Genomic DNA, 144,179 nt, shown 5'->3' on the forward strand with positions numbered 1-144,179 from the left:
TAAAAGCCCCTGTCCAAAATGGTGTCCCCTTGCTTTTCCAAATTTCTTCCAAAGAGGAAAGAAGGCCCACCCACTGAACCTACCCCAGATGAGATAAGGAGAAGGATTGGACCCCGGCACTGCCAATCGTCTTTGCCCCGTGGAGCCAAAACACCTCCCCCACCCCCCCAGAATTGTCACTGAAAGGAAAGCAAAACCCTTTGTGTCCACTGCAGACTAGGTGGAAGGTCCATATGTGTTGAGACTTTGACTAAAAGAAAAAAAAAAAATCTTAGAGGAAGAGAGCTGAAACCAGTGAGTGCTATTGCAGATCGCAGAGAAGAGGCAGTGGAGTAAAACTCTTGCTGTCCATTCTTAGTCTCTCAGACTCATCATTCTGCTTCATTGCTCATCCTGAAGAACCAAAATTGGGCCCAAGACAGCGAAGGGAGTGACCTCTGATTTAGGCCAGCCCTAAAGCTGTGTGCTTTTACTCTGATCAGTGAGTGGAGTATTTGTTTAGAGTCACCAACTGGATGGTGCATTTGTTTATATTTTTAGCAACTTCTTTAGAAAAATCACAAAGGCCCCCATTCCTTCACTGGCCACCACACTGCTGAAACAGCATTTCTCTGTTCACCACTCTCAGAGCGAGCCTAACAGAAGGCAATAGGAGATGTCAGTTAAGCAGGAGGGCCATTACACTGTGGTTTGGTGTTGGTGTTTTGTTCTTTTTGCATGCCTGTGTCATTTTGACCCAATATAGTGCTGCTGCTAAAACCATTCTTGTTCTGGCAAGTTTGCTGCTATCCAGCAAGAGAATAAATTGAAGGTAATGGAAGAGATGAGAAATAATCATACCCTTGACATTCCAGCTTTTGTCTGACTTTTCTTAGTAATTTATTTAGCTGAGCATTTCGTGGCTGGTCAAGAGTAAAATTATGTCCCAGCCTCTTCTCATCCATCTTCAGGAACATCTGAAGGAAAGCCTTAGTCTTTGCTTTGTTCAAGAAGTGATTTTGCCTCCTGATGTTTTACAGTCTTGCAAGGCAATTACTTTAGATGAAGTAAGGTCTGCTCAAAGTTTGAATAGAAAAGGAAAGGGGAATTGATTAATTGGTCCAGGAGTATCTCTGCAGCCAAATAAATGTTATGGTCACTTAAAAGCAACAGGCTTGCACCCAGTTTCTCATTCCTTTTGGAAACTTGCCCAGTAAACTGCTTTAATTAATGACTGATCTCCATTTTCCAGATCTTTTCATGTCTTTAAAATATCCTAAGTCCAACTGCTGAAATTTATGGTTCACTACAGAGGAAAGAAAAAACCCCATCCTTTAAAACTACCCAAAGTCACAGGGGAGCATGTGTACAGCATCACACATTTCTTCTTATAAACACACATTGAGAAGAATGGTGGAGACTTTATTTTGTGGAATGCAGGATGATATGGTTGTAAACCCATGTGAGTTGTGGCCAGACTAACCTAGGTTCAAATCCCCATTCTACACTTAATGTTTGACAATGAACAAGCTACTTTCACAGCTATCTGCAACATAGTTGTCACCACTGTCATTGTTTCTGATATAAATAAACCTATAAAACCTGGCATATAATAGCTGCTCAACAAGTGGTAGTTGTTATCATATCTTCTAACATTTTATTTATAAAGTGTGATTGACCGAAGACACAATAAGAAAATTCCCAAGTGGTGTTAGGTAATACCCATTCTTTTAATGAGAAGGAGTTTCTCTGGTTATCCCATAGGCCTCCATGCCTGAGGTATAGAATCCCTGGAATTGATTACTTGCTTCCTAACACCCCCCCAAGACCAGGCATAGAAGTGAAAATCTGTTCTGCTGGTTTACCTAGTACTATCCTTGCTTTCCTTCTCCATAGAAATTTCTTGACCAGTTTAAGAACTTGGCATGTAATCATATATGCAGGAAAACTGTGAGTAGTCATTAGATTTCTCTGATCATTAGACTCAACCCTTCTCTAGGTTACAACATTCTTCTTTCCCCTGGTGACTCCCCTGGGAGAGGAATGGTTGAGATGCTGCTTTCTGTTGGTTTTGTTTAAACTGGAAGATAAGGGGCTGGATCCTCAGCCCCACAATCCTCCAGAGTATCTATGTTGCCAGAACCTAACAATGAATTTTGGCTAGCACAATAAATATAATCTATTATATGATTATGTCTGTCTGTATTTGTATCATTTGTGTGATCTGTCCAACCAAGAACGAGCTTTGGGATGGGAGGGAGGAGATTAATGGGTAGCCGTGTTTTCTGATGGGTCACATGACCTTGGGTGGACCTTTGCTCTTGTGGAGACTGTTTTCGTATCTCAAAAATGGAGATGATGATAGTAATGCCTGCCTTTGACCTGCCACCATGACCCTTAAATAATCACAGATACTTGAGTCTCCTCAGAAACTGCTTGTATGATTCTAGCCATTGGTGTCTTTCATGGTAGTTTTTCAGATTCAAATGGACTGCTTATGATATTTTTGGGGTGGGTTTTTCAAATGTCTCTGTGACTGCTGATAAATGCATGCTGAGGGAATTCCTTGGTGGTCCAGTAGTTAGGACTCGGTGCTTTCACTGCCGTAGGCCCAGGTTTGATCACTGGTCAGGGAACTAAGATACTGCAAGCAGCACAACAAGGCCAAAAAAAAAAAAAAAAAAAAAAAAAAAATGCATGTTGAGTTGAGTTGAAATGAAATCAAACAATTGATCAGGACTCATCTTTCTCCAACACATTGTCTTTGATGTCCTTCAATCATTTCTTGAAAGTCATTTTTAACCCATGTGCATGTCTTCCTCCTTCTGGCACCCTTTCTCCATTAAGTGCTTAAAAAGATGCCTTTGTGCCACAGTAAAAGATAGTGCTTATTGCTGTGGTAATTTCTGTTCATTTACTTAATTTTGCCAATTAATTGTTAGCTCCCAGAGAGTTTTTTTTTTTTTTTTTTTAAGTAGAGTTCCTTGTGCTGTACAGTAGGTCCTTGTTTTTTTTTTTTTTTTTTTAATATTTATTTATTTTTGGCTGTGTTGGGTCTTCGTTTCTGTGCGAGGGCTTTCTCCAGTTGCGGCAAGCGGGGGCCACTCCTCATCACGGTGCGCAGGCCTCTCACTGTCGCGGCCTCTCCTGTTGTGGAGCACAGGCTCCAGACGCGCAGGCTCAGCAGTTGTGGCTCACGGGTCCAGCTGCTCCGTGGCATGTGGGATCTTCCCAGACCAGGGCTCGAACCCGTGTCCCCTGCATTGGCAGGCAGATTCTCAACCACTGCGCCACCAGGGAAGCCCTCCCAGAGAGTTTTTATAGCTACCATTAGGTTGTCCTGGCTAGGTATGCTGAAGGCTAAGAACTTTCATGATATAAAAATGCTTTGGGGACTTTATTTAATGGTCCTTTCTTTCTTTTTCTTTTTTTCTCTTTTATTTTTTCTTCTCAGCCTAAGATAAAGTAATGAAAGTTTGTATTTTCATGCTATTTGTCTTGTATCTCTTACCTTAAGCCAGCTCAAAGACACTCCATGACAATTCTACTGAAAGCTGACAATCCAGAATCAATCAGACTTGGTGTGAAAGCCCAGCTTTGCCATTTTCTTCTTTTGAAATATGGAACATGTTACTCAACCTCTCAGGAACTAATCATTTCTTCATCTAAGAGCTGTTTTCAAAAATAAAGCACCAGACATAAAATGAATGGCATCTTGTAAGTGGTCAACTGACATTGGTTTCTTGAGAAATTTTTCTTGGGAAAAGTTGAAGGTATTTGACTGAATTGATATCTATAGCTTTTGAGAGGTTGATTAAGACATGAAGATCAAATGGCTGTATTTTGGGGGGTCAGAATTTCTCCACCCTCTAGTTTTATTTAGGGAGGATTTGTTTTACTTTTTTTTTTTTTAAGTATTTGTTTATTTATTTATTTATTCATGGCTGTGTTGGGTCTTCGTTTCTGTGCAAGGGCTTTCTCTAGTTACAGCGAGCGGGGGCCACTCTTCATCGCGGTGTACGGACTCCTCACTATCGCGGCCTCTCTTGTTGCGGAGCACAGGCTCCAGACGCGCAGGCTCAGTAATTGTGGCTCACGGGCCCAGGCGCTCCGCTGCACATGGGATCTTCCCAGACCAGGGCTCGAACCCCTGTCCCCTGCATTGGCAGGCAGATTCTCAAACACTGTGCCACCAGGGAAGCCCTGTTTTACTTTTTAAAGAAAAGGCTCTTTAGAAAGCTCAAGTATCTTTATCAGTGATTCTAAAAACTTTGTACTGAATTTTCCTTAAAACATACATGTGATTAAAATTTGAAAAGGAGAGGCTATTTGGCAATAATGTGTTTAGAGATTTGATCAAAACCCCAAATATTTTGAAGCCTAATGCAACCCATACCTAGATTATTTTTAGCTCTCAAAAATCCAGTTATTTAATCTCTTAATCAAACTGCTTGAAGTTTCCATTTATAAATAAATGAAATGATAATAAATAATGAGCCAAAAAATAAAAGGCACCCATTTAAGGGAAAAAATGGAAATTTGATGGAAATGAATGTACGTTTGAATACAATGAAAATATCATTTGTCCCCCTTGATTTTAAGCTCTGATTAAAGGAAGGACTGAAGTAGGAGCCAGCAAAATTGCCTTTTGTCAAATTCCTCAGTGTAGAGTTCTTCATTTGTGTCAAGTAGATTACATTTGTTCAGGGATTAAGGGAGACCTGGAGAATTTAAGGTCTGTTAACCTGACCGTGATTGCCTATATTGGCATAGACTCTCCTCCCAAGGGCCATCTTATTTTATTTTATGCTGCCATTATTTCTTCCTTACATGGTCTAATAAAATGTAATCTGGATAGAGTGTAGAGTAATTGATTGTGGTTGACTGAATCAGCTAGAGGATGACTATGGAAAAGCCTAGTGTGTATCAGGCCCTGGGTCAGGTAAGGTGTAATCTCTGTCTTGGAGAAGACTGATGTGTTGCAGGGTGACAAGTAACATTTCAGTAGGGAGTGAACAGCAAATCACAGAAATTAAGTAACAACTGTTGCAAGATCATAGAGAAACCCAGTGCAGTGAAGAGAGCGCAGACTAGCAATCACAAGAATTGGATTTTAATCTGAGTTTCCATCATTAATTGGCTCTCTGGATTTGATACATTATTTTCCCTTTTGCTCCTCTGTCACCCCATCTTGAAAAATGGATAACCAGAGGAATGAAAGACTAGGCAATCGCTAAGGTTTTTCCAAGTGTGTTTTCTCTATCATCTATATACCTTTTTTTAAAAATTAATTAATTAATTTATTTTTTTGGCTGTGTTGGGTCTTCGTTTCTGTGCGAGGGCTTTCTCTAGTTGCGGTAAGTGGGGGCCACTCCTCATCGCGGTGCGCGGGCCTCTCACTATCGCGGCCTCTCCCGTTGCGGAGCACAGGCTCCAGACGCGCAGGCTCAGTAGTTGTGGCTCACGGGCCCAGGCGCTCCGCTGCACATGGGATCTTCCCAGACCAGGGCTCGAACCCCTGTCCCCTGCATTGGCAGGCAGATTCTCAACCACTGCGCCACCAGGGAAACCTATACCTTTTTTCTTGATGGAAAGAATTCTTTAGTAGCCTAGGAGAGTCAGTGAAAGTGGGATTGAAACTTTTCAAAGGATGGGCTGACAAGAAGGGGAAATTGTGCAGGTGTGTCTTGCTCAGAGAGAGACCAGGTCTTCTCAAGTGGTCGGTTTTGATCCTAGCCGTGGCAAACAATCACTGCCCTCATAGATATGGTACAAATGAATTGAAAGGCATGAAGTTAAGCTCCACTAAAGGGAAACACAGTACACTACATTCCCTTTCATTCCAGGTAACTAATGAATCCACTGAACTCACTCACTAGTCTAACTACGTAGCAGGATACAAGACCCTAGATGGAGATATAATGTGTGCAGTATCTGCCCCTCAAGAGTCTTAACTTTTCTGAGGCAAACAGAAATTTATCCATAGGGTTCTATATTACTTTGTTTATAGGATCAAAATATAACAAACATACTGAAAAGTGCACGAATCATATGTGCATATTTCCATGAATTTTCATAGTGTGAATATCCATGCAACCAGCACCTAGATAAAACATAGGATGTTACCAGCACCCAGAAGTTCTCTCAGGTCCCTCTGAATCTCTGACCTCCACCCAACATCCTGACTTAACATCGGAGATTGATTTTGTCTGTTTGGGAAGTTTTATATAGATAGAACATACAGTATGTGTTCTCTGTGTCTGCCATCTTTCTCTCACTATTATGTGTGTGAAATTCATTCATGTTCTTGCACATGGCAGTAGTTTGTTGTGGGCATATGTACAGGTTTCTGTTAGGTATATACCTTGAAATGGAATCAATGGATCACAGGTTCAGCGTTAGTAGCTACAGACCCCCAACCAGTCTTCCAAAGACAAGTGTTAGCAGATACATGGAGCAATTAGAAATTCCACATGCCGCTGATAGGAGGTAAACTAGTTGCTCCAGGTATGTGCTAACACTTGTCTTTTTCATTTTAGCTGTTCAAGTGGGTGTGTAGTGGTATTGCATTGTGATGCTAACTTGCATTTCTCAGATGACTGAACAAGTGAAGCCCTTTTTGATATGTGTATTAGTCTTTTGGAATCCTCCTTTTTGAAGTACCTAGATGTATCTTTTACTCATCCCTCCCACACTGGGTTAGCTGTATTTTCCTACTTGCTTTGTAGGAATTTGTATATACTCTTCTTTGTTGGAAAAATACATTGCAAATATCTTCTCTCACTTTCTCATTTGCCTATTTACACTTTTAATGATGTCTTTTGAAGAACAGATTTCTTAATTTTAAAGTAATCTAATGAATATTTTTTGCTTTATGATTAGTGCTGTTATATCCAACTTAAACATTCTTTTCCTAGCCCAAGATCATGTTATATTCTTTCATATTTAGCTTTTCAATCTATCCAGGATTGATTTTTGTGTATCATGTAAGATAAGGGTCAGATTTATTTTTTCCTCATGTATATTCACTTGACTTATTAATTGAAAAGACCATTCTTTCCCCGCTACACTGAAGTTTCATCTTTGTCATAATAGTTCTGTTCCTAGACTCTTATTTTGGTCCATTGGTCTAATTGTCTGTGTCTATGCCAGTGTATTAATAACTGTAGCTTTATAATAAACAATGGTACCTATCACATAGGTTGCTACTGGAATATAGTGAAACAGTCTGTTAAGTGCCTAGCACAAGACCTGGCAGGTTGGGCTTTTGGCTCAGTTAATGTAAGCTATTAGATACAAGACATGAAGGTCATTTGACATCTTACAGTTCTAGGCCCCTTTGCCATCCTGTTGGCCATACTACTTTCTTTTTTTTTTTTTTAGCTCTTTATTTTTTTATTTTTTATTTTGAATTTTTGAATTTTATTTTATTTACTTTTTTATACAGCAGGTTCTTATGTCATCCATTTTATACACATCAGTGTATACATGTCAATCCCAATCTCCCAATTCATCACACCACCACCCCATACTACTTTCTTTAAAACGTTTCTGATGTTATAGGGTCAGCCAAGAAATAAAATTCACTTAGGTCATGAAAATTTTCCAAGCATACACCCATTCTGAGACTAGGTCTGTTGTGGGAAAGAAAAAAGAAAAGCTATCTACAGAGTACTGTAACCTCTTTGCTTCTTGTGCTTCAAGTTTATGAAGGAGAGAGGAAAATGTCTTTTAATGTGACTTCTATCTCCTTAGACATCAGTGAATCCTTGTCTCACTCTGGTCCTATTTCTTTCAGTATAGGACTAAGACTTCTTGGCTTTTAATTTCCTCCCTATTTAAATGACAGATATAAGAATTCCCATCAAGAGAGGAGCCTGAATGTCCCCTACGGCTCACTTCTCTAGTTACCTAACTATTCCTAGCATCAAATGCCTTCATTCTTCAACTTTACTCACCTGGACAGTGTAAATGCATATAAGTAAAGCATATCTGGAGTTCAGCACATCAGAGTTAAATTGTTTCTTAACTGTTAACAATTTCAAGTTTATCATCAGTTCTGATCTATGGGCATGGGATGGGGGGAACAATGTATGTAGTATGTATATATATGTAATACATATATACACATATATATGTGTATATAAGGATATATATGTATATCTGTAACTTTGCTGAAAATTGACATCTATCAATTTGAAAATCAGCTGTAATAATGTCGTGTAATCACTCACTTTACCTGTTCAACTTCACTCAGAAGGCCCAGTCCACTCATTTTCTGAGCATTTGCTGGATCTGTGGAGGTGCAGCAAAGAACAAAACCAATTATCACCACCCACACTCCTTGCCAAAATTAAAAAATAAAAAATTTAATTGATTTCTTCCAAACTTGATGCCTACATTCTATACATATATAAAAGGGAATTATACAGACTATGTAGAGAATGCCTTTAGTGAAAAGCAAAATGATAACCCAAGTCGAATTTCCTTTAGGGGACCACTTCCTTTGTACAGCAAACACAGGGCCTGTTATGACCTGTCATAACCTGAACTCATTTTTGCCTGAGTTGTAAGTGAACTTGACCAACTATCAAGGGCTTTAGATACAATACAGTGTTAATGCAGAATAACCGAGATTTTGTTTTACAAATCCGGGAAAGGTAGGAGGTTGCAAATTAACCCTGCTAATGACCAGCCTGTGCTAAGGTTGAGAGTAAGCAGATGTACTCTTTTTGAAAAAACAGCTTTATTGAGAAATAATGCAGATACCATACAATTCACCTATTTAAAGGGTACAATTTGATGGTTTTTGGTATACTCACAGATTTGTGCAAGTATCACCTCAGTCAGTTTTAGAAAATTTTTATCACGTCAAAAGGAAACACTGAACTCTTTAAATATCACCCCCAATCTAAGCAACAACTAACCTAACTCTATAGATTTCTCAATTCTAGACTTTCCTATGAATTGAATCATATAATATATGGACTTTTGTGACTGGTTTCTTTCACTTAGCATGTTTTGAAGGTTCATTCAAGTTGTAGCGTACATCAGTACTTCATTCCTTTTTATTACTGAATAACGTTCCATTATATGGATATTCCACATTTTGTTTATCCATTGGTAGATATTTGAGTTGTTTTCACCTTTGGCTATAATGAATAATGCTGCTCTAAACGTTCGTGTACAAGTTTTTGTGTGGACATAGGTTTTCATTTCTCTTGGGCATATAACTAGGAGTCGAATCAGTGGGTCATATGGTCACTCTGCATTTAATTATTCAAGGGATTGCTATACTGTTTTCCAAAGCCACTGCCGTATCTTACATTGCCAGAAGGTTTACTCTTAAAAAGATCTCAGAAGGCATTTTTCTTTCAAAACCTATAAAAAACATATAACCTATAATGTAGCCGAAATATGCTCTGCAACTTAGAATCAGCCAATCACTGTTTAAATATTATACCTATGAGGAAAGATAAGTAAGCTGAGACTCAAAGGGTTGAAACATGGACTTCTGGAATACAACCTGTCTTTATGGGGACTCCCTGTCTGTGAGTGACTTTTCTAAAAATACCGTCTGAGGAAAGCACTCATGGCTGAAATTAGCTCAGAATATTCCAGAACAAATGAATTTTAGGACATGATCTCCCCATTTCATATGGGCCTTGTGGTGGAGGGTGGGAAGCTAACATCTTTTTCAGAGAAATAAACTTTCAATATGAACTGGGGAAACTTTGGGCAAAATGTTGGCCCCATGCTAAGGTTCCACATCTGCTCAATGTTTTTTGAAGTGTGCTTCGGAAGCATTATTTCTTTTGTGTGTAAAGGAAGTAGTTAAATTTAAAAAGTGTGCAGTGAAAAGAGGGTCTGATACAGAACAGTTCCAGTAGGAGGGAACATTACAGCTCAAACTGAGGCTACAACCCTTTCAAGAATCTATGCTCATTATGTTTTACTGGGATGAGGGTAGTGTCTTAACTTTTTCAAGGCACAAAAAAGGGAAGGTTTTGAGATCAGAGGTATTTGTATTGTGCTTGTTTCTCTTTCTATACTTTTTTTTAAATCACAATAATTTGTTCTAGTATATTTTCAGGTCCTACAAGAAGATAAATTAATTATTCTCTTTTCTTCTGTAAATCACCATCTCCCATGATAAGAAAATAGGTTTCCTTCCTGTTTCATGTTTGGGTTAGAGAAGTAAACGTAATAAATTATTCTAGTCTTTTTTTTTCTTTTGTGTGAAGAGTCAATTATGCTCCCGATAAATGTCTCTTCACTATTACTTAAGACTGATTAGAAGTGAAATGCTGCTGGGGAGAGATTTACTCTCATTGCTGTATTAAGTATAATTTCACTGTTCTCTAAAGCAATTGTTTCTGTCATATTTCTTCAAGAAGCAAGTTGAAAAATGATGCTGTAAAAAAGATGGAAGCCTTTTCCTATGTCAGAATTTGGATTTCTTCTACCTCTTCTAAAAAGATACGTTTTTGTTTTTGTTTTTTAATTAATTATTTATTTATTTATGGCTGTGTCGCGTCTTCATTTCTGTGCGAGGGCTTTCTCTAGTTGTGGCAAGTGGGGGCCACTCTTCATTGCGGTGCGTGGGTCTCTCACTATCGCGGCCTCTCTTGTTGCGGAGCACAGGCTCCAGACGCGCAGGCTCAGTAGTTGTGGCTCACGGGCCCAGTTGCTCCGCGGCATGTGGGATCTTCCCAGACCAGGGCTCGAACCCGTGTCCCCTGCATTGGCAGGCAGATTCTCAACCACTGCGCCACCAGGGAAGCCCAAAGATACGTTTTAAAGGGTATATTTTCTCATTGTCTAACACCCTCAAGTCATCCAGTGCAGAAATCTGCATTTTCAGACAATGTTGTACTAAGTCTAAACTCTTTGTTTTTTTTTTTTTTTAATTAAGATATTCAAACCCTGTGGTGCTATGACCAGCGTCCCTGGAGGGGAAAAGGAGTTTATACTGAACTGTCCTTATGCTGCTCAGTGTCAGCAGGATGATTTTAACAGCTGGCATTTGAAAACCAGCTGGCCTGCTCTCAGACTTCCCAGGTAGTTGTAAAGCGTTCATTGTTAAACTCACAAACCAGAGGGCAGTTCTGGCTGGTGAGGAAAAAATCAGAATACTTTCACTTTTTTCCTACTAACACATACCTTGTGAAAGGGGACTTGCTCAGAAAAGAGCTCTTCTTTCATTCCCATGTGATATTTCTTTTTAAATTTAAAAATAAATTTATTTACATATTCAATAAATTAATTTGCTTAAGTAGTGAAAAACTAAAGGAATTTGAAGATGACCATTCTCCCTCCCCAGCTCCCATGTACACTCCTCCTAGGCTCTGTATTAAGTAGTGTCTGAAGCATATCAAACAACAGGGCTTCTGGCTAAAAGACTTTATCCTTCATTATATCTTTAGGGACCTTTATAAAATTATATGTCAGTGATAATAGTAATTGCTACAATTTGTTTAATTTGTGGTGTCAGTTAAACTCTGTTTATAATCTTATTGAATCCTTAAAGCAGCTCTAAAATATCAATTCTTTATTTCCCCCAATTTCTAGATTATGAAACAGATGATCAGAAAGGTTAGAGTACGTGTTCAAAGTAACACAGCAGTGAATTACAGCATGAGAATCCTGGATTATCTGACTCTGAAATGCATGATCTCCATGATTCTAAAATACTATTGTTAGACAAGTAGCTACCAAAGAAACAAATAGTCCAGCTCCTTTATTCTGTCACTAAGTCCAGAGATGTAGTCCAGACTAGAGTCCAGAGATGGCAAGGTTACACAGCTAGTGAGGGGTGTAATTCAGCCCAGAATCAGGTGTTCTGATCCCAAGACTCATGCCCTTCCCACCCCCAAATCGCTTCCTTATCTTTATCCTTTGCTTGGAGATGCTTGATGTTGATTCTCTCGTTTTAAATCTATAATTAGCATGGAGAAAACCATGCCAAAACTTTGGGGACCTTTTCTTGTTGAGCAATCAACTCTTTAATTTTAAGAATTCTCTTTGGGTTTAATCAGTGAGATGATGGTAAATTGATTTCAAGGCCTCCTCAGTACAGTTCTGGGGAAAGTTGAGCCAGCTCATTCCCAGCATGGACACCAAGGTCTGATGATTACTCTCTTCAAGAATCAGAAGGACTGGGACTTTCCTGGTGGCGCAGTGGTTAAGAATCCACCTGCCAATGCAGAGGACACAGGTTTGAGCCCTGGTTGGGAAGATCCCACATGCCGCAAAGCAACTAAGCCCGTGTGCCACAACTACTGAGCCTGCGTGCCACAACTACTGAAGCTCACGTGCCTAGAGCCCGTGCTCTGCAACAAGAGAAGCCACCGCAATGAGAAGCCCGCGCACGACAACGAAGAGTAGGCCCTGCTCGCCGCAGAGCCCACGCGCAGCAATGAAGACCCAACACAGACCAAAATAAATAAATAAATAAATAAATTTAAAGAATCAGAAGGACTGCGGCCTCTTCACCCAGATTTCATAATGAAGCAAAAGCCAAGGCAGAGCTGAGTGGCCATGGTTGTTCAAGCCAGAGTTTTCTCAGAATGTAGTGTGAGCATGGGAAACTTGGTTTCAAATAAAAGATTGCATGTGATTCCCCTACAGTCTTTAGACTTCTTAGAACCAGTGCATCTCACCTTTATTAGGGTCACCCTGGTTTTCACAAAGGGCAATGGAGGAGTTAATGATGTATTAATCAGGACCCTCTCAGCTGCAAGTGGTGGAAAATGCAATATAAACTCATTTATGCAAAAAGAAATTTGAGGGCCCATTTAGCAGACACCTTCAAGGATAGGGCTTATTATAGGGCATAGCTTGGCAAGTGGCTCATACCATGAGTTTATTTCTTTCTGCCTTTTTCCTTTACCTTTTGCTGTGTTAATTCCATTTTCAGGTGAAATCTTCACTTGTAACAGTAAGATGATAGTAGCAGCTCAAGTTGCAGAACAATGGGAAAAAGGGGTGTGCTTCCCCAAAAGCAAAAACAAAATCCTGGAATTGAGTTTCATGTGCTTATAATCTGAACCAAATTTCACCATCTGGTCCAGATGGTGAAATGCAGTGAGGAAATAGAGCATTTACTGGAAAGCAACCAGAGTCCTGGACAGGAGTTACTTGATAGTTTTACCATTGTGTGGCCTTGGGTCAGTTAACTTGTCTTTCTAGGCCTAAACTTTGCTCTCTGTAAAATGGGGGACTAAATCACATCTAAGAGATGTTCCAGTTCTCATACGCAATAGTTTTTGATTTGTGGAAGTTCTGTCATTTGGGAGTTAAAGAGAGCCAATTATATAATCCACAAAATAATCTAAGAAGGGTTTTAGGTAGAAGTTGCATGTTTTGACCATGGGACCAAAAAGAGGGAAGGGGAGGTGGCAGCTTGACCATACCCAAAGGAACTTAAAATTAGGGAAAGCTATCTGACCAAATTAGAGACTGTGAACAGAAGTTTAGTGAATGAATCCTGGACAGCTTAACAATAGTAAATTTTCACTTTAAAAAAAAAATCAGAGGCCAGTATGCACTAGTGACCATGATTAAAATTGGTATTACACTATTATACACTGTCGTAAAGGAACTGGGTTTCCAAAACATTGGGACTTAATATCTTTTTTTATTATTTTATTTATTTATTTATTTATTTATTTATGGCTGTGTTGGGTCTTCGTTTCTGTGCGAGGGCTTTCTCTAGTTGGCGGCGAGCGGGGGCCACTCTTCATCGCGGTGCGCGGGCCTCTCACTATCGCGGCCTCTCTTGTTGTGGAGCACAGGCTCAAGACGCGCAGGCTCAGTAGTTGTGGCTCACGGGCCCAGTCGCTCCGCGGCATGTGGGCTCTTCCCAGACCAGGGCTCGAACCCGTGTCCCCTGCATTGGCAGGCAGACTGCTAACCACTGCGCCATCAGGGAAGCCCAATATCATTATTTAACATAAAGTTTCCTTAGGTTAACTGAACAATGATTTTTCATCAAGAATTAACTCATACCCTACCTCTTCTGGGAAAAAAATACTTCTTTTCAACTTTTAACTGAATAGTGTTCTGCATTTTTGTCACTATAGGCACTGCCTATAGTGTCTGATCCTACTCAAATCATTTCCCCAAAGCCTAGATGTATTTATTTATCAGATTTCTCTACTTGGATCTTTGGTCACCAGTTCAAACTCCAAATATCCAAAATTAAATTAATGAATTCTCCCCAAATCTTCATAACCACACCAACCTGGTTATCTTCATCGAGGCTTTTCTATCTAAGTAAATGCCATCACCATCTAGTCACCCAAGTAGAAAATCTGGAAGTCATTCTTACTGCTTTTTCCTCTGTTACATCCAATTAATCACCAAGTTGTGCGAATTCCACTTCCTGTATTTCTCTTAAAGTTATGCTTGTCTGCATTCCTACTGCCAATACGCTAATCCAAAGCCACCATCTTCTCTCTCCTGTAGCTCTTCAGGAACCTACCCACTGTTAGCATTCCTCTACGTTATCACTCCTTCCTATCCCCAATTCCCTCAACTGTTCTCTTTCCTGCTTCCAGAAAGAGCTTTCACAAATGCAGGAAGGAAAGTAGACTCTGTCTTGCCCCTGCTTAAAAATGATCAATGACTGCCCATTGTTGTTAATATGAAAAAAATATTCTTAAAATAATCTTGCATAGTTTATTTCCCATCCTCCTCCCTGGCATCATTCACAACACTTTCCTGCTTTCTCTCCAAGCTCTGGTTATCCCAGATATGGGGATCATTTTATAAAAATTGGAAATGCCAAAACAAGCCAGCAGCCAATTTAAACACACCAAAGGAGTTGAGGAAATATGTTTCATTTTTGATCGAAGTTCATAGCACATTTAAAAACCATATTTTAATGAAATTTTATTAAACTATAGCATTTTAAGAGCTATTTTCTTAAGCCATGATATTATGGCAAGTTACCCTTTTTGACTTGACAATGATTCTCAAAATCTTAGATATGAAAGAATCAACCAGAAAGTTCCTAAAAATAAAAAAATAAAAATAAACACCACCCCTAATATCCAGCCCTATAGATTCCCTATAGATTCTTATTCAGTAGGTCTTAGGTAGGACCTAGGATTATGCATTTTATTAAGCACCCAAAGAAACTCTGATATAGGAGGTGCAAAGATCACAGTCTGAGACAGTTTCAAGAGAACCAATATTATCCTGCTGCATCCAGGTGGGTGCCCGCTTCCTCACGGTGCAGGGGGTCACTGAAAAAAAACCCAACAACTTGTGCTTTAAGCTTCTTTTTTTTTTTTTTTTTGTAAAGCGTCTTTCTTTTTGGCTGTGTTGGGTCTTTGTTTCCGTGCAAGTGCTTTCTCTAGTTGCGGCGAGTGGGGGCCACTCTTCATCGCGGTGCGCGGGCCTCTCACTGTCGCGGCCTCTCTTGTTGCGGAGCACAAGCTCCAGACGCACAGGCTCAGTAGTTGTGGCTCACGGACCCAGTTGCTCCGCGGCATGTGGGATCTTCCCAGACCAGGGCTCGAACCCGTGTCCCCTGCATTGGCAGGCCGATTCTCAACAACTGCGCCACCAGGGAAGCCCCTAAGCTTCTTTTTATCTAACCCTTTCATATGTGTTTTAACCAATTTTCTCAACCGAGAGTAAATTCTTTACAAGCCTAGCTCTGTTCTTGTCTCTTGTTCCAGGGTGATGTTCAGTCAGTATTGGCTGCCCCTGTAAACTGTGGGCTCATACCCTTCACTTGTTTTCTTTTCTCAGGATGAGGGGGGTTTTATAAAATGTATTTATATATACATATAAAATGCATTACATACATATAATTTGTAATATATTAAATTTTCAAATCACATTCTCAGCATTTTTTGAAATGGGCTTCTCCTCTGTCCTTCCCACTATCTCTTTCCCTCAGTCATTCATTTAGCAAATATTTAACAAGGGACTGCCTCTAGTGCTCCCAGCTCTGTGATGAGCACAGGTAGATCTGACAGTGAATAAGTCAAACTCTGCCCCAGTTTCCACAGAGCTTCTACTCCACTGGCAGAGGAAAGAAGAGCATTTCACAACAAATCCTTTAATTACAGTTATGGAAGTGCTAGTGAAGAAAAAAATACTGTATTCAATAACAGCAAATACCAAGGGGGTCATGCACACAGAAACACACCCACATTCTGTTAGAACCATCTTCTTCTTCAGTTTCGGTAGCCTTGTAGGGAAGAGAGGATCTCTTTGACCTAAACACTGGATGATGTTAGATTTGGCAGTTGATAAGGAATATTGTTAGCTGCATGGGGTTGTCCTGGGTCCTGGATTATCTTTCAGTGTTTAGGGAGAAGTTGAAAATGGTGCGCTTTTTTTTTTTTAATCTTTATTGAGGTATAGTTGATTTACAATGTTGTGTTAGTTTCAGGTATAAAGCAAGGTGAATCTGTTATACTTATACATATAAACACTGTTTTAGATTATTTTCCCATATAGGCCATTACAGAGTATTGAATAGAGTTCCCTGTGCTATACAGTAGGTTCTTATTAGTTATCTATTTTATATATAGTAGTGTATATGTGTCAATCCCAATCTTCCAATTTATTCCTCCCCCCCTTACCCCCCAGTAACCATAAGTTTCTACATCTGTAACTCTATTTCTGTTTTGTAGATAACTTCATTTGTAGCCTTTTTTTGGATTCCACATATAAGCGATATCATGTGATATTTTTCTTTCTCTGACTTACTTCACTCAGTATGACAATCTCTAAGGTCCATCCATGTTGCTGCCAATGGCATTATTTCGTTCTTTTTTATGGCTAATAGAAAATGGTGCTATTTTTTTCACATTCAATTTAAAAGAAATAATGCCCAGTAAAACAACTTCACTGTTAGAAAATTCTGTAAGACCACAAAGAGAACTTAAACCCATGAAGGTATGTGTGCCATTTCCTCAGCCTAGAAAAGAACATTTGTTATCTGCTATGTAATCTACCTCTTCACAGTGTAGAGTTAGAAAAATGACTCAAAACGGTAGATGGAGTGAACGTGTTACACATTTGGGGGGCGCTGTGGATGGGTGTGATGCTTTTATTCCTTTTGGGTGTCTCAGTTTTCAGGCTTCATGATTCATGATGAGCTCTCCTGGAGCTGACCCTCCTTCCTCTACTCCCCTGGGGGGGAAAAAAGTTCTATTTTGGGGATGAGCGACTTAATAATGTTTGAACCTTTGCAACTGTACAATAATAATAATGGTGATGATGATAAGGAAAATGCCATCTATTGTGCCTGAGTACTTTTTTTTTTTGAAGGAGTTTCAGTAGTATTTAATGAAAAAAATTTGTATTGGAGTATAATTGCTTTACAATGTGTTAGTTTCTGCTGTACAACAAAGTGAATCAGCTATATGTATACATATATCCCCCCTCTCTTGGACCTCCCTCCAATCCCCCTTCCCATCCCACCCATCTAAGTCTTTTCATGAACATTTTTTACTTTGCTGAAGCCTCTGTGCATTCCGTACAGATGTGCTTCCCACTGAGCAGTACGGTTCCAGCTGGGGCTGCAGAGAGAGGGCATATCAGCCCCTGTGCTTATGGCCTTGTCCAGACCAATGGCTCTTTCTTGTCAGCTGTCTGGCTGCCAGACTCAACCGGAGGGCGTGCTGATTCCCCAATACAATGCCTTGCTGGGGCTGGAATCAAAGCTGTCAGTAGTAAAGAGCTCTTTCATCTTTCTTCTATCTCTTCTTATACATTTAGTGGGGATTCAGCAATGAAAACATGACCAACAAAAGCCAGAAGCCCTGTACCAGTCTTTACAACTCAGAAAGATGGCTTTCAGGTCTTAATTGTCTGAAAATGGCATGCATTATTGATTTAAATATTCGTTTTAGGGCTGCAAATTAGTTACAGTAACATTCTTACCTATCTGTTGGGGCTACTGTTTTCTCCCTCTTCAGGATTACAAGTTCTTAGCTGAAAGACTTGTTTGGGACACAAGAGGAATCCTTGATTTTTCTGTGAAATGTATGAGTAGTTTCTAGAAGTTATGAGTCAGTTGTAACAGTGAGTTATAAAATGCAAAAGCTTTTTAAAAACTTAAGCCAGAAGCATTTTGTTGGTCAGGAATCTGTTGGTTGAAAGTGATAGCAGAGATACAGTTTTGAAGGGCAGGAGCTCACTGTGTCCCCCTCTGCCTGGCAAAACGATAAAGCTATCCTCTTCTACTTCACCCAAAAAAAAAAAAAAAAAAAAAGTGATAGCAAGCCAACTAATGTGGCCTAAACCGAAAGATACATTTATTGGAACATCCAGAAGTTGAACTTTCCATCAGGAATGGCTGGATCCAGGAGTCCAAATCACATAATCAGGGCTTAGTCTTTCTTCTGCCATATCTCCACTTGTCTTTGTTCATTGTTTTTTTTTTCATTACTGGACATGTGGTGATCCTAGCAGCTCAGGTTTGCAGATCCTTACAGCTGACAGATGGCAGCTGTAGCTTTTCTGGGCCCTAGGGTTCACTCTGATTAGACTAACTTAGGTGACATCACCAAACTCTGAACCAATCACTGTGGTCAAGCAGATGGAATACGCTCATTCTCCAGGCCTGGATCACATGACTACCCTTGAAAATGAATGTGGCTATGAGGTTAGCTGATCAGAGCCACCCAAGTCACATAGCCATAGGGTTCAGGAGGGATTATTTCTCAAAGGAAAACAAGGTGGTCATTTTCAAAAGATAGAAAAATGGACCCTGGGCAGACAAAAACAGCCAACGTGCATTGCTTGTATCATAAAACATCCCAGGACCCTTCCTTATAGAGCACCTGTCCCCCTCTTGCCCTTGCCAGCTAGGCTTGAGCCACTGTGCTTTCCTGGAGGGACCTTTAATGTGCTAAGCTTCATCTCACCTAAGGCTCTCCTCACTTGCACTGCATCAGGCAACACCGTGTTTCCTGAACAAGCCCTCATGTTCACATCTCCAAACTCATACTCTGCTCTTTCCTCTCTCTTGTCCACCTTGGTTGTCATTCTCTTCATCTTTCAAGGCCCAGATCAATAGTCACCCTCGCTTCCCCCTGCCCCAAACGTGTGTACCTCAGTGTTCCCTCCTCTACTTTCTCACAGGCCAACTGGAATTATGGTCAAGTTGTATTCTAGTTAGGTATTTATGCATTGGTTTCCCCAGCTAGTCTGCATGCTCTTGGAGAGTCTGAGCTGTGTCCTGTGCATCTTTATATAATTAACTGGTAAAATCATATCAAAATAGCACTTTAAGAGGTTTTCTTATGGAGGTAACTATTTTCAATATTACCTTAATAAGCCCACTTGGAATGGGTAAATGGGCTTAGTGTTTTACATACCTTATTTCACTTATGCCTCACAAAATCCTCTAAGGCAGGATTTACTATTATAACACCCTACAGATGAGGAAACTAAGGCTCATAGAAGTTGCGACACTTGCCCATAGTCACCCAGATAATAAGTGGTAAAGCTGGAATTTTAAGCCAGATCTGCTTGATTCCGAAGTCTGAGCTATTTACCACTGTGCAAACTGTCTCTTAGCCTTAAACTGTGTTTTCAAATAGGTGACTGCTCAGATATCAATGGATGCCCCCAAAGAGATACCACTTTCCCCCTCTGTCCCACCCGATCCTGTCCCCACTGGCAATAAACTCTGCTTTTGGGATATGGAATTCTCCACAGCAGTAGATTAAGTCTTGACGTATCTTCTGTGCCAGTTTTTTTAAGCATCTTTATTTCCTACTTTGCAATTGATTCATCCATGAGCACCCTGTCCTAATGGAATGGAATGTTCTTTCTGTAATAAAAGTGTGCACTGTAGTTGACGAGATTTTTCAAAATGCATGCCATTCGTGGAGATCATGTTTGCTCTTTCTTATGTAAACAAGGCAGTCTGACTTGTATCCAGCAGGTGTCACTAGACTTTCCTCTCCTGGCTAGGGCTGAAATTGACTATGGAGTTGCTCTCTTACTAAGCAGCTGCTGAGAGGGACTTAGGAGATGCTGCATTGCTTCCTAAAAGCTAAATCATCCTGGAAGGAGCAGGGTTCTTCCTCAACTTACACTCACCTTTCTCCCTGCCATAGAGCATGGTCATATAGATCAAATACCAGTACTTGGGTGCACAAGAGGAATGTGCCACCAGCCCCAAGTCTGGCAGTTTCCATAGACCACTCCTCCAGTTGCTGGTTCTCTGGCATTGTGAGTTGCTTAGAGCTGATGATGGGGAGGTGAAGCTGCAAGTGTATTTCAAGACAGTAGGAGGACAAATACCTCAGCCTCAGAAAAATCTGGATTGGAGCAGTAAGTTGTGCTGGGAAATGTTTTTCTCTGCATAGCAAGGGCAGCAGAATGCTTTGATTAGAGACGGTATCTAGCCATTCAACCAACATTTCCTAAATCTCTTCTAAGAACCTGAATGATTGTAGAAACTAAACAGGGTATAAATGTGGAGATAGCATGGTTCCTATATTCCAGGAGTTTAGCAGCCACTAATACCCACTGATTCAGCCAGTACTGATTGGGCACTTCTGAGGAACTGTGAATAGAGTTCTAGACTACACAGGTGTGATCCCTGCCCTGATGGAGCCTACAGCCTAGGAAAGAATACAGACATTATACAAGGAATGACACAGCACTAGCATGTACTAGTATAATAGTAAATTAACAAACGTTATGGGAACATATAGCAAGGAAGTCTGGGGGATAGTGTGTCATGCAAGGCCTCCTAGGTGAGATTATTTTAAGGTGGGGGGAAATCCAAAAGTGAGTTGGAGTTAAATGGGAAGAATGGAAAAGCAGGAGAAGGAAGAGAATCATGTGAGACAGAGGGAAGACTCTATATGAAGGTCCAAAGGCAGGATGGATGAAGTTCCTTCAAAGACCTGAAAGATGATCTTTCAGGGGCTGGAGCTAAGGAGAAAAGTGGCAGAAGATAGAGCTGAGAAGATTGATGGGCAGGGCCAGATGACACGGGATCTTGTGTAACACTTTAAGGAATTTTAAATGTATTCAAGAGCAATGGGAGCCACTGATGGATTTTTAAGAGTGTTATAATATGTGTGCATTTGTTTATTTATTCAGCAATATTTGTTGCAACCTATATATGCCAGTGTTCCAGGTGCTGGAAAGTAATAGAGATAAAAACCACAATGAAAACTAAAATAGTAATTCTGGTTCAGGAAAGAAGCAGATGGGAAAGTCATCTCAGAATGAACAAATCTATTCTTGAAACAAAAAGTTATTGGGCACCCCGGCCTGTCTTAGGATCTGTTCTAAGCCCTGGAGGTTCGATAGTGAAGCAGACTCAGTCATCATCATAAGGAATATTCACAATGTTCATTGAAGGTCAGGGCAGAGGATATAGCAAATCAGAGATGAGAAAAAAAATTTGCAGTCAACGGAAAGACATGTTCTAGTAGACACTGAGAGTGTGCCGTAGTAGAAGCAAATATCAGCAAGGATCCATGGACTTTCATGTTTACAGTTTTACATTCATGATCCCATTTTGTGAAAACTGACTGTGCTCCATTAAAAGGAACCAGAACTCCATGGAAGAGTGGCCAATACTAGGTCTGAGGCAAGAAATGTACAAGATGAGCCTGGGCCATTTTTTTCATACCTGATAGCAAAGAAGCAATCAAATACTAATGGAGTCACAGCTAAAGGTCATAGGAACCAGCTTAAAGGGTCTCTTGCTGACCAAAGATGAAACAATTTGAACATCAAACAAATAAACTTCTATTGATAAAAACCCAAGTAAATTTACAAAAATCTATAGGTTTGTAATAATAGTTTTTAAAATGTATAGCCCTTCCCCCCAAAAATCCAAAAAGCCTCATTAGTCAACTTTGAAGTAACTCCTCATACTGAAAATCGGCAAGTAAGGGGAAATAATTAAGCATTTATTCTGCTTTCCTGGATAAGCAGTATTTTAGTGTCATCAAGTAGCCCTAATTGAACAAGATAAGTACTTCTTTATAGAAGAATTCCAGCTAATAAATGCGGAAGGTTTGAAGAAATGACAGAATTAAGAAATCAACATTTTAAAATTTCTAATGAAATGATTGATTTACATAAAGATTATCAGTAAGTAAAAACATTTTTTTAAGCTATATAGGGGATTTTGCGAAGGAGGAATCAGGCTTTTACCACCGGAACCCATGATCAATTTAAGCATTACTCCTGGTGGCAAAACAAGAAATTTTTACCACCTGAGGCAAGATGAAATACATAGCACTACCCATGAGTTATTAGTAGAAATAAAAGGTCAAACCTGAATATAATTGAACCCTTATAGCTAAATTTTTGTTTACAAAAAATATGGGGTTTAGAGAAACAAATTAAATGCCACCACAAAGAAACAAGCAGAAAAATTGAGAATGTGCAATTTCCTAAATCATTTTCTTCAGTAACACAATAGAATTAAAAAATAAAATGATGGAGGGGCACTGCCCTGGATTAAAAGATTCTGAGAGACATAACCAAATGCAATGTGTAGATCATTTTTGGCTATTGTTTTGAACAATTCAATGTCAAAAGACATTTTTGATATAATCATGAAATATGAATATAACGGATCATAAAAGAAATCAAAGAATTATTGTTAATTTTGTTAGGATTGTTAATGGCATTGAAGTTATATAAGAAAATGTCTATATTTTTAGAAATGCATATTGAAGTGTAAAGGGGTGAAATGAAATGAGTTCTGAGATTTGCTTTAAAAAAAGTAGCTAAAAAAGGAGGGTGTGGTATATAAAGCTAGGGTGGCAAAATCTAAGAAATTGTTGAATCTGGCTGTAGTTTATGGGTGTTTGATACTCTGTTGTCTCTTTTATATATGTCTGAAATTATTCATGAAAAAACACGACCGTGGCCTTGTGAGGTAGGTAAGACAGATTCTCAACACCCAGATGATAGAATTCAAGTATTGGTTTGAGGTCATGTAGCTAATAAGGAACAGAGCTATACTTAGAACTCTAATTCCAAATCTAATGTTCTTTCCATAATATCTCCCACTGTGTTTTTCTAGAATCTGTTCAAAGGCCACTGACTTTGGCTGAGGAATTTACTCTAGTGTTGGAAGCAAACAGCCACCGTGTTGTTCATAAATCTTGCCCATTTCCTTAGAACTGGGAAAGAAAGCTGTGGTTTAACAGTTGATACCTGGAGGGAGATGGTTTCCAAATGCTGAGTGAATGAATGATCAGGCATTATTAGTAAGGGATTTGGCTAAAAGTATACAAGGCACTGGTTTCTGGCCTTTCTCAAGCCACAGCCAAATCTCAGAGATGCTCATCAGATGCAAAGATGTTTCTAGCTGCTCTCAGTTCTGCTCTAAACAACAGCTTCCCTGTCTCCAGTATGAGAATATGAAATTCTTTAATGTGGGTTAAAAGAAACTCACCTAGTCAGTCACGTATGTGCAGATCTGTGGGGGAAAATTCATCTTTAGATGGTGTCTGTAATTTTCCTTCCCTACATAATTTGGAGAGGTTTCCTCTGGATCAGCAAAGAGGCGGGCATACTAGCACCGCTGAAACATAACTAGCTCTATTTTCAGTAAAAATGACACTAACTGGCCTTACTGCCTACTGCATGGCAGGCACCATGCGAATGGCTTTCCAAAAGGTAACTCATTCAATTTAACCTAAGTTTCAGTGAAAAACAAAACAGTCTGGAGAAATGATTTTAGAAAATTCAAGGCTTAAGAGAACATTGAAAGTCTACTGTTTACTTTTCCTTCTCCAGAAACTCCAGGAGAATGGCTGTAGAAACACCATGTACTTGTGATTCTGTAACAATACATTAAATTCCTGGGCTGGCACCCATGGAGTTTGAAAGAGTAGTCATAAGGGAGAAATTTCTGTCTGCACTGGATAAAGTGTCTTTGCATAATTTGTGAGGAAATTTGTTATGATGTAGTTTTATAGGCAGTGGATTACCAAGAAGAAAATATGTTCACAGGATGAGTTAACTGAAGATGTTAAGAAATTATCACTGTACTGTAAGCTCCATGAGAAACCATGTCTATCTTGCTTATCATTGTATTACTAACACCTAACACAATTTCTGGCCCAGAGTAGGTACTCAACAAGTATTGAATGAATGAATGAATGAATGAATGAATAAATGAAAGAAAGAAAATTTTTCTCTCCTTCAAATGTGGCCAAAACACTTGTTTATTCCTTGCCAAGTAGACCACAGGCAAGCAGTGATATGGAATTTTGTTGTTTACAAATCATAAATCATAGAAAAACATAGATTCTTCCATTGCTATAAATGCATTGGTCTTTCCCAAATCTTGGCAATTGTGGCTAAAATCTGTGCATTGTTCCTCTCATGCACCCTCTGAATTCACATAGTGCTGCAGGTTTGCCCTTCTTTGAAAATCATCCCGTTCCTAATCCAGATGCTCACCTGCTAAGCCTGGGCTTTTGAGATCTCCTCCAGTCTTTGCCTGCTCTAGACCTCTATGTTTCTAGTGTCCTACAGACTGCTCTGCATATTTTTAATCATTTTCTACCCAACTCCAAATTTCCCCAAATTCCTCATTGTCTAGATTTACTCAGAAATGCCCAGTCTGGCAGGCTTTGTCATTGGAATCCTCTCTCCCAATCCATCAGTCTTCCCAATCCACCCCAACAAGAATTTCTGCTCCAACCAAAGTGGTGCTTGGTATTTAGCCCTGGTCCTGGCAGACCATGACCATCAGCAAATACATGCAGAAGGAATGAGGCAGCTGCACTCAGTTCCTTCATTTTCCCAAATGCTTAGGAATTCTGTTTAGCCAGAAACTCCATTTGTGATGAATCACACTTACATATATAGTCTTGACAACTCAAGTTCTTTGCTAACGTTTCCATGCTAACTCCAACTATGTGAATGGGTATGTGCTTAGAAGGAGGATCTGATTTCCTTAATCCCTTCGTTTCCCAAGCTGCCCTCCTGTGTTAGTCACCACAGCTGCCATAAATACTATCATACTCCAGGTGGTTTCAACAATAGAAATTTATTTTCTTAAAATTTGAAGATGGGAAGTCTGAGATCAGGGTACCAACATTGTTGAGTCCCAGTGAGAACTCTCGTCCTGCCTTGCAGACGGACACGTTCTCCCTGTGTTCTCACATGGCAGAGAAAGCTCTGATGTCTCTTTTTTTTTTTTTTTTTTAAAACATCTGTATTGGAGTATAATTGCTTTACAATGGTGTGTTAGTTTCTGCTTTATAACAAAGTGAATCAGCTATACATATACATATGTTCCCATATCTCTTCCCTCTTGCGTCTCCCTCCCTCCCACTCTCCCTATCCCACCCCTCTAGGTGGTCACAAAGCACCGAGCTGATCTCCCTGTGCTATGCGGCTGCTTCCCACTAGCTATCTATTTTACATTTGGTAGTGTATATATGTCCATGCCACTCTCTCACCCTGTCACATCTTACCCCTCCCCCTCCCCATATCCTCAAGTCCATTCTCTAGAAGGTCTTTTAAAGGCACTAGCACTGTGGGATTAAGGCACCACCCTTATTACCTCATTTAACCTTCATTACCTCGTAAAGGCCCCATCTCCAAATATAGTCACATTAGGGATGAGAGCATTAACATATGAATCGGGGGGACAGTGTCTCTCTATCACTTCTACCACCCATCATTCTAGTCATTTGTGTGTCATTTTTGAGCCAAAGCTTAAGCTACAAAAAGCCTCGGGTATTATCATAATCGGTTTAAAACCAGAATGCTCAATATTAGAAATTTCTGATGACTTTAATTTTTCAGACAGCCTTTTACTTTTGTTTCACAAGAACTCAGAGAGACCTGACACTTCTGTAATTCACAGAAATGCTGTCCTACCAGAGCAGCAATTGAGTCCAGTGATTTGAGGAACCAACTATGGCGTTAGACTTGGTTTCAGATCATGGCTCATGACTTTGAGTACATTATTCAGTGTCTTTGAAATTTGGTTTTCTTATCTGAAAGTGGGAATAATAATGCCTAACTCATTGGACTGTTACGAGAATTGAATAAGAGACATGGTATAAAGTGTTTGGCATGATGCTCAGTACATAAGAAATAATATAAATAGGGTGATGTAAAAAAAGTCAACATTTATTGAGAATTTACTTTGTAATCAACACTCTGCTAAACTCCTTACTTACATTATCTAATTTAATTCTTATAGTATATCCCTATGAGGTAAGGTAAGGTATATGTTATATTCTTACAGTATATCCCTATTAATTCCATTTTACAGGATAGATTTGAGCCCAGTATTTTTTACCACCCTATTGTGCTACCTCTCAACTGCACATTGCAGTACAGTCCTAGAGGACTGCGTGATGTTTGGACTCCATCTGAGGAAATATCTGCACTCGTTATTGATCAAATATTCTTTCCACGCCTTTCTCTCTCCTCTCCTCTGGGTCTCCCCATTATGTATAAGGTGGTACACTTGATGGTGTCCCGGAGATCTCTGAGGCTCTGTTAAATTTTTTAAAACATTCCCTTTTAATTTTTCAGACTGGATAATCTCAAGGGACCTGTCTTCAAGTTTGCCAATTTTTAATTATGGCTGCTCAAATTTGCTGTTGAATCTGTCCAGCAATTTTTAAATTTCAGTTGTTATACTTTTCAACTCCAGAATTTCTGTTTGATTTTCTTCTTATAATTTCTATCACTTCACTTATGGTAGGCAGAATGCCCCCTCCCCCCAAAGATGTCCATGTCCTAATATATGTTACTTTATATGACAAAAGAGACTTTGCAGGTGTGATTAAGGATTTTGCGATAGGGAGAGTATCCCGGATTATCCAAGTGGGCCCAATGTAATCACAGAGTCCTTATCAGGAGGAGGTAGGAGGTCATAGTCAGAGATGGAGATGTGACAGTAGAAAGAAAGGTCAGCTGATAGATACAGGGCCACGAGCCAAAGAATGGGGGCAGCCTTTAGAACCTGGAAAAGACAAGGATTCTCCCCTACAGGCTTCAGAAGTTCTGTTGACCAGTTTTAGATTTCTGACTTCCAGAGCTATAAGCTAATAAGCTTGTCTTGTTTTAAGCCACTGAGTTTATGGTAATTTGTTACAGAAGCAGTGGGAAACAAATACATTATTGATATTCTCTATTTGGTTAGACATCATTCTTATACTTTCCTTTGATTCGTAGATATGTCTTCCTTTTGTGCTATGAACATATTTACAATAGGTGATTTAAAGTCTCTGTTTTGTAAGTACAACATCTGGTCTTTCTTAAGGGTAGTTTCTATTGACTGCTTTTGTTCTTGTGTTGGTCCATGCTTTTCTTTGCATATCTCATAATTATTTTGTTGAAAACTTGACATTTAAAATAATATAATGTGCAACCCTAGAAATTTTATTTTCCCCCATCTCATTGTTGTTGTTCTTGCTGATGTTAGTTTGTTTGCTTGTTTAGTGACATCCTTGGACTAATTCTGTGAAGTCTATTTTCCTTATCATGTGTGGCCACTGAAGTCTCTGCTTGGTTAGTTTAGGGGCCAGCTAATGGCTGGACAGAGACTTCCTTAAAAGCCTTTAACCAAAAAGTCTGCCATCTGCCACCCTCTTTTGAGAAGTTGTATCTGTGTGTGTTGAGATGTGTCTTCACCACTCTGGCAGCTTACAACTCTTCCTTAGCCTTTACTTCTGCTTACATAGGGACTCAAAGTCAGCCAGAAGTGAGAGAGTACATCTTTCTCAGGTCTTTCCTGGGCATGCACACAGCCATGTCCATGTGCATGGCCTTCAAGATCTCTAGGAATATGTCAGAGCTTTTCAAATCCCCCCAGGGACATCTCATTCCCCAGATGTTCCTTTTAAGTTTTTTCACCACCTCTTGTTTACCCCAAGCTGATATTCCGCCTCAGGTAGATTCAGTGTTAAACAATTGATGCTGATCATTTTTGACACCCTGAGACTAAAAGGCTTTCCTCACTAAGTGACCTCTGAGTCAAGTCAAATAAAAATTAGCCCAGGGCATGGGACTTTCCTGAGGAGCTGCCAGACAGGTCAAATAGTGACAATGCTGTGAAGATGGGACTTTTTGAGGGGCCCTAACCTGATCTGTCCCCTCCTATGGTTACAAGGCCGTTGGTTTTCAAGACTAAAAAGGAACTGGGGAGAGAGAGGTGGAAATAGGGTAAGGTAAAATGTCACAAAGCTCACTGTTCTTAATGAGATCCAGTCATTTTTCTTGTATAAACATTCCTTGTCTTTTGGAAAATGCTTTATTAATTTCCAGAGTTCTGAAAATTTTGATTTTGATCATTTTTGCCAGTGTTCATATTGCTTTATAAAAGAGCAGATTTTTGGAGTTCTTTACCATTCCAAAAGTGCCCTAAACATATGTAGTTTTATATATCTAATGAGGCAGTTCTTGCAATGAAATTAAAGGGCCTGGATAAAGGAAGCCCTCCCCACTGATGAGAGTTGAATCCAAGCCCTTTATTCATTAGAAGAAATGCCTCATTAGATATATAAAACTGCATATGTTTAGGGATAATCTATTCCCCATCCAAGTCGAATTTTTTTATTCTCTGCAAAAGAGTGCTGTATGTGTTTGATCACCAAAGTGAGGTGATTTGAAGAAACCACAGATGATGTTCCATCCCCAAAAGCAGTCTATCACTGGGACCTGAAATTCTGTTCCCACTTAATTTATTTTGGTTAAGCATTGTTGAATCTTGCCCTCAATCTAATACAGAAGTAAAAATCTCCCTGAAAAAGAGACCACATTTAAAACAATAGATTTGTGGGAATGATCCCTGAGCTGTAAGAAGATACAAATTGGGACTGTAGATGAACAAAGTGGTTGGAAGAACTTAACAGAGGCTAAAGGAACAGAGATCAATATACTTACTTCACAAATTTGCTTGGGTACCCACTTTGCAATTTTATCTGGGACCATAGATCTAATAGAAAATATGGTTTAGATCCACTTTTTTTCTCTCTCTGTTTCCATTTCAGTTCAAGGCCTGATTATCTCTCTTTTGGGCAAGTCAACTTAAGTTTTAATAAAAAACAAAATGGTCTGTAGCACTACTTTTAGAAAACTCAAGGTCTAAAGGGCATTGAAAGTCTACCACTCACTTTTCCTTACCCAGAAACCTGCCTTTTTCTCAGAAATACAGAGAAAATGATTATAGAAATGCCAGGTACTTCAGATTCTTTAACTGTTGATGAAACCCCAGGCCGATACCTTTAGCGTTTCCTATTCTCTCTCATTTTCCTCCCTGCACTCCCAAACCCTCATCCACCTTCCCCACCTCCATTTAACAACTCAATCAACACACAGCTGTTATTGTAGACTTCATAAAGAGCAACTTTGCAGTCCTCTGCTCCAAAATCTTCAATGACTCTTCATTTATTACACCTTGGGCTATAAACTCCTCCCATTCATGGCTTTAATGATCTGGCTTCACCATATCCTTCTCACCATATTTTTTCTTCTTACCTACTAAACACTGGTTTTCAGACACACTTGTCTACTTCCAGAATGCTATTCTTCTTCCTCTCTGCTTATTTAATTGCTACATATCCTTCAAGTCCCTCCTCTTTTAGGAAGCTTCCCCCAGGCTGCCCAAGCCCAGAGGAATCTCAATCACCTCCAAATTGCCTTGTGCTTGTTAACGATATCTCTTTCTTTGCAATTATATGTATCCATTATAAGTGGCAATTAATTCAGGTATTGATTTGTATGGTCATTTAACTGATAACGTTCTTAAATCCTTTATATCCAAGTTAATGGAGTCTGAGACATTGTCTTACACTACCATATCCATCACAGAATTGTGTACATGGAGGGGGCTTAATAAGATTAACAGATAAAGTGACTTCTGGGTTGTTGATCACAATTCATGAACAGTGGGAAGGCCCTTGTGAAAACTGCCATCAGTATGTCATTCAACTCCAGGTCTAGACCAAGTCAAGCAGGATAGAAGCTTCCCAGACTGCCACAACTTATGAATATCTTGGATCTGTGGACCAAATAGGCATGATGGACTCCAGTCTCTCTTCTATTATTTTCCCCCTCACTCCCTCTGTTCCAGGCACACTCACCACCATAAATAATCAAACATTCTTAACTCTTCATATAAAACTGCTTCTGGGATGTTGCTATTCCTTCTGCCTGGAATGCTCTTCCCCAGTTCCTTCAAGTCTTTGATCAAATTTCACCTTCTCCATGGGGTGCTCCCTGACTATCCTATTTAAAATGGTAAGCCTTTGTCTTCCCCTTACCAGCATTCCCAAGCTCTATTTTTGGTCCTCCCAACTCTATTTTTTCCTATTACTTTTATTAACTTCTAACATATTATATAATTTATATATTTAATATATTTGTTTTCTTTCTTACCACACTAGAGTGTAAACACCAGCCACACAAGCATTTTTTTTCAACAGTTTTATTCACTGACATAGCCTCCGTAATTAAACTGTGCTTGGCACGTAGTAAGTACTCAGTAAGTTTTTGTTGCATGAAGATATATATGACTGAGGACTCTGTGATGGTTAATTTTATGTGTCAACTTGACTGACCCATAAGGTACCAGGACATTTGCTGAAACATTATTCTGGTTGCACCTTGAGAGTGTTTCTGGATGAGGTTCACATTTGAATCAGTAGGATGAGTAGATTTCCCTCCCTAATGTGAGTCAGCCCCATCCAATCAGTTGAAGGCCCATGTAGCCCAAGTGGACTAAGACATTCCTTAATTTTCTTTTGTCTCAAATTCCTCATCTGTAAAATGGAGACAATGAAATTATAGCACCAACTTTTAGGATGTTGTGAAGATTAGAGTTATTGTAGTATTAAATGGTGTATTATTATATGTAGAATGTTTAGAATAGGACCAGGAATGCAATAAGCCCCTCATTTTAGCTTTTACTATTCCTGTCTCAGAGCCTCAGTTTCCTGGACCCTGCAACGGGGAGGTGGCACTAGATGAGCTCTGGGTACCCCTCCCACCTTGAACACTCTAGGATTCAAAGACTCCATTTTTTCCTTGATACATCTCCCATGGAATTGGGTGGTACGTGGAGCATGGGCTTCAGTGGTCATGTGGCCTTGTCTCCCTAGAAAGCTGTCTGTCTCCACCCAGGCAGGCATCCTTTCCGAGCCCTTTGCTCTCACTTGCTTCTCCTTTCCAGGTGCTGACTCACTGCATTGATTAAACAGTCTGCCACAGCTCAGTCCTTCCCTAGGACTGGATGTCCTAGTGGAAGGCATCCAGGTACCTTTGTTCTCTTGGGCTACAAGCCCCCCTTTCTCTCTTTTCCCCAAGAGAGATTTTAATATAAAGTATAATGTGTGTTGTTTATGCTTTCATTGATGCATGCATTTATTCCAAGACGATGCTTCCTTTGGTTAACTGCTAAAAAAACGTGATTTTATAGGAGGTTATTTTTGACTGTGCCTACTTAAAGGAACAGAAAAGCAACTCTCTATAATTACTTTCAAATTCAGAAGAGAATTCTACCTTATGAGAAGCTGAAAGAAGTGAGTGCCTTTCTTTATGTCCACCTGGCTTTGAATGGGCTCCTTAAAAATTGTATTGGTTCATGCTCAGAACTAGTAGAGGGACATGAAAAAAAAAAATGGAACAAAATGGTTCCTCGTAGGTTTCCTATTTCTCTCTCACTGTTTTTTGGGGGTTTTTTGTTTTGTTTTTTTTTAAGAACATGAAATACAGTTCTGCCTTTGGATGTACTCCCTTTGTTCAGCATTATTGCCTTTGCCACCTGCCTTGAAACGGCCCTTCAAGGGTTTTGATAAATCAGTTGCAAAGGTGTCTGATTTCATTGTAACATCTATAAGTGCCTTTTCTGAAAGGCTCCTTTTATGCCACCTATAGAAATTCACCTCAGTGAATCTTAGGAGAACCCTAAAATCAGCTATAATATATCAGAAAGGGAGAGGGAATTATTTTTCTCTTCTATCTATACTTCAGAAAGACACTGAGGGCATTTCAGAGGAAGGAAAGCAAGTAATGAAAGGAAAATGATCCTTTTGAAAGAGACTTCTGCAAATGCCTTTTTCTTTTTTTCTTTCTTTGGATACTATGATGCTAAGAAATTTAAATGTGACCTTGGAGACCTAGCCCAGCATTCTTCATCAGTCATTCACCCCTGCTGAGGTGCTTTCCCTTTTCACTTCAGCCAGGTGAGTGAGTAGATGCTGCAGGGACTTATCGACACTGATCCCCTAAACCCATCAACTGATGCTGGTATTTCTCCCTATGTGAGCTCACCTCTAGGAACACAGGACAGAGCTGCAGGATAGATGGCCCCTGGCAAGGCTGGAAGGAATGAGGGGCACCATCTTATTCTCCAGGGTTCTTGGGGCATAACGGTATGTATATGCCCACAGATCATTCAGATCAGCTTACAGATCACTGGTGTACAATAGAGATCCATAGAGCTTTAACCAAGTGACTGGATTACCAAATTATCTAGACATTCAGAAATCAACCAATCCTGGCTGGTCTGTGATTTTCCAGTTGATGAGTCTGTGAGGGTAAGACTGTCCAAATAGGTGGAGATGGAATTTTCCCGTGAAGGAAATAGAGATCAACTGTACTAAAAAGATAGTAATTTGGGGCCAGGGAATTAGGTAATCCATGGGACTGGAAGATGGAGAGACTTTCTTCTTTCTGAGGCCAGGCTTCTGAGGTGGGAGAAAGCTTGGCCACAGAGGCACATCACAGCCTTCTTGCTCTTAGTAAACCTAGGCAGCACCTCAGCACTAAGCTTGGTGGCCATTTCAAAGAGTAAAATCACCAAAAAAAAACCCCAAAAAACCACACACACAAAAATGCAAAATACATGTCACTAAATAGATCACAAAAAAGGCACTTGTTTACAGTATAAGAGCCAAAACATGAGAAAGAGCATAATTATGTTTGACCTCAGCTGGGGACGCATGCGTCAGATGACTCAAACATTTTGCCACTCCCTACATGTCTATGAGCTACCATGAAAGTGCCATGAGTGTTGATTTGGGGGTTACAAATGAATTTTACTGAGTAGACAGACTTTCAAATATTCACTCTATGAATAATGCGGATCAGCTCTACCTCATCCTGTATTTCAAAGGCTCCAATAACAAGCTCACTTGTTCTCTCTCCAGTATTGTATCCCATTATGTCCCTATACTTCACTCCTGCTAAAGTACTTAATCTTTCTGATTTCACTTCCTGTTTTCTTCCTTCCATATCTCTCCCTGTTAGTTTTATCAATTAAGAATCCTTTGGATGCAAGCAATATAAACTGACTTGGACTGACTTAAGAAAAACAAAGGGGGAGTATAGGGTAAGAAAAATAAAGGGGGAGTAGAGGGTATTGCCTGGAAGAGTGGCTCACAGACTCAGAGAAAGAACTTGACAGCCAAGAATTTGGAAGTCTGTGAACCAAGGCAGCTCAAAGATCCAAGCAAAAGGAGCCCATGAACCTTCTAAAAGGCTGTCTTTAAGATGACTCCACACCAATTTACTGCCATAACCCTCTCTATCTTATGTCTCCAAGTTTGTAATTCTTAGGAGAGACGTTCTGATTGGCCTAGCTTGAATACAATGTCCCTTACCCACAAGGTGTCTTAATCCCAGTGGCTAAAGTAAGGCAGAATAATAATTGGCCTCACCTGACTCATTTGCCTACCACTTGAACCAACGTGGCAGAGTCTGTTACCAATGTAAGACTGGTATTGACGCTGCCCAGATAAAGACACTAATTGCTACATTTATTTTTCTTCTCCATCTCCATAGCCTGTAACTCTAGTCATCCTTCAGTTCTCATCTAAACATCATCCCTTCTATAGGGTCTTTACTGACTCACCCAGCTGAATGTGGTTTTCCTTTTTCCCTCTTTGAACCCAGATAGAACTTGGCATTCATCTTCTGGCTTTCATATTCAGCCCTATCTTATGGCTGTATGTGAGCCTATCTTATCATTCATTTACTTATTGTTCAGTAAGTAATTCAGGCATTAAGTACTTACTGTGTACAGGGATTATGCTAAGCGTACTCTGGGCTTGTAGTGGGCAGGGACCATGGCCTGCTCATGTTTGAAGCACCTGTAAAGACCAATAATGGGCCCAACAGATTCCACATGGAAATCACCCACACCCAAGGAGGCTGAGTTTATCCAGGAATGAGTCCTCTCATGCGGGCCATCTAGCTTGGTGTAGTTGACTTCGTGGCCAACATTATAATCAATGCTATGAATAAATTTATTGACGTTAATTTACCCAGAAAAACCCTGCTAGAAGGATTAGATACGACACACTACATAGCAGAATAAAAATTTACACACAAACACACATGTATACATAATTTTTAATGACACCAAAGGAAAAATTCTCATAGACCTTCATAAAACATAGCACAAAAGAGATCATAGGATTCAATTCTCCACTTGTGTTAAGTTCCATTCATGAATTAATCAAAAGCTAATCTATTTGTCAGGAATTAGCACATAGCAGCAATGAAGTAAAGGAATAAAATGGTTATACACACAAACATATGTATCAGATTATAATCTGAAAAAATAAATACTTAATGAATCTCAATTTTAACAGTAAATAATTCTAATGAAAAGAGGAAACAGATATAACCTAGCCCTTGAGTTAAAGCCACAAAGACAAACAAATTAGAACACAATGGATAAGAACGTATAAAAAGGCAAAACTATAGATATACTATGTAGGTTTGACTTAATTGTGGTAGGAGTTGTAAAATCAGGCGAACATCACCAGGAAATGCTCTCCCCTAATAGAATGTCACACTCTCCTTTACATCTGCCCACACTCTGCATTTCTTCATGGGCCAGAGGATCAAAATTGGGACTCACCACAGAGAATATGTTCAAGTTCTTGAGAATAATCAAAGCTCTTTTCCAAGAAAAAGATATAATCTTTGTCCAGCAAGTCTGTGCTGAAATAAGTTGGTCTCTGGACAAGACAACAATTCCACAGCTTAACCTCCTACCCCAGTGGGCCAGCTCAGCCTCTTTCATGACTGGCCATTCAGAGCACATTCTGGCTAATAGTCTTGACTGTCTGCATTCCCTGAGGTTTGTACTTTCCCAAATTGACTGTACGTCACTGCCTACCAACAGCTTGCTTGAAGCAGCTGTAATTTGCTAGAAAGGGTCTAAGGGACATAAGAAATGTCTTCTTTCTTCTAGGTCCTTTAAGTGAATTCCCTATCATAAAGCAAAGTACACGGACCACAATACCTCAGCTTCCTACAAAAATGCCTTTGTGGATTTATACTACTCTTAACTTTTACAGACAGCTGTCCCAAGAAACATTTTTAAAACTGCATTTCTATCTTTCCTTCAAAATTTTTATCGAATGGCTTGTCCATTCGATAACCAATGTCCCTTATACAAATATCTACAGGATAAATTCTTCTTTCAGTGGAGAAGTTTGTCTCTATAGAGTGATACTGATATTTTCTTGTTATCAGATAATAAGCATCATGCAACCCACCATTTCCCTTCTTTCCTCAGTTTCCAGAAAATTCAGGGGCAGAATTCAGTCATTGAGTTTATCTGTTGTAAAGTCATTTCCTTCTGAGGGATAAAGAGATTTGTATCCTCTTTTCCCCTCCCTTTATTGCCTTATTTTGTGCAGTATTTAATTTTTGAAGTGGTCTCAAATGCCTTTGTAATAGGGAGGATAAACTTTAAACCAATGCAGATCTAATTTCTGATCCTTCTTGCATTAGTTCAAACTCCTGTAAAGATACAAAGTCAGGAACGATATCTCCTTGAGTGCTTATTCACTCACTATTCAGCGTTGGGAAAAAGAAAAAAGGTAAACTGTGTTTAACTTTCTTAGAGATGCAGCCAGTAAGACCATTTGTCTGAGCATCAGTAATAATTAGATCTTAATTGTAAGGATACGCTCCAAGAAACATTCTGCTCCCAAAGGAGCAGGTTTGGGTAATTTGAGCCTCAGATTCATTTTGTCATTTGCCATGAAAGTCATGCTGAAGTGAATTCAAATGTTCAAAGTGATGTGGTAAAGGTATAGATCCTGAACTTGCGTCAAACCTTCAAGGGCTCTTCTCATTAATTAAAACCAGACCTATAGAACAGAACTGTTATGTGCTTCCTGTTTTATTATATTGTTATTGCACATAATTATGTGTAATCCATAATTATACAATAATAATTTTGTAAATAAGGCTAGTCAGTAACTCACACAATTTCAGACCCTTTGCTAGCCTCTCTTGGCGCTTAGAATAAAGTCTGAACTCCCTATCATGGCCAATAAGCCCGGCGTGATCTAACCCCTGCCTAGCTCTCCAATCTCATTTCTTTCCACTACCTCTGACCCACTCTGCTCATTCATACCGCAGTCCTTTTCTATTCCTTTAACTTCATAATGTCTTTCCCATCGCAGGTCCTTATGTGTTTACTGTTCCCTAGCCTTTCCCTTTTTCTCATATCTGTCTCTTCCAATCTCAGCTAAAACAACATTGCTGCTTCTGAGAAGATGCCTGACCGTCATCTATCATCACTCTGTCTTATTTCCTTCCCAGCTCTCATCGCATCTGTTATTTATCATTTCTCACCTCCAGTAGACAGAAAGCTCCATGAAGGCAGTGCCTTATATACACTTATATCCTTGCACCAAGCTCAGACCTTGTTCTTCTCCTTTGATTATTTTGTGGATTGATACAATTTGATCTCCCCAACTCTCAAAGACAGAACAATCCACAAATCAGAAATCACTGCATATTAGAACTGGAATATCACTTAGAGATAATCAGGTCCCTCATTTCACAAGGAGAGAAATTTAGGCCTCGGGAGGTGAAGTCACAATGGTGAAACTAGACCAGGGCTCTACTTACGTTTCAGTAACTGATCTGTTTCCTCGCTATGTGTCACCATTGGTCTCTCAACAGATGAAACTTGGCCCATTTAGGGTGATCCACTTGTGCTGGTTGCCCAGGACTTTCCTGGTTTTAGCTCTGAAAGCCCCATGTCTCAGGAAACCCCTCAGTCCTGGACAAATAATACGGTTGGCCACCCTAAACGGGCCAGGATGTGTGTTGATACATCCTCTGTCCCCCCAGTGTATGTGTTACTATAAGTAATAAAGAGCAGGGGCCAGCCACACATGCTCAAATTGACTGAGATGGTATGTCCTCAGAAGCTATAACTAGCAACTGATCATTGACAGAAAATCAACATGCCCAATGTCAGCAGACAAGCTTTGAATTCAAAAACATTCCCTTTCTTATCAGAAATCTAGTTTCCAACAGTCCATTCTCCTAGGACAAGTATGTCTTAGTCTGCCATAACAAAATATCGTAGACTGTGTGACTTAACAGAAATTAATTTCCTACAGTTTTGGAGGCCAAAAGTTCAAGATCAAGGTTCAGTGTGGTCAGGTTCCGGTGAGGAATCTATTCCTGGCTTGAAGACAGCTGCCTTCTCACTGAGTCCTCACATGCCTTACCTCAGTGCACATGTGTAGAGAGATCCATCTCTCTCTTCCTCTTCTTATAAGGCCGCCAATCCTATCAGATTAGGACCCCACCCTTATGACTTCATTTAACATTAATTACCTCCTTAAAGATCCTATCTCCAAATACAGTTACAGGGGGGTTAGGGCTTCAACATACGAATTGTGGGGGGGGGGGGGACAATTTAGTCCATAGCAAAATGCTACCATATTTCTAAATGGTGATCATATCAAGTCTGCAACCTATGAATTTACTTGGCTGTGTTAGCTTGTGGCTTCAGGTTCCCCAGCACTGGGAACGGTCCCCCAATAGCAGTGACAACTTGTTTGGTGTTGGGTTTTAAACACAGGCTGGGTGAAGCAACAGGTTGGCGCCCACCTCTTGCAGGCAAGAGAAGCCTGAAGAAGAGGGTTGGAAGGGAGAACAGAGAACTCCATGGAGACTGCCCCAGTTAGCTGCCCAGAGTGGTATATTTCTGACAACAGCAGCAGTGGCAGCCCAGGGAACGCTTACCTCCTACAGTATAGATGCACAATTTACAACTTCAGCGGGTACATCTGCTGTTGCTAGTGAAGGCTGGCCTGGTGAGGGGTGGGTCTGTGACACCCTCACACCCGTTTCCGTTCTCTGTATCCTTTCCCCTTGGCTTTGTTATTCATGAGGGAAATGGAGGCCTCAAGTGTAGGCTCAAGCCCTGGCAGAATGTTTCAGCCCCCTTTCAACATCCATCTGGCTGAGCAATGCTTTGTGAAGTGCATCTCAAAATTCCATAGGCATGGAAACTACCTGGGGGTCTTGTTGAAATGCAGCTTCTGATGCCGTGGATCTGGAGGTCTGCCTTTCTGATGAGCTCCCAGGTTTGCCGATGCTGCTGGTCTGAGACCCCACTGTGAGTCGCACGGCTTCCAAAGATGTTAACACACTGCCTCAGAAACTCTCCTTAGATTGGTTTCTGGAGATGGAAGTAGCCCAGTAATTGCGCATGTAGATCTCTCTTCACTAGAGCTGCAAGCCTTACTGCTGTTCTCTCCTTTGCTTCCTCTTGAGATAACCTTTACCTGCAAACCCGACTTCTCTTCCCCAGGTAGCCCGTGATCCTTGTTCTTTCTCCCCCTCCCTCCCTGATTCTCCAGGGAAAAGCATATTTGGAGTTCAATTGTGACTCACCGGACTTGGGCAGGACTCTGGGGAAAATGTGAAACAGTTAATCCCAAGCAGATCCTAAATTGCTGCTCAGACCCCAGGAGGACCCAATGGAGTCCCAAGGGCATTGCCAACTGCAGAATATCAATTTACTTCTTAAAATTGTTTTGCCCAAAAGCAATCACACAGCAGCTCGCAGGATCCCAACCTGGAATGGCATACCTGAGCACTTTGGGCTTATCTGAACTTCATTTTAACTTCTTCAATAAAACAATACATTCATAATTATACCAACACAGAATTCTTGTTTCCCAGTGAGTCAAGGACTTCAAGGAAATGCATCCAAATTAGACTGTTTTAATAATTTCCTAAGCACAATGGTCTAGAGAAAGAAACATATCCAAAAAATAGCTTGCTCAGCAGCTTCCATATATGATATTGGATATCTTCTGAAAAATCACAGATTTAAAGAGGAAAAAAATCTTTAACCAAGACTTCAGCCAGCAAGGTCTGAACACTTGGAAAATGTTATCTTCAGTGCCCTCAGTTCCCTCCCCCTACCATACACCTCTTCGGAAGGCTTTCTTTGACGAATACCCAGTTTCCTCATTCTGTCTTCCTCCCCACTGCTTACAACTTGCTCTCAAGAAAATCATTTATATCTGCATGTGAATTTGAACTATTGCTCCTTTTTTCTCCCACGGGTGTGTGTTTAAGCCTCACCTCTGACTACAGAAACAACCTGGTTGCTTAGTAAATAATTTCAGGGAGGTAGGTAGGTAGCTCATAGCGTGTGACCTCTTGTCCCTGTCTTTGAAAGCAGCAATAAGCATTGATTCTTATTTGACATATTGTGCTGGTACCTTGGATTAGTGTTCTATGGCTGCTATAACAAAATACCACAGACCAGCTGGCTTGAACACAGAAATTTATTTTCTCTCAATTCTGGAGGCTGAAAGTCCCAGACCAAGGTGTGGGCAGGTTTGTTTCTCCTGAGGCGTCCCTCCTTTGCTTGCAGATGGCTGCCTTCTTACTGTGTCCTCACATGGCCTTTTTTCTGTGTACAGGCATCCCAGGTACCTCTTCCTCTTCTTATAAAAACACCAGACATACTGGATTAGGCCCTTACATTTATGAGCTCTCCTGGGGCATTAGGGTCTCAACATGTAAATGCTGGGAGACACAACTCAGCCATAATAGGCCTCTAGTTTTGCCCTCATCACTTATGACTGGTTAGTGTTTCCTTTTGGAAAATACCTGAGTCTAATGCCTGTTGTGTCCCATACTTTTGAACTTGTTGGCTGATGGATTCCTGGATGAGATGGCTGGTAATTCCACCCCAGTAAAGTCATCAAATGATAAGTGCCGGCTTGTTTCTATTGCCTTGGCTCACATCTCTTCGTCTCTTTAGGACAAACAGAAGGAACCCTAAAAACATCAATGTGAGATATCACTCGCCTTAGAGAGTCTGCCTGCCAGTTGCCTCTGTTTGTTAGGACCTGCTGAGGTGGCAGTCACAAAGCCAAAGAAGTTGGTAAAACCAAGATAATTGTGTAGGTCAGTGCCCGTTTGCCCTCAAATCCATTCTCTGTCCTTCATCTGCTCTGCTCTGTGTTTCGGAGAACCCTATTTCCCAGGATCCCTTGCTCTCTGGCTCCTAGGTAGGTCTAGTCAATGGGATGCACTGGTGGAAGGCTGGATGGTGGGAGCTGGAGAGATGCCAAAGTATCCTCTCACTTCTCTCTCTCCACTTCCTGTCGGGTCTCTGGAAATAGCAGTATCTCTTCCAGAGCTCCAGCTTCATAGGGCAGGCTTCCTCTCAGAGGGCCCTACTTTTGAACTCAGGGCCACCACCTCTTCCTTGTACCTTCAGCCCGTAGAGTGGCAGCTTCCTGCTGTTGCTAATTTCTGAGTTGCCTCACTGCCCCCTTTTTACTTTCTCAGCTCTCCCACTCTGACATAACCAATTTCCCCAGTCAAACTTCTTATGCTTAGAGTCTTAAAGTGGTTCCTGTTTCCTAGCTGATACAATAATCATCGTACCTACTTTGCACTGTAAGAATTAAATGAGAGAGAGAGAGAGCTCAGCATATAATAAGTGCTTAAAACATAGAAACTGCTAAAAGAAATTTCAGAGCCGTTAATGAATTTTGTCATTTTAGAAGAGTAATTTTAAAAAGAATGACTTTCATCTATAAAATATTATTCAGAAATGGAACCATTAAATATAATTCCATGTATAATTCACCAATAATTCAAACCACCTCTGAAACCCAGTTTCACAGTCCTGACTTTGGTCTTTCCTAGAAAGAGAAGGATGTAGTAGAAAAGGCCCTGGACTTGGAGTCTGAAGGTATGGCTTTCCACCAGCTACCTGTGTGATCTTGAGTTTCCCATTTTCCTTAAGGGGCCTCGGCCTTTACATCTGTAAACTGAGGTGGTTCAGTGTGACAATTTTTAAAGCCCCTGTAGCTCTAACTTCTTATGACTCTGCAACTGGCATAAGTTACTATTCATCTCTGGGGAGAGTGGGGAGTGAAATAACATTCTTCCTTTAAAAATAAAATGGCAGTGACTCTGAGGACTCACATGACGAGCCTGGTGAGAAATCCAGTTCTTTTCCTGGGGTTTTACTCATCAGGTATTTCTAAGGATGACCCCCATTCTCTAGTAACGTTGGCTCAACTGGTCCATGCATGAATCCAGAATAGCAAAAGATGTGAATTGGCAGAGAGTAAATGATGGGCGAGTGGAGGAGAGGCATACCCAGCGAGTAAATGTGCAATGAGGTGGAGGAGAAATCAGTATATCTCCTTCAGAGGGGAGGAGCTCAGCCTGTTAGGCCAAATGATGTATGAGGGGAAGGGAAGGAGTCATGTTTGAACAGGCAGTAAAGAATATTAATTCAGGTGTTTAAAGACAAGCAAACCTACACTGAAATCTTGGCTCTGTTCTTTATTAGCAAAGGACCTTGGGGCTAGTAATTAACTTCTCTAAACCTCAGTCTGTAAAATTTGTCTCATGCAATGGTGCTCAACTGGGTGTGATAATGAAGCCCATCCTCTCTGGGGACAATGTCTGAAAACATTTTTGATGGTCAGAACTGAGGGTAGAGGGAGACTACTGGCATCTCTGGGATTCTGCTAACCATTCTACAATGCATAAGACAGCCGTTCACAATGAAGAATTATCTAGCCCCAAAATGTCAATAGTACTAAGGCTAAGAAACCTTGGTCTAATGGTAGTACCCACTTTTTTTTTAAATTGCAGTATTGTCGACGTACAGTATTATATTAGTTTCAGGTGTACAACATACTGGTTTGACATTTATATAATTACAAATTGATCACCACAATAAGCCTAGTAACTATCTGTCACCATACAAAGTTATTACAATATTATTGACTATATTCCCTATGCTATACATTACATCCTCATGACTTATTTATTTTATAACTAGATTTTTGTACCTCTTATTCTCCTTCACCTATTTTTCCCCAACCTTGCACTCCCCTGCCCTCTGGCAACCACCAGTTTTCTGTATCTATGAGTCTGTTTCTGTTTTGTTTTGTTTTTTAGATCCCACATATAAGTGAAATCACATGGTACTTGTCTTTCTCTGACTTATTTCAATTAGCATAATACCCTTTAGGTCCATCCATGTTGTCATAAATGGCAAGGTTTTCTTCTTTTATGGCTGAATAATATTCCATTGTGTATATATACCACATCTTCTTTATCCATTCAACTATCAGTGGACACTTAGGTTGCTTCCATATCTTGGCTTTTGTAAATAATATGCAGTGAACATAGGGGTGCACATATCTTTTTGAATTAGTGTTTTCATATTCCTTGGATAAATACCCAGAATGGGAATTGCTGGATTATATGGAAGTTCTATTTTTATTTAAAATGGAACCTCCATACTGTTTTCCATGGTGGCTGCATCAGTTTACCTTCCCACCAACACTGCACAATGGTTCCCTTTTCTCTGCATCCTTGCCAGCACTTGTTATTTGTGACCTTTTTGATGATGGCCATTCTGACAGGTGTGAGATGATACCTCATTGTGGTTTTGATTTGCATTTCTCTGGTGATTAGTGGTGCTGAGCATCTTTTCATGTGTCTGTTGGCCATCTGTATGTCTTCCTTGGAAAAATGTCTATTGAGGTCCTCTTCCCAGTTTTTTACATTGAATTGTTTCTTTAATATTAAGTTGTGTGAGTCCTTTATATATATTTTAGATATTAACCCCTTATCAGATATATTATTTGCAAATATATTCTCCCATTCAGTAGATTGCCTTTTCATTTTGTTAATGGTTTTCTTTACTATGTCAGAGCTTTTCAGTTTGATGTAGTCCAGTTTGTTTATTTTTGCTTTTGTTGCCCTTGCCTTTGGACACAGATCCAAAAAAAATATATTGCTAAGACCAATGTCAAAGAGCAATAGTACCTACTATTTCATGTAATAGAAGGATTAAATTAGATAATGGATATAAGTATCACTGTGCTCTATGGCCAGAAAACAATTCATAAGATGGCACTGGTAAGTCCTTACCTGACAATAATTACTCTAAATGGATTATAATTTCCAGTCAAAAGACATAGAGTGAATGGATGGATAAAAAAACAAGAACCAACTATATGCTGCCTACAAGAGACTCACTTCATCTTTAAAAACACACATAGGCTCAAAATGAAAGAATGGAAAAAGGTATTCTATGCAAATGGAAACCAAAAGAAAGCAGTGGTAGCTATACTTACATCAGAGAAAAGAGACTTTAAGCCAAAAAATGTTAACAAGAAACAAAGAAAGTCATTATGTGATGATAAAGGGGTCAGTTCATCAAGAAGATGTAACAATCATAAATATATACACACCCATCATCACTGCACCTGAATATATTTAGCCAAACTAATACATCTGAGGAAAGAGATATACACAAATAAAATAATAGTAGGGGACTTCAACACCCCATTTTCAACAATGGATAGATCATCTGGACAGAAAGTCAACAGGAAATGTTGGTCTTGAACCATACTTTGGACCTAACAGACATACATAGAACATTCTATCCAACAGTACCAGAATACACATTCTTTGCAATTGCACACATAACATTCTCCAGGATAGATCACATGAGAGGTAATAAAACAAATCTTAGCAACTTTAAGACTGAAATCATACCAAGTATCAAAAGGAAAATCAATAAATAAAACAAATGAAATTGAAAGCACAACATACCAAAACCTATGGGATGCTGCAAAACAGTTCTAAAAGGGAAGTTTATAGCAGTAAATGCCTACATTAAGAAAAAAAGGTCTCAAATAAACAACCTAACTTTACACCTTAAGGAACTAGATAAAGAAGAACAAACTAACCCAAAGTTAGTAGAAGGAAGGAAATAAAAAAGATCAGAGCAGAAATAAATGCAATAGAGACCAGAAAAAAAAATAGAAAAGGCCAATGAAACTAAGAGCTGATTTTTCAAAAAGATAAAATTGAGAAATCTTTAGCTAAACTAAGAAATAGAGAAGACTCAAATCAAATCGAAATTGAAAGCAGAGACATTACAACTGATACCATGGAAATACAAAAGATCGTAAGAGACTATTATAAACGATTATACACCAACAAATTAAATTACCTAAAAGAAATAGACAAATTCCTAAAAAAATACAACCTACCAAGACTGAATCATTAAGAAATAGAACATCTGAACACAGGCAACAAGTAAGGAGATTGAATCAGTGATCAAAAACCTCCCAACAAAGAAAGCCCAGGACCAGATGGTTTCACTGGTGAATTTTACCAAACATTTAAGGGAGCATTAATGCCAATACTTATTAAACTCTTCCAAAAATTTGAAGAGGAGGGAACACTCCTAAACTCATTTTACAAGGCCAATGTTACCCTGATAACAAAAGCAGTCAAGGACATCACAAGAAAATACAATTACAGTTCATCATATCCCTGATGAACATATATTCATATTTCGTATGAAACTGACAGATTATTTTCCAAATAAAAAGCAATATGGTAGAGGTCCAGTTGCTTCCTATCCTCTCCAACACTTGGTGTTGTAAGTCCTTCTAAATTTAACCATTCTTAAGTGTGTATAGTGTGTCTCTACGTATTTGGAGGAGAAAACCTTTTCCAGAGACCTCCTAGCAGACTTGCTGTATTGACCATGGCTGAGTCTCATGCCCATGCCTTAGCAAGTCATGGCACTTTTCAGTCTCTAGAGTGGGAGAGGCTTCTCCAGCAAAACAAAAGGGAAATGAAATGAGTGTTAGTTGGACAACCAACAATGCTTCCTTTGTGTGCCATGGTTCACTGGTTTAATTCTACTTCAAGCTGCTGAATGCAGTGATAAGGACCTGATAACTAAGTTCCTTTGAAAGACAATAAGGAAAAGTCAGAGCAGACCCAAGTTTTGAGCTTGGGTTATTAGAGACAGGTGGCATTGGTGGGAAAGGTACGGAGCCAGGTTTGGTTCACACTGTTTGCAGAACCTGCCTCCTTTGATCTGCTGCCTTTTCAGTGTTTCCTAGGATTTTGAAGCACAGTTCAGTCTTCCTGGGTGTTTCAAGAACTTTGCAAGTCATCCGGAGGCGACAAAATGACCCCTACCTTGGAAAAATTGGAGAAAGTGTGTGGATCAGAATTGGTTGTGATCACAGTGTTAATTCAAGCAAGAGATACAGCAAGAATCCATGCACCCCCTCACCCCACCCCCTTTGAGTACTGATGACCACTTAGGTCTCTTTCCTATGGAGAAAGACTCCTGAAAGCACTGATATTTGATTGAAAACCCCAGGAAAAGCCAGAGTGGGACTCTTTCACCAGTCTCCAGTGTGTTCCCCAAGTTTTAAGCCAAGGATTTACAAAGGAGGACTACACATACCTTGCTACTATAATACATTTCAAGTCAATCATCTTCTCTCCTTTCAGGATGTTTCAAATGACAGTGACACTGTAATGTAAAAAGCAGTCATTACAGTCCATGTCACAACATTAAAAGTATGAGCATAATAGGAAATGATCTCTATTAACTAGAGTTTGATCTCCATTTTTATTTATGCAGATACAAAGGGCTATTTGGATTAGTAATTATGTTTTTGGCATTTCTGCGGTTTCAAATTACTTACTGGAAACAGCCTGCTGAATTCAAATACTGGATTCTAAATTTCTTATTCATCTATAAGCCACTGCTCAACACGGATAATGGAAATGCTGTACCAGTAAGTAATGACTTGGAAGGGAAGTAGATCATTGGAATTCAGAGTGGATTTTTAGGATTTTGGTAACAGCTTCTTAAGAAAACTTTAGTGGACTTTCTCTGTAACTGAGATGGACTTGGAAGTTTTAGTTTATTTTTTTTCTTTCTTTCTCACTTCTGTTATTATGAAACTGTTTATCTAGCATTTTTTTCAAGTCTTGCCAAGGATATGTTTGCTTTATATAACTTACTGCAGTATGCCTCAGTTCCGTTTTCAAGTTTCATTGTGCATAGTACCATGTATATAGCTCTATGTGTGTGCAGAGAAAGAGACAGTTTCAAAATTGCCTGAAGAAGATATTTAATGTCCAGCCAGTTATAAGGTATGAGAGCCAATTTCTTAATAGGGAAATAGATAATTATGAGCATAGCTACAGCACTTTGGGGTTCCCTTCTCTCAAATGCCCTGGAAACATATTGTTCTCAGAGCCCAGGGGGAGATTTTTGTCACCCCCACTCAGCATGCCCTCTATTAACAGGCCGACTCTGAGATAAGGAAAAGAATTATTCCTCAAGCAATCTTCTCTCTACCTTCCGCTAATGATAATGGCGGCTTGTGTGTGAGTGTGTGCGCTTGCGCACACGATACCATCCTCTGCCCAGAAACAGACGAAAAGATGCAGTGCTACTGTTTTCCTCCCATTACAACTGGTTTCATGTTCCTGGGTGGGAGAGCGAGGCTTCTTTATCATTGGAGGGTCAGCTCTAGGCAAAATATTAATATCATTGCATTTTAATTTTTGTCCCTTCTTTCTGACACTTTCCCTTTCCCAATGTTCTGATCACAAACACCACTCTCCCTCCTTTCCTCCACCATCAGTGGCCGGGAGGGGGTCTGATTAACACAGCCGGGTAGGGGTCTATTCAGGTACCCCTTCCTGTCATAGGGCTGACTGGTTGACTCAAAGCAATGGTACTCCATCTTTTCCCTGCACAACATACCTGATGGGTGGCATTCACATATTAGACACACCCTGCTGAGGGTATGAAGGTTATGAATAATTCCCAGCCCACTAGGTAGCTGTAACTCCTCCCTTTTCTCTCACAAGCATAAAAGAAAATCTAAATGCAAGTGAATAAGAGAAAGTTATTGCATGAATAATGTTGAATCTCTTTAATTTACAAAAGAAAGTAATTTGCAAGCTGTTTTGTGATTAGAGACAAATTATAATACTTCTGTCCCGTGGAACCACTGTAAGCCCTTGTGCTGACCATCTCCATCTGCCTTTCCAGATCCTCTCCCCACCCTTCCCCATCCTGCTTTATGCCCTGGGAGGGGACACTTTTGGACTATTTCACCCACGTAACTTTGTCCACTGGCCAATGGAGACAACATTAGGATACTGGAGGGCAGGAGGAAAGAGAGGTTGGTGTATTCGTTGTCATTCTTTCTCTGCTGCTTGAGCTCCTCTTCCCAAGGCCACCCAACTTCTGGTAGGCAGCCCTCTTCCATATCTGCAGCCTGAGTTGCAACTGTAGGTCTCTCAAGGATCCAGGAATGGTTTCCTCCCCCTCATCCCAGGGGAGCAAAGGGAGGATGTGGAAAGGAGACCTCCCTGTTACTAATGCCAGGGTATTTAGCCAGCCCTTATTGGTTCCTCTTAACTTTGCTCACAACTTTGTAATAATTCCCAGCTGGGTGTACCACCATACCATCTCTCTCCGGTCAGGATCCCAACTAATCTTGTGGTTGAGAACTTGTTAAATAAGTTTATTACTACTCCTAAGAGTTCTGAGGCTTAATAGGACAATCTTGTTGTTGATAGCATAAAGACTGAAAACCCTTGATGGCCAAATGGAATAGCTATCAAATGGAGGGCCTGTCAGCTTTTGACAACTAAAGGTGAGCTATTTGGGTGCAAGATATACATTCTTCACTAATACTGCCTATATAGCACACTTCTTCGTAAACTCTTAGGACACTCCAGGAAACACATACATACACAAACACATAACGATTATAATTTTCACATTCTAAAAATATAACTATCACTATTTGCCAGACTTTGGACAATGACTTTGTTCTTGTCCTGACTTTGTGTCTTGTGTAAACTAATATCATAACCCAATACTTAAAAGCGTGACACTGACTTTTAAGTCAGATGGACTTGGTTGGAGGCTTAGATCCACCACTAGCTACTGTATATGTATACACTGGTATATAACTTTTCCATACCTTAGTTTCCTGAAAGTAACATGGTGATAACAATATTCTCATAGGATGGTTGTAAAAATTAAATGGGATATTTGTCCTGCTTTTTAAGCACAGTGCCTGTTGCATAGTTAATGCTAAATGAATATTAGCTAAGCAAACATACAAAGAACAGACTGCATGGATTCCATTAAGCCCCTTGAAGGTAACAGCCTGTCTTCACATCTTTGTGTTTTCCTCAGTATAAGTCCAATACATACTGAGATGAATGAATGATGAATGGATGGGTAAGTGGATGATGGATTGATGATGGATGGATGAGACTGGCCTCAAATAAAAATTTCTTCAGGCTACTTAGACATTACTTGGCCGAGATCACATTTTTAAGATTTCTAATTAGTCCTTTGGTTCTCTGGATATGAGGTTATTTTCTGACTAATCATTCCAATCATGTCTGTGCACTCCTGTGTTTACAGGTTATTTTTTCATTTTTCTTTCAGCGAGGAATTTAAATTCCCTCCACCGTGTTGTGAAATCCTCATTTCAGTTCTTTGGGAGCTTCACACAGGTATGTGTCCCCCTTGAAGATTATTTTTGTGTTCCTTTAAGCAGAAAGGGCGTAGTTTCTGCCAAAGCTAACAGCAGGGGATGGAGGAGATCCTTAGCTGACTAAATATTTCCACAACAAAAGTTGGGAAATTTAACCCTGAGGGTATTGGTCTTTCTAACCATTCGCTATGGATCAACAATTAGGCCAAGTTCACCTATCAGTTATGAAACAGCCCAGAAAGAATTTGGACTTTCATTTTTGCCAAGCAGCAAAATAAACAGAAAAGTATCAAAAATACCACACAAAAGCCCAGATTATTTATTCCTCCATCTATTACTGTTTTCCCTCTTAACCAGTCAGAAATTACTTAATCCAATTAAATACATTTTTTTTGTTACCTACCACGTGATAGGCACTCTGTATATCTGTTAAAATAATTCTTTTGCGACAAAATTTGGTTTAATTAAAACAATCCCTATGATTCATTTGCATTATTTGACATAAGTAAATTATTTTCCTTTTTTGGAATGATCCCGTCTGGTTGAATGCACCAGTGACAATGGCTTAAGTTTTTGCAAAGTTGGGAGAGTGGACAGTACATGGATTTGGAGTCACTTTTAATCCTAGCTGCACAGTTACCAGGTCTATGCTTGAGCAAGTTGTCTTGTCTGTGTGAGTTTCTTTCTTCCACTGAGAAATGGGTGTAGTAGTATCTCCCTCACTACAAAGAGCTGAGGAATGAGTGCAACAGCATGAGTTTCCCAAAATATGTCATTTCCCCGATCACTTTGTACTCTTAACACATCTTGCATGGCATCTAGGACAGGCTGGAACAAAAGCAAGCACTATGTAGTTTGGTTTTTGCTTATTTAATGACCACAAGAGTAGAAATTTGACCTGATTCATTTTGTGAATCTTCTTCAAGTCCTACGAAAGAAATAGCTTGGGCTTTGATATGAGATTACTAGAACTTTTGATGGCAGGAAGAAAAGTGCTTGCTGGGATCTTATATGCACATTTATTTTGGATTAGTAGATTAATAAAAATAGAGTAATGGCCAATGTAACCCCTTAGTGCCAAGAGGTTATAAATATATGAAGTTCGAAGGATTTTTGTCTGTCTTTTTCTTCCAGCTGAATAGAAACTCTGACAGCCCCTCTTGGGGGAATGTGCTTTGAGCAGGGATGGCTATATGCACCAGAGCCCAGGCCTCCCTGGTAGACATTGAGAAGTACATCACTCAGGATACACTGGTGCCAACTCTGGAAACCAAATTAGGCTACCTTAAATTGCACAAGAATTTCCTAGAAAAACTATTAGATAGCTCACAACATTGAGAGCCTGGAGAGCTGAGCTCAGAAAATGGGCAGAAACCAAGGGAGGTTGGGCACCATTAAAATCCTGTGACAGGAACAGTCTTTCTGGACTGCTGCCACCAGCCTTGACACTGCTGGCTAGGCTCCTGCACAGCTACCATGTTTAATCTCAGACCTCACCTGTATATATGTCACATTCTTGATAGTCAGTGTCCTGACTGGGAGCATCTGATTGGCCAGTTTAGGTCATATGACCATGTGCTACTCATCACGGAGCTAGAAGAGGGACCCAGTTCTGTAATAGAGATGGAGGGAGGAGGGACCCTGATATCAAGCTACCATGATTCTTAAAAACAGGTCAGAAGGTACAATGCCTGGCAGCCAAAAATAAAAAGTATCTACTACAGAAAGTTCACCTCATTTTTCCCCTGCTTTGCTGTTTCTCTTTACTACAGTGGCTGGTCCTGGCTGTTTGGGGGCATGGTCCTCTCAAGAACAGACATACGGATATGTACTTTGCAAAGGCTAAGAATGAACATAAACTTTGTAGCATGACCTGGCTATGCATCCTGCTGTGAGTCTGACCTCTGAATTCCTGTCGTGTGCAGAGACGAGAGTTCTCTGGAACCCAGCAAGATTACCAGTGAGCACATACCCAGAAGTGAGAACCCCATGATGGAGATATTGCCTACTGACTTGCCCCAAAATGGGATCTGAGCTGCCGAAGTACTCAAGGACAGCATGTTAAAAGCTTCTTGTTTGATTCTAGGCACCAAATAATGTTTATTTGTTTCCTTCATTCAGGCCACAGAGGCTCAGTTTTGCCAAAGGAGGAGAAGCAGCTGGAGGCAAAATAGCAGCCAAGTGAAAAGTACTTTGAAGAGTAGTGGATAAAACCATTCCTTATATTTGGAGTCAGTCAAGCCTGGGCTGGAATCCCAGCCCCCAAACACTTCCTAGGACTACAGTCTTGGGCTGGTGACTTCACACTCCCCGATCCTCAGTTTCTTAATCTATAAAATAGGGATAGAGGGGATCGGATCAAGATGGCGGAGGAGTAGGACATGGAGCTCACCTTCTCCAACAAATACATCAAAACTACATCTACATGTGAAACGATTCTCACAGAACATCTACTGAACACTGGCAGAAGACCTCAGACTTCCAAAAGGGTAAGAAAATCTCCATGTAACTGGGTAGGACAAGAGGGAAAAAAAAGAGAGAAAGGAATCGGGATGGGACCTGTACCCCTGGGAGGGAGCCATGAAAAAATAAAGATTTCCACACCCTGGGAAGTCCCCTCACAGGCAGGGAGATCAGCCAGAGGGGGAACTTCAGAGCCTTGGAGGAGAGCGCAGCAACCCGTCTGCAGAGAGCAAAACGGAGAGAGACCTGCACAGATGGTCAGTGCTACCCAGTACTCCCCGGCCTGAGACCCTCCTCTGCCGGGGCGGGATGGGTGCTGAGGCTCGGGCTTCAGAGGTCAGACCCGGGGAGAGGACTGGGGTTGGCTGCATGGAGACAGTCTGAGGGGGCTAGGGTGTGGTGCGCCACACCCGACAGAGTTCGTGAAGAAGCCTGGGCCCACCAGAGAGGGAAGGCGCCATTGTTGGGGGGCACACAAAGAGAGGGGCATGCCCACCATAGGAGGGTCTTTCTCTGCTTGCGCGCTCTCAGGTGGCAGGGCACTGCCTACACGAGCTCCGGAGGTGGGCGCGGGCCGCTACTGCCACCAAGGGTCCCATGACTGGGCGCCAACCACTGCCCCTGCCTCTCCGGGAGTATGTGTGGGCCATGCACCTGCACACCCCCATCAAGCAGATAACAGCCAGCACACGCGAGGAAGGAGGTGGCAAGCATCCAAACCAAAAACAGCCCTCACGCCAACATTAAACCCACACAACCTACCACAACCTACGCAGGGATGCTCCTGCATATAAATAGCCCTCCAAGACTACAGTAGATAATTACTTCTCCTAAACTCACAGAGTAAGAGGAATATAAGCAAAATGAAGAAGCGGAGGAACCACTCCCACTTAAAGGACCAAGAGTATTCCCCTGAAGGAACAAACAAACAGTGAAACAGACCTCTTCAGTCTAATAGACACTGAACTCAAAAACGAGGTAATTAATGAAAATACTGAAGGACTTAAGAAAATCTATGGACAGAAATGCAGATTACTGTAAAAAGGAACCAGAAACTATAAGGAGGAGCCAAGAAAAATTAGAAGATTCATTTGCTGAGACAAAAGCTGAGCTAAAAGCAATGAATAGCAGAATGAATAATGCAGAAGAAAGAATAAATGCTCTGGAAGATAGAATAATGGAAATTACCCAATCCAAACAGCAGACAGAAAGCCAATTAAAAAAAAAAATGAAAGCAATATAAGAGACCTATGGGATAATATAAAGCATGCCAATCGACACATAATAGGGATTACAGAAGGAGAAAGAAAAGGGGATTGAAAATGGATTTGAAGAAATTATAGCTGAAAACTTCCCAAACCTAAAAAGAGGAAACATTATCCAAAAACAGGAAGCACTGAGGGTCCCAAACAAGATGAACTCAAACAGACCTACACCAAGACATATTATAATAAGAGTGGCAAGTTAAAGAGAGGGTTCTAAAGGAAGCAAGAGAAAAAGAGTTAATTACAAGGGAACCCCCATAAAGCTATCAGCTGATTTCTCTACAGAAACACTGCAGGCCAGAGGGAGTGGCAAAATATATTCAGAGTCTTGAAAGGGAAATCTGCAACCTAGAATACTCTACCCAGCAAGATTTTCACCAAAAAAGAAAATTACAGGCCAACATCTTTGATGAATACAGATGCAAAAATTCTCAACAAAATATTAGCAAACCAAACCCAACAACACATAGAAAAGATCATACACCATGATCAAGTTGGATTCACCCCAGGCTCACAAGGATGGTTCAACATATACAAATCAATCAATATAACACATTAACAAAAGAAAAATCAAAAACCACATGATCATCTCAATAGATGCAGAAAAAGCATTTGACAAAACAACGTCAATTATGGTTTTGAGGAACATCATTTCTCATAAGAACTCATACAAAAGTGGGTATAGAGGGAACATATCTCAACATAACAAGACATTTATGACAAACCCACAGCAACTATAATACTCAATGGTGAAAAGCTGAAAGTCTTCCCACTAAAATCTGGAACAAGACAAGAATGGCCACTCTCACCACTTCTATTCAACACAGTATTGGAAGTCCTAGCCACAGCAATCAAACAGGAAAAGAAATAAAAGTTATCCAAATTGGAAGGGAAGACATAAAAATTTCACTATCTGCAGATGACATAATAGAAAACCCTAAGAACTCCACACAAAAACTCCTAGATCTAATAAATGAATTCAGCAAAGTAGCAGGATACAAGATACAATACAACATTTGCAAATGACAACCGACAAGGGCTTAATCTCCAACACATACAAACAGCTCATACAACTCAAAAAGCAAACAACCCAATAAAGAAATGGGCAGAACACCTTAATAGACATTTCTCCAAAGAAGACATACTGATAGCCAGTAGGCATATGAAAAGATGCTCAACATCACTAATTATTAGAGCAAATCAAAACTACAATGAGGTATCACCTCACACTGGTCAGAAAAAATCTACAAACAACAAATGCTGGAGAGGGTGTGGAGAAAAGGGAACCCTCCTACACTGTTGGTGGGAATGTAAGTTGGTGCAGCCACTATGGAAAACAGTATGGAGGTTCCTCAGAAAACTAAAAATAGAGTTGCCACATGATCCAGCAATTCCCACTCCTGGGCATATATCCGGAGAAAACTACAATTCAAAAAGATACATGCACCCCTATACTCACAGCAGCACTATTCACAATAGCCAAGACATGGAAACAACCTAAGTGTTCATCGACAGATGAATGGATAAAGAAGATGTGGTATATTTATACAATGGAATACTACTCAGCCATAAAAAAGAATGAAATAACGCCATTTGCAGCAACATGGATGGACCTGGAGATTATCATACTAAATGAAGTAAGTCAGAAAGAGAAAGACAGATACCATATGGTTTCACTTGTATGTGGAATCTAAAATATGGCACAAATGAACCTATCTACAAAACAGAAACAGACTCACAGACATAGAGATCAGACTTGTGGTTGCCAAGGAGGAGGGGTGTAGGGAGAGGGATGGACTCGAAGTTTGGCCTGATAGATGCAAACTATTACATTTAGAATGGATAAACAACAAGGTCTTACTGTATAGCACAGGGAACTATATCCAATCTCCTGGGATAAACCATAATGGAAAAGAATATTTTAAAATAGAATGTATATATGTGTATAACTGAGTCACTTTGCTGTATAGTAGAAATTAGCACAACATTGTAAATCAACTATACTTCAATTAAAAAAAAAAACTATTGTACATCCATACAGTGGATTTCTATTCAAGAATAAAAAGAAATGAACTACATACCTGCTCCAGCATGGAAGAACATCAAGCACATTATTCTAAGCGGAAGAAGCCAGGTGCAAAATTCCATTTATATGACATTTTTAAAGTGCCACAATTACAAAGGCAGAGATCAGATCAGAGGTTTCCAGGGGCTATGAATTAAAGGAGAGGATAAAGGATTGACCACAAAGGTGCACATGGAAATATTTTGGGGTGATGGTAGTTACATAAGTGATTGTTTGTCCAACTTGTCTGATGAGGCCCATGAGTGATGTTGCACAAGCAGATGACAGGTTCCCCAGCGAAGGCAGAATCAGACTAATAGGCAGCTTCTGGAACTATGCTGTTAAGTACAATGCCTGGTACAATAATTATTCATTGAATAAATTAATACACTTATCCTTCAAGGAAAAAAAAAGTGCTTGTCAAAACTTATGTAACTGTCCACCCAAAATTTTGAGTTTTGCCTTTATAAATTTCACTTCAATAAACTTGACTTTGGGGGAAACAAAATAAAATAAAAATAAAATAGGGATAACGTATGCCTAAAAGTGGGTGGTTGTGAGGATTAGAAATAATCTATTTAAAGCATTCAGCCCAACTCCTGCTCAGCCAATGCTTGGTCCTCTCTGCTCTTCCTCACTTACAGAAGAAAATAGAGAAGTCAGCTTAGTTACTCAACTGTAAAGCATGAAGTTACAAGAAGCAGTTTAAGTAAAGTCAAAGGTTAGATTTCAATGGTGAAATAAAACATCAGTGTCAAGAAGAAAGGGCACTGAGGAGGGAGGCAGGGCTGTGGTATCAGCATAACTTCTGTATCAATACTAAAGCTATTTAGCACTGGAGTCACCTGGAGAAGGCAAGACTAGGAGAGGAATCAAAGACAAGAGAAGTCATTTTTACAGTGCACATATGGTGCTTTAAGCTGGATGCTTTACCCACATTATCATACTAAACTACACCCCAGGAAGTAGGTCCGTTATTAACCCCACTGTGTGGATAGTGAAACTGAGGCACAGAAAGGCAGTGAGTAGGTTTCTTCTAACCTTTGCTTTCCCTTTGAGGTGGCAGAAGATTACTGCATCCATCAGCTCCAGAGTTTATATCTCTTCCCCTCAAGAAAGCAACCAGTGTGGGGAAGGAACCACTTAGTCCCATTTCAGTTTTGGAGATTGGGTCAGGTGCCAACCGTGGTCTAGACAACACGGATGAGGACAGGCAGGGGGAGAATGGGGTCCACTTGAATAAGCATAAGGGCTCTGGTGTATCCATGCAGATGGCCGGGGTGGGTGGGAACACTGCATCAGCAAGTCCAGGAGGCCCCGTTCACATTTTAATGCTGTTAAGAAAAATGAGCCAAAAATTAGAGACAAAGCAATAGGATACCTGCATGTGCCCTCAATGTCACCCTTAGCCATTGTTTAACTGGCTCATCAATATTATTTAATCACCTAGGACAGGAGTTAGCAAAACTGTGAGCCTCGGCCATACGTGTTTGTAAATGAAGGCTTATTGGAACAGCCATGTCCATTTGTTTATGTATTAGCTACAGTTTTTGTGTTACACTGTCAGAGTTCAAAAGAGCTCATATGATCTAGAAAGCCAAAAATATTTCCTACCTAGCCCTTTAAAAAAATTGCTGCCTCCCTGACCTGGGAGAATGTGCCTGTATTTGAATTTGCTATTTACTAGTATTTGATTAGAGCCCAGATACTCTGAAGTTATATGTCCACTGACTGGTCAATTTCTGTAAGGTAGAAAACATAACCAGAAGTCTACAGCTTTATTGCTCTGTAAGACATTAGGCAGTTTTATAATCTATTAACAAATTCATTTCAGTATCCCTTTGACTGACTGACTCCATAAATTCCCTTCCTCTGATTCTCCTTTGAACCAGATTTGCCATCCTAATGATCTCCTCATGAATTGACAAAGTGAATAGATTTTTGATTCATGTTCATTCTATTTCATATGAGTCATGTTTTTACCTTTGGGAACATTATACTTTGACAACTCCAAGGGATGGCATGGAATACAACATGAATGGTGATAATTCTTAAAATAGGGATGGTAGTACTGGATAGCCAACCCTGTTGGTACTCACTACTATACTGCAGCTCATTTAATCCACGCAACAGTCCTATAAAGTATGTTAACTTACAAAATGGAGAAATTAAGGTAATAGCAAAAGCCACCTCATAGGGTGGTTTTGGTCGTCAAAAAAGATAGTGCAAGTGTTTAGCAAAATCCTTAGTGCCTAATACTTATTCATTAAATGCTAGCTATGATTATTAGTATTAATGGTATTATCCTATGTATGAGTTGTTTCTTTGGTTGAAAGTAACAGATGTTTGACTCCTACCAGCTTTAGCAAATAACAAGAAGAAAATAATTGGAACAAACATCTTGAATGCACAGAATCAAAGGAAGGGCTAAGCAGCTGATCCGCAGGGCTCTCTTCTCTCCACAAGACTCTGAGAGACAAAGAGCCTGCCATGTCTAAAGATTCAAGTGACTTGGTTTGGCAGGACTGTAAACCCTGACCAGGTAGGGAGCTGGCCTCATTTCTTCTACCCTGTAAAGTGCAGCAAAGACTATAATGTCCTCACCTTTGTGTCCCCGTGTTGCTCAGCACGGTGTCTGCCACATGGTACCTGCTCAATAAGAGTCTATGGAGCGGGCTTCCCTGGTGGCGCAGTGGTTGAGAATCTGCCTGCCAATGCAGGGGACAGGGGTTCGGGTCCTGGTCTGGGAGGATCCCACATGCCGCGGAGCAACTAGGCCCGTGAGCCACAACTACTGAGCCTGCGCGATTGGAGCCTGTGTTCCGCAAAAAGAGAGGCCACGTTAGTGAGAGGCCCGTGCACCGCGATGAAGAGTGGCCCCCACTTGCCACAACTAGAGAAAGCCCTCGCACAGAAACGAAGACCCAACACAGCCATAAATAAATAAATAAATAAATAAAATAAACCCAAAGTTTAAAAAAAAAAAAAAATGTAAGCTGAAATATTAAAAAAAAAAAAAAAAAAAAAAAAAGTCTATGGAGCTAAATCACCAGCAGGTAGACGGGGATGACAAGCAGAGACAACTGGCAAAAAAAGTCGAGATCATCTACAGAAAGAGTAATATGTCTGATCTGGTAGTGCAGATGGAGGCCAGGTTAGCGTGGAAGGGGGCTTAAGTGGTAGCCTAAGGCTACATTTCCTCTTCACAACTATACAATGAAATGAAGATACCATTCCCAACACTGTCTGGGCATGCAGAATTCACTTTTGTGTTCTCCGCTTTTTTTTTTTTTTTTTTAAACATCTTTATTGAAGTATAATTGCTTTACAATGGTGTGTTAGTTTCTGCTTTATAACAAAGTGAATCAGTTACACATATACATATGTTCCCATATCTCCTACCTCCTGCATCTCCCTCCCTCCCACCCTCCCCATCCCACCCCTCTAGGTGGTCACAAAGCACCGAGCTGATCTCCCTGTGCTATGAGGCTGCTTCCCACTAGCTAGCCATTCTACATTTGGTAGTGTATATATGTCCATGACACTCTCTCACCCTGTCACATCTCACCCCTCCCCCTCCCCATATCCTCAAGTCCATTCTCTAATAGGTCTGTGTCTTTATTCCCGTCTTGCCACTAGGTTCTTCATGGCTTTTTTTTTTTTTTCCTTAGATTCCATATATATGTGTTAACATACTGTATTTGTTTTTCTCTTTCTGACTTACTTCACTCTGTATGACAGACTCTAACTCCATCCACCTCAGTACAAATACCTCCATTTCATTTCTTTTTATGGCTGAGTAATATTCCATTGTATATATGTGCCACAACTTCTTCATCCATTCATCCGATGATGGACACTTAGGTTGCTTCCATGTCCTGGCTATTGTAAATAGAGCTGCAATGAACATTTTGGTACATGACTCTTTTTGAATTATGGTTTTCTCAGGGTATATGCCCAGTACTGGGATTGCTGGGTCGTATGGTAGTTCTATTTGTAGTTTTTTAAGGAACCTCCATACTGTTCTCCATAGTGACTGTATCAATTTACATTCCCACCAACAGTGCAAGAGTGTTCCCTTTCCTCCACACCCTCTCCAGCATTTATTGTTTCTAGATTTTTTGATGATGGCCATTCTGACCGGTGTGAGATGATATCGCACTGTAGTTTTGATTTGCATTTCTCTAATGATTAATGATGTTGAGCATTCTTTCATGTGTCTGTTGGCAATCTGTATATCTTCTTTGGAGAAATGTCTATTTAGGTCTTCTGCCCATTTTTGGATTGGGTTGTTCATTTTTTTGTTATTGAGCTGCATGAGCTGCTTGTAAATCTTGGAGATTAATCCTTTGTCAGTTGCTTCATTTGCAAATATTTTCTCCCATTCTGATAGTTGTCTTTTGGTCTTGTTTATGGTTTCCTTTGCTGTGCAAAAGCTTTTAAGTTTCATTAGGTCCCATTTGTTTATTTGTGTTCTTACTTCCATTTCTCTAGGAGCTGGGTCAAAAAGAATCTTGCTGTGATGTATGTCATAGAGTGTTCTGCCTATGTTTTCCTCTAAGAGTTTGATAGTGTCTGGCCTTACACTTAGGTCTTTAATCCATTTTGAGTTTATTTTTGTGCATGGTGTCAGGGAGTGTTCTAATTTCATACTTTTACATGTAGCTGTCCAATTTTCCCAGCACCACTTATTGAAGAGGCTGTCTTTTGTTCTCCGCTTTGTCACTGGAATCCTCCTCTGCTTTTGGGAGGGGCTGGGAGATAAGACCTGTTCCCCTTAACCCCTCAGGGCACCAAGCCGGCCAGTTTCATTGCATTATGGGAGCTGTCTGCCTCCACTGCACTGACAAGACATGCCAGGCCTTTGCACACACCCTGATCCTTCTAACCTTTAGTTCCATCACCTGGACATTTTATTTGAAATTGATTTTTAAATGTCTGAGTAATGGAGGTTTATGTGTACTTGCCTCTCAGCCACTGTGGTAAGCTGAGGCTGTTTATATCCTCCTTAAACGCTGATTAAAAGTGATTGCATTACTGGAGGCCCCAATTGATGCCACTGCTCAGGGCTCCCATGCGAGAACAGCTTCCATACTTGGCAGACGTGAGCGTCTGGAGAGCAGAAATAGTACAGAGTTGGGCTTTGCATCCCCTGAGTGTCTTTGGCAGATGACCAGCTCTAACAGGAGACTATCTTCCAGGCCGCCCATGGGTTCCATCTCTGGGACGTGTATAAACCATCAGGTTCTGGTGAAGGCAAAATATCCACTTTTTTTCCCAGAAACATGGGACTCTCCCTGGAGTCAATCTTATGACCAAAGTTTTGAGGTAGGAAGTCGAATGTCCTTTGGTGCTGATCTTCTAACCTTAGGCAAGTCCTAGAGCCTCTCTTTCCCTCTTTCCTCTTTTTTTTTTTTTTTTTTTTTTTTTACTGCCCAGTGTCCCACTCACCGTGTGTGTGTGTGACCCTGGGCTTGTTCTTTACCAAACAAATTGCCTTCAGATTTGGCACAGACCAGGGAACAAAAGAGACTAATAGGAAGGGTTGTGATCTTAAAAATATCCTCTGTCTTCCATGCTCTTGAGAGTAGCTTTGCCACCGCCCATTCCAGGAGAAACAGAGTTTTGGGGTTGGAAGTGGAGAGACAAGCTCTGATGCTGAAGTCAGAAAGACCCAGGTTTGAATCATGGCTCAACCATTGATAGTGACTGGCAAAATCCTGAATGTCTCTTGGTTCATTCTCTTCATCTGTGAAATGGGGATAGCAAAGCCTACTTCATAGGGTGAGTGTGAAGACATAATGAAATAAGGTGTATAAAGGACTGGGCATAAAAAAAGAGTTCATTCAATGTGAGTTTGTTTTTCCCTGAAGGGATTGTAGAGGTCATCTAAATAATAATAATAGTACCCCACCGCCTGGCCCTTGCAGATCTTTTTTTTAAAGTCTTGCATTCTCCACTATGGATCATGACCTCTAAGTTCTAAGAAAGAACGTTAACAAAATTCTGAAGAAAAGAGGAAGGCTAAAAAGGCAGGACTCTGAGATCTCCAACCTTCGTTAGAACATACACTACCAGCAGCAGCTCATTTTTTATCTATTTATATATTGAGATTCTATGTAATTTTTACATCGAAAAATTTACACTACTTTGAAAAGAAGAATTGACTACCGTTAGAAAACTCACAGAGTCCACAAGGTAAAGTAAAAACTCCCATTTCCCATCACACTATAATGCCCTCTCACCACACCAGGCGGCAGAAGCTCCTTGGCATGTATGTGAGGAAATCTCACAACCTGTCTGGACTAGTGTATCACTAAAGCTTTTGCAACAGAGAAAGGAAGATGCACACAGATCCAGATAACAAGGGTTAAGTCTCTAGGACTTAAAGTTCCTCTCTTTCTTTTAAGCCAAACCTAAAGCAGCAGAGGTCTCATTGTGTTTGGTCTTTTCAAAGTTGGCCCTAAAACATTGTTAGTCTCTATTCCAGCACTTTGCACAGAGCTAGGCATTTGGTAGGAATTCAACTGTGTTAGTCAACAGAAGAGTCTCCATTCCAAGTAGATCAGACCTCTGTCCTCGTGGCCTGTGCCGCTCTGTCCTGAAGGACCCAGAAAGTGTATGTTTTGCACTGAATGTATGCCAACAGAACTAAGTCAGGAGAAGCTGCCAGAGGCGGGAGGTAGCAGGGAGGACCTCACAGAGGGGGCGAGAGTGAAATGGGTCCTGCCAGAGGGTTAGGACCCGGAAGGGCAGAAAGAAGGCAAACGATTCTTGGTAGGATGCAGAGTCAGAGCAAAAGTGAGAAGCAGGACTGAGCAGAGTATGTGAGTAAGAAAAAGATGGGGGCTTCCCTGGTGGCGCAGTGGTTGAGAATCTGCCTGCCAATGCAGGGGACACGGGTTCGAGCCCTGGTCTGGGAGGATCCCACATGCCGCGGAGCAACTGGGCCCGTGAGCCGCAACTGCTGAGCCTGCGCGTCTGGTGCTTGTGCTCCGCAACAAGAGAGGCCACGACAGTGAGAGGCCCGCGCACCGCGATGAAGAGTGGCCCCCGCTTGCCGCAACTGGAGAAAGCCCTCGCACAGAAACGAAGACCCAACAGAGCCAAAAAATAAATAAATTAATTAATTAATTAAAAAAAAAGAAAAAGATGACCAGGCTATGAGTGAATGGGATTCAAGAGAAATGGAAACATGTGTCTCCCTGGATGATGCTAGAAAATGTTGGGTCCCTGTCCTCAATTTTGATCAGAGACTTCACAGTTACCATTCAGCAGTGCAAATAGAGATCTTCTCTCCCTGTATTTAACCAGAATCTGTGCCACTTCCGCAGCTGAAATGAGTTAAGTAGGGGCAAAAGGTTAATCCAATAAATTTACTGGCTCTTTTTATGCAGACACAAAAAAAGTGGGCTCATTTAACCCAAAGGGCAACCCTATTTACACATTTATTATTCATTCAACATAAATGTATGCAGTGTTAAATTGTTCTGGGCTCTGGGGATACAGCAGTATATAAAACACCCCAAGTCCCCGTCCTTGTGGAGCTTATATTTACAGGGGAGAAAAGAACAATAAATAAATAATATTTGGTAGCATGAAGAAATATGATGTCAGCATGCTTATCCTTTCCTTGGAGAGAGGAGACTGAGGCACAGAGCGCTTACACAAAATGCCCAGGGTCACCACCCCCTCCACCCGGTCCACAGCACACCCAGACATAGGTGTCTTTCAGTTCTGTCTTTTTAACCACATGGCTATCCTTCTCATCCTCTGGACATCACTGGAAAATTTCTAGCCTTTTCCCTTGAAATGCTTTCATCCTTTAAGTCAAAGGAACTAGCCAACATCCACCTAACGCCTTCAAGAAACAGGTCAGGCCCGTGCCTGCCCCCAGGATGATTTTGAGCCTACAGAGCTTATTACTTCTTTCGGGAGCCCTGAACACTACTTCATTTTCCCTCTTTAGATCAGATCACATCACTGCTTTTAAACCATCTCAGCTCAAGGTATTAATTTACAGATTGCCCTGATTTCACAGTTTTTCTGGTTCAGTCACTTCTTTGAGCCTTTGCGTGTTCTGCCCCTGGCTCACTTCTTAAATAGTCCAAAGCAGATGTAAACACTTTAGAGCTGGAATCTAGACAACTAGGGACAAAGGGTTCCCCCTGCAGGCTCTGTCCTGGGAGTCAGCTTCCCAGTCCAGCATCTTTAATGAGACCAAGGCAGGATTTCCTATGAAAGTGAAAAGCCTCCAACCCCAGAACAGAGCAAGTGGCATATAGTGTTTCTCAAAATGCTTTCAAATTACTTACGTATTATTTATATATGCATCTCTCTCTTTCTCTCAACATAAACAAATGTCACTGAAAAAAACAATTTGGGGTCATCCATATGGTAGGTACAATGGGAGTGTGTGGGAACCTAGGTGCGCTAGGGAGCAAGAAGAGATTTGCATTCCCCCTCAGGTGTAATTTTCCTTTGTTCATGGAAACATGGCATGCACATTAAAGGGGTCCCCTTCCAGAAGAGAAATCTTTAAAATAAACAAGAGAGAAAAATCCTCCCTTCTCTTTAGCATTCTGTTTTACGGAAAAAAACCATGCTAAGACATGCAATATTTTTAGAGAACAAACCTTGTGTTAGACCTAACATAGAACATTCAAAAATCTTGTCTCTGTCTGCAAAGACTGGTCTCCTAGCAGACCTGCAAATTCTATAGAAAATATCAAGGAAGAGAGTTGAGTACAGAAACTGAAAGCAAAGAGAATGTCCACAGCATCTCCCAGCTACTGTACACACTTGGCTTAGCATAACTGTAAGTGGTCCCAAAGAGGACACAGACCCATCAAGAGCCACCCCCTCAAGCCCCACCCAGGCACACCCTCAGAGCCACCAAAGTGGCCAACCCTGTCCCCTTCCATGAGTCTCAACTGCAGATGGAATAAAAGCTCAGCTCCTCCTCCCAACCTTTAAAGCTTCCAAGGTTGAAATCCTACCTCCCTTCCTCCTTTCTGGACTTCCCCTTCCTGAAATGCACCCTCAGTCTGTCCTGTAACTCAGGCTTTAACCACCCCCAAGGATATCACTGTCTTGCAGATTCTTTGTATATTTTCCTACCTCTGTACTCCTCCCATTATTCCCACTCCTGAAATATCTTCCCTCTTCAACTGTCCCCCCTTTCCACCTATCAAGTTCACATGCATTCACCATGTCCCAACATTCAAACCTCCCAGAACTTTCAGTGAAATCTCTTATTCTACCCTGTCTGACTCTATGGTGAGGTGCCTTTGCAGCATTTAGCAAATTCTGCTCTCTGTGACTCTGTCTCCACAGTGTGAACTCGCAAAGGACAGGCACATTTCTTACACGGCTTGGCATCTCTCATAGTATCTAGCACATTTCTCACTACATGAAAACCTAAAAGATATTGGCTTAACTGAATTCTGGAGGTCAAGGACAAGCTCAGAAGGATAGCTGTATTTATGACAGTAATATTATTGACCCAAATGTCCATCAGTGGAAGAATGGATGAATAAACATCCTATAATCACTCAATGAAATATAATACAGCAGTGAAAAGACGTACAGTTGCAAGCAGTAATCTGGATGAATCATAGGAATATAATATTAATAAAAAGAAAGCCCCAGATTACAAACAGTGTGACACACTTTATATAAATTTAAAAACCAACTAAATAAAATACATGCTTTTATGCATGCATAAGGATTTAACAGAACAACATAGAAAGGAAAGCAAAAGAAAGATGAACACAAAATTTGGATTGGAGTTGGCCTGGCATGAACCAACAATGAGAGTGTGTTGTGAGTTCTGATGAATCCAATGCACCTGAGGTCTGTTTAAACAGCAACGACAAAAGAAAGATAAACTCTTGGCACTTAGCCACCCATGACCCTTTGGAATAGAGACTTTCCTATCCACCTGTGGAACATCATCTTATTTTATTATCAGGAGAAAGAGGAAGAAGAGATGTGGTTTTTCTCAGATTTTCTTCCAAAATGATCTTCACTAATCCTCACATGGCACACACGTAACATCCCTTCATCTACTTCAGATTCTTGCACATTCTTAAGACACACGTGGGCACAAGATTCTCAATAAGAGCAAAGAAATTAATTGAGTCACACAGGACTACACTCATGCATTTTTCATTCAACAAATATTTATGTATCAGGCACAGAGCTATACACTGCAAGAGAATGGTCTTCAGAATTGGTATGAATCCTCTCCTCCTAGAACTTAGAGACTAATGGAGAAGACAGGTGATGCACACAGAAACACATGAATTGATGACATAATTACAGGCTGAAGAGTTCAGTGAAGAAGAAGAGAACTGGGGGCCAAGAGAGAACAACAAGAGCTTTGTCTTTTTTGTTGTTTGAAACAGTGTTTTTAAGAAAGGATAAAGGGAAAGTGATGTTGCTGGGGTGGCCTGCAGCTGACCATCTGTGCCCCTGCCTGAACGCACACATCTGTCAATGTAAAGAGTGTGTGTCAGAAGGGGCGTAGCTGAAGCATCACGATGGGCTTATGAAGTTCTCTCACCACCCTTGCCAATGTGGCTGATGTTCCTGATCTCCAACATTCAGATTCCTGCTCAGTGTGGCTGGGGAGGAGAAAGGTAGGATACCAGGACACAAAGGTAGGTCAGAGTAATGAACCTGGATTTATTATGGATTTGATGGAGGAGCCATTTGGGGGTGGGGGGCGGCTTAAGCAAGAAAGTGACATGTTCTCATTTATATTCTTAAAATTTTTACCCTGGCTGTGGTAGGAAAGATGAAGTGACTAGGGGAAGAGGTAGAAGCAGGAAATCCAGTTGGGAGTGCAGAAATAAATCTGGAGAAGAAAGGCAGTGCCAGCAGCTAGGATGGTATCTGTGGTGATAGAAAAAAGAGGGCAGGATTGGGGTATGTTTTGGAGATAGAGTCAATAAATCTTACTAAAGGATGGAAAGTGAGAGTTAAGGGAAAAAAGAGAAACCAAAGATGATTCCTAAATTTGGGGCTTAAGAAATTGAATATTTTATGGTAGTATTTACTGAAATTTGAAAGAACTGGGTAAAAAGAGGATTTGGGGGGAGAGGACACTGAAAAGTTGTATTCTGCTTTTGATAAGTTAAATTTTGAGATGCTCATTAAACATTTATATGTAAATTCAGGTAGGAGGTTGAAATTTTAACTCAGGAATTTTGAAGAAATCAGGGCTAAAAGACATAGATTTGGGAGTTAACTGTATAGATGATATTTAAAGCCATACAGATTAGCTAAGCACAGAGGGCAAAAGAAAAGAGGAGACCCAGGATGAAGCTCTAAATACTGACCACTCCAGTATTCAGAGGTCAGTCATAGCAGAAGTCAGAAAAGAGACTGAGGAAGAGCTATGCCTGAAATGAGAGGAAATATAGGATAATATGGATCCCAGAAACCAAGAGAAGAGAGGGTTTCAAGAAGTAGAGATGGTCAGCTGTCAAATGATGCTGAGACATCAAGTGAGGAAAGAGACATGCCTATTGGTTGTGTTAACATGTACCTCACGGAGTTGTCTTCATGGAATGTGGGAGCAGGAAACCCAATGAGGGAGTTCAAGAGAAAAGAGCAGATGAGGGAGTGGAGTTCTCTTAGGAATTACACTACGTGGGGCATTTTACAAGACAACCAACCTATATCATTAACAAGTGCATGGCATAGAGAAAATATATATATATGCTCTAGGCTGAACTCTATTTAAGACTGAATTCTATTTAAAAGATAAAAATCAAATGCAGTGTAGGAACCTTGTTTGGATTATTATTCAACTAAACCAACAGAACAAGATATTTTGGGAATAATTGAGGAAATACAAATCTAAACTGGGTATTAGTTGATAGTAAGGAATTTTTGTTAATTGTGTTAGGTATGATCATGTAATCATGGTTATGTAAGAAAATGCACTTAAGAGATGCACTGAAATATTTACAAATGAAATGTCATAAGGTCTGATATTTGCTTTAGAGTGTCAAAGCAAAAAATAATGAAGGAAATATGACCAAAAGTTAATAATTTTTAAATCTGTATGGAGAGTACATAGGGGTTCATTTTATAGTTCTACTTTTATGTATATTTGAAATTTTTCATAATACAAGGTACAAAACAGTTGTACTGTGAAGGAAAACAGAGAACTAGGACAGTAGCTAGAGGAGAATGTAGGTGGAGGAAGTTTTAGATTTTTTTAAATGACTTTTTTTTTTTTAAGAGCAGTTTTTGGCTCACAATAAAACGGAGAGGAAGATACAGAGATTTCTCAAATACCCCTGCCCCTCACACACACAGCCTCCCCCATTATCAACATCCCCCACCAGAGTGGTACCTGATAAACATACAGTGACATATCATAATTGCCCAAAGTCTGTAGTTTACCTTTGATGGTGTACGTTCTATAGGTTTGGACAAGTATAGAATGACATGTCCATCACTATATCATACAGAATATTTTCACTTCCCTAAAAGTCCTATGTGCTCTGCCTATTTGTCCTCCCCCCCCCCCCCCACCGCCCCTGCCCAACCTGTGGCAACCACGGATCTTTTTACTGCCTCCATTGTTTTGCTTTTCCAGAATGTCATATAGTTGGAATCATATTGTATGTAGCCTTTTCAGGTTGGCTTCTTTCACTTAGTAATATGTATTGAAGATCCCTCCATATCTTTTCATGGTTTGATAAGCTCATTTCTTTTTAGTGCTAAAAATTTTTCATTGAATGGATGTACCAGTTTATCCATTCACCTACTGAAGGACATTTTGGTTGCTTCCACTCTTTGTCAATTATGAATAAAGCTACTATAAACATCCATGTGCAGGTTTTTTGTGTGGACATAAATTTTCAACCTTTTTGGGTAAGGAGCACAATTGCTGGATCGTATGGTAAAAGTGTGTTTGGTTTTCTAAGAAACCACAAACGATCTGAAGTGGCTCTACTATTTTGCCTTTCCACCAGCAATGAATGAGAGTTCATGCTGATCCACACCCTTGTCAGCATTTGGTGGTGTCAATATTTGGATTTGGGCCATTCTAATAGGTATGTAGTGATATGTCATTGTTGTTTCTTTTCTTGTCTTGTCTAATTGCATTAGCAAGGACTTCCAGTATGATTTAGGGGACAAGCTTGCCTTGTACCACATCTTAGTGGGAAATCTTCAAGTTCCTCACCATTAAGTATAGTGTTAGCTGTAGGGTTTTTGTAGATAATCTTTGTCAAGTTGAAGAAGTTCATTTCTATTCCTAATTTACTGAAAGTCTTTTTTTAATATTTTAATTTTATTAGAGTATAGTTGATTTTTTTAATATTTTAATTTTATTGGAGTATAGTTGGTCTGAAAGTTTTTATCATGAATCAGTGTTAGATTTTGTCAAATGCTTTTTCTGCACCTATTGATATGATCATGTGATTCTTTGTCTTTAGCCTGTTGATATGATTGGATACATTAACTGACTCTTGAAAAGTTGAAACAGCCTTGTATACCTGGGGTAAATTCCACTTGGTCATGGTGTATAATTCTTTTTACACAATGTTGGATGTGATTTGCTAATATTTTGTTGAGGATTTTTGCATCTATGCTCTTGAGAGATATTGGTCTGTAGTTTTCTTTCTTGTAATGTCTTTTTCCAGTTTTGATATTAGGGTAATGTCGGCCTCCTAGAATGAGTTAGGAAGTGTTCCCTGTCCTTCTATCTTCTGAAAGAGAGTGTAGAGAATTGGTATAATTTCTTCCTTTAATATTTGGTAGAGGTCACCAGGAAACCCTTCTGGGACTTTGAGGGAAGTTTTTAAACTGTTCTTTAAAGAAGAAACACTAGACCATTTCCATGATGACAATGATCCAAGAGAAAGAAACTGATGATATAGGAAAGACAGGGAACCATTACGGTTCCAAGTGCCTAAGGAGACCAGAGTGGGGTCAATCAAGCTGAAGTGCCAAAGTTGGCCTCTGAATCTTGAGAACAGAAAAGAGAGAGTATAAGTACAGAAGCAAGTGAAGCAGTGGATTTGGTAGTGGAAAAGAAGATGCAGTTCCCTCAGGTGGAGGGAACTTTCACAGTGATCCATGAAGTGAGGTCATCAGCCAAGGAATAGTCCATGGTAGCAATGGAAGGTGAGAGGAGAAAGGAGCATGTATGACATAGATAATTTGGAAACAGGAAAGTGCAGTTAGATTGCCAAGTGGTGTTAAGGATTCATTAGAGATGTTGGGTCATGAACTGCAATTGAATAGAGTCAGCACTCTTGGTGGTTTCCACCAGCAATCCAGCTTGTTCAAGTGAAGTCATAAAGTAAGTTGGTAGTTGGTTCTAACCAACTTGGGGCTTTGCTACATATGTACATATATATTAGGAATAATAGAATGAGGGAATTAAGATGTTTGGAAACAACCAATTATAAAGATGGACAATGGGATTTACACTATTTAAGGAGGAAAGTAAGGACATGCAGGAGGGAGGTTATGGGGAGTGAGAAGTATCAGTGAGCTCCATGGATTGGAGAGCATGATGTGGCCTCCACATTTATGGAGCAAATGCCACATGCCTGGCACTGTTTGAAGCATTCTGTATGAATTAATGTACTGAATCATTACAATAACCCTGAGAGGTAGCTATTATTGTTTACTCTTAAAGGTGAGTAAACTGAAGGAAAGAAAGGTTAAGGAACGTGTATACACACCCCCCGCTGTTCAGTGCTGGAATTTGAAGCCTAACAGACCAGGTCCAAAGCCCACACGGTACCACTAATAACACAGCGTCGTTTACAATTTTTGGAGTCAGTGTTATGAAGTAGGCAAGCTGGAAGGCTAGGAGGTGATGGTCAGAGAATGACATGCTTGAAATAGGGAGTTAAAGAGTTTAAACATGAGAAAATGAGGCAGAGTAGAAAAAAAGACCACTAGAGATTTGAAGGTTAAGAAACTAAAGAGGGACTTTCCTGGTGACGCAGTGGTTAAGAATCCACCTGCCAATGCAGGGGACACAGGTTCGATCCCTGGTCCGGGAAGATCCCACATACCATGGAGCAACTAAGCCAGTGCGCCAGAACTACTGAGCCTGCGCTCTAGAGCCCGCGAGCCACAACTACTGAGCCCACACACCACAACTTCTGGAGCCCGCGTGCCTAGAGCCTGTACTCTGCAACAAGAGAAGCCACCGCAGTGAGAAGCCCGCACACCGCAACGAAGAGTAGCCCCCGCTCGCCGCAACTAGAGAAAGCCCGTGCGCAGCAACGAAGACCCAACACAGCCAAAAATTTAAAAAAAAAAAAAAAAAAGGAAAGAAACTGAAGAGCCCAGGTATTAGGTGAAAGATCATCACGGATATTGGGGCCTTCAGGAAGGGTGACAAGAAGTAAGGGAACAGATTTCTTTACTGCCGGACTTCTGAAAGACAGCCTTATGTGCCAACTTATTTTATGACAGGCCAAAAAAGAGAAGTTTGGAGCTTGTTTCTCATATTTATTCACCATGATATCCTTTCTCTCAAAACACATACTAATATATTCACAGGGATTGGATCCAAGAAACAATGCAGAGAAACCAGCTCCAGGGCAAAGCTCAGATCATATCCCCACACCTAACCCTTATCCCCCTGAAAATTAACCAAGAAACAGCTCTGAAAATATTCATACCCCACTGAGGGGCAAACGGGTGCCTCTGAAGAATTATTCATTACAAGATTCTGAAATTTTTTATCTTCCTTCAACTGAGCAAACTCTCTGTCCAAATGGTCAAATGAACTGCAGTGCTGATTGCCAGAAAAATCCCAGCTGCAAGCCATTCTTCCAAAGCAATCCTGGCCTGCTTTCCAGGCTTCGGAGTTTGAGATGAGGCAAATAATCTGCAAAGTCAGCATCTGACCTTCTCCCTTACCAGAGCCAACCTGAATACTTGCTTTTTAAGATTCACTCAGCATCAGCCATTTACAACTACAGAACTCTGTACTGCCCTGTACTTGGAGACCTGAGCAAATATTTCAAATAATAAACAAAAAGCAACCCGCTTTTTCCTCCCATTTCCTCTCTTAAAGGAAACCTTTTAAACTGAGCTTTTTATTGGTTGTTACTGTCATTTGCCATTGTCTGTTCCCAAGATGATGGATCTGTCACTAAATCCACTTCTCCCTAAGCCTTGGTGGGAATTGACTTGACATTCAAGTGCAAACAGCCCAGCCACCGACCACAGGACAATTCCAGCCACCGTGATTAATTTCCATCATTTGGAAACAAAAGGTGAGTGGTAAAATTAAAGTCAATGAACAAAGACGATAATATAGACATTATCAGGAATCAATAACTCCCTCAAGCCAATCCCAAACTGCCCCCCACCCCCTGTTACATATCACTTCACCAACTAGAACACATTTTGCCTCCACAGTTTCTTGTGGTATCAAATTAGCTTACAAGGGCCATTTTTCATATTGCTGTGGGCTATATTACAATCACGGTATAACTCTATGCTATGACTACATTTTTATTGGAATTTCTAGAACACAATTATCTCTCTTTTCTGTTTCCACCAAAGAGGAGCCATAGAAAACATCTAATAAAAAGTATTAAACTGCATTTCACAGCACTGGGTCAATATAAATGCTTATCAATAATTTCTAGCAAATAAACACAGTGCCACTGGGTTCTTCACAATGTTTTGTTTTTCTAACAGCGAACCACTGTAAATCTGTCTTTCTGTTATTTTGTTAACAGTCATTGACAGTGTGTTGGGAAAACTACACTGAACACAGAATTCAGCTCAATGATCTCAATGAATTCTGGTGTCAATATAGGATGGACTTAGAAGTGTCAAAAAGCTTTGCGGAAAGAAAGTCCGCTTATATTCCTCCACAGGGAACTTTCTAAATCAGCTTTTTAAAATCAACATTACTGAGATGCAACTTACAACAATAAAAAGCCTATATTTGAAATATACAATTCGGTGAGCTTTGACAAATATATAAATCTATGCAACCACTAGCAAAATCAGGATACAAAATATTTCCACATCATCTCAGAAAACCTCCTGGTGTCCTTTTCTGGTCAATGCCTACTACCACCATAGGCAACTGCTATTCTAAATTGTCTCCACTGAATGTTTAGCCTGTTATTTTGCCTGTTACTCATTTTATATAAATGAAACAATATAATATGTACTGTCTTATATCATGATTCATCATACTTTTGAACTTTATCTATTTTGTTGTTTAGCTTTTACATTTAAGTCCATGTTCCATTCTTTTTTTTTTTTTAAGAGTTTTTTTGATGTGGACCATTTTTAAAGTCTTTATTGAATTTGTTACAATATTGCTTCTGTTTTATGTTTTGGTTTTTTGGCCTCTAGGCATGTGGGATCTTAGCTCCCCAACCAGGGATCGAACCCACAACCCCTGCATTGGAAGATGAAGTCTTAACTACTGGACCGCCAGGGAAGTCCCCATGTTCCATTCTGAATAAATCTTTTTATATGGTGTGAGGGCATGTTTGAGGTTCATTTTCTTCCCATAGGAATAAAAAGTTTTCTTTCTGTGTAGAATTATATTAGTGCCTTTGTTGAAAATCAACTAACCATATATATGGGTCTATTTCTAGAATATCTGTTATGTTCCACTGATCTAAATGTGTATTTTGTTTGTTTTTTTTGTAGATCATTGCAATAATGATTTTATTGACTCTCATAATACAAACCATGCTTTTATATTTTGTTCTGTTTTTAAAGTACTAAAATCACAATGGAATTTTTTTCCTTCTTCCCTATCCATTGGTCACTCCTAACTGGGCTTTGCTTCTTCCCAACCCAAAAACAGCAATCTTACATTCCAAAGATTTAATGTATGGAATGCAAAGCCTACACTGTCAGAATTCACAAATTCTAAATTTGTTCATGATTTATATTAGAGAAAGGAACTAATTTTCTAGATTTCTACATGTATCTCATGAGCTGTTTGATTACCTATTCTTTTTTTATTTTTACTACTTTTTTTTTTTTTCTTTTTTTTTTTACTGAATGTGTATGCTTACCGAGTATTACACTGCCTTGATTACTGTAGATCTGTAGTGAGTCTTAAAATCAGATAACGTAGGCACTCCAATTCCTTCTTCCTTCTCAAGGTCATTTTAGCTATTCTAGCTCTTTTGCATTGCTATATAAATTTTGGAATTAGCTTGTCAATTAAAAAAAAAGGCTGGTAGAATTATGATTGTGATTTTGTTGAATCTACACAACAATACTGTATTGTCCAATCCGTGAGTATGATATATTTATTTAGTTTACTCAATTTCTCTCAGCAACGTATTGCATTTTTTAGAGTTTTTGTACATACTTGGATATTTTTATGGTACAATTTTTAAATTGTTTAAAATTTCATTTTAAATTGTTTATTGTGAATATATAGAAATACAGTTGATTTTTGTATTATGACTGTGTCCTGTGACATCATTAAAATTCATTCATTTATTCACATAGCCATTTTTTAAGATTATTCAGGAAGATGATGGAATGACAGCCTGAAGAATATCTTTCAGGTCTGGTGATGATTAATTTTCTCAGCTTTTATTTTTATGAAAATATCTATATTTCACCCTTGTTTATGAAGGATTTTTTTCTCTGTATATAGAATATGTGATGTCAGATTTTTTTCTTTCAGCCTTTGAAAAATGTCATTCCTTTATCTTCCTACTTCTCTTGTTTCTAATGTGGTCAGCCTTCACTCTTACTATTCTCCTGTATGTATCTTGCTTTGTCTGCTTTCAAGATGTTTTGTTTCTTTATTTTTTAATTTCTGTTTGAGTCTGAGTGCCTAAGTGTGACTTTCTTTGTATTTTTCTTGTTGTGGGTCCCCCAAGCATCATGGATCTATAAGCCAATGTTTTTAAACAAATATGGGAAATCTTTGGCCACTAATCTTCAAAGTTTCTTTGCTGCTGAGACTCCAATTACATGTTTGATAAAGTGTCCAATATTATTCCAAAAGTTCCTAATGTGCTATTAATTTTGTTTTAGTCTTTTATTTTAGATTCAGTTAAGGCAGATCTAGAGTGAGCCTTATTTTAAAATATGGCCCTTACTTTTTTTTTTTTTTTTTTTTTTTTTTTGGCTGCACGCAGGCTTTCTCTAGTTGCGGCGAGCTGGGGCTACTCTTCATTGCAGTGCGCGGGCTTCTCCTTGCGGTGGCTTCTCTTGTTGCAAAGCACAGGCTTCAGTAGTTGCAGCACACGGGCTCAGTAGTTGTGGCTCGTGGGCTCTAGAGCACAGGCTCAGTAGTTGTGGCGCACAGGCTTAGTTGCTCCATGGCATGTGGGATCTTCCCGGACCAGGGCTCGAACCCGTGTCCCCTGCATTGGCAGGCGGATTCTTAACCACTGAGCCACCAGGGAAGTCCCGGCCATTACTTTTAAGGTAAGACTTTTCTGATGTCTTAATTGGATGCTGGAGTGTTAACGAGGTTTCTCCGCTCTAACTGGGCTGAACCTCCAATGTTTCCCAGCACTGACTGATAACTAGAATCTCTGGTCTCTTCTCAATGCCATTAACAGACACGTTTACATATGCCTCCAGGTAATCTCACTCTGCACACATGCAGCCTGGTCTTCAACCAAGGATTCACAAGGAACCCCTATGCAAACAAACTTTTACCACCACCGCTCCCCAATGTGCAGCTTTCTCCTCTATGACGTCTTACCCTATAGAATACAGCTCTTTTAGCTGCCCTGAATTCTCACCTTGTAAGTTTTCTTTTTTTCAGGAATTGCAGTTTTGCATGCCTGTTATCCACTACCTGAAAACAATTGCCTTGTATACGTCATTCAATTTTTTGTTTGTGTATCTGTGTGTTTCGGTTGTTTATAATAGGAGGACTAATTTGGTACCAATTACACCATCATGAACCTCCAAGTGGAAGTTTCATTCTGTGTGTGTGTGGGTGTGTGTGTGTGGGGGGGGGGGTGTTGTTTTAAAGCAAACTGTGTCTAGAGAAGAGATTCCAAACAAAAATCATTATTCACTTGCTATCTACTCCTTCATTTTCATATAAGCTCTACAAAAGCCTAAGATAAGATGATCAAAGCCTTCTATCACGAGAAGAGAAAGGGAAAATTGAGAAATGTTTTTAGCTTGTACCCTCAAAATGTTTCTATATGCATACCCCATCCTCTGGGGCAAAACAGTCTATAAGTTTTCTATAGAGTGACTCACTTTTTGTTTTCTGTTGTTAGTCTTCTCTGGAAATTCTAAGAGTCCATCAGTCTATGCAGGACAGATTTACTATTTTTGTATCTTCTTCTAGTTTTCAATAGCATTTTCCCTTTTTGATAGTTCTGGGTCCTCTTCCTTGAAACATCAGTGCTTCTTCCTAAACCTTAAATCCAGAATGTTGTAGGAGAAGAAGGAATGAGTGGCTATTTCTTTTGAGCATTTTGTTTGAATAGAAAATACCAATATTCTTCAAGTATCTTTTCAAACTATAAGAATAAGGCCAACATTCTTGATCAGGTGGAGTCTCTTCTATTGTGGTGTTTTGTTTTATTTTGACTGCCAGGGTATCCTTGGATACGTATTAGGACATTTCTTTTAAGCAGGTTTCAAGCAGGAGCTAATTATGCTGACAGCCACCTACTCATCAGTAGATACCTTTCCAAAGGTAGAAAAGAATTTCTATCTTTTAATCAGGTTACATTTCTTTTAAGCAGGTTTCAAGCAGGAGCTAATTATGCTGACAGCCACCTACTCATCAGTAGATAGTGGAAGGAAAGCCAGCAAAAGACAAGGAACATTGAGTATCTTCATCAGGCCAGATGGTCAAACCAGAAGGTTGAGCCACCTGAACACACTGTATTGTTTTATTGCCCATTAAGCAAAGTGAAATTTTGCAGTAATATTTAACAATGTGTTTTTTTCTCCCTCATTGAAAACCACCAGGCCTAAAATGTGTCAAATGAAATTTCAACTCAGAGTGCAGTCTGTGTTCCAGGAAATGTCACTAAGGGTTTTGAAGCAGCTGTCACTGTCATTGCAGCTTTACGAAAGCAAGATTATAGAATTCATCAAGGAGTCCCTGCCTGAGCAGATGAGATAGATAATATGGGAAATCTCCAGTGTTGACTTTATGTTTACTTCAGCTCCAAGAAGGAGACCACGGAAGTTCCCCCTAAAGTCATCCTTACTAGAAAGTGATGTAAACAGAAATTCTAAGCCTTCGTATCACCTGGGACTGAAATAGAACCCAAACTTCGGCCATTTCCTTCGAGCTGCTACTACTCTCTCTGCCTGCACCAGAATGACAATCGTGGGATTTATGTTATATATGCCAGACCTCCCGAAAGTCTCTGTCCTTCTCCAGCATAGAGAACACTTGTATTCTTTTCATGTTGAGGTTCTCAAAAGGATTGTTCCCAAGAGGATGCTCAAATTGGCTTCAGAAGTGCTGTGAAATGTCGAGAGGGCTCCTAGGATCTGAGTCTCACTGTTTTCTGCTGCTCTCCATGCCACGTGTTTTGATCTTTCTTCTAGTACTGCTGCTTCTCAGCTGCCCCTTTTCCTCTTTCTGGGACGCAGGGTCCTTCACCAGCTCGTCCTCTCAGTCACTTTTATCTTCAGAGTGAATCCTTAGTCATCTTTAAGCTGCTTTGGATACTAGCTTTAGGTAAATGTCTAATGTGTATGAAAGACTGGAAAGTTTTCTTTCTTTACACTTCCAGTTTATTGAGTTGGAAATTTAAATTTCTATCCAAAGACCAAGAGGCTCCAAGTGTCAAATAGTGAAATGAAAAAACTTTCCTGAAGTTTCAGCCAATTCTCCTGCTCAGAAAATGTAGACGGACTCAGTATTCCTGAGTTTGGAGTCTGGCTACAATCCTGCCTGGGCAGTTCATTCTCAGGGGCTATTTACTCTCCTACCTCATCCTCGTCAGTGGAATTCCAGGTTGAAGAGAGAATAAGGAAATGAATGCCTAACTATGAATTTTATGTGCCATGTTAAAATGCAGAACCTGATTATTCATACTGAACCCATCTTCACTGACTACTTTCAAGTTTCTGCTGCAATTTAAATAAATATTCTAGCACCAGCCAGCCAGTGTGAGACTCGTGCTAGGGACACCAAGATGAAGGAGATGGTGCCCTTGCCTGCAGGGTGTCCACGCAGAATTCATCCGTCCCCTAGCTGACAATAAGAATCCTTAAACTTTTTAATAAGTCCACTTGAGTCTACAAGAGATAGGAATCTCCAGACAGGAAAGCCCTCTGCTGGACCACATTATTTTTATACTGCCAGATGTTTCATGCCTCCCTGCCTCCATCCCAGGAGCTCCAAGGCTCAAATATGATTTGCCACATTTGTCCTAGCTCAGTTTTCAGGTGAAATTGCACTCATCTTTGCCATCTAATGCTCCACCAGCATCGTACTACCCGACCACTCTGCTCCAGAGCAGGAAATTGCTTCTGCTTTTCTTAGAAAATAGAGACCAACAAGGGATGCTCTGAAATCATCTTAGGATTTCATAGACTGTATGAGTAAGGAAAGCAATGCAACTTAAATATCTGTGCAATGCCCTTGCCTGGTTAGCGAGACATTGGTGCTAGGCACTAGAATAGATGCAGGCATGAATTTCCCATGAAGCTCATGAGGCTTACACCTCAACTCCCCTCACCTGCATGGTCTTGGGAGAAGTCCTAATAACGTCTCATGGTCACTCTGTATTTTGCTCTCTAAAAAAAGGCTACCAGGTCTTCCCTGGGGGCGCAGTCATTGAGAATCCGCCTGCCAATGCAGGGGACATGGGTTCGAGCCCCGGTCCAGGAAGATCCCACATGCCGCAGAGCAACTAAGCCTATGTGCCACAACTACTGAGCCTGCGCTCTAGAGCCCACGAGCCACAACTACTGAGCCTGCATGCCACAACTACTGAAGCCTGCGTGCCTAGAGCCCGTGCTCTGCAACAAGAGAAGCCACCGCGATGAAAAGCCCGCACACCGCAACGAAGAGTAGTCCCCGCTCGCCGCAACTAGAGAAAGCCTGCAAGCAGCAGTGAAGACCCAACACAGCCAAAAATAAATAAATTAATTAATTTAAAAAAATGAATCATTGCAGTGAATAAAACTCCAATCTGCATAAGTCTTAAAAAAATTAAAAAATAAAATAAAATTTTAAAAGGCTACCAAAGTTGGATACGCTTCTGTTCCCACAAAACCTGTATCTGTGTTTGGGTATGTGTAAAAACAAATCAGTAAGAGATAGTCTCCATCCTTAAGGAGCTTAATTTTAGCAAGTGAAAAATGAAAACCTGAATGCAACAAAATAAGGGGGCCCCAAATATAAGGCAATGCTTCCATTTTCCCACTGACAACTTTTTTGGTGAATTTTAATCTTTAAGTGCTTAGAGAGATGGTTGAAATGATCAGTATTTCATTTTTAATTTTACTTACAATAGCTATTTAAATTCATGTTACCTAATACAGTGATCCAGAAATAGTACTTTTTCTACACTCAAATTACATGGGACAATTTTATTCAAACTTTTCCTATGCAACTTTGATGTCAGCATCTTAATCATCACCAGTTTCCCTTTTTGAATCATCTAACAAAGTTTTCTTGCACCATATTCACTGCTAAGTTGCTTCAGCTATAGCACTTTTTGATTCCATGCATCATTCTGCCACTGAAAATTTTATCCTATGCCACCAGAACCAACTAGCATAATATAAGAATGTGCTTTTCATTTACCCTGTGGACATATATTTGAGATTCCTACAACTTATAATGATGATGTATCTATTCAAAATGACTTTTTAAAAGTTTTGGGGTTTTTAAAAATAATGATAGCCACCATTTGCAATTGTGGAGACTTTCCCCTCAGGAATACTCACTAAATCTGTGTTGAATCCCTGCTTCCATCAGATGACCTTTATAAAAATCAAGTGCCAGCACTAAGGTTGTTTCAGGTTAACAGTGATTTTCAGACATAACTATAAATTGGAATCACCCAAAGAGAATTTTAAAAAACACTAATGCCTGAACCCACTTTCACAGATTCTGATTTAATGCTTTGGGATGCAGCCTGGACACTGGCATTTTTGAAAGTTCTCTGGGTGATCTGAATATGTAGCCAAGGTTGCGATGCCCTGTCTTCCCCAAGCAATCATTTGTTATTCAAAATAAAATAACCAGGAGAAGGACAAACATTTTAACATAGAGATTTCATAAGGACTCAAATATGACATAACTGCCTCTTTTCTAAGTGATAATTCAAAGAAATATAAATGTCATGTATACAAAGACATATATGTTTTATATATATATATACATATATAAATACATTATGCATATGTATATAATATGTATGTATAAATACATTATGCATATATGTATAATATATATACATATAAACATTTGCATAATGTTTTTATATATCTATATACATACACAGGAACTTTTTTATATGATAGATTTTTAATATTTTAAAAGTTATACTTATTCTAAACAAAGTTTAGAAATAGACCATCTGTCTCAGTTGAGGATTCAAAGATGGAGGAAACTATAATTTCAGTTAGGAGAAGGTGACATCAGTAGATTCACCTGGATAAAGAGTGAGGATTCATGTAAGCAGAGCTATTAAGAGGAGGCAGGGGTACCAGGCAAAAGAAATGAAAATATAACACTCAAAGTCCCCCAAACTGTGGTATCTTTGAGGTGGCCATGAGAATTCCTTTAAAGAATAAAGACATGTTTTTTTGATGAGCAAAGCTATGTGCCTGGCTTCTAGAGATGACAAGCACTTCAACATGACTTATTTGGTAGCTTTGACCAGGGAAGGATAGAATAACACTACATCTGGAAATGATCGTCCAATCATTGAGTGTGCTATTTATTGCTTTACCCATGACATAAATGTGATTTCCTGCCTGGACAGGTCTGAGTTCATGGGTAATGTCCTCCTTTGGCTATTGGGGCATTGGAAATTTGTCTCCTTTTCTGCCTCTTTGTTTTGGTTTGTAAGACCAGTTGACAGCAAATGATAGAAAAAGCAAGAGTTGATCAGCCTAAATATCTAAACTGAGAAAGTCACATCAAGCTTAGTAACTCCTAATATGACAGCAGATGTGTCTAGTTGAAATTCATTTAGGAAGAAGAAGAAAGTGAAACCAAATGCTATGGGACAGCTATATATTGATTTTCTTTGTAAAGGGTAGAGACAAGAAAAAAGGATGAAAGTGGGTGTGATTCATGATGAATCTTGGTATCCAACTCAACTGGCTTCATCCACTAAAAGAAGAAGTAAAAGGGGCAGAGTTCAAGCTTTAAAGAGGTAAAAACTTGAAACAGAAAGGTAATGTATGTTTCTAAAGCTTTACATTTTTCAAAGTCTTTATTGAATGATGTTCTTGTTATTTTATGAGATGATCTGTCAAGAATTGTTATTCCCATTTCCAGGAAAAAGTAGAGGTCAAAGACGTTGAGTGACTTTTCCAAGGTCACAGAGCAGAAGGAGACCCAAATCCCCCAACTCTCAGTTCTGTGCCTTTTCTACCACCCATAATAATACATCCCTACAGTTTATGTTTTTCTTCTACCAGTAGTACTAATTTAATGAATACCCAGAAAGGTCACCTGTCCAAAGGATGAGAAAATGTAGGAATTATTTTCAAAAAACTAAGTGGTTTGTCTTTATTTTTAAAATTGTGTATATTTATTAAAGAAATATTAATGGACTGGGAGAAAACATTTACTAATGATGCAACTGACAAGGGCCTAATTTCCAAATTATACAAACAGCTCCTACAATTCAATAGCAAACAAACAGCCCAATCAAAAAATGGGCAGAAGACCGAAATAGACATTTCTCCAAAGAAGACATACAGATGGCCTACATGAAAAGATGCTCATCATCACTAATCATTAGAGAAATGCAAATCAAGACTACAATGAGGTATCACCTCACACCAGTCCAAATGGCCATCATCAAAAAGTCGACAAACAATAAATGCTGGAGAGGGTGTGGAGAAAAGGGAACCCTCCCTACACTGTTGGTGGGAATGTAAGTTGGTGCAGCCACTATGGAAAACAGTATGGAGGTTCCTCAGAAAACTAAAAATAGAGTTGCCATATGATCCAGTAATCCCACTCCTGGGCGTATACCCAGACAAAACTATAATTTGAAAAGATACATGCACCCCTATGTTCATAGCAGCACTGTTTACAAAAGCCAAGACATGGAAACAACCTAAATGTTCATCATACAGATGAATAGATAAAGAAGATGTGGTACATATATGCAATGGAATATTACTCAACCATTAAAAAGAATGAAATAATGCAATTTGCAGCAAATGGATGGACCTAGAAATTATCATACTAAGTGAAGTAAGTCAGATAAAGACAAATACCATATGATATCACTTATATGTGGAACCTAAAATACTACACAAATGAACATATCTACGAAATAAAAACAGACTCACAGATATAGAAAACAGACTTGTGGTTGCTGGGGGCGGTTGTGGGGGGGCGGTGGTGTGAGGAAGGGAAGGATTGGGAATTTGGGATCAGCAGATGCAAACTATTACGTATAGGATGGGTAAAAAACAACATCCTGCCATATAGCACAAGGAACTATATCCAATTTGCTGTGATAAACCATACAGGAAAAAAATATGAAAAAGAATATAGATATGTATAACTGAGTCACTTTGTTGTACAGCAGAAATTAAACACAACATTGTAAATCAACTATATTTCAATAAAATTTTTAAAAATTGGATAATATAAGAGACAAACACAAATCACTATAGTTCTATTAATAATAAATTTTCACTCTTCACATTTTTTGCATATCCTTCAGTCCTTTTATTCTATTTACAATTGTTATTTTTTAATGTGAAATGCAACACTGTTTCACTTTTAACATAGCATAAGCACTTCTCCTTGCTTTTATCTAGATTTCATGAATATTAATGGCACTATAATAGTAGCTCTCACTTATGAAATGTCCACCATATTCCAGGCACAATGTTACAGCCATCGTTAGAAACCACAATGACCTAATTAGGCAAGAGTTGTATGATTAAAGAAACGAGAGCAACCTCCCTGCAGGAGGAGATGTTGTGGAATTCAGCCCTCAGGGTTCTGTTAACCCCACTCTCCTACACAATTTATAATCAGGTGGATATTCTCTGATTTATTCAAACATTCCCACAGAGTTGAACATTCCAATTATTTCTAATATTGCTTATTACAAGTGATACTAAAATAAATATTTTAGGACTGGTAATACTTTCTCAATACTAATACTAACCAAACATTTCCATAGAATAAATCATAGAAACATAATTCTATGGAGATTAAAGAACATAAACAATTTAATGTGATTTAATTGTCATTTTCCCTCCAAAGCATTAAAATAATACCCATTTACGTTCCCATCTGGGAGTCAGAATGTCCATTTCACAGGATTTGTACTTACACCAAAGTTTAGGTTAATATTTCCTTACTATTTCCTGTCTGTTAAATTACTGGTAAAAAAATAGTAACTATTTTTTATAGTTTTAATGAGGTATAATAGATATTTTAAAAATTACACATATTTAATGCATAAAGTTTGATGAGTTGAACATATGCATAATCCCATGATACCATCACTAAAATCAAAGTGATCAACATATACATCACCTCCAAAAATTTCCTTGCATACCTTTGCTTTTGTATGTGTGTGGTAAGAACACTTACCATAAGATCTACTCTCTTAAATTTTTAAATGCACAACACCATATTGTTAGCTAGAGGCAGGATGTTGTACAGCAAATCTCTAGAACTTTATTCATCTTGTGAAACTATAACTTTATACCCACAGAACAACAGTTCCCTATTTCCTGCTCCCTCCATCCCCTGGTAACCACCATTCTATTTTTTTGCTTCTATTAGCCTGAGTATTTTTACTTCATATAAGTGGAATCATGCAGTTTTTGTCTTTCTGTGACTGACTTATTTCACTTAGCATACTATCTCCCAGGTCTAGTCATGTTGTCACAAAATGGTAGATTTCCTTCTTTTTTTTTTTTTTTAAAGGAAAAACTGTTCTTAAATTTATTTATTTATTTATTTTTGGCTGTGTTGGGTCTTCGTTTCTGTGTGAGGGCTTTCTTTGGTTGTGGCGAGCGGGGGCCACTCTTCATCGCAGTCACGGGCCTCTCACTGTCGCGGCCTCTCTTGTTGTGGAGCACAGGCTCCAGACGCACAGGCCCAGTAGTTGTGGCTCACGGGCCCAGTTGCTCCGCGGCATGTGGGATCTTCCCAGACCAGGGCTCGAACCCGTGTCCCCTGCATTGGCAGGCAGATTCTCAACCACTGCGCCACCAGGGAAGCCCGATTTCCTTCTTTTTTAAGGCTAAATAATATTCTGTTGTATGTATATACCGTATTTTATTTATCTATTCATCTGTCAAAGGAAAAAGAAAATGCCGTATATACATATAATAGAATATTACTTGGATTGTTTCCATATCCTGGCAACTGGAAAAAAATGTCGTAATGAAGCTTGGAGTGCAGGTATCTCTTCAAGATCCTGATTTTGACTCTTTTGACTACATACCCAGAAGAAGATAACCACAAGCAAGATGATGAAATTAGAACCCTATCTTACGCCACACAGAAAAATCAGCTCAAAATGGATTAAAGACTTAAACATAAGACCCCAATATATAAAATTCCTGGAGGAGAACATAGGGGGAAATTTTCATGACATTGGTCTTGGCAATAATTTCATGAGAATGACCCCAAAACCACAGGCAACAAAAGTGAAAATAGATAAGTAGGACAACAACTTTCTGCACAGCAAAGGAAACAATCAGTAGAGTGAAAAGGCAACCGTAGCATGGGAGAAAATATTTGCAAACCATTCTCTGATAAGGAGTTAATTTCCAAAATATATAAGTAACTCCTACAACTCAATAGCAAAAAAATCACATAACCTTATTTTAAAATGGGCAAAGGACTTGAATAGACATTTCTCTAAAGAAGACATGCAAATGTCCAACAGACATATAAAAAGGTGCTCAACATCACAAATCATCAGGGAAATGCAAATCAAAACCACAGTGAGATATCACCCCATACTTGTTAGGATGGCTATTGTAGGGGAGGAAAAATATCTTTTTCCTCTACCCTTCTAAGTTCCTTACTGGGACCCCTGTAACAAAAGGCAGACTAACAAGAGAAAAGCATACAAATTTATATTAAATAAGTTTTATGTGACATGGGAACCTTCACAAGGAAACGAAGACCTAAAGAAATGGTTAAACCTGAGTGTTTTTCTGCTTAGGTTTGGTGAACAGCTGTGGAAACATCATAAAGGACAAAGGTGAGCTAAGTATCGTAAACTGGGAAACATTTAGTAAAGACCGTTCACTCAGATTCCTCTCTGTGTCCCTTTATCTTTGAAGATAAGGATGCTGCTTCTCTGAGTATAGGAGGGCACCTGTCACATGAGGATTTTATAGCCTGCTTCAAGGGAAGGTCAGAAAATCCTTCCTACCCATGCCATTTCTCAAATTCTTTCAGCTTGAAATATTGAATATGCCAAGGTAGCATATGTTGGGGTAGTGTGTCCTGAACTCCATCACTATGATAAACAAAAACAAAAGTTACCAAGTGTTGGTGAGGATGTGGAGAAAAGGGAAAATTTTACACTGCTGGTGGGAATGCAAATTGGTGCAGCCACTAAGGAAAACGATATTGAGATTCCTCAAAAATGAAAAATAGAATGACCATATGATCCAGCAACCCCACTTCTGGGTATTGCTATTTATTAAAAAATATATATATTGTGACCTAAGTTGTCAGCATCAGCACTTGCCTTTTCCTCCCACACATATTTTTATCTCTTTTACTTGGGATTTTTCTCTCTACTTTTCTTATCATCATGAACAAAAATAGTTTGTAATCCACTATTTGCAAGGCTTTATGTTTGATGCAATTTGGGGACAGTTAGATATATAGTACAGCCACCAGTCTGGAAGAGCTTAATGTTTAGTTGACACATAGGAAGAAAACTGGGAAAACATTGCCCAGAGAACTCCTAGTGTTCCTCACTCCTTCTCTCCCTCTCTTCTCTTCTGACAAGGGCAAATTTCCTCCCCTCATCTAACCTCCTTCCAAACTGCTGAGTCATGTTGCTGAATAATTATGAAACAGATGCCAAATTCCAGGAGATAGATATGGATATATATGACTATGTGTTTTTTTTTTAATTGGGAAGGGGGTGAGTGTGAGAAGAGTGGTTGGGAGGTCTGCTCATCAAAGAAGTAAAGATTCTGGAACACTCCTTAGTATAATAGATGCTATTCATGAGGTTATTAGAATAAACTCAGAAGCTTTCCCTAGTGAAGTGTAGCCCTTAAGAAGTGCAGGACTTAGTATTTAGAAGATGGTTCCAGGAAGGGATGGGAGGAAGCGGATCAGCAAGATGGGGAAGGAAAGCCAGTAGGGTGTGCAACTGAGCAGGTGACCACTGTGGGTAACAGGTTCAATGCTACTGGAGACCTTCTGAGAGACTGTGTGGGACATGTTTGAAGAGTATCCCAGTGCAGGGTGAGCAAATGCAGTATTTGTCAATTCCTATCCCCCGCTTTTTGAGGGTAGCTCCTGGGATGTTAATTTCCCAAGACTCTGACCCACACTGCACGTAGACCAGAGATGCACCCAGGTCTTAAAAAGTTAACACCAGAACTGCTGAACAATCATTGACAGGAAGACACTGGAACTCACCAAAAAAGATACCCCACATCCAAAGACAAAGCAGAAGCCACAATGAGACAGTAGGAGGGGCACAATCACAATAAAATCAAATCCCATAACTGCTGGGTGGGTGACTCACAAACTGGAGAACACTTATACCACAAAAGTCCACCCACTGGAGTGGAGGTTCTGAGCCCCACGTCAGGCTTCCCAATCTGGGGGTCCAGCAACAGGAGGAGGAATTCCTAGAGAATCACACTTTGAAGGCCAGCGGGATTTGATTGCAGGACTTCGACAGGACTGGGGGAAACAGAGACTCCACTCTTGGAGGGCACACACAAAGTAGTGTGCACATCAGGACCCAGGGGAAGGAGCAGTGACCCCATAGGATACTGAACCAGACCTACCTGCTAGTGTTGGAGGGTCTCTGGCAGAGGCGGGGGTGGCTGTGTCTCACCATGAGGACAAGGACACTGGCAGCAGAAGTTCTGGGAAGTACTCCTTGGTGTGAGCCCTCCCAGAGTCCGCCATTAGCCCCACCAAAGAGCCTGGGTAGGCTCCAGTGTTGGGTTGCCTCAGGCCAAACAACCAATAGGGAGGGAACCCAGCCCCACGCATCAGCAGACAAGTGGATTAAAGTTTTACTGAGCTCTGCCCACCAGAGCAACAGCCAGCTCTACCCACCACCAGTCCCTCCCATCAGGAAACTTGCACAAGCCTCTTAGACAGCCTCATCCACCAGAGGGCAGACAGGAGAAGCAAGAAGAACTACAATCCTGCAACCTGTGGAACAAAAACCACATTCACAGAAAGATAGACAAGATGAAAAGGAAGAGGGCTATGTACCAGATGAAGGAACAAGATAAAACCCCAGAAAAACAACTAAATGAAGTGGAGATAGGCAACCTTCCAGAAAAAGAATTCAGAATAATGATAGTGATGGTGATCCACGACCTCGGAAAAAGAATGGAGGCAAAGATCGAGAAGATGCAAGAAATGTTTAACAACGATCTAGAAGAAATAAAGAACAAACAAACAGATGAACAACACAATAACTGAAACAAAAAATACACTAGAAGGAATCAATAACAGAATAACTGAGGCAGAAGAACGGATACTTGACCTGGAAGACAGAATGGTGGAATTCACTGCTGCGGAACAGAATAAAAAAAAAAAGAATGAAAAGAAATGAAGACAGCCTAAGAGACCTCTGGGACAACATTAAACACAACAACATTCACATTATAGGGGTCCCAGAAGGAGAAGAGAGAGAGAAAGGACTAGAGAAAGTATTTGAAGAAATTATAGTTGAAAGCTTCCCTAACATGGGAAAGGAAATAGCCACCCAAGCCCAGGAAGTGCAGAGAGTCCCATACAGAATAAACCTAAGGAGAAACACGCCGAGACACATAATAATCAAATTGACAAAAATTAAAGACAAAGAAAAATTATTGAAAGCAGCAAGGAAAAAATGACAAATAACATACAAGGGAACTCCCATAAGGTTAACAGCTGATTTCTCAGCAGAAACTCTACAAGCCAGAAGGGAGTGGCATGATACACTTAAAGTGATGAAAGGGAAGAACCTACATTCAAGATTACTCTACCCAGCAAGGATATCATTCAGATTCGATGGAGAAATCAAAAGCTTTACAGACAAGCAAAAGCTAAGAGAATTCAGCACCACCAAACCAGCTCTACAACAAATGCTAAAGGAACTTCTCTAAGTGGGAAACACAAGAGAAGAAAAGGACCTACAAAAACAAACCCATTATAATTAAGAAAATGGTAATAGGAACATTCATATCGATAATTACCTTAAATGTAAATGGATTAAATGCTCCAACCAAAAGACACAGGCTTGCTGAATGGATACAAAAACAAGACCCATATATATGCTGTCTACAAGAGACCCACTTCAGACCTAGGGACACATTCAGACTGAAAGTGAGGGGATGGAAAAAGATATTCCACACAAATGGAAATCAAAAGAAAGCTGGAGTAGCAATACTCATATCAGATAAAATACACTTTAAAATAAAGGATGTTACAAGAGACAAGGAAGGACACTACATAATGATCAAGGGATGAATCCAAGAAGAAGATATAACAATTATAAATATATATGAAACCAACATAGGAGCAACTCAATACATAGGCAACTGCTAACAGCTATAAAAGAGGAAATCGACAGTAACACAATAATAGTGGGGGAATTTAACACCTCACTTACACCAATGGACAGATCATCCAAACAGTATATTAATAAGGAAACACAAGCTTTAAATGACACAATAGACCAGATAGATTTAATTGATATTTACAGGACATTCCATCCAAAAACAGCCGATTACACTTTCTTCTCAAGTGAGCACGGAACATTCTCCAGGATAGATCACATCTTGGGTCACAAATCAAGCCTCAGTAAATTTAAGAAAACTGAAATAATATCAAGCATCTTTTCTGACCACAACACTATGAGATTAGAAATCAATTACAGGGGAAAAAATGTAAAAAACACAAACACATGGTGGCTAAACAATACGTTACTGAATAACCAAGACATCACTGAAGAAATCAAAGAGTAAATCAAAAAATACCTAGAGACAAATGATAATGAAAACATGATGATCTAAAACCTATGGGAAGCAGCAAAAGCAGTTGTAAGAGGGAAGTTTATAGCTATACAAACCTACCTCAAGAAAAATCTCAAATAAACAATCTAACCTTACACATAAAGGAACTAGAGAAAGAAGAATAAACAAAACCCAAAGTTAGCAGAAGGAAAGAAATCATCAAGATCAGAGCAGAAATAAATGAAATAGAAACAAAGAAAACAATAGCAAAGATCAATAAAACTAAAAGCTGGTTCTTTGAGAAGATAAACAAAATTGATACACCACTAACCAGACTCATCAAGAAAAAGAGGGAGAGGATTCAAATCAATAAAATTAGAAATGAAAAAGGAGAAGTTACAACAGACACCACAGAAATACAAAGCATCCTAAGAGACTACTACAAGCAACTCTATGCCAATAAAATGGACAACCTGGAAGAAATGGACAAATTCTTAGAAAGGTATAACCTTCCAAGACTGAACCAGGAAGAAATAGAAAATATGAACAGACCAGTCACAAGTAATGAAATTGAAACTGTAATTAAAAATCTTCCAACAATATATGTATATGTATAACTGATTCACTTTGTTATAAAGCAGAAACTAACACACAGTTGTACAGCAATTATCCTCCAATAAAGATGTTGAAAGATAAATAAATAGAAAAAAAAAATCTTCCAACAAACAAAAGTCCAGGACCAGATGGCTTCACAGGTGAATTCTATCAAACATTTAGAGAAGAGCTAACACCCATCCTTCTCAAACTCTTCCAAAACATTAGAGGAAGGAACACTCCCAAACTCATTCTATGAGGCCAACATCACCCTGATACCAAAACCAGACAAAGATAGTACAAAAAAAGAAAATTACAGACCAATATCACTGATGAATATAGATGCAAAAATCCTCAACAAAATACTAGCAAACAGAATCCAACAACACATTAAAAGGATCATACACTATGATCAAGTGGGATTTATCCCAGGGATGCAAGGATTCTTCAATATATGCAAATCAATCAATGTGATATACCATATTAACAAATTGAAGAAGAAAAACCATATGATCATCTCAATAGATGCAGAAAAAGCTTTTGACAAAATTCAACACCCATTTATGATAAAATCTCTCCAGAAAGTGGGCATAGAGGGAACCTACCTCAACATAATAAAGGCCATATACGACAAACCCACAGCAAACATCACTCTCAATGGTGAAAACCTGAAAGCATTTCCTCTAAGATCAGGAACAAGACAAGGATGACCACTTTCACCACTATTAGTCAACATAGTTTTGGAAGTCCTAGCCACAGCAATCAGAGAAGACAAAGAAATAAAAGGAATACAAATTGGAAAAGAAGAAACAAAATTGTCACTGTTTGCACATGACATGATACTATACATAGAGAATCCTAAAGATGCCACCAGAAAACTACTAGAGCTAATCAATGAATTTGGTAAACTTGCAAGATACAAAATTAATGCACAGAAATCTCTTGCATTCCTATATACTAATGATGAAAAATCTGAAAGGGAAATTAAGGAAACACTCCCATTTACCACTGCAACAAAAAGAATAAAATACCTAGGAATAAACCTACCTAAGGAGACAAAAGACTTGTATGCAGAAAACTATAAGACCCTGTTGAAAGAAATTAAAGAGGATACCAACAGATGGAGAGATATATCATGTTCTTCGATTGGAAGAATCAATATTGTGAAAATGACAATACTACCCAAAGCAATCTACAGATTCAATGCAATCCCTATCAAATTACCAATGGCATTTTTTACAGAACTAGAACAAACAGTCTTAAAATTTGTATGGAGACACAAAAGACCCCAAATAGCCAAAGCGGTCTTGAGGGAAAAAAACGGAGCTGGAGGAATCAGACTCCCTGACTTCAGACTATACTACAAAGTGACAGTAATCAAGACAATATGGTACTGGCACAAAAACAGAAATACAGATCAATGGTACAAGATAGAAAGCCGAGAGATAAACCCACACACCTATGGTCAACTGATCTATGACAAAGGAGACAAGGATATACAATGGAGAAAAGACAGTTTCTTCAATAAGTGGTGCTGGGAAAACTGGACAGCTATGTGTAAAAGAATGAAATTAGAACACTCCCTAACGCCATACACAAAAATAACCTCAAAATGGATTAGAGACCTAAATGTAAGACCAGACACTATAAAACTCTCAGAGGAAAACACAGGAAGAACACTCTTTGACATAAATCACAGCAAGATCTTTTTTGATCCACCTCCTAGAGTAATGGAAATAAAAACAAAAATAAACAAATGGGATCTAATGAAACTTAAAAGCTTTTGCAAAGCAAAGGAAACTACAAGCAAGACAAAAAGACAACCCTCAGAATGGGAGAAAATATTTGCAAATGAATCAACAAAGGATTAATCTCCAAAATATATAAACAGCTCATGCAGCTCAATATTAAAAAAACAAACAACCCAATCCAAAAATGGGCAGAAGACCTAAATAGACATTTCTCCAAAGAGGACATACAGATGGCCAAGAAGCACATGAAGAGCTGCTCAACATCACTAATTATTAGAGAAATGCAAGTCAAAACTACAATGAGGTATCACCTCACACCAGTCAGAATGACCATCATCAGAAAATCTACAAACAACAAATGCTGGAGAGGGTGTGGAGAAAAGGGAACCCTCTTGCACTGTTGGTGGGAATGTAATTGATACAGCCACTATGGAGAACAGTATGGAGGTTCCTTAAAGAACTAAAAATAGAATTACCATATGATCCCGCAATCCCACTACAGGGCATATACCCAGAGAAAACCATAATTCAAAAAGACACATGCACCCCGATGTTCATTGCAGCACTATTTACAATAGCCAGGTCATGGAAGCAACCTAAATGCCCATCGACAGACGAATGGATAAAGAAGAGGTGGTACATATATACAATGGAATGTTACTCAGCCATAAAAAGGAACGAAATTGAGTCATTTGTAGAGACGAGGATGAATCTAGAGACTGTCATACAGCGTGAAGTAAGTCAGAAAGAGAAAAACAAATATTGCATATTAATGCATATATGTGGAACCTAGAAAAATGGTACAGATGAACCGGTTTGCAGGGCAGAAATTGAGACACAGATGTAGAGAACAAACGTATGGACACCAAGGGGGGAAAGTGGTGGCAGGTGGGTGTGGTAGTGTGATGAATTGGGAGAATTGGATTGACATGTATACACTGATGTGTATAAAATTGATGACTAATAAGAACCTGCCGTATAAAAACATAAATAAAATAAAATTCCAAAAAAAAAAAAAAAAGGGTAGATTTATGCCGAATTCAACTGCAAATGGGACAATGTCTATTAGGCCACAGGAGAAACAAGGTTGCTGGTGGGGAAGGGGAAGGTTTTCCTGACTGTCGTCATTACTGAAAGCAAGGACAGTAAGTGGGGCTATTTTGATGATTTAGCATCCCAGAGCAGCCTCCGGAAGATAAGCACCCTTGCTTTTACAAAGGCATGGATTAGTACACAAGAATCAGCACCTGAGGGCTTCCCTGGTGGCACAGTGGTTGAGAATCTGCCTGCTAATGCAGGGGACATGGGTTCGAGCCCTGGTCTGGGAAGATCCCACATGCCGCGAAGCAACTAGGCCCGTGAGCCACAACTACTGAGCCTGCGCGTCTGGAGCCTGTGCTCCGCAACAAGAGAGGCCACGATAGTGAGAGGCCTGCACACTGCAATGAAGAGTGGCCCCCGCTTGCTGCAGCTAGAGGAAGCCCTCGCACAGAAACGAAGACCCAACACAGCCAAATAAATAAATAAGTAAATAATAATTAAAGGTGCTAATAATTAAAAAAAAAAAAATCAGCACCCGAAAAAGAAATTACCTAAACGTGGGGTGATGTCAGTTATTTTGCTGTCATTTGAATGGTGATGAGGTGGGAAAGGAGGAACGAGTCACTAAGAGTAGAAATGGGGAGAGGGAGAAGACAGTCCAGGGTCTGTTGCTGTACTGGACAAGTGAGGGAGCATCTGGGGAATGGGGCTTAGGAGTCAGGGATAATGGCCAGAGGCAAAGGAAAGAGACAGACAGGCTGAAAAGAGATGGAGATGGGGACACAAGCCTTTGTGAGGGCGGGAACCCCCGGGGCCCATCACAGTGCTTGGTACAAGGTCATGCCCGCCATAATCCCTCTACCCCTCATTCCTTGGTTTACAAACTTTTACTCATCTTTCAAGTAACTGGTTGCATGTCTTAAATCTCTCTTCCTCAAAGAAGCCTGTCCTGACCCCCGAGGGGACAGATTTGCTACTCGTCTTAAGCTCCTCTTAGGATGCTCTATGTCCAGTACCATCCCAGCATGTTTCACACAATATATTCATGCTTTCATTGTCTTTCATCCTCTCTAGATTGTGAACTCATCCCCAGGGCCTGACACATACGGGCTTAAGAAATATTTGTTGAATAAGTGGAGTGGTTTATGCAACTCGGTAATTCCCGCTATAATCCATCTTTGTGATCATGAGAGTGTGAGCAGCCCAAGGGGAAGGCCTTGTGGGACTCATATTCACACCCAAGTTCCTAGTATTCTGCCTGGGACCCAGCAGGTGCTCAACGATATGGCTGAACAAACTGAACCTGTGGGAGCACAAGGATGTGACTGGGCAAACTCAGGCAGTTGACTCTACCTACTTTCCTTTTTTTTTAAAATTCAAAACCCAGATTTTCCAAAGACTACAAAAGCAAAGTCCTACAGACAATTTGTGCCTGGTTTGCCAGTTCTGGTGAAGCCCACAGAAAGGGAATTAGGAGGTGTTTTAGAATAGACGTCCATACAAAAATACCCTTTCCCTCAGATAAGCTCTGCCATTATTGATTTTTCACAACTTCTCTATTTTGCAGAGAAAATGTAATGCCGAGCAAAAATAGTTTTTAGGTGTCTCATTCTGGCCTACTTGTTTGATTGTTTAATTAAAAGCCCAATTATTTTCCATCATTTATGGCTAAAGGCTAGATTCTATTCAGTGATGTGATCAATATTATATAGAGAACTCAGGATGTTAAAAATCTGGAAAAAGCTAGTGTGGGACAGTAAATTCAAATCCCTGAAAAGCTGAAGTTTATAGTAATTTTAAAAGATTTGAAAATCTTTAAAAAGATTTTTAAATCTTTTTTTTTTTTTTTTTTAAAGAGCTCTCCTATAGCTTCATAAAATTGAATGCAAGTCGGACCTGCGTTAATGAACTACACATTAGCCAAGGTCTGGATGTTAGATGCAACATCTGTTATCCCTTAAAGTAACTGTATACTTAGAAATATACCTAATTAGCTAACGGATTGCTCTCTGGCATTGACATTTCCAAGGATAAATCTTAAAAGGGGAATTAATAAGATGTTTGCTGGAAAGGAGGAATGCACAATTGTATAATGTAAGGAAAACACCTAGATCAAGCTCTTTGTAGGCGTAAACCATAATCTTGTACACTTGTGTGCTTGGATTTTTTTAAAAATTAATTTATTATTGTTAATCATACAATTAGTCAATTCATACAGTCTTATGAAAATTCAAACAAATAAATAATTCTACAAAAAGATCATCTTTGCCACACCAATCTCACAGTTTTCTCCAGAAATAATTTTATGTATGTTGGTATATGTATGTCCAGATCTTGTTCTATACATTCATAAGTATGTAGGCTTCAATTTAGAATTAGATATTTTTTGTTTTGTTTGCTTTTTTTTTTTTTTTTTACATAAAGGGCATTCAATTGTAAATTGTTTTATAAATTGCTTTTTATTTCAAATGAGTATATGTGTGACGGTATATACAGATATCCCATTCTTTATCATTGCTGCACAATACTTTATAGAATGGATGTGGTATATTTCATTTAAATGTACCTTACTGATGGGACATTTAGTCATATTCAGTTTGTCACTATAATAAACAATATTGCGATATATACATTGCATTGTGTACTCATGGGACCGTTTTTCTAGGAAAATCCTTAGTTTTACAATTGCCAAATAAGAGGATATACATATTAAATTTTGATAAACATTGTGAACTTTTTCTCCAAAAGAGGCTGTGTCAATCAATGTCAGCACCAACAACAGTGTATAGAAAAATCTTCACGATCTTCTTCTTCCCCTATCCTCCTACTTCTTTTCCTCCTTGTTTTCCAAATTTATGGGGAAAAAACCCCCGATATTTCATTGTTGTTTAATTTGTATTTCTCTAATGATAAGTTTTATGTCTTTTCATATATTTCTGGCCATTTGCATTTTTTTCCTGTGTATTACCTGCTTATATTTCTTTACCTCTTTATCTTTTTTTCTTATTGATTAATAGAAACACTTTATATATTTTAAGTATTTACCTGCTACACTGAAAGAAAATGTTTGCAATATATATGGTATTGAATTTTAACTTAATGTCTTGTTAATTTGTATAGAGTCAAATTAATCAACCTCTGTGTCTAACTTAAAATTTTCCATGCCCCAATATTTACTTTTAATTCTTTTCTATATTTTCTTATTTATAATGATACTTTTACATTTTTATCTTTAATTTATCCGGAATGAATTTTGCACACTTTTAGATATGGATCTAATTTTCTTTTTTCTCAGATGGCTGGCCAATTGCCCCCAAAGCCTTTTCTCAGTTTTTCAGAGCATTATCTCTAGGATATATTTATCTCTGGTTTATCTCTGGATTCTTTTGTATTCCACTGAACTTTTTAAAAAATCTATTTCCATTCCAATACAATATCTTTTTTACTATACTTTTATAGTATATTCTGATGTCTAACAAGACATATCCCCATCATTGTTTTCCTTTTTAAAAAAAATTGATTTACTTATACATTTCCTATTCTACAAGGACTTTAGAATTAATTAGTTGAGTTCAATAGAAATTTGATTGGGAATGCACTAAATGTTTAGATTAATTTATGAGAATTTATTTAGTCTTCCTAAACACAAACATGGCATATTTCTATTTCATCAAGTCCTCTTTTCCATCCCTCAGTAAGTTTTATAGTTTTCTTCATGTTCATATTAGAAAAGTATACTTTCTAACTATCACTAATGTACAGAAATAGATATTTAGATAGATGATAGATGGATAGTATCCATTGAACTTGCGGAAGTTTCTTGAGTTCTAATAGAAGATTCAAAATATCTGACAACTACTTAGGTTTTCATATCAATTCCAAATATCAGTTGTATCTCCTTTTAGTAGTTATTGCTTATTTTCCATTATTGTATTGTCTAGAACTTCCAACATAATGTTGAATAGTAGCAATCTGAATAGCCATACTTCTCTTATTCCTGATTTTAATAAGAATGCTTCTAATATTTCAACATTAAGTGATATGTGTGCTAAGGTTACACTCTAAGGTTATTAGTCTTTGTATAGTTTGTATCCTACAAATGAAGGCAACCATGTGTGTGTGGAGGGGTGGCTTTAGTCTCACATGCAGTATTGGAAAATAATTAATTTTGGAAAGTTTCTCAATCTTTAGTCACATCCTTTATAGAACCCCCCAAAAGCACTTTGTGAAGAGAGCCCCAATTAACATATTCTACCACTTCTTAATGTTCCAAATTGTTTTCCCATTAACCCACGGATAAATGAACATCATTCCCCTTTGATTAAAATCACCAGAATTGACCCCATTTGTGTTGTTTCTTTCTACGTTTCAAATCTGTCAGCACTTCAACTTTATGCAGCTTTAAAGCACCCCAATGTCATCACTGCATGAACCCTTCCAGGCACCATTCCCAATACCCTAAGAGTCGTTCTTCCACCATTGTTATGACTCTTGAATTTTTTTAAGAACTCCCCTGAGCTATGTCCAGATACATCTGACAGTTATCTCCCTGACTCCAGAGAACCTCTGCTCTCCACATCTCACCATTCTAGGCAGCTAGCTTTGATGTGTATATGACCTATTGTTTCATAAGTTGTCTATCTGGGTGATTTATTCTGCACCCACATAGTATCACTCATTGCAGGCCTGGCACTATACTAGAATATTTAGTGAATAACAAAGGCATAAAAGACATTGCCCTGGGCTTCCCTGGTGGCGCAGTGGTTGGGAATCTGCCTGCCAATGCAGGGGACACGGGTTCGAGCCCTGGTCTAGGAGGATCCCACATGCCACGGAGCGGCTGGCCCCGTGAGCCACAATTACTGAGCCTGCGCTTCTGGAGCCTGTGCTCCGCAACAAGAGAGGCCGCGACGGTGAGAGGCCCGCGCTCTGTGATGAAGAGTGGCCCCCACTTGCTGCAACTGGAGGAAGCCCTCGCACAGAAACGAAGATCCAACACAGCCATAAATAAATAAATAAATAAAAATTAAAAAAAAAAAAAAAGACATTGCCCTTTTTCTACAATTGCTTATACTTTAATTGCTTAAAAAAATGCAAGCAAGATCGGTTCTGCGGCTAGAGAATTCTTCTTGGAAGGGGGGCATTCTTGAATTAGGTCCTAAAGAGCCTAGCAGACATAGATCAGGTAGAGAAGGTCTGGAAATGTGTTTATTTTTTAACTAATTTATCTTCATTAGTGTGTCTGTCTTAGCTGCAATCTGATTGGGACACACATTACTACATGTCTTTCCATATCGAAGCCCTCTCTGTAAATCACTTCCACATAATCAGACACTTAGTCATGTACTCTTATCTCCTTCTCACTCATATTCTGACAGGTGCCAAGCCTGCCTAGGGTATCTCCATAGAAAGTTCATTTCTATAATCACATTTGTCCCCCCTGAAGTATTGTAATCTGCATCTAAGTGGCCTCCCCACCTCCAATTTCTCATCTCTCCAAGCCATCAAATACACAGCTACCATCTCAATCTTAGAGAGAAGCTACACGCATCCCAATCCACTCCTCAGAACCTTAATGGCTCCCCATTGTCTACAATATCACACTATTTAAAATCTTGGGTGACCTTTCCTACCTCCTTACTAGGAGCTGGTTTTCTATAATCCAACCACATATAACTGTTCAACTAAGTCCTATCTGCTGAAATAGCCTCCTCTTTTATTATTCTAATACCTAATCCAGTACCAAAACATTTTCTGCATTATTTCTGTCTCTCATTAATTCCACCTTTCACTGGATTTTACAGCCCATTTATACTATGTATGGCAATTAAATTATTAACTGCATCATTATTATATTTTCTTAGGATGATCACAGTGCCTAGAACACAGGAGGACCTTTGTAAATTCCTTCAGAATTGAATTGATCATGCTAAATAATAACTGAAATGATCAGAGGTCATAAGTCTTTCTTGGACTGGAGAAATTTCCATTCACAATATTTGTGTTCGTGCTCCAGAAGAGTATGTATAAGCCAGTTCTAGGCACTGAGTAATTCAAAATAAGAATTGTCAGCTTTTCCTACAATGTGCCTAGACCTATCCTTGTTTATTTTTTTCCTTTATTTTTCCTAGATTATCTACAACATTGCCCTTCCCTTATCTTTAGGGAATGCCACAGCTTCTTTCATTAGTATTCTAATTTTAATTTAAAAAACAACTATTCATTTGGAGAATCATTTACATTTCTTTTCTTTTCAAATTTTAATAATACTCAGTACAATACACAGTTCCCAGAACAAGATAAACATCCTAAACCTACAAGGAGTGAAAGAGAACACCTTGCACCTATTTAAATATTAATCTAGGTGTTATTCAGAGATGTTGCACAGAGAATGGACCCTGCCAGACCATGCCAAGGACACTGGCTTTTACCTTCTTCCTTCTAACTGTGCCACAATCCCAGAGAATCCCCCAGCCACACATTTGTGTTCTTAAATACCAATGAGAAGGAAATGGTTAAGAGGGACTTCTGAGTTCATTGCTTTTCTTCGAGCATTTATGAACAAAAAGTTGAAAAAAATTTCACAGCAGAAGTGCATTTAGAGAAGGCTAAGAGCAGCAGAAAACCAGATGACACATTCTGGAATGGTAGCAATCAAGGTTCTATTCAATCCTTCCCACCCACCCCATGCACGAGAATATTTTCCCCTTTGAAACTTCTTGCGCAGTTGCATAGGTGTATTGAATTCACACTGATCCACCAAAAAAAGGCAAGAAAATTGTTCATGTCAACAACATCTAGAAATTTCAGCAAATTTTTTAAGATGCAAAGATTAATAATAATCCACTAAGGATTATTTCCTACTATCTGAACAAGGGTGATGCTTTCAGCTGTGAATAATCTGTTAATCTAACCATAAGGTATTTGTTGAGAAAAAAAAGTGTGGCTACCTCTTCACCAGGTACTGGGAAGGTAGATGGGTAGGCCAGGAGTCAGCAAACTTTCTATAAAAGGCTAAGCAGTGAATATTACAGGCTTGGCAATATATAAACTCTCTGTTGCAATACACAACTCTGCCTTGTAGCTCAAAAGCAGCCATAGACACTAGTAAACAAATGGGCATTTCTGTGGTCCAGTAAGACTTTATCAGCAAAACAGCCAGCCAGCCTACAGCCATAGTTTGCCTTGGGTTAGACTGTATATCCTTTAACTATAGTGATCATATCTTTCTTAGTAACCATTGCCTCTCCAGTGTCCAGATTAGTGTCTGACACATAGCAGGCGCCAAATACGTGTAAATACAAAAATTAATTAATTAGTTTTCAAAAACATATTTCTTGTCCTCAAAGAGCTTACCATCTAGTTTTTCATGGAGGACAAAAGCAAGAAAATGTAGAGTAAGAACAAAAAGTTCAATGATTGTAGATTCAAGGTTAGCTTCTTGACTCACCATCAACTCACTCTACCAACTATAATGAGGGTTTATATTTTAACTGATCGTGTCTTCGTATCTTGAGGACTCAGTTTTCTTAACTATCGAGATTGGGTTTAGGGTTAGGGTTAGGTTATAAAGCCACTGTACTTAATGGCTTTTCAGGTTGCTTTTGTGAAGCTCAGCTCATGTCAAGAACCCAAAAGGAGCCCAATGAAATTCACAAGAAAAAAAAAAAAGAGCCTGAGGTTGACCAGATGACCAAGCCCCCCACTCTATTCACCTTTACCTGTCACTTCTGATATCATGTTCTTCTCCCACATCATGGAAGATAAATCAGACCCCATTCCAATCATCAATAAAGCTCTAGCCAGCTTGCTAAGAGAGCTAAACAAGGAAGATATAGCGAGAATGGAGGCACATTCAGAAAGACAAGTATTATTTTATATGGAATTTTCTTCCTAACCAACACAGGTCATCACCTGGGGGACTGTAGCTGGATCTTGGTTTGACACAAGGTTATGACCAGTATATCAGTTAGAGTCCCAAAATAACGTAGATGGTACACTCAGGATAATTCCAAGGATAGTTCATTTACAAAGGGAGTACTTACAAAGACATGGACAGGCTATAAGAAAACCACAAAGGATGGTACAACATCACAAGGTTAATAAGAAAAGAGAGTCACCACCCCTAAGAAGTCCAAAGGGACAAGGGGAGGAAGAGTTACGTTAGTCCTGAAGGAGACAGTCATCTAGGAAAGGTCACCATGTAAGGAGCAGTGACCTTGTGTGGAGTGGCATGGCTAGATGGAGGCGACTTCACACGGAGAGAAGCAAGAGGGTCATTCACTTTTCTCACTTTCCTTCCTCTCTCTGATTTCCTGCTGGGGCTCCTGATTGGTTGAACTGAACCATAAGCCAAAGGGCAAGGAAGCCTGTTGGTGTGGTCCACACAGGTCAGCCTCCAGGGGGAGAGAGTAGGGTAGGGACGATGGAGAGCAGATCTGGAGGGACAAAGAGAAGATGTCCAGCACTAATGGAGCCCAAAGGAGCTGAAAGCATTACACTGAGGCTGTCCTCTACAAGGACTAACAATATCAGGGGAGCATCAGATTGATCGCCCACACACTCCCATTTTTCTCCTGAATGAGATTTTCACCACTGTCTACAAGTAAATGAATTGAGCAATTTCCTGTTCCCTGCAGTGTAAGGAGAATCTCTTGCCAACCACTCTCATTTAGCAGATGGTAGGTGATACCGTGAGGCCTGTTTGGGTCCTTGTAAGGCAAACAGCCAGAGAGAGAGCACTGGAGACTGGAGTCCCAGTTCTCTGCTCTGGCTCTGCTCCTAAGTGGCTAAGCAACCATGGGGAGAGGTCCCTTCTCTTGGGGTTTAGCCACACTTTCCTAATCTAAAAAAATAAAGTCATTGGATCTGATGATCTGTACTCGGACTTCTTAACCTAGAGTTCTCTTGAAATTATTTAAAACCTTTGAAAAACTTGTGCACTTAAGCATTTTCCATCAGAATAATAATGGCTTCCTCTACTCAAATACTTACTACCAACTAGGCACTTAGGCATTGTGCTTAGCTCGTTCTCTCTTTCTCCCATTCTCTCTCTAGAAAAATCTCATTCAATCCTCACAACAACTTAAGAAGCTCATGAGTCTTTTTCTATTGTACCACTGAGTGACTTGCCCAAGACACATCGTTAGGAGGTGGCACCGCCAGGATTCTCACCATGCTCTGTAACCACCAAGATCACGCTCCACCTACTCCCCAAGGTCAAACACACAAGACTAAGGATGCCAACGTGCATTAACTGCTCCTGCAGGACCAGCCTCAGGGCATCATGCTAGGGCTTTTCCCTGGAGTGAGAAGGCTTGGGAGTTTGGGTGCTGAGGTCCTCACTGGTGCCTCATAGTGGGGGAGAGGTTGGGGGAGGGCAATGCTGGACTGAGGGAGTCAAGCCCTGTTAAGCAGAGCTCTGGGAGTAAGGGAGACACCACAGACAGCAGACCCGAAGGCCAAGGAGGCCTTGAAGCTGAGCAGGAGTGCTTCCTCTCTCATTGAAGCTGATTTTTCCTGGATCATCTGATGAAGTAAGTATCACCATCCTCTCTACAGCTGCCTCAGAAGGCTCCAGAGGAGAAGCTCCTCCATCCTAAAGGGAGAACTCATCCAGACTTTCCAGAGAGCAGAGGCAACAGGAGGTTGGAGTTCCTGATGAGCTGTGATCTGGCATATCCAAGCTGCTTGAGCCACCGGAGCCCCATGCTGGGATTGCTGCTGGCTGCTTTGCCACCATCTGGAGAACCTCTCCACCAGGCTTTGGCTGTCCTTTGAAAGCCAAGCTGTTCTGTTGTTGCTTATTCCAAACAGGGCAAATGCTTAAAGAGCAACTGTGAGGCCAAGATATCGCATCTGTGTTGCTCCCAAGATACTCTGAGATCAAGAAGGGCTTTTCTGACCTTATCCTCTAAGCTCTGAAGTGGGGAAAAAAATCCCTCTGAGCCAACATGCAGTCTTCTTGCTAGCCTGGTCAGTGGATGTCACCTACGGTGAGACACCAGGGACACAGTTCCCCTGAAGAAATCCCATTCCAGGGAGGAAGGGATCTGCTGGCCTCTCTGAAAGGGCAACGAAGACTTTAGAGTTTATCAGCCCTAAACCTCAGGATGGGATACTCCACTGGGCGCAGGCAGCCAGCAAGCCAGGCTCCTTTCCTCTGTGCTGGCACAGCCATGGCAACAGCAAACTTTGGCAGCCCTGTCTGACCTGGATCACAGATGTGAGATGCTCTGCGTGACCTGGCGAGGACTCTAGATCCCACTTTGTTCTGCCAGAGGCCTTCTCTGCACAGCCCATCAATCCCTGTAATCCCTTCCTTATTGCCTGGTTGCACAGATGGCTTTGTTGCCTCTGAGCTGCCTGAAGCCTGCAGTCTGCTGCCACGGCTGGTGCCAGAAACCCCAGTCTAGTACCCAGGGCATGAGGCTCTCCCTCTGGGTGTCAGGATGGAAAGGGATTCCTGGCGTTGCCCTTCTTGACCTAGAGAAATATGAAGATCTTTTTGAGTAGCCCAACAGCAAGGAATCAGTTGATGTACGTAAACCTGCTCCTGATTTAGCCTGGTAACCTATGCTGGCATATCAGCAAGAAATAGGTTCTCCTTCAGCTGTTTTTCTTATTCCCACAGCTTCCTACCAACGATAGTGACTTTGAGATACTTGGGAACTCCATTTTGTCTTTAAACTATTTGAATGATTGTTGACCCTTGAACAACACAGATTTGAACTGCATGCATCCACCTATCCCTGTCCTTTAAACCAACTTTGACCATCCTCCCTGTGAGAGGCAGCAATAAGGACCCAAAGGAAGAGGCCCCATCCTCTAGAAATTTTCAAGTAGATGAAAAACAACCCCGAATTTCCACTCCTGCAAGAACTCTTACCTGTGGAACCAGGAGACAGTTTCAAGAATGGCCAATGCAGCATGAAAGCGATGTTTTTAAATGAAATAACCCAAATATGTATCAATAATAGAATGTACACATTCAGTGTGGGAAAGCAATACATGGTACACTACCCAGCAGTGACAACTGAGTCAACTACAACCCCAGGTATCAGTGAAGATCAACTCCAAAGCATAATGTAGAGTGAAAGAAGTCACAGGAAAAATGCATATAATACATCCATATGACACTGAAACATGCAAAACTGAATTAAAATAGGATCGAGTGTTCAATATGTAGGTGGTAAAACTGTAAGGTAAAGCATGGACATGATTAACATACTAACCAGGATGATTGGTCCCTCTGGGCTTGGGGGAACTAGAGCAGGGTGTGACTGAGAAGGGACACATAGGTCCTTCTAGGGGAAAAACATTCTATGTCTTCACTTGAGGGGCAGGTGCCAAGTGGTCTGTCTTATTCTCTCTCTCTCTCTCTCTTTTTATTGAAGTATAGTTGCTTTATAGTATTATGTTAGTTTCAGGTATACAGAATAGTGATTCAGTATTTTTACAGATTATTCTCCACTAAAAGTTATTATAAGATAATGGATATAATTCCCTGTGCTGTACAATATATTCTTGTTGCTTATCCATTTTATATATAGTAGTTTCTATCCTTAATCTTATACCCCTAATTTGCCCCTCCCCTCTGCCCTCTGCCCTCTGGTAACCACTAGTTTGTTCTCTGGATCTGTGAGTCTGTTTCTGTTTTTCTATACACATTCATTTGTATTACTTTTTAGATTCCACATATAAGTGATATCATACAGTATTTATATTTCTCTGTCTGACTTATTTCACTAAACATAATATACTCTAGGTCCATCCATGTTGCTGCAAATGGCATTATTTCATTCTTTTTTATGGCTGAGTAATATTCCATTGAATATATATACCACATCTTTATCCATTTGTCTGTTGATGGACACGTGGGTTGCTTCCATATCTTGGCTATTATAAATAGTGCTGCTATGAATACTGAGGTGCATGTATCTTTTCAAATTAGTGGCCTGCCTTATTCTTATTCTTTAAACTGTACACCTATTTTGCAGACACTTTTATATGTGTGTGCATGTGTCTATCTCATCCCTTACAACAAGTACCATGAAGGTGGGGCTTTACCTGTTTTGTTTATTGCCAGATCATCAGCATATGGAAGTGTGCATATACAGCTGATATTCAATACATATTTTTGAATAAATGAACAAATTCATTACTTAATGAATATTTGCACAATATAAATTTTGATAATGTTTACAATAGTAAAAGCAATAGACAAGAGTACTTTTGCCATAAGTTCCACATGTACTGATGAGAGACACAAAGAGAATGGAATGAAGTGAGGGGAGAGGTGTTCACTGTGACCAGTGTCATCCGGGGAGGACAAGCCAGACGGGGAGGATGGGAAGGAGGGAGGGGAGGGGAGGGGGAATTCTAAGCCGAAGGACCAACACAATAATTATTACTATTAACTGAATTTTTACATTGCTCCAGATCTTATTTGATATTCATTACAAGCCATTAAGGTAAATGACATTATTACCTTCATTTCACAGATGAGCTCATGACTTGCAAAGATCTAGGAAGTGGACTTGTGGCCTCGTCTGTCTGACTCGAGTACAGACACAAGCAGAGGTGGGAACACACATGGAGAACTCAGCTTGTGGACAAGGAGTGGCTCCTCCTAGGCTGGGCTTCCCAAGTTCAGCTCTGACCCCACTGAGCTCACTCCCTGGCCCGGCCCCATTATGGGGCAGACTATGTACGAGGTGCCCAGCTCCTCTTTGGTGAAAGTGAGTGAGTAGCCGATGACTAGGGGTGAGTCACCTGCTTCTCATCCGGTGGCAGCGAAGGCACCATTATCTCAGCAGAGATCCTCTTCCTGCAAAAGGCAGATGCAGACTGAGGAACTGGGGTTTTGCAGCTCAGATTTCCAGGGATGCATGAGCACCAGCTGAGGTAAATGGGATCGCAAGCCACGTCCATACTTAGAAACAGTCGTGGAAACTTCCACTCTTCAAAGAGAAATTCTCTTATGTGTTCCAGGGAAAATTAATAATAAAAGTAATAATGGCAGCATTTACCCAGTACCAGGCTCTGTGGTCAGTGCTTTATATGCTCAAAAGAACAGTGTGAGGTATTTAGTGTCTCCATTTTACCAATGACTTGCCCAAGGTGATACAAACTGTAATCTATGTATGCAGGACTCAAATCCCGATTGACAGGCTACAGAACCTGAGTTTTTAACCACATCCCTCTATTGCCTCTTGGGCGTGACAATGCAGTGAAAGGGTCAGGAGATACCTGGGAAATTGTCAAGGTAAGGAGGGATGGTATTGCCCATTATGTTGATGACCCTGGATAGGGATTTAGTTGGGTGTCCTTGGGTCACTTCACCAAGAACTATCTCTCTACCTTCATCTCCTCCATCTGCTCGCACCTGCTTCCCAGACCTCCAGACAACGTGTCTCTGAAAGTTTACCAGATTAGCAGGGACCAGCCTTAAGGTTGTGCCTCTCCTTGCAAGGCTAACAAGGATGTGTGTTAAATTCCCCCTGGGAGCTTGTTGTGGTTCCCTTTTGCATTAAGTTAAAATTCAGACACATGTGCATCTTTATTTCACCTTGAGCTTCTGTTGGCAGTGGTTCCCACTGCCTTGGCTTTCAGTTTCTCTGTTCTTTCCTCCACATCGCCCAAACTCTTGCAAGACTTGAGCGGAAAGTTAATGCTCTGAGACAGATAGGCAAGGCACCCAGGAGAGCTCACAACTTTAAAAGAGCCTTTTTAAAATCTAGACTAAAATGAAGAAGCAAATCAACACTTCCTGATTTTACCTTATTTGTAAGTTTGGATTTTCTTAAATCAGGACCCCTTCTTTCTAAATCAGATATTTGTGTTATGAGAAAAATATGATAGGAAAAAGAAAACCTATAAATAGAGAAAAAGGATATTCAAGGCTTATAACGCAAAAATCCGAGCCCCTTTCCTGACTATATCTTTTAAACCTGAAATGCTAAATTTTATTAAACTGCTTCCAATTTATACGTTGCAAACGGAGCCCAGACAGACTCAATTATAGCCCTTTCCAAATTAGGCTTCATCTAGTCTCCACCCTGGGCTCAGACCAAATTAGGTCTCTTAGCCCTGCCCTCCCTCATGCACACAGCAATCGCACCAGTTCTCTGGTGGGCTTCACGGGTGTGGTCGGAGAGCTGAGGGCCCGGGCAGCTGCCCCAGTTCCAGCAATTATCTCCGTGCAGTTCACCCCATGCCCTGTCATTGCTGGAATGTGAAACATACGTGAAAAGAAAACAGACTTAACTGGCCTCATCCTGCCTCTCCCCAATGCCACAGAGGGCTTACAAAGATGTTTTTGGCATCACGTAGCAAGAAAATTGCCAAGAAGAGACCTTCAGAAGAGTCTCTGAGAGACTTAACACTGTGATCTGTGGTACAGCTATAAAAACGGGAGAAGAAAATCAAAAGAGAAGGTCAGACAGTACAAGCAGGGAGTCTCAAGGTGGTGTCAGATGAAAATTTAAAATACTTGAAGATGGCTGGTTCAAAAAAAGAGGCATCATTTTAAGAATAGACAAAACTGAAAATAGGTACCATGGACTGCAGTGCAAAGAGAATTCTTCTAATATCTAAATGCTTATAATATTTGGCGTCTGGTTGACAGGTGCAGGATTTTGTAATGAAGTTTCCACTTTCTCCACCTCTTCCTATACATCACTTTCCCATATATATATGAAACAAAAAGAGATATTTGACCTTGTCCACTAAGATTCATACCTTCCCTTTGCTGTCTCCAGAGTTTCCATTTTAGTCAATTGATTCTCAGATACTTAGTGGTGTGCAATTAGGAGTTAGACGGTGTTACTGCTACTACTACTGCTAGTAATAATAACAAAAGCAGCTAAGATTATTGAGTGTTTACTGTGTACCAGGCACTGTTTGTTTTTATTTTATTGAAGTATAGTTGGTTTACAATGTTGTGTTAGTTTCTGGTGTCAGCAAAGTGATTCAGTTATATATATATATACATTTTTTTAGATTCTTTTCCATTATAGGTTATTATAAGATATTGAATATAGTTCCCTGTGCTATACAGTAGGACCTTGTTGTTTATCTATTTTATATGTAGTAGTGCGTATCTGTTAATCCCAAACTCCTAATTTATGCCCCCCTCCCTCTTCCCCTTTGGTAACCATAAGTTTGTTCTCTATGTCTGTGAGTCTGTTTCTGTTTTGTAAATAAGTTCACTTGTATCATTTTTTTAGATTGCACATATAAGTGATATTATATGGTATTTGTCTTTCTCTGTGACTTACTTCACTTCGTATAGTAATCTCTAGATCTATCTATGTTGCTGCAAATGGCAATATTTCATTCCTTTTTATGGCTGAATAATATTCCATTGTATATATATGTACCACATCCTCTTTATCCATTCATCTGTCTATGGACACTTAGGTTGCTTCCATGTCTTGACTATTGTAAATAGTGCTGCAATGAACATTGGGGTGCATGTATCTTTTCAAATTAGAGTTTTCTCCAGATATATGCCCAAGGGTGGGATTGCTGGATCATATGGCAGCTCTATTTTTAGTTTTTTAAGGAACTTCCATACTGTTCTCCATAGTGGCTATACCAATTTACATTCCCACTGACAGTGTAGGAGGGTTCCCTTTTCTCCACACCCTCTTCAGCATTTATGATTTGTAGACTTTTTGATGATGGCTATTCTGACTACAATGAGGTGATAGCTCATTGTAGTTTTGATTTCTCTAATGATTAGCAATGTTGAGCATCTTTTCATGTCTAGGCACTGTTTTAAGCATTTTATAAGTTTGAACTCAGTAATCATCATAGTACTTTCCTCACAGGATTAAATGCCCACCTTATATACAAGAAAGCGGATGCATAAACATCTCTTGCATTCCTGGTGTTACACAGCTTGTAAGTGATACAGAAGCTAGAGGAAAGATCAGAAGATTTAGGCAACTGGGTTCAGACAGTCCACATAATAGAGCCCTGGGAGGGGTGAGGGAGGAAGAAAAGAGAAAAGCCAAATGGGCTGGACATGAAGAGAGACTTTGGGGTTACCAGAGCAACAGCAAGTGGGAAAGACTTAAGAAGGAGAGACAAGACACTTTTCAGAAACATTGCTATAGATTATGAATTGGATCAACTTTAATGTTCTTCAAGGGACACAAGTAAAAATTGTACTTGTGTACAATTTTACTTGTACACAAATAGAGTATTTTATAATACTCTATGTGTTGGACTGGGTTCTCAGATCACAGCTCCATAGAGCATGGGCGGTATAAGGACCCTTTTATGAGGATTACACATCTAAAGTGCTTTATGGTTTCACATATATGATCTCACCAGTTAAGCACAATAATCTCATGAGGATACAGTGTAGTGATGAGGTGTATTTGCAGGAAGAGAATAGGGAGGAGTGAGGTGCCTCCAAATAGCTTAGAAACAAGATGGCTTCTCTGATAATTAAGCTGTGAAGTCAACAAACAATGGATTCATCCACTGAACAAATATTTATGGAGTACCTACTGTGTAGCAGGAACTGTTCTACACAGTGGGATATAGTGGTGAACCCATTTTCTGGAGCTCACGTTCTAATAAGGAAAGACAGAAAAGAAGCAAATAAATGAATATACAATAATGTCAGTTAGTAGCTGACCCAGCGGTTCTGATCAAAGATCTGCAAAGTCATCCTAAGAAGCCTGGATATCTACCAACTCTGCAAGCTCCCATTTTCACCTATAGGATTGAATGTGTCACCCAACAGGAGGGGAGGAGGTTGGGTAGCTATAGAAGAATGGAAAAGGAAGAGTTTAAGAGCCCAATATCAGCAGAGCCCACAAAAAAAACTGTAGGAAAGACATATTTCAAATCAAGCTCTACCCCTTCCCAGTTGTGTGACTTTGGGCCAGTTACCTACCCTCTCTGTACCTCAGTTGCCTCAACTGTAGTAATACTGCTTATATCTTAGGATTTGGGTATGCATTAAACAAGGCATTATCTATAAAGTATTTACCATAGTGCGCTCAAAAAATGTTGCTTGCTATCCATTTTATCGTAGTACCCCTACTGACGAAGCTGCTGGCTCTAGGAGAATTGGGGAAACTCATTAAGTTGATGGCAAAGACTAAAATTTATGACAAGAGTCCAGCTTGGTGACAGTCCTTATTGCGGGTCACAAGCCCCGAACACTTAGGTTGAGGGCTAGTACAGAGCTCAGCATTGATAGAAAATGCCCTCCGGAGATACCTGAATCGCATTGTCTGTACATTTCTCTATATTCAAAATTCTTCTTATCTAATGTTCTTATTAACCAAAAGAAGCATCAGCAGTCATTATCAAGCACTAACTGGGTCCCGGCACTAGCCCCATGTTCTAGAAAATACAAGGACAACAATAACTTTAGGCCAAACTTAGTTTCCTGCCTCAAGCAGCTCACCGCCTAGCTAGGAAGTAAGATCTATGTGAACTCTGAGTGCAGAGAAACGCAAAGCAGCACAAAATCAGGGCAAGACTCGGGGTGCCCCCCAAAGCACCACCGAGGAGAATAAGAAAGCTGTTTCCTTGACCAAAGGCTGAGCCATAGCAGGAAGAAGAGAGGACACTTTTGTGGAGGGCCTCCTAGTGCCAGCCACCAAAACACACGTTGTCATTTACCCCTCCCACACATCCCACCGGGATACATTCTTAAGTCCATTTTATAGATGAGAAAACTAAGTTTCAGAGAAGCTGAATGACTTGATCAAAGTTATCAGATACTCAGAGAGTGCCCCAGGATACAAATTCACGTCTGACCTCTAACTTTTTGTTATTTTCCTGGTTTTTGTTATCTCCTGTTATTACAGGAGGCGATATCGGGCAACATTAAGAGTGTGGTAGGATCCGGGGACAGAGGTGGGATTTGAATTGATCTAATTGTGGGATTTGGGCAAATTATTCTGTCTCCTTGTGCCTGTTCTCTCAGATTTCAAAATATGTCTCATGACAACATACCTCTCATGATGTTTTTGAGAATTAAATGACATGATCCTTGCTTAGCACACAGGTGGCGCTCAATAAGAGATCAGATATGATGATGCCACTGCGTCCTCCTAAATCCACTCTTCCCCAGTGCTGCCGCCCTAAGACAGCTCTAAAGACCTGAGGACTAGAACCCTGGGGCAGAATTGGTACCTTGAGAAGGAAGGGAAAGTAGCCATCGGGGGAAGACTGGGGCAAAAGCTTGGATGAACACTTCCCAGGGCCGGCAGATCCCACCCACCAGCTACCTGGTTTCCTTCAGGAGCTGTGCTGCTCAGGATGGACTCTTTTGGAAACAGCTGTCCTTACAGTCAAGGCTGTCACTGTTCCACTCACGCCCCCTGAGCTCACCACGTTCAGCCCCGTCATGCTCTACCTAAGGGATCACTCTGGCCGGAGGTGCAGGGGAGGCTCCTACACAGAACAGCCTGAAGTAGGTAGATGTCGCCGCCAGCTTCCTTGCTTCCGGGAGCAGGGAGAGTCTGAAGCACAGTCTCCACCATGTGCCAGCGTTCCCTGCAGGATTGAACTACAGTTGCCCACACAGTAATCTACTCCTTAACACGTCCTTTTTTATTCCCTTTCCTCTCTCACATCCCTACTTCCCTACTTGTGCTTCCTGAGATCACCTGAATCCGAGTTTCAGGGTCTGCTTCCCGGGGAACCCAGCTCACTGGCTCAGCACACAATTCTAGGTTAGGTCACCCCATCATCCCTCTCTTAGTCTCTCTTCCCACTGGGACTTATAATGACAGCCCTTTGGCTTTTGAATATGGCTTATTACCAAAACACCCAGTCTGCTTATAACAGGAACTGGAACTAAATGAGTGTCACCAGCCAGTTACCAGTTTTTCGGTATTTACCTTGTTCTCCACTGCCCCCAGCTCCACCACCAACTGGACCACCTGCTCAGGACGGGGTCCTCACACCCTTGGTTACCTTGATGCTCTTCTCAGGGAAAAGACTGGAGGAAGCAGTCAATTTCTGTAATACCTCTGAACTAAGGAATGTTTAATCTGAGGACTTAAAAAGAAAACAGGTTTCCCAAATCAGCAAAGATTTATGTTACACAACCTTCTTATGAAATGACCCACTGAAAAAGAAGAGTCTCACTGTAGCAGTTTAAGAGATTTCTTGGGAGAGGAGAGAGGAATCATATTCTTTCTCACTAGCTGATTCTAAGTACCGAGGGAAGTGTCCCATGCTGCCAACTGGACTCTTAGCAAAGTGCAAAACAGCTCTTTGTAAAGCCCTGTCAGATATCATTGATCCATTTAGAAAACATTTATTGAGCACCTGCCATGTGCCTGTGTAGGCTCTGAACTAGCTAATGGGGATAGGGTACTGAAAAAACAATAACAACATCAAAACCGCAAAGTCTCTGCCCTTATGAAGCTTACGTTCTGTATTAATGATCTATTGCTCCATAACAAGTAGCACCAAAACTTAATGGCTTAAAGCAATAACTATTTTCTCTAAATTCTGCAGGTTAGCAATTTGGGTCAGGCTCAGCTGGGCTGTTCTGCTTGTCTCATCTGGGGTCACTCACGCGACTGTAGTCGTTTCGTACCTCAACTAGGACAGAATAGTCTAAGACGGCTTGACTCCCATCTGGAAGGGGGTGCTAGCTACCAGCTGCTTGGTCTAGAGGGCTTTTGTCTGCCCTTCCTCCAGTAGGTTACCCTCGGAAGTTCCACAGCGTCATGTCTGTAACATTCTGTGGGTCAAAGGCAGTCACAAGGCCAGCCCAATTGTAAGGGATACTCCATCTCTTGATGGAAGATGCTTCAAAGATACATTGCAAATGGCATGGTTACAGTTTGGGGAAGTATTTGCGGCCATTTTTATTGCAATCTACTGTGTACTGGAATAGTTGAGACAAACAGCAAATATATAACAATGCTTATAACAAGAAAAAAAATTGTAACCATGCATGGTGACACACACTACTAGACATATTGTGATGATTCCACAATATATACAAATATCAAAACATTATGTTGTACACCTGAAGCTAATATGTCAATTATATCTCAAAATCAAAAACAAACAGTAACCAAAAACAGTGCTTAGAAGTTCTCAGCCCCGTTTCCACATAAGAATTACCTGGAGAGCTTTGCAAAAAACTACCAGACCCTCCACCACAGACCAATAAAATCAAGGACTGAAGCTTGGGAATCCACATGATTAACCAGCTTCCCAAATGGTTCTAATGTGCTTTGAGAATCACAAGTTCAAGTGCACTGAAGGAAAAATGAAGCAGGGTAGGGGAATCTAGAGCAATGAGAGAACTGTTAAGACGCGGACATCAAGGAAGAGCTCTCTAAAAAGGAAACCTTTGAGCTAAGACCCAACTGAACCAAGAGAGCCGGATAACCTTGGTGCCATTGGAAGAGGAGAGGGAAGCAAGTGAAAATACTGAGGCCAGAGGTAAGGAGGAGGCCCAGGCGGCAGGAGCAGACAGAGAGGAAGACACATTGGAGGAACGGTGCAGACCACGCAGGGAGTGCCTTGAAAGCATGTTCTGCTCTCTTTGCCAGAGTCAAGGTCTTACGGTTGATCCGGTTTCTCTGTCACCTCACTTGGTTTTTGTAAAGAGGGGAAGCAATAAAGAACTGACTAAATACTCTGTCTGCGGAAGGGCACACGACTTTTCAAGAGTTATTTTTTAAAAGAACTCGCTAATTCAACGGCAGTCTCTGGGAAACAGGAAACAAAGGCGGAGGGGAGGAGCATGTGGGATAGGAGAAAACAAGCAACAGCAAAAAGCACTGAGAACACACGTGTGGGGAACAAAGGAACTCAACACTGATCGTTCACCGGGCGCGGGTTCTTCACTTTGCAGGAGCAAATGGAAGCCATGGTCCCACGTCCCACAGCTAATTAGCCGCTGAGACAGGATAAGGATGCAGGGATTCAGCTCCTGCCTCCCTCCCACCCTTCTCTGCCACCTCCGCCCCGCCGCTCAGCCTGTCCTTGCCGGTGCACATTCAGGCACCACCAGAGGGGTCTTCAGCATCTTAGCCCCCGACCACCTTCCCCTGCTTCCCCAGCAAAGCGTCTAACTAGCTGTGAGCTTCCCTCGGAGAAGCCGGCTCAGCGTGGAGCTGTTACTTTACACACCTCCATCTGTGGCCGCAGGGGGAGGCGGCTGCATCCGACCACGCCCCCGGCCCGTGAAGTCGCTTTAGAAGGTGAGGGGGACGTGGTGTGGCCCAATTCCCAGAGACAGTGTCTCTGCGAGAAGGAACAGTCCCAGAGAAGAAGAGAACACTAAGGCGCAGACAGAGAATTCTAAACCCACCGAATGAAAAATGGTCGGTGTACCCTCCCCAGACACTACGTGGCTGGAGATTCCACCAGCCCCTTTCCTGCTCCTGTGGGACCCAAGTCAGCCACCGAGTTGTCACTGCGCTGAGAGCTCCCAGACCACAGCCTCCCCCGGGGCCAAGCCCTCCCTGAGGCCCCGAGGCCCTGCATGAGCCTTAAGCAGGAGGAGGATGGCTGTTCAATAGGCAGAATCCCAGGGCCCTCTCCAAACCCACTGAATCAGAATCTATGGAGTTGGGAACCTGGGACTGCTCATTTTAAACAAGCTCCCCAGCTAATGCTGTTGCAGGTGAATAGTCCCAAGTTTAAATGAAAACTTAAATGTAATTCTCAACCCCCCAGCAACCAAGAGAATTTCTCTTTCATCAGCCTGATAGGAAACCCCTGACCCTAAACCCTTTTCCAAAACATACCACTAAACAGGAGGCCCCAGAGTGAGGCCAAGCTCTGGCAGAAAGAGGATATTTCCCCAAGGAATTGCTTTCGATAAGCTTGGAAAATAATTGACTCTGGAACCCACACAGTCCGCAGCAGCCTCCTAGCTCTCCATGGATTAGAGGGATCTTGCTAAACTCGAATGAGGAGACCCTCATGACCAGGGCTCTCAGCTGGCTTGAGCCCACTGCCCCAGTTTGGACATTGGCATTGTTGATGGAAACCCCAGCACATAGTTCTGGGAGAGGAGAGAAGCAGGGCGCTGGCTTGCCACATTTCTCGGAGGTGAAAAGGTTTGGCCCAAACTAGTTCTGTTGGAGACACAGACTTTAATTAAATGGGGTGTGGTGATGAAGGTAAGAAGGGGTGAAGGAGAAGGCCATTGAGACAGGCCGGGCCTGCAGGGAAGCCCCACATCACCTCCTGGGCAACCAAGTTCTTTTTATTCTTTCTCTCTCCCCATTTCTCCCTCCTCTTTCTCTCCTTTTCCTTTGCTCTCTTCCTTTTTACTTGTCTCTTCTTGTCTCTCTCTCCGCCTCCCACATCCTCTTTCCTTTTTCTCATTCTCTCTTCCTTTCTCTCTGTCTCCCCTTTTCTTCCTTTTCTTTTTCTCCTTCCCTCCTCCCCTCCCCTTTCCCTTCAATTTGCAACAAACATGTACCAGGTGTCCCCTCTGTGCCCAGCCCTGTGGATAGCCCTGAAGAGAGAGAAGCACACCATCAGTGGTCTCTAAACGCTCCCAACTCACAGGGAAGATCCAAGGAATAGGCAATTGCAATTCAGTTACAAGTGGTAAGGTGGGGACACCTAAGCTAGGCATCTAATCCAGGCCGCAGCTCAAGGAGGCGATGTCTAAGCAGACGCTTGAGAGGTGAATGTGCAGCAGGCCAGGAGGAGGGGTAGAGAGTGCTCCAGGCTGGTATAAGTTCCTAATTCAAGAGAAACATGGCACCTCTGAGGGACTGTGAAGATCTAGGGCTGCCATGCACGGTTGTGCAGGTTGCATCCTGCACAAGACACTGGGTCCTAGAGCCATCCTGGGGCAAGGGCCTTCCTTTCACACAGTGAGCCTCCTGTGTTTGGCTCCTATATTGACAGGAATGTCATGCCAGATTCTTCTACTGTTACTCTTCTTCACGGTACGTTGGCAAAAGATTGGGACGAGAACAGTAAAGTAGGAGATTAAGTAGAAGCATCTTTCTCTGCTTGTTCAGGGAAATGGCATGATATTCTCAGCCTCTACCCAGTCTGAGGCTCACCAGATCTAACCAAATCTGGAATTTCTTCCCCAGCACTTTATCCTTACTAGGTATATTTGGTACCCCTGTCTTCAGATTAGTCTCTCTTCCCTGAAGTCATCCATGCCCTTGGATTGTACTGCACCGAAATGTTTTGTTTCCCAACAACTCCAGCCAGCATTTACCTAGTGATGCCTCATTACCATTTAGAGAACACCTTCATGATGTATATCAGGAATCATCACTTATTCTCCCCTTCAGGAAGAAGAGGTGTTTGATATATTGCATTCTTTTTCAGAGTTTGGCTCCATCTCTGATCAAAGGCTCTTTAAACAGTTAGATGCACTTAAGAGACATTTGCATTCTTTCCTAGTAATTAAAGCTCATTTAACTGGTCAGGAAGTTGATTCTCAGCTGTGACAAAGATGGCCTCAAGACACCAGCAATAAATTCCTTCACCTTCAGAACTGATACCACAAGGAAAACTAAGTGTTGCCTCTCAACATCTTTTTCCTCTGCAGTCGAACCCCAAAATAGACTTTACTCTGATTGAAGTAGTATTGACTCAACCTTGCCCATTAGAGTTCTTTGAAGGAAGGGTTACTTGGCAGTAACCTTCCGAATCCCACTCAGAAATAGAATTCTGAAATATTTAGGAAAAGTAATATATATTGTTATCTTTGGGGAAGATGTTTCAAAATGAGTAGACTTCATCTTCTTTGTATAGAAGAACCTATTTATCTGCAAAAAGAGTAAATGGGGGAAGAGGCTCCTCTAGCCTTTAAAATTTGCACTATCAGAAAAGGGAAAAAAGGAAAGGGGTTTTTGCCCTCCGATGGGAATGACTGGTGAGAGAGATGCATACTCATGCAGTAGCCTGTCCCCAAGCATAGAGACATGGCTAGAAGACATCATAGTCCCAAAGGCATGGCTGAATGCCACAGACAGAGACTAAGAGACCTGGAGGGCTGTCCTGCTCAACTTTTCATTCTAGAGATGAGAAAACTGGGGCTCAGTAAAGCCAAGTCACATGCAACTCAGTGGCAGAGGTGAGATGAGTCCCCTCATCTTCTGCGAAGAACTTTCTCAGCGCCATGATGCTCCCTGATTTATTGTCTTTTATTTCATTAATTCATGAGGGCTCAGCTCTGTGGGGATCCAGAGAAAGTAAATGATGTGGTCTCCACCCACAAAGAGGTTTTGATTCTTCTAATCACCCTAAAATAATGTTATTAGTGTTTTTGAGCTAGCCCACTGACCTGGAAAATGCTTTAGATTGTATTTAACACAACACCTTTCTTGTCTGCAAAGAAATAAGGCTAATTCACAACTACTGTTCCCTGAGCATTTACTGGAATCAGTGGGAGACAGTGGCTTCAAGCATGGAGAACAGAAGCTGACAGAGAAGGGGGGTGCTTTCTTCTCTATATAATAGACCAGAAACAGGAGGTAGTAAATTGTGTGTGCAGAAGTGTGTGTGTGTGTGTGTGTGTGTGATTTTAAGCTGAAATGACACATATCTAACACACGCATGGATTTTAATATCTGACAGATTGGGCTCAAATACTGACTCTGATAAAATTTACTGTGTGATCTTGGTCAAAGGAGGTAACCTCTCTCAGCATCAGTTTCTTCACGTCCAAAGTGGGAATAACCTAATCAGAGCTGACATGGAACCTTGATGTGAAGATCGAACAAGGCAGAGAATGTTAAGTCCCTGCAACCCGGGGATAAAGGAGAGGTCAGTTCCTCTTCTGGGGGGTAATTATGATTAGAGAGAGTGGAGAAAGGAGCTCTCTACTTTCTGTTTTCCCATATTCTTTCAATTCTCCAGGATTAAGATGTTTTCAACTGTGAAACAGAAGGGAGAAGGCAGGAAGGAGACTTTATTAAGGGTGAAAAATGGCTACGATTTTGCAAGCAGTCTTGTTGACAGAATGTGAGTACATTTTCAGAATAATTAACAGGAAAGCCAGGAATGAGGAAATTAATAGCTACTGATACAACTGCCTTCCAAATGGCAACCTCGAGGCTGACACACAGTGAGGCCTCAGTTTCTCAGATTCACTGAGGCACCTTGAGAAATGAGGTGAGGGAAGGCCTCTGTTGATAAGCTGCTCACTGACTTGGGAGACTGAGGAGGGGGATCTGTCCATCAAAACAATCTCTTCCAAAGAGGGGAATGAATATTGTTAAGCTCCTACCACGTGCTCAGCCTGTACTAGCTGCCTTTGCATGCACAAATTTAAATATTTTGTCAATCTTATAGATTAGGTATAATTAACTCACTTTTACAGGTGAGGTCATTGAGGGCAGAGAACTTAACTTGCCCGAGGACACATGTTTGGAAATTGACAGTCATTTAGAACCCACGCCTGCCTAACTCCAAAGTTTATGCTTCTTCCTCTCTATAAGACCACCTTCCATGAAGTGTGCAGTGAATATGAAGGGAGACAGTCTTAGGACAGTAGGTGCTGGGTTCACTTTATTAATGATTATTTCACTTGTGCTAGAATTTAGATCCATCATTGAGTAGCTGGGTGAATTTGGCAAGTTACTTAATATGTCTAATTTGTACCCCAATTTCCACATCTGTAACTATTTTGTGATTTTGAAGACATCATTTCCATCCTACAGGGGTGCTGAGAGATTTAGAACCTTTAGACCCTATAGAACCACCTACCCTCACTCAGAATGCTGCCAGAGCCTAACTTCACTGAGTAAAGAATGAGCGGAGATGTTTATAGGAATGCGTATCTGTGTGTGTGTTGGAATAGAGAATATAAACTCAAGTTCCATATTATTTCTTTTCCTCAGAGTCAGCTCAGTCCTCATCACTAGCCTGGGGTTGAACCATTCTCATGTTTCTCAACCTTCTTTTTCTAAATTTTCTAGAGTCTCCTGACTGCAGGAGACCAGGAGAGCTGAATACATGGCTGAGTTGGTTAATCCACAGGATCCAGGATTTGATGGACACTAGAGAACTTGAAAAGAGATACAACCTTGAGTCCAGTCCCTGTGGAAACCACAGGGAGAAGCCCTAAATGTCAGAGGACTGCCCGTTCTAACTAGTGGATGAAAACTTATAGCAGCTATGGTATGCTATAAGGTATGGAATGAGAACAACGTGGACTTTGAAGACTCCAAGCTCAAATCTCAACTTCAAGATTACTGGCTGCATGGCCTTAGGCAAGGATTCTTCTAATGGGCAACCTTGCTCAGGGACTCCTCATGGGTCTGGCCAGAACTTCACTGTCTAACACTCTTCTGTCTTAATCCTCCTTTCTCCCCTCTCCTTTCTCAGATGTCAGCCCTGTATCATGGTCTGAAGGCTTAATCTGCCCTCTGCTGCTCCTTTCTTCTTTAGCCTGCACAGTTGTTTCTTCCAACAAATCTCATCCCCAAGAAAGCTTGCGGATGGGCACATTCACTACCCAGCTTGTAATGAGGATCTCATCCTGAGTGGGACATGAGATACAAATAGTCCCTGGCACAAGGTGGTGGCCTAACTGCAGAAGATTCACCGAGGCAACCTGAGAAAACATCTTGATGGAGAAGGATGCCCTCGCCAGTGTGATAATTCAGGCACTTCAAAGATATGGGGGAAACCACTGCCTACAAGGACAGCAGAGTTGGCTAGACGCCAGTAAGTTGTACTGATGCCCTGCAGCGGATGAAGAGAAACTAAAAGTGGTCAAAAAATAGCTAATGACTGAGTGGGAGAGCCCGAGGGCCATGTTGGTAGTTTAAAGGAAGTTCTTATCTTCTGCAGAGGAAGGATAGACAATGATACTCACTTACAGTTTTGCCCTAAGCCTATATTATCTCTCTTTCCCTCTGTAATAATATAGTCCAAAGAGATCTGGACTTTGGGGATATCCTACAGAATGTCACATTGATCTATTACATTGATGTCATCATGTTGATTGAGCAGTACAAGCGAGAAGTGGTACCAGTGTTAGAGGCAATGGTAAGATACATCGCTAGGGATGATGGGAGATAAACCCTATGAATTTCAGGGATCTTCCATTTCAGAAATGTTTCTGGGTGTCTACTGGTCAGGAGTATACTACGATATCCCCTCAAAGTAAAAGACAAATGGCTTCATCTTATATCACCTACCACAAAGAAGCACAGCATCCAGTAGACCTCTTTGATTTCTGGAGGAAATACATTCTGTACCTAGGCACATTGCTCCAGCTGTATACTGGATGACATGGAAAGATGCCAGCTTTGAGTGGAGCCAGAGCAGGAAAGAGCCCTGCAGCACATCCAGGCTGCAATACAAACATTCCTGTAAATTGAGCCATGTGGCTTCACAGACCCTGTGGGATCAGATGCATCTACAGGGGGGGAAATGATCCTGTGTGGATTTTATAGAAGGCACCAGTGGGAAAACCACAATTCAAGCCCCTGGGGTTTGGGAACATGGCCATGACATCTGCAGTGAAACTTACATACATTAGGAGAAACTTCTCCTCTCACGTTATTGGGTCCTGGTAGAGAAGGAATGGTTGACCATGGGGCATCAAATGACCATGTGTCCATAACTGTCCACTCTGGGCTAGATTATGCTAGACGCAACAAGTCATAGACTCGGACGCCGTAGCAGTCCCTCTATAATATAGGAATGATACATCTGGGTTTGAGTCAGACAGAACAGGACAAGGGGTACAAACAATCTTCACAGGCAGGTAGTCCAAAGCCCCATATTATCCACCACAGTTGGATGAGTGGCCCCTTGAGCTGCACTTATGACCATAGAGAAGGACCTATACAGCCAGCTAAAACCCAAGCTTAGAATACAGGTGGGTCAGCTTGGTATGTGGGTGCATGCAAATAATGGGCAATGGCTACACCGCAGGAGTGGCCTTGAAAGACAGTGAAATGTGAAAATCTCATTGGGTGAAACTGTGATCAGTGTACCTGGTTATCTACTTTGTGTGGAAAAAGAAGTAGCTCAAGATGAGAATATATTTCTTGGATGGCTGCTTAGAAGCATGGAAGGAAAATATCTGAAAGACTGATAATAAGGATGTCCAAGAGACGTGGATGGACGTAGAGACTGTCATACAGAGTGAAGTAAGTCAGAAAGAGAAAAACAAATATCATATATTAACGCATATATGTGGAATCTAGAAAAATGGTACAGATGAACCAGTTTGCAAGGCAGAAATAGAAACACAGATATAGAGAACAAACTTATGAACACCAAGGGGGGAAAGCAGGGGGAAAGGGGGAGGGCGATGAACTGGGAGATTGTGATTGACATATATACACTAATATGTATAAAATAGATAATAAGAAACTGCTGTATTAAAAATATAAAATAAAATTCAAAAAAATAGCATAAAAAAATAAAATATATTTTCTTATGTCATTGTAACACACACACAAAAAAGGATGGGGCTTCCCTGGTGGCACAGTGGTTAAGAATCGCCTGCCAATGCAGGAGACACCGGCTCGAGCCCTGGTCCGGGATGATCCCACATGCCGCGGAGCAACTAAGCCCGCGCTCTAGAGCCCGCGAGCCACAACTACTGAAGCCCACGCGCCTAGAGCCCGTGCTCCACAACAAGAGAAGCCACCACAATGAGAAGCCCATGCACCGCAACGAAGAGCAGCCCCCGCTCTCTGCAACTAGAGAAAGCCGGCGCACAGCAACGAAGACCCAACGCAGCCAAAAATTAATTAATTAATTAATTTTAAAAAAAAATAAGGATGTTCATAGTACAGATATGTGGATGGACCTATTGGTGTGGACCCAAAGAAATCTGCATCTCACATTAAAGCCAACCAGAAAGCATACACCACAGAAGGGGCCCCGAGCATCCAAGTAGACTAAATGACTCAGCCACTGACATCAGCCAGACTTCTACTTCAACCACCCCTGAACTGGGTTGATGGGCACATGAACAGTGGCCATGGGAGCAGAGATGGAGGTCACAAATGGGCCCAACATGACAGTCTCCTACTAATGCACCCCTTTTAATTCACTCTCATGACACTTCATATTTCTCTTGTGCTGCACTTACTACAGCTGTAACTAAACCTCACCCCTTTCCCCAAATGGAGACTGAGTGGGGGGAAAAGACCTCTTTCTGGATTAGGCATTTCACAGTTTTTCTTTGTGTAACTGAGAGCGCCTTTATGAAGGGGCATTTGTTGTCTTTCTTATTCCAGCAGGCCCCAAAGGTCTCAATCTGGAAGGAGAAAAGAATAATAATTGGATTTACTAACTTTACGGGAAAGGAAAGGCTATGCAGCTTACAGGTACTGGAGAAGTTACTTTCTTCCTTTCATGGCTTGAGAATGTACTGTCCTTGAGAACTAATAACGTCCTCAGAGATGTAGGTATGCGCACGGATCAACGCGTACTAAGTTAATTAAGCAGATGTATCTGCAAAACATCCCGTCAGGAAAACCGTGCAGGAGGATATGATCTGCCTCCACCCAAGCCTGTGAGACCTAGAGCCTCCAATTTCCTTCCCCATACTGGAATGTCAACAGGTATCTATCTCCATTCGTCCTGCCAAATTTCTAGGACACCATTCCTGACACAAGGATTCAGCCTTCGGAAATTGTACAATGAGAATAAGACAGAGGGAACTGGGTTGCAAATCACCTCACATTAAGGGGGGTGGAGTTCCTCACAGGGAAAGATAGAGAAAGAGTAGGAATCCAAGGGCAGAGAAACTGACGGAAGAACCGGAACCCCTTTAGGAAGGGGTTGCCTCGAAAGCTACTTCTCCACTGAGTTTTGAAAAAATTGTATTCAGCACATAACTTCATGTTTTCCTTTTGTGTGTTGTCTTTGCCTTTTTAAAAAATACACATTTTATTGGAAATATAATATACATGGCAGAACGTATTTACCTAAGTATACAACTCAATGATTTTTATTAAAATGAATATACCTCTGTAACTTCAACTCCCAGGTTAAGTCAGAGACTATTTGCATATCACCTACCAGTCACCTTCCCTTCCTTAAAGGAAACCCATCCCTTCCTTAAAGGAAACCACTGACCTGGCCTCGTGAAAGGATAGAAAAATTCGTACAAACCATCATTCCCATGGAAAATAAGAAAAACTTGATAGGCTAGTTGCAAAAGCCATGCATTTAAAGGCATCAGAGAGCTGCAGAAAGCATGAGGACTGGAAAGAGTGAGATTCCAAGGGGTAAAACAGCACAGGTGAGCTAGGCTTTGCAACTGCCCCTGAAGGCATTTGAAAATTCTGGGTATGGGCCAGAGGCTGCTAATTTGTACTTGGCCTGGGAAGAGCACTGATGCTGAGACAAGTGCAGAAAAACTGATGGGACAGAGCTTGTGGCAGACACAGGGAGGGAGTGGCAAAAGTGGAACACTGAGTGGCTTCAAACACATAACATTATTCTCTTAAGACATTTGCTGAATCTTGAAGCTGCACAGAGCAAGAGTAGAAAGGCCTGAGCCCCAAATCAGAAAAGTACAGTCATTATGAGGAAGGGTCCTGAGAACTATGGACAGGAGTAGAAAGTCCTTGTTATGAGCTGAACTATGTCCCCCTAAAATTCACATATTCAAGTCCTAGCCTCCAGTACCATAGAATGTGACTGTATTTGGATATACGGTCTTTAAATAGGTGATTAAGTTAAAATGAGGCCATTAGGGGGGTCCTAATCCAATGTGACTGGTGTTTTTATAAGAAGAGGAAATTAAGACACAGACATGTTCAGAGGGAAGACCATGTGGAGACACAGTGAGAAGGCAGCCCTCTACATGCCAAGGAGAGTGGCCTCAGAAGAAACCAACACTGCTGACACCTTCATCTGAGGCTACAGCCTCCAGAATTGTGATAAAAAAGATTTATGTTATTTAAGCCACCCAGTCTGTGGTGCTTTGTTATGGCAGCCCTGGTGAGGCAACACTGATTACCTGTAACTGCTTTTCCCGGGGCACCTGCTGATCTGGGCACCTCTAAAGTCTGCAAATCCAGGCTTAGCCTCTGGCAGAGGGCCACTTCTGTGGGACAGATAAAGTAGCACAGCAAGTCTTGGCAGTTACATTAGGCTGAAGTGACAAAATTTAAGACTTGAGGAGCCTCGAACATACTACCAGTCTCCTTGTCAGTATATTTGCCAAATTCTGAAGCTTCAAAGGTGGGGAATCAAAATGCCAAGCCACATATCTCCAGAGATTGGAGCAAAATTTTCTGCTGTTACTGAGTTCAAGGAAAGTCAGGCTCTCAACTGAAATTCCTGATGGCCACAACAAGAAGGAATCAGACTGAAACTTGGACTTAACAAAACTGTGACCCAGCCTGAACCATGCACCTATGACTGGATTAAGGAGATTAGCACTGCCCCCCGTTTTTTTTGTTTGTTTTTTTGTTTGTTTAGCTGTGTCAGGTCTTCATTGCTGCGTGCAGCCTTTCTCTAGTTGCAGCGAGCAGGGGCTACTCTTCATTGCGGTGCGTGGGCTTCTCATTGCGGTGGCTTCTCTTGTTGTAGAGCATGGGCTCTAGGTGTGCAGGCTTCAGTAGTTGCAGCATGAGAGCTCAGTAGTTGCAGCTCATGGGCCCTAGAGTGTGAGCTCAGTAGTTGCAGCTCATGGGCTCTAGAGTGTGAGCTCAGTAGTTGTGGCACACGGGCTTAGTTGCTCTGCGGCATGTGGGATTTTCCTGGGCCAGGGATCGAACCCGTATCCCCTGCAATGGCAGGAGGATTCTTAACCACTGTGCCACCAGGGAAGTCCAGATTAGCCCCTTTGATAGGCACTATTTGTCTATCAAAGGATAGGGTAAATTTACCTGTGGAAGATATCATCTGGAACTCTACAGTATTTTAAGGTATTTATTTTTATTTATTTATTTATTTTTTTTATAAATTTATTTATTTATTTATATTTATTTTTGGCTGTGTTGGGTCTTCGTTTCTGTGCGAGGGCTTTCTCCAGCTGCGGCAAGCGGGGGCCACTCTTCATCGCGGTGCGCGGGCCTCTCACTGTCGTGGCCTCTCTTGTTGCGGAGCACAGGCTCCAGACGCGCAGGCTCAGTAGTTGTGGCGCACGGGCTTAGTCGCTCCGTGGCATGTGGGGTCCTCCCAGACCAGGGCTCGAACCCGTGTGCCCTGCATTGGCAGGCAGATTCTCAATCACTGCGCCACCAGGGAAGCCCTAAGGTATTTAATTAAAATTTACTGTGCATGTAGAAACAGAACCATGTAACATAGCCAAGGGGGAAAACAAATGATAAAAGCAGATCCACAGAGGATTCAGAAACAATCAATTCTCATTATGTGTAGTAGCTCTGTTCCATAAAGTTGCCATGAACACTGAATACTGAATACTGAACTGTTTCTCCAAGTGAAAATATGCGGATAGGTTCCTTTCCAGCCTCTGGTAATTTTTTTCAATCAAAATGCCATTTGCATTATATAGGTTTGATGGACAATAGCCTTATAAAACAAGCCAGCCTTACTGGCATTGAAAACCTGCTCTTCCGTGTAACTCTTTTCCTATATAACAATTAGCAAGTGTCTTAAAATTCTTCCATAGCCTCCTTATCTGCAGAACCTGCCTTGCCCACAAGTTTGACATTTTTCATGCCATATAGCGTGTTGAAATGTGTGAGCCACCAGGAGTAGCTATTTCACATTTTCCTGACCCTGAGTAATGTGACAGTAAATTTAATTGGTATTCAGTGTCACAATAGTGCTGCTCACTATACTTCTGGGTCCACAATTTTAGCTTCTTTTCCATAGCTTCATCATGTACTATCAATGTTATTTAGCAGTTTCTGGAGTGGCTTCACATATGGATTACCAAATTTCCTCTTTCTTTTCCCAGATGTATCATATTGTTGATTTATTAACACTGAACTCACAACCTGTAGCACTAAAACTCGTGCCCAAAGTTTGTATCACATACCTATTTTCTCCATGAGGTACATCACAGCCTTCTTGAACTTAGAAACACTAAACAGCACCTTAACATTATGCTTGGGGGCCACGTGAAATAGCTACGTCGCTAAATAAAGCACAAAAATGCAAAAAACATAGCAAATAAACCACAAAAAGCACACTTGTTTACAGTATGAGAGGTGAAACAAGAAGGCAGAGCATTGCCTTTTTCTACTTTAGCTGGGAATGTGTGCACCAAGTGAATCAAACTTTTCACCCTCTGCACATATCCACAAATGACTATGAAAGTGCTGTGAGTATTGATTTGGGGGTTACAGATAAATTTTAGAAAGTAAGCAGATTCACAAAAGAAATCCACAAATAATGAGGATCTACTCTATGAGTGTGAGCAAAGACTTCAAAATAACTATTATTAATATATTCAAAAGTATAAAGAAAAACTGAAAAAAGGTAGATAATTTCATCAGAGAATTGGAATCTATTAAAAAAGAATCAAATGGACATAAAATTGGAAACTTGATGAATAGATTTAAGAGAATACTGGATCTAGAGAAGACAGGGTTATTTAACTGGAAGAAAGGAAAAACAGGACAAACTAAGGAATTATTTTTTAAAAAACAGAACAGCATAGTGGACAGGTGAGGAACATCAAAGTCAAACTGTCAAAAATGAAAAACAGAAAATCTTAAAAGTAGAAAGAGAAAAAAGCATTAACTCCAAAGGAGTATTAAATTTTACAGTTGCCTATGTAATGGAAACTATGGAAATCATGATTCAGTTGAATCATATCTTTAGAGTTCTAAAACATGATAATAATTATCCTAACTTCTACCACCACAGATTAATTTTTTTCTGTTTTTGAACACTGTATAAGTGGAACTATCATTTTCTTTTGGGTCAGGTTTCCTTTGTTGAACATTTTATTTGTGAGATTCATCTATGTTGTTGCCTGTAGCAGTAGTTCATTCATTCTAATTACTGTGTAGAATACCATTGTAGCAATGACCACAAATAATTTAATGGCACTACTATTTATGCACTATTTGGTTGTTTCCAACTTGTAACTAATATGAAAACTACTGCTATGAACATACTTAAGTGCGTGAGTGTTTTGGTGCCACATTTCTACTGGGTACGTTCGAGGAGTGGAATTGCTAACTCACGAAATATGCAGATGATGTGAACTAAATTGTGTCCTCCTCAAATTCATGGGTTGAAGCTATAACCCCCATGTGAGTGTATAGGAGATACAGCCTTAAAGAGGTAGTTAAGGTTAAATGAGGTTATAGAATGTGTTCTGATAGAACTGGTGCCCTTATATGGAGAGGAAGAGATACCCAAGTTCTCCCTCCACCATGTGAGCACACACCAGGAAATCAGCTCTCTGCAAGCCAGGAAGAGAATTATCACCAGAATCCGACCATGATGGCACCTTTTCATACTGGCTTCTTTCACTTAGCAGTGTGCATTTAAGGTGTGGCTTGCTAGCTCATTTATTTTTATTGCTAAATAATATTCTATTGAATGGATGTACCACACTTTATTTACCTACTAAACAGATTGTTTTTATCAGTCTAACATCTTGGTCACTTCCAGTTTGGGGCAATTATGAATAAAGCTGCTATTCATGTGCAGATATTTGTGTGGATATAAGTTTTCAACTCATTTAGGTAAATATCTAGGAGCACAACTTCTGAAATGTATAAGACTATGTTTACCTTTTTAAAAATAGCATTTTTTTCATTCTCACCATCAATTCCTGTTGCTCCACATCCTCCCTGGCATTTGGTGTTGTCAGTGCTTTGGATTTTAGCTATCCTAACAGGTATGTAGTAGTGTCTCATCATTTTAATTTCTGATTCCCTTATGACATATGATGTTAAGCATCTTTTCATATGCTTATTTGCCCTCTGTATATCTAGTTTGGTAAAGTGTCTGTTCAGATATTTTGCTCATTTTTTAAAAATTGGATTTTTTTCTTCTTATTGTTGAGTTTTAAGAGCTCTTTGTATACAGCTGATCCTTAAGGAACACAGGGGTTAGTGGTCCCAACCTTCCATGCAGTTGAAAACATGACCTTTATCCACAGTTCTGTTTCCACAGATTCAACGAACCACAGATTGTGTAGTACTGTAGTACAGATTTAGTGAAAAAAATCCACATATAAGTGGATCCATACAGCTCAAACCCATGTTGTTCAAGGGTCAACTGTATTTTGGATGCCTTCTTATCTGACAACCTATTTGTCTGATATAAGTAGAGTTACACCCATTTTATATATTATGTGTATATATATATGCACATATATAAAATTTCCATCCTTTAAGTTATGTCCTTATATTTAAGGTATGTCTCTAGTAAGCAACATATAGTTAAGTTTGGTTTTGTTTTTATCAGTCTGACATTCTTTGTTTTTCTAATGAGTCTGTATCACTTATTTTAATATATATAACAATATAATGAATGATTTATTATTATAACATTATAACATTATACATAATTACTGATATATTTGGATTTATATTTATCATCTTTTCTACCTGTTTTATGTCTTTTTCTTCCCTCTCTTATATTTTTTAGGATTAACCAAGCATTTGTTAATTCCATTTCCCTCCTCTATTAGCTTCTTGGTTGTGCATTCTTTTGTCATCTTTGAGTGGTTACTCTAGTTTAGAGATTCTAATTATCCTTGGCTTCTTATATTTACTACACATTTCATCTAGTTTTTTTTAAGTATGTTGGAAACTTTTTTTTTTTTTTGCTCTTTTTGTTTGTTAAGGTTAACGTCTTAATTTTCCATTCACTTTGTAAGGATACTTTTGCTGGATATTGAATTTTAGGTTGGCAGTTATTTTCCCTTAGCACTTTGAAAGTATTATTCTGGTCCCAGTAAGGCAGGAAGGACAGGGCTAGACCCAAGGACAGCCTTCTCATACACAGACATTAGGCAAAAGGCAAAGCCACCCCCTTGTTTTGCACTTAATGAGATCATGAACATGGAGGAATGGCGTCAGCAACAAGAACATAAATTAAACTTTGAGACACCTGAATACGGAACCCTGGCCATAAAACCGGCAGAGCATGGCCGAGCATGCGCAATAGAACTTCCCAGGCTGCAATGATTGCTGTAAGGCCTTCCACGTGTGGTGTTTGACTAGTAAAGGAAAATTTAAGGGAAAATAGCTTTTAGAGTGCATGTGCAATGGCTTCAGGAGCCCAGCGCTCAAGAAAGGAAGCTGATGTAAACAGGTGAAATCATACCCCTGCCTCCACCTTCCCATTAATGAATATTCCACCCCTAATCTAAGAAACCTCCACCCGGTCAAGGAATTAAAATGAAATAAAAAGGGGGTCAGAAAACCCCTAGAGGTGCTCCTCATTGGCAAGGTTGCCCATACTCTTCTCTGAGTGCATACTTTCACTTTGGCCCTTTAATAAATTGCTTCTTTGCTTCTCTCTCTGTCTCAGTCTCTGTATGTTACTCCTTTGCATTCCCTGTCCAAATTCATTTAGACAGGTAGAACAAGAACCTGGACCTTTAATTTGGCCTGTCCAGCAACACCGGGTCCCTCAGGCAGCCACCCCTGTGGGCACACACCCAGGTGCTGCTCATGCCCCGTGCTCCCTCCCTCTGCCTTTCACTTCCCAGCTGCCAAGATCTTGGAAGATTTGAAGCTCAGCAAAGAAGGGAAATCCATTGAGAACAGTCTGTAAAGTGTCAAGCAATATCCAGATATTACCTGTGAAACAAGAGGGAAGATGGCAGCAGGGCACAACCTTTAAAAGAATGACATAGCATTGAGGATACAACGTAACTGGTTAGAACCAATTAGGCCCAAGATGGCAGAAGACTCAACTTCCAGTAGACCTTGAGTCTCATTATACGCTCATTGTAATACATTAGCGTGCTAAACGACACATCCACAGGTGCCCTGACAGTTCCAAGGCTAACCATAAAAGGCCAAAAAGTGGGCAGTGGCCAATTCCTGCAAACCCTTGCCCCTTCCCCGAAATAGTTGGAATAATCCTCCCACTCATTAGCCTATGAAATTACCCAGCCCACAAAAACTAATCACCCTGTATCTTGGGGCCTCCTGCCTTCTGAGATGGCCCACACTCTGTGGAGTGTATTCCTCCCAAAGCCGTTCTCACCTATGAGCCGTATTCTGTCTCTAGAATGTGTATCTCTCTAAATAAATCCATTTCTTACTTATCACTTTGTTTCTTACCGACTTGTTTCTGCAACAAGACATAAAGAACCTGAGCTTCATTAAGTCCTGAGATCAGGTGTGTAATTTCAATTAAAAGACAGTGGGCTCAAGTCCCAATCTGAGTTGTGTGGTTTCATCTGCTCTATTCCTTGCTCCTGCCCGAACCTCAGATTCTTCCACTGGGACAAGATGGCAGCGTAGAAGGCTTGAGCTCACCTCTCACGAGCGCACCAAAATCACAACTAACTGCTGAACAACCATCGATTAAAAAGACTGGAACCTACCAAAAAAGATACTCTACATCCAAAGACATAAAGAAGAAACCCAGTGAGACGGCAGGAGGAGTGCACTCACAATATAATCAAACCCCATGCCCCCCAGGTGGGCGACCCACAACCTAGAGAACAATTATTTGCAGAAGTTCTCCCGCAAGAGAGTTCTGAGCCCCACGTCAGGCTCCCCAGCCTGGGGGTCTGGCCTCAGGAGGAGGAGCCCCCAGAGCATTCGGCTTTGAAGGCCAATGGGGCCTGAGCATAGGTGCTCCCCAGGACTGGGGGAAACAGAGACTCCACTCTTGGAGGGCGCACACAAGTTCTGAGGCACACTGAGACCCACGGCAAAAGCACTGACCGCATATAAACCTGGGCCACACCTACCTGCTGGTCTTGGAGGGTCTCCTGGAGAGGCAGGGGGTCTCCTGTGGCTCACTGTGGGGACAAAGACACTGCCGGCAGAAGTACTGGGTAATAATCATCAGCATGAGCTTCCCTGGAGGCCGCCATTTGGGGGCCAGAATCCGGCCCCAGCCAGCGCCCACTGTAGGCTCCAGTGCTGGGAAGCCTCAGGCCAAACAACCAAAAGGGTGGGAACACAGCCGCACGCATCCGCAGACAGGCTGCCTAAAGACTTCCCGAGACAGCCCTCTAGACACGCCCCTTGACACGGCCCTCCCCGCCAGAGCCAGGATGCAGCTCCACCCACCAGTGGGCAGGCCCTGGCCGCTCCCACCAGGAAGCCTGCACAAGCTTCCAGCCTTCCCCCCCAGGGGGCAGAAACCAGAAGGAAGAAAACTATTCAGTAGAATCCGGCAGCCGGAGGAACCGAGTCTGCAAACGCAGACCAAAACCTACCCTGGGACCAGCTGGATCCTGGCCCTTGGGTGACGAGAGGGAGTGTACTGCTGGGACACACAGGACGTCCCCTACAGAGGGCCGCTTCTCCAACGTGGAGAAACATGACTAACCTTCCACATACGTAAAAATACAAATAGAAATTTAGAAAAAAGTGAGACAGAAGAAAAATATGTTCCAGACAAAGGAACAAGATGAAAATATTCTGTTTTGGGGGGCTTCCATTGTTTCAGTAGAGACCTTAGCTGTCATGCATTGTTGATCCTAAAAGGTGGTTTTTTTTCCTGATCACATTTAATATTTTCTGTTTCCTTTAGTCTTCAGCAGTTTTTCACTGTCTTGTATCTACAATATGTGCTTTCATTTAATTTTATCCTGCTTGGGGTTAATAGAGATTCTTGAAACTATGGCTTGATGTCTTTAATCAACTTTGATAAATTCTCTGTCATTCTCTCTTTAAATATTGTTTCTGCCCCCATTTTCTCCTTTCTGCCTTTTTGTGCATTGAATTACATGAATGTTAGACTATATGCCATGCCGTATATGTCTCTTATTCCATTTTTATGCTTTATGCTTTATTTTTCTATGCTCTGAATGGATGCTTTCTATTAAAAATCCTTCCAGTTGACTAATTGCAAACATATTCACCCTATCCTCTTGGCAGGTAGCTAGAGTAGGGGCATAATACCTCAATCCAGTGAGGGGATTTACTTCTGTGAGGCTCAGTTTTAGACTTTGTAGGGCTTGGTCTAGCCTTGATTCAATGCTACTTTTATCTTGAAGTTCTTGACGAGTCCTTGGGTATTTTCCTTGATTCCTCACCCTTAGAGGGTCTTGAACTTCAATTTGTTATCTCTTTTGTAATGTTAGATTGCTGAAAGTGCCACTTAGCTTTTCAGCTACATTCTGCTATGTTCCTTAAGCCCTCTCTCTCTCCCCACCCCACAACAAGCTTTTAAAAAAATGGTAAATGGCTCAAGGGAATAACTATGTCAGACTCACATTCCTGCATCTTGACCTCTCAAGTTCTTGTAACCTTAGAATCTCCCAAGTGTTTTCAAATAGATTATATTTAAAAATTTTATCCAACTTTTCCTACCATTCTTGGTGAGAGTATTGATCTGTCACAAGCCATCTAAATAGCCATAATACCGTATTTTTTTATCATCTAAAAAATAGATGTTCAGGAAAATCTTCAGTAAAAAAATCCATACCAATGTAAACTGGAAGATTGAAAAGACTCAGCACAGCAAAAGGATAATCTGGTCTCTAATATACATCGAGAGGGCATAGCCTCCTATGAATGAGACATTTCTCCCAGTTCCAAAGGAAGAGCTGTAAATTGAGCAGGGTCCCACAGTAGACCTGGGAGAAACCAAGCAGAATATCATATGTTAAAAAACAACTTCCAAGTGCCCCACATAGAAGAGATGTGAGATCAAGACCTCTCTGGGAATTCCCTGGAGGTCCAGTGGTTAGGACTCCGCACTTTCACTGCCAAGGGCGTGGGTTCGATCCCTGGTCAGGGAACTAAGATCCCGCAAGACATGTGGCACGGCCAAAAAAAAAAAAAAGAGACCTCTCTTTGGTTACCATATGATACACACACACACACACACACACACACACACGCACACTATATACTGAGGCTGTGACCTCTGAAGGACTGGAAAAAGTAGATGTTTGGTATAAATAATTAATTATTAATTAATAAATTAATAATTAATTAATTAATTAATTGAATGTGTGATTCTTTCTTGATGTCTGACTTGTCTGGCAAGAGTATAATCTCCCTGAGGGCCGGGACAAGGTTGTCTTTTGCGCTATTGTAATCTGATTAAGTATTTCAGTGCTTGGCATACAGCATGCATTCAGTAAATTTTAGCTATTTTTTTGGAAACAAAGAGAAGAGGCACCTTTAAGAGAAAGTGTCCCTTAGAGAAGCAGCAATAAAAACAAACCACAATTATCAAAGATTCTTAAAGCTGAATGTGCTTGACTTGTGTGTCACTGTCAGACTGCCCTGGAGCAGGAATCAAACAAGCATTTCTGAAACTTAGCAGTTTGTTCATTCTCTGTTCTCCACCTTCCATATTCATCTGTCCCACTGGAAAGAGGAAGGTTAATCTTCTCATATTAGATGCTCCTGGCCTCATTGAGTTTCATGTGGTATTGAGTGGGTTGTTAAAAAAAGAAAAATCCAAAAAGAGACCAAGGTAATGGTTTATGTGAAGTAACTGTAATATTCAAATTAAAGCTATAAGTCAGCTATGCAAATAAGCCTATGCCCAGGGCAGAAATGCAATCAAACAGCCTGCAGAAGGAAACTTAATAAGCACTGCATCTTCTTCTATTACCCTGCGAGTAAGTTTCCTGAGAGTCCGGGTCTTGTGGGGACACTGAGAGTGTAGCTTCAGGCATTCCGGTAGTTCTCACAGCAACTGTACTGGGACCTGGCAGCATTCTAAAGCTCCAGGAAGGGTTGAGCAGTTTGCATCTGTGTCTCCATCAGAAGGCATTAAATATGCATCTGATCAAGATAGTAGTCAGGAACATGAAGCGCCTATGGGGGAAATTGCTTGAAATGATAGCTATATGTACATGCTTTCCCTCGGAAATGGCTTTGGGACTAAAATTCTCACAGGAGAGTTGGTTAGAAAATGGAAGATTATCCAAAGGAGACTGGTTGTCGACAGTTTTGGGGAGGGGTAGACCAGAAGTCATGGTTAGTCACCTAAGATAGGACCCAGTCTTACCCCTGGAATTTAATTTGTGCCATTTGCTGGTGGCCATAGAATCATAGAAGCCAAGTGACCGTCCATCCAGGTTTGCCCAAGAGAGTTCCATTTTAAAACTATTGTTCCAGCATAATTGTTACTATTACTCCCTTTCACTCTTAAACATGTCCTGGTTGAATGATAAATTATATGATCAACGTACAAAGTAAGGATTTTCAAAATCATTCACCTTTCAGATAAGTCAAGTGCTCAGTCCAATAGCATAGGAAGTCACACATCTCATAGCCCAGATTTATGTTCATTAGTGATGAGGCTGGTAAATTTCCTGTCTCTAGAATTTCTCAGGCACAAGCTAGATAAGGAGATGAGGTAAAGGAGATTCAGATGGCAAAAAGGAGGCTGAGACAATGACTACAGTGTTCTCTCTTTCCCTGAGATTCAGCAAGAATCAGAGGTTCAGCAAGAAACAGATCCAGAGGGGAAACAGTTTCTCAAGTTTCTGCAAGGAGATGGCAGCTGAGGAAGGGTTCTGAGTCTAAGTTCCTCACTTTCTTTATTAGATCCTGATCGGGGAGAAGAAGTGAGACAGAGGTAAAAAAGTCAGGGTGGTTATAGGTACTACATGCCCCACCCTGCCCCCCAATTGAAATCTGGACTCAGGCTCTAGTTTGGATTCAAGGACAGCAAATTCTTGCTAGATGTGTCAGCACCTAGGGATTTTTCTCAGCCAGGATAGGGTAGTTTGTGCTGGAGTATTAACATTTTAGTGGCTTAAAACAATAAAGTTTTTTTTCTCTGCCACACTTTCCATCATGTGTTGGCTGGGAGCTCTCACTCAAGTCATAGTTACTCTAGAACTCCATACTCCCATGGTCACTGAAGCAGGGAAAAGGGGAGGTAGCAACTCACCCCCTAGCTCTGAAAGTTTCTGCCTCTTCTGACACTCATCACTTCTACTTACATTTCACTGGCCACAGAAAATCACGTTCACATGGCTACACCTAATTTCTTATGGATACACCTAATTTCTTATCTTGTTCATGGAAGGCAGGGAACAGGAACTATTTGGAGAATAGCACCAACAGCACAGGTTTATGGGAGAGAGTCCATAGCCAGCATGCCCAGGTGCCTGGTACACAGCAGAAGCCATGCCTATGGCTCCCTCCCGAGAACATCGCCATCCTTAGGAACCCTTCCCTCCCAGCTCCTCTCTTTTCGAGGAGACACCAGCACTGGAGACTGTTTAGCCTGGGGACTCAGGAGGGGAAGAAACCTGGACAGTACTCCTCAAGCAGGTGAAGAGTTATGACATGAATCATAGGCAAGGACTTACTTGCTATCTTCTGGCCCCAGCACATCAAAACATCAGCAGCGGCAGAAGTGGCAGCAGCAACAGAACTAGTATTTATTTATATGGCACTTACACTGTTTAAAGGGCTTCACTATGCATTTACTCCTCACAACATTTATTTGAGATAGTTACAATCAGTGTCCTCTTTTTACAGATGAGAAAACTGAGGCAAATGAGGTAAAGTAACATCTCCGAGGTCAATGGTTATTAAGTGTCTAAGCTGGGATAGAAGACCAGGCAGTTTGTTCCAGATTCCGTGATCCTTTACCTGTGTGCTAGACTGACTGCTTGGGAAATCAAGACATATCTCTCTCTTTTTGTGTTTTGTTTTTTTTTATGTTTACCAGTTTATTAAAAGATATGATAAAGGATACAGATGAACAGCCAAATAAAGAGATACACAGAGCAAGGTCTGGGAGAGTCCCGAGTGCAGGACCTTCTGTCCCTGTGGAGTTGGGGTATGTCACTCTCTTGGAAGACACCTCTCTTGATGTCATTAGATGCTACTGGATAACCATAGATGCTATCGGGTAACAATAGCATCTAATGGCATAGCATGTACTAAAATGGTGTTTCCCAGGCAATGGAACTCCTGGGGGCATATGAAATGATTTATTGATACCTTAAGAGCATTAAATCGCACTGAATCACATGGTGATAAGTGCGTTTCCTTTTCGCTGCTTTGTTCTTTGTTTCCCAATCCTTCTAATTATGTCAAAAAGCAAACTTAGATGTCAAGGACGTACTGGCACTAACCATCGCTTATTAATCTCACTTTGGAGGAAGACAACGAAGGCCTCCCTCAGGCGCAGTCTTTTGCCGGCAACAGTGTCTGCCTAGAATTAAAAAACATTGTTTTGTTTGCATTGTATGTACTGTTATTGTTACTGTCTATTATTGGAAAGTGATGCTAGATTTCCACTGTTTCATTTTAAAATACACTTGTTTAAGTAAAAAAAGTGAGTTGATATGGTAAAGTCGAAAATAAATAGCATGGGTGGTAATCAGACAGGCCCCAGATGGTGCAAGCGGCGGGTCAAAGACTAGAAATTGGGAAACAATATTCTGTAGAGAGGTTTTCAGGGTAGCAAGTTGGACTTGGGTAGATGATAAATTCTTTTCCTTTAAGAATTAAGGGGGACACATGGCCTGAGATGGTAGCTAGCTGTGTGACGCCAGGCAAATTTCCTACCATCGCAGAACCCCCAGGTTACCATCTACAAACTGGGAGAAATAAAACTTAGCTCTCAGGGTTCTTGTGACTATTAAGGCATATCATGGGGAAAATATTGCCTGGCTCACCTTGCTAGGTGTTGTGAAGATCAAGCATTCATTCCATTTTAAGAAACCTACCGCATGCTGGGCAGTTAGAAGACAACCTCAGCTTTTGCCCTTGTAGAGCTGGGTCTTGTGGGAATTTACACAAAGAATAGCAACCAGAGAAACAAAACCATGGAACTGCCATTTATCAAGGATTCACCAGAGGCCAGGTGCTGAGCTAAGTGTCACATGTGTATTTTCCTATTTCATCCTAACAATAGTTCTGCGAGGAAGAAGGTAATTATCATCATTCCCATTGTAGATGGGAATCCGGAGACTTAGAGGGATAAGGAGCTTACAAAAGGTTATGAAATCGGTGAATGGTAGAGCCGGGATTCAAACTCACAAGTGTTTTCTTCTTAAAACAGATGTCATCCAGGAAAATAGAGGCGGGATGGATTTTAGCAAGGAGGATGGAGCTGCAATAAAAGCATGTAACAGTCAGTCCGGCAGGCACCCAAGCGCTTTGTGGATTGTACAGCATTAACACAGGAAACGTGTTGGTACTCATTATTCCTACTGCATTATTTTTAGAGTCAAATCTTCCCCAAGGGACATTTGAAGTTCTCCGAGTGCCTGGGGAAGCGTGGGGGGGGGGGACTTCCTTTATTAGAGCCTTGTTCCTCCATGCTTCCCAAGATTTCTCGCACACAGGAATCACCCCCAGGGATCTTATTAAATGCAAATTCTAAGCCTGGAGTGGCACCGGAGTTTCTGCATTTCTAATAAGCCCCCATGGTCTACAGACCACAGTTTTTCTAGCAAGGTATTAAAGCCCTCAGAGCCCACAGGGTGGTGATCTTTCCCCCACCCTCCCTTGCAAAGTGCCCTCCTAGGCTCTAAATCAAGGTGTAGCCCAGGCAACAGGGTGGGCAGTTTCCCTGCCTCAGGGGAAATGGGCAGGACCAAGTAGGGTTGGAGGCACAGCGTGGCAGCTTCAGCTCAGCTTGGAAAGGCGGGTGGGGGTCTGCTGGCTCATCCATCCCCACCAGCAATTAGCCAGAGGGAAGCTGGTCCGAGGAGCCATTCACATTTACAGGTCGCTCCAATAGCCCTGCCCACACTCACGCAAGGGCACCACAAAGTGTGTATTATTGAGGGTAATGAAAAAGCCTAAACAATGAGCAGTTAAATGGCACTTACTCAGGGAGTGGGAGCTCATCTGGGGATGGGAGTCTCCCTTTTGCATGGGAGTGGCCTTGTGGCATTAGTTCTTTGGTTGTTTTCCTGTCTAGCTGTCCGGGTGCTGGGCTGGTGCATATTAAGCAGGTAAGGGGCATCGGACTCTTCTTGGGGGTCACCTACTTTCATCCTCACTCCTACCCAGATGGATAGATGAGGCTGCTGAACCTCAGACAAGTTAAGCAAGTGATAACTCAGATTCAACCCCAGACCTGCGGACTCCAAATTCCAGTCTGGAAATGGCCTGGGGAGTTGGGGGAGGGGAGATATCTGTGAACTATCTGAAATTGTACGAAAAGCTGTGTGTGGGTGTGTGCATATAGCCTTTTTGTGTGTGGAGAGAATTCTCACACACAAATTTCATCAGATTCTCAAAGGCACCTGTGATTCTCCCAGAAGGTAACAGCTCCCCGTCTAGATGGTTCACCTGAAAAAGAAGTGCCCTGGGACAGTGGTTCTCAGTCTTTCTTAGCAAGAGGGCCTGGGTTTTAATGTCGGAATTTTCAACCACCCTTCAGGAGATAGTTGGGATTTCAGTCTATTACTTGAAAAACACACAACAACAAAAGGAGCTCTGAATTCAGGCCTGTTTTCAAGTGAAGCTGTATTTTAATCATTATACAGTCTTCCCTCAGTATCCATGGGGGACTGATTCCAGGACCCAGCTCAGATACCAACATCCGCTGATGCTCAAGTCTCTTATATAAAATGGTCTAGCATTTGCGTATAACCTATCCTCTACTTTATCTCTTCATTACTTATGATAACGAATACAATGTAAATGCTATGTAAATAATTGTAAATACAATGTAAATACTATGTAAATAGTTGCCAGTGTGCAGTAAATTCCAGTTTAGCTTTTTGGAACTTTCTGGACTTTTGTTAGTTAATATTTTCAATCCACAGTTGGTTGAATCCGTGGATTCGGAACCCTGCGGATATGGAAGGCCAGCTGTACCAGCATCAGCATACACTCAGAAAACAGGAGTCAGCGAATGTGACAAATATTGTTTCTTTCCTTCACCCTCTATTCCCAACCAGTATGTGGCAGGAATGAGTCTAAATGACAGAGATCCCTCCCCCTAATCCAACTTATGCCACAGTGTCATATACCTACAACAAGCACAAGAGGACAGTCCCTGTCTTAATCACAAGAAGCAGTTCATGACAGTGATTAAGAGCCCCAGCTGTGTTTGGGGGCAAAATGCAGTTGTATAACCATTGGCCGATCACCCCAGTTTACCAATCTATGGAATGGGGATAAGAATAATATCTACCTCATAAGGAGTATTGTAAGGATTAAAGAGATGTTGTGCATAAAGCATTGCTACCATTAACTTAGCACTTCCAAGGTGCTGGCCACCTTACATTATCTCATTTAATGGTAAGGTTTTGAATGTTTAAGTAGCTTGTTCAAAGTCTCCGGAAGTGCTGTGATTTGAATTAGGTCTGTCCAGAATCTAAATCCATAGGTGATATTCTTTCTACTCTCTCAACCGTCTCTCTATGCCCTGAATGACATCAGAGAGCCAGGCACACATAGGCACTTAATAGATATTTGCTCATTTAAATGGGTCTAGGTTCTCACCCAATATACATGTTTGAAAATGAAACACAAAGAATCAGCTGGAGGCCTTCTCTGAACATTGGCTTGAGGTGCACACACCGTGGGCTGCTGAGAAACAGTGTACTGTTTTTAAAACAAGGTGTTGACAGGCGTTGTAGAAAAGAGTCTCGGGATGGCATTTGGTAACGCAGACCCTTGTCTTGACTGGATGACATGGCCATGATTTCACCTCTCTGAGCTCAGCTGCAACATGAGAGTATCAATAGCTGCCTTGCCTGCCTTTTGGAGCTGGTTATAAGGAGGGAGTGAGATCACTTACCTGAAATTGTCTGACATTGTAGGTAAGGTTTTCTCATTACTGGCATTACAACCATAGTGACAGGTAGAAAAGTCCCAAGAGAACTCCAAAATAATTCTGCTTGGAGGAAATATTACATTAAAGAGTAGGGGACAAGGAGCCAGGGCTGTGGAAAGACTTTTTTGTCTTCAATGTAAATCTAAACGTAACTGATTTCGGGTCTTAAGGCTACTATGGAAAAAAAAAAAAAAAGTGGCTGAAATTCATGGCCTTCCCAAATTCATCTTGTAGATAGAGTTAAAGGTGATTTAAATAAGATATTTACCAACAATCAACTTTACCACCAAACTGACCTAGTTTTCCTTAAAACGTTCATAGCCTCGCAGCTGGGGGACAGCAGGAATTTCATTACATAAACACAGAAGACTGGTCAAAGGATCTGTAAATGCCAGGAAGGCTCCATTCAAAAAGCTCTGAATTGGATTTGTACAGTTCAAGAGGTGGCAGAGATCAGGAAGTGATTTCCAACAGAAAACAGCACAGAGTCTGCCTTTCAAGCTGACTGAGCAAAGCTCTCCAGAAATGTCCATGACAGCTGGGCAGCTGTTCCCAGAGAGAAGAAGCAAGGACCCAGGCCAGGGTCAGCCTCCCGGCACACCCACGTGTGCCCACAGGTTTGGCCGGGCCACCAGCTTTAGTAATCAGGCTGCAAAGATTGCAAGCAGACCCTCCCTTGGGAAGCTTCCCCAGCAGTTACAAAGCAGTGTCCTATCAGAAGCTGATGGAATAAACCACTGACTTTCCTGGTAATTCGTTTTTCAAGCCATGCTTAGGTATCAGAGCAAGCAGAGCTGTATCCGATGCATCCTGCTGTTTTCCAAGCGGAGCTCTCCTTGGAATTAAAGAAGCTGCAATTAAAGTACCTTATTTGGGCATGCTGTAATTAGTCGCCAATTCAGCGTGCCATCAAATGTAATCCAAATATAAACACCAAGGCTGCAGGTGCCAATCTCCTGGTGAGTTCTGGAAACTAGTGAGCTCAACCTGCCTTTCTCGTAAGACCTTATCACCCCTGAGTGACTCACCTGGGTGGGGGGTGGGGGGCAGTGAGAATGAGCCCCCAGGCAGTCTGTCTTTCTAAACATTTCTAAGACCTGTGAGTTGGACTTCCAGGGAGCAGATTTATCTCATTATCACATAGAGAAATTTGGGATTAAGGCAGTTTTTCAATCTACACTTCAAAGGGAACGGTGTGGCTTTGTGATCAAACACAAGCTTTGGGGCCACTATTTATCCATTCAACAAATGTTTACTGAGTCCCTGCTGTGTGCAAGACCTCGGGGATTCAATAAGGAATAAGACAGGATGATCCGCTGGAAACTCCATGAGACTAAAACCGTGCACCCAGGCTGTGTGACCTTGGCTAAATGAATTGACCTCTCTGGGGCTTAGTTTGCTTATTAATAAAGTGGGGATAATAACATTCATCTCACAGTGTTGTAGTGAAGACTGAATGTGAGAAAAGATGTAAACATCTAGTACTTTGCCCAGCACAGAGCCGAGCTGGGGCTGGAAGGTCAGTCTCTGGATGAGTCCAGCCTCTGACTCTAATGTGCTTCCACGGACTGCTCCGCTGCACCTCAGAGCAGGGCTCAGATGGAAGGAGGACCTGGAAGTATGAGCCAGAGTCATGTGACTGCTTTCCTCCATTTGGAGCTCGGCGTTTTCCTATCGCCACTAGAAGGGTGTGAGTTAGCCATACAGGCGCAGAGATCATCTGCTTTGTACCGGGAAAGCCTCCACCTAACATTATTTATGTGCATGGCGATGTTCTGCTGGACCCTTAGCGCCAGAAACCCCCCTCCCCCTCCTGCTTCTCATTAATCAGGTCATTTCCCAGTTCCCCATAGAATTTTGCCTAATGTCCTGGGCTGGAGCCTGGCTGCAGTAATAAGTGGGCATGTTCAGCCAGCCTGAGGCAGGCGTCTCTACATGTATTCTCATGGCACCTGGGTAGCTTTTCCTTTCGGGTGTGTCTGGTCTCCTCCCTGCCCCTGATACTCAGCCCACTCACTCAGTCATCCACATGGATATGAACTGCGGCTCGGGACTGCTTTTACATACATTATTTCCTCAACGCATGGCATCATCAACTGTCAATTGTTTAAACTAAGAAACTCAGATTTCATCCTTGATCTCTCTGCTTTCAACCATCACATCCAATGCATCAGCATGTCCTGGGGACTTGATCTTCCAAACGTGATCTGTCCATTTTTTTCCGTCTTCACAACCACGACCAAGTCACCACCATGCAATCACCTCCCAGTCAGGCTCTCTGCCTCTGCTGCTTATGATCTGTTCTTCACACAGTGGCCAGAGAGATCTTTTTAAAAATGCAAATCAGACCAGGTTACGCTCCTAGTCAAGACACTCCAACAGCTACCATCACACTTAGAATCTAGTCCAAACCCCTTGCTCTGACCTCATGCCCCAAAGCCCTGCCCTGCCCTCCTGCTGCACCCTGCCGCCCCCTAAGGCTTCTGCAGCCCCAAGGTCTTTGCATTAGCTGTTGACTGCCTAGCATTTACTCCACAGACCTCGGCCTGGATGGCAGCTTTCTTAATATTGACTCTTCAGAAAAGCCTTTCTTGACCTCCCAGCCATTCTCTATCACATCAGCCTTTTAATTTTTGTATCCCACCAATGCCTGATAATTTCCTGTCTTTCTTTAGTCTGTCTCTCCTGCCTAGAATGTAAGCTCTCTGAAGGGGGTATCCTCTCTTTGTATTTCGCTTCATCGAGCAGAGCCTGGCATATAGTAGACACTCAGTGTATTTGTTGAGTGAATGAATATTCATAACAATTATCTGTAAAATGAGGATAAACCCACCTGAGAAAGGTCAGGTGACTTGTATGACACAGCCAATATGCTGCAGAGCCTCAACACAAACCTAAGTCTCTGTTACTCTAAAGCTAATGCTTTTTCTACCCTCGTAGTCTTCTGATTCGTTTCTCTTTTCCTCCCTCTGCCCTCAGCAGCTAATGCAGTGTTACCTGACATTTCATATTTCTGATAAATGCCTGAACATGACCTCAAGTCTTTGCCTCTTTTTTCTGCACTGGCCTATGGCTCACACCCCAAATGTTTGCATTTTTAGCCCGTGCTGCTTTTCTAAATCAACAGTAAACACTTATTCAAAGCAGACCCAGCCAGCATCCTGTACCATTTACAAGAGATGCCCACCACTCATCAAGCATCTGGCATTTCTGTCCACCATCCCTGCAGAAAAGAGGTGTCCACCACACTGCAGATCAGAACAGGGGTGGGGAGTTTCTCTCCATGAGGAAGATTCAACCAAGATTGCCACCCTGGGGCTGGTTGACCAAGCTTTCCAGAATGGAGGTACCATAAGAGCTTCAAAATCCAAGACTGGGGCTGGGGGCAGGAAAGGGGGAGTGATTTGGGGTGAGAGCTTGGTGCCATTTGCACAGAGAACTCATAAAGGGGGGAAGGGCATGCTTGTGGGGAGTGCCGGGTGGTTCTGTAGTGCAGGCGTGAGCGTGTGACTTGAGACAATCGCCCCCTGCCCACATACCTGCAATCACCTTTTTAAAGTAGAAATGAACAGCACTGAACTGGGAGTTAGAACAGTTACCTTTGAGCACTGTCTGTGATCTACGTACTGCAAGGCCTTGGGCAAGTCTCGTGACTTTCCTGTCCCTCAGAATCCTCACCTCATGTGGTCATGGGTCAGCACCCCACCCCTGCTCGCCCCAGAGCTTTTGTGGGGACCACACCAGACGATCGATGGAACAGGATCTGTGCAAGAGAAAGCAGTTATCATTGTGGTTCTTAGAATAAAGGATCCCACACATTGCAATTCAACCCACAGGATGTAGAGTAGGGGCAGGCAGGGGTAGGGGACTTTGGATTTTCGACCCCATTTTGCTATCTATGAATCACTGATCCCACCCCCTCTAAAGGCCCGGGGTCCCACCTTCTGCCCCAACCACTCCACAGACTTCCCTCAGACTCTTCATTCATCCACATCTGGCCAAGAACAGTACTGCTGCCCTGGGGAGAAGACCTCCTTAGGCTGCTGAAATCACAGTGGCCCCTGAAGGAAAGAAATCCAGCCACTGACTCAATCCAATAGGGAAGCAAAGAAAATGGCTCTTCTGCAAAAAGGGGTTTACCCAGAAAGGCCACACCAAATCAAGGGCATTTTCCTCAGTGACCAAAAAGCTAACCCATCCCACATGAGACCAAGGCTGACATCTGTGGAGGCAAATGGGAAAGGGTTACAATCATCACAGATCTCATCGCCTGAGGAGTTGGGCTAATGATGGACATAAATCCAGCCTCACATCTGGGTGATTTTCTCGGCACCATACTTCGCAGCCCTAAAGTCATTTGGTTGAGAAAGGGCAGGGGATTACATTCTTCACATGTGTATAAAACTAGTAACGGTACCACTTCTGCCCTAACACGTTTAAACTTCTGTGGGAGGTCTGGGCATCCAGCCCTTTGGACCACCTGCATCTGAGTTTGTGAAGTCATTTGAGCAACTGGTCTTCACGGGGCCAACACCATATTCTCTGCAAAGAAATACCCAGCCCCTCTGCAAAGAAAACACCTCGCGAAGGGCTGTTGAAGCACTGTTTTATGTCGGTCTCAGCCTATTGATAGTGATGCTATTGGCTAGAAATGACTGTGGGCACTCACCTCGGCCCCATACTACCTGTGGGAGCCCCCAAAGGCACTTCCCCAACCAGAGCCAGTGTTGTGGCTGGACCAACCCTTGTGGCTCTTATTATGATAGCAAGATACACCTCAGCAACAACAATCAGGAAGCTTTGAAAAGACAAGGTTAACTACTCACAAGTCCTGGAAGGTACAGGACACGCCCAAGGCCACACAGTGAGGTCGTGGGTAGAGAGAAAAAGAGTGTGGACCTTGGGTCCTGCCTTTATTGGGGTCGAGGTTGGGGTGCCTAGGGTTTCATGGGTTCACTCTTTATTGGTGAATTTAAAACATAAGATCGGGAATTGAAGCATAGGAAGGGAAAAGCAGGCAGTCAAAAGGTCACTTATCTAGGTCAGCAGCGCTCTCTAAAAGGAGAACTTCACAGATGGGGTGGCTTGGCTTTTTATCTAGTTGTGTAGGTGGCAATGTGTTTTTTTCCAGACAGATGTCTTTGAAGTGGTTGCTTGGTAATCAAAAGCTTGATATCATGTGCTTACATTACAATCAAAAAAGCTAATTGTCAGGTGTTTACACTACAAGCACACTATATTCAATGCAATTCAAATTGTATTTATTGAGCACCTGGTAGATGCAGGCTTGATGCCAGCAGGATGATCTTACAGATCTAAGGTCAAGCCTTGGTTCTGTTGCTTATTACCATGGGATCACGATCACGGGTGTGACTTAACTTCTCCAAGCCTCAGTTTCTTCATCTGTAAACTGAAGAAAATGATAAAGTTTAATTTGTAGGGTTTAGATGGTGGTCCAAGAAAAATGCATATGAAAGTGATTTTAAATAAAAAGTGCTATTAGTTTGTTAAATAACCCTATAGATGTCATCAGCAGGAGCAGGAAGTGTTTACTAATGGGGAGAAGACAGTCTCTTCCTCGGCTGGCTGGAATGAAGAGTGTCTTGAAAAACCTCCATGATTTTGGTAAAATGAAATGCTTCCAATTTCATTCTTTTACATGTAGTTGTCCAGTTTGCCCAGCACCACTTATTGAAGAGACTGTCTTTTTTCCATTGTCTATTCTTGCCTCCTGTGTCATAGATTAATTGACCATAAGTGTGTGGGTTTATTTCTGGGCTATTCTGTTCCATTGATCTATGTGTCTGTTTTTGTGCCAGTATCATATTGTTTTGATTACTGTAGCTTTGTAGTGTAATCTGAAGTCAGGAGCCTGATTCCTCCAGCTCTGTTTTTCTTCCTCAAGATTGTTTTGGCTAGTTGGGGTCTTTTGTGTTTCCATACAAATTTTCAAATTATTTGTTCTAGTTCTGTGAAAAATGTCATGGTATTTTGATAGGGATTGCATTGAATCTATAAATTGCTTTGGGTAATATGGTCATTTTAACAATATTAATTCTTCCAATCCAAGAATACAGTATATTTTTCCATCTGTTTGTGTCATCTTCAATTTCTTTCATCAGCATCTTACAGTTTTCCAAGTATAGGTCTTTTACCTCCTTAGGCAGGTTAATTCCTAAAACATTTTCTAACACCATATTCAAAAATAAATTCAAAATGGATTAAAGATCTCAATCTAAGCCCATAAGCCATAAAACCTCTAGAAGAAAACATAGGCAGAACACTCTTTGACGTA

Source organism: Balaenoptera ricei, chromosome 16 (genome assembly GCF_028023285.1).
Source record: "Balaenoptera ricei isolate mBalRic1 chromosome 16, mBalRic1.hap2, whole genome shotgun sequence".
NCBI lineage: Eukaryota > Metazoa > Chordata > Mammalia > Artiodactyla > Balaenopteridae > Balaenoptera > Balaenoptera ricei.